Source organism: Periophthalmus magnuspinnatus, chromosome 9, assembly GCF_009829125.3.
Source record: "Periophthalmus magnuspinnatus isolate fPerMag1 chromosome 9, fPerMag1.2.pri, whole genome shotgun sequence".
NCBI lineage: Eukaryota > Metazoa > Chordata > Actinopteri > Gobiiformes > Gobiidae > Periophthalmus > Periophthalmus magnuspinnatus.
In genome coordinates, this window is record NC_047134.1 from 26,624,792 (window position 1) to 26,768,970 (window position 144,179).

Genomic DNA, 144,179 nt, shown 5'->3' on the forward strand with positions numbered 1-144,179 from the left:
TGCTGTTTTAAACGAGTCTAAATGTAGTTAGTACTGATTTATAAAAGCTAATATGGACTTCTTTTTTTATTGGAGTTTCATTTTGAACATTTTTAGTCAAGCTTGGACGTGCTATGAAAATGGGTCAAAACATACATATTGGGGTAAAACAATATATATTTAAAACAACATTTGTATCAATATTTCCATAATCTGCTCGTGACCTGCAGCCGTGTCACCAAACAGTTTTGCGTCTAACCTCTCCACTTCTTAAAAAACTAGGTCACTTTCTCCTCCGTTTTTAAAAATCCTGCTTCTGACACTAACTCTTTATCACAGTTCATCATCTCACACCAAACATGACACACAGTTGTCCTACAGAGCGCAGATGGAGAGGCCTTCTCACATGTGCTGACGGACCCGAGCTCCACGTCCGGTTTGACTCAACAGCAGCCGGAGCCAAGGACGCTTCATCCGACCACTACAACTGACGCACGGCTCAAACTCTAAACAGACCACACTGGGAAGGGAAGTCTGAGCCGATACCATCGCACTGTTTACTTGGCACGTACACTAATCTTATATAACACTGTAACCATCTCAATTCTTCTGATCGATAGTAGTGTGGTCAAAAAAGTCCAGATTAACCTCCTGAGACCTGGCGTCCTCATCTGTGGACAACACATTTTGGATTGTTTAGGCCACAGTGCAAATTTTTAGAAGAACAGCAACAAGAACATGTTCAATTTTGAATATTTCTAAGAGTTTAGAATATTTTTTTTGTTTATTTATTTATTTTTTATTTAATTATTTTTATTTAATTATTTTATTTTTATTTGTTTTTATTATTATATTTATTGTATTTTTATTTTTATTTTTTTATTTACTTATTTTTTTTATTATTTTATTTGATTAAAGCTCGGGTCTCAGGAGGTTAAACCCAGATTTGAAATGATCATAAATGGTCAATGGTGAACGGTCACATTTTTATATAACGCTTTTCCACCTTCAAGGCACTCAAAGAGCCCCCAGTGTGCGCAGACACTGGGGGCGAGGTGGGTTAAGTGTCTTGCGCAAGGACACAACAACAGCATTGATCTGTAGGACCTGGAATCGCACCGCTAACTTGTGGAACAGTGAATCTGACCGATCTCTCAAAGATGTTTTTGTCAAAAGCAGAATTTAAACATTCAAACTTCAGATCAGTGCACAATCACTCCGACACTACCAACTGAGGCACTGAAATACTGAAAAAAGAAACATAAATAGGATAAAAATGCACCGTACCAGAAGAGTTTTCGAATGGTCTTGATCTATATCAGAACAAGAGGAAGGACAAGAATAAAACCACACTGTAATATGGAAGAAACTATTATTGTGTGCTAAAAAATGCATAAAATTTAGTTGTTTTCATGTTTATTGAATTAAGGCTTTGACTTAGGCCCTTTGACTTGAATTTGGAAAACTAACCACTCCACTTTCCACAATATAAAAAACAAACAACTGCCTCAAACACATCAACACAAAAACTATTTAATCTGTCCTAACATTTGATGAGCAGTAAGATTCACCACCCCACGAGCTGGCAGTTTGATCCCAGCTCCCACAGGTGAATAATGCTGATGTGTCCTTGGGCAAGACGCTTAACCGACCTTGCTCTCATGGTCTGTGTGGGTGAATGGGTGAGAGAGTAGGTCCTTGAGTGCCAAATGGAGGTGAAAAAGTGCTATATATAAGATTATAACAAGGCCCAGGATCGCTTCAACAAAATAGCAAAAAGTGGGGAAAAAGTTTAATTCTGGTTGTGATTTTACCAAAAATAGTGTGTTTTTTGTTTTTTTTTGTTTTCCATTTCTTTGACCATTGAGTCACTGTGTGTATTAGTCCCAATCTGTAGACAAACGTGTGTGTTCCTTGCTGATAAATACTAGTTTGCTTTCTCTCTTCTACTTCAAAGCAAGGCCACACCGAAAACTTCAAGCCCATTTTGGCAGTGCCCTCCTACCTCCAGATCCAGTAATTACAGCTCATATGAGACATCAACATTATTACTCTTCAGGACGCGGAACAATAATACCACAGTGCACTTCAAAGGGAGACTCATATTTCAAGGGAAAATACAAACTCATGGATTATGCATTACGAGGGACTGATTCAACCTTGTGTAGAGCAGCTGGGATCTGCTAATCACACAACAACCAACCAATATCAACTTTTCTCTCGCACTTTCAGAACATCCTTTATGAGCGATGACAGGCTTTAGTGTCGTTTTGTCACAAATGTGCATAATTCAAGGACGGCTAGGCTGGTAAAATAACAACAACATTTTTATCAGGCCAAGTTTTGTGTGGGTGAAGTTAAGAAAAATATACTGAGATTATCTGAGCTAGGATGGGAAACAGCATTTTAAGTGATACAATACTGCCCCCTTGTGTCGGTTTATTGCCAATAGCCTAGTCCATTTAAAAAAACAAAAAAAACAAACAAAAAAACATTAAATAAATAATAAAATAAATACATAAATAAATACTTAAATAAAAAATCGAATAGCAACTCTCCAAAGTGCAGATATAGGCACTGTGAAGATATTATTAATATACTATAGACTGTATTCATGTGTAACAATTTGCAAAGTGCACACTGTATCTTTTTTGGTGGATAGACTGATTGCCACGGGCTTGCATCCATGGTGTTCCATAGTACGGCTTTAAACATATGATATCTATTTCTATGGAGACAAGCAGGTGGACAAGCCCCAGATCAAGTTACAGGTCAGATCTTTGGAGAAGCGACCCGCGCATGTTTTTCAAGGTGTGTTAGAGCAACCTGTAATGGAATAGAGCAAAAATAAATATTGTCAATGCCACAATGTGGAATATTCCAGAAAAATAGTAACAGCAGACCCTTCACGAAACGTTAGCGTTCTTTTAACTTTATTATAGGCCAAACATAGCCTTACTGTTACAAAACAATTGCTCTACAAGTATACGTTTTATCTACAGAACGTTTATCACATATGAAAGCCAACAGCTGACAAATATTTTCTGTCTTTATTACTTATCTTTTATTTATTTTTGGCACGCGCTTTTGTGGCTTTTTCTAAACACGTGACTAATCCCAGCGTCACGTGACCTCACTTTCAGTCATGGCCGACGACTACAGGCGACAGGGCTTTGAGTTGGAGAGACGAATATTCGACCTAGACGTGAAATGCGCCAGTCTCAAAGCCGAGAAACCAGGTATTCGCTATCCTTTAACGCACATTTAGCATTTCGGGGCATTTTAGCGCAGTTCTTAGATGACTTGTAGCTATTCTACTTCATTAGCCACCAGTAAACCTAGCGAGCTAATGTTATCTCAGTTAGCTTGCAACTATAGCAACAGCGCTGTGTGATGAAAATGTTGACTAAAGATGCTCCCGTGATGTTTAGAGGACAATTATGTTGTTTGTGGTTCATCAGAGCTTAGACCAGTCTCAATTTGTTTGAGTGAAAATGTAAAAAAACTGAAACTTTGAAGATTTGCTTTGTAAGCGGGAGGTGTTTGCTAACGATGACATGATAAGACCTTATTGCGTGTTTTATATTTGTGTGCGTACTGTTGTTTATTGCGCCGTGATATGAGTGTTTACAAACGTGTGTTCATCCACATGGATGGGTTTGTATGTCGTAAATAGACCGGGAGGTAGAGTTACGGTCATGTTTCATGAGTTCACGTTTCGTTTTTGGTTTGATTGTTTTAGACGATGATTATCTGCAGAATGCAGCCTCCATACTCGAGAAGTTGAAAAGCTATTTCAGGCACGGAGGAGAGAGCAGCACTCTGTCCAAGCTGCTCCAGGATTACACACAGGTATGGAGCAAAAATGCGTTGGGCTATAAAAATGGCACAATACACACACTGTGTTATTGTTTTTCTGGCTGGTGACAAAGGGCATTGTGCTATCTGCTGTGACGTTGTTATACAGCTCTAACAAAAACTTATTTGTGATTCTTTAGGTGATTCTTGACATCACGTTCTTTGAGGAGAACAGACTGGTGGATCTTGAGTTCCCAGAGGAATGTTCACCAGGAAAAATCCAGCAGCTTCTTCAAGATTTAACTGAACCTGAGGTTTTGGCTGGGAGACTGGCCCCTGGTCAAGAGGTGAGTGTGTCAACAGTGTACTGCTAAGCTCTGAAGAGCCACTACTGCCACAGTCATGGGTTTTCAATACGATGTTCATACTTGACTTTTGGTATCTGATGACACGGATACAACCCAATGTCAGTGCAGAGACTGGAATCAAAATACACAATAACATAAAATAAAAATTATGTGTCAACAAATATTTAGCATTAGGAAGTAGTACCTTTTGCAACAGCATTTGATAGTTACAAAGTTACAAACACTGAGACATTCTAGACTCTACATCAGACTCTACAGCAGTTTCCAAGTTGTAAAGTTCTTCTCTGTCTTGTCTACATTGTCCATTCAGCACATTGTTATCCATGGAGCTCCTTTGTGCTTTTAAAGTCCAGACTTGTCATTTCTTGCAGTGTTTTATTGTTTTAAAGTATCTTGGACTCACTGCACTCCATGAACTCCTTTGGTCTGTGCAGGTGCAGTCTGTGCTAGGCCTCGAGTTACTTGAATGCCTTTATTGGAGACGTGGAGCTCTGCTGTACATGTATTGCCACACTCTTCACCAGAGAAAACAGTGGATTAAGAAAAACAAGGACACATTCCTAAAGGTGAGCTGTTTTTTTTAAAAAATACAGTTTTGGACTTGAGCAGGACAGACTTCATTTGTATGATTGCTATAATGATAATTCGGTTATAAGTAGTTGTTAAATCCAGTCACTCTGCTCCAGTGCATTCAGGAGGGAGTGCGGTACCTGATGAGGATGTTACAAGTGAGGAACTCTGTGAAGCTTAGCGATGGGGTTGTCCTTCATGACACTACTACAGCCAACTTCCTCTCTGAAGGTAAACACACAAGTATTTTCCTCCATGAGGACTGAATGGTTTGGCATGACATCCAGAACACATTTACTTCTGTAAATGTCTTCTTGTTGAATAGGTGTCTTCTCAGACACACATCTGTTGACGATGATGTACATTGGAGAGATGTGTTTCTGGGCTGTGAAGTACGAAGACTGCAGTGCGGATTCAACAGAACGCAAAGAGGACCGCCTCCAGTTTCGGGACATTGGCACGCAGATTCTTAATAAATATGTTACTGCATGTGAGGGCCCCTTACAGGGCCAGGGCTGGAACACCGAAAACGCTAAAGAAATCCTGAGTATTTTGCAGTGAAACAGACTGGCTCTGTTTGGTCGTCAGTATTGAAACGGTGCCAAACCCCAAATACAAAAGTGATTCCATCAAAGGTGGGGTCCAAGTATGTGAGAGTCTGACTAAAGGCATCGGGAGGGATCATTAAGTTCAAGTTTAAAAGTTAACGTTTGCCAACAGCCCCAGCCAAAGCAGGAGAATCAGAGGTGAGAGAGTTTTAACATTTCAAGAAGGCACTGTGGAAGTTTTTTATTTGATCTGCCCTGCTGAAAAGGCTACTTACCCTAGTTCCAGACTGTTGAGCAGGGCATTTGTTTTGCTCTAGGAATGTGTTTTAATAACATAAATATTAATATAAAAATGTTAATATAATATTGACCTTCATTTTTTTAAAGATTGTTACAAGTTTAAAGATAATCCAGCTTGAAATGAGACATTGCACAGTAACCTTTTTATTTATTGTTTTGTTGCCATTTTGCTATGCTTTTAATATATAATAACTGCATACATATAATTGTATGTGTGTCTATGAGAGGCAAAGAAGAAATGTCTGAAAAGAACTGATGTATTCAACCTTTGAAACATGTCCACTTTTGTTCAGCTTTGTACAACACATTTGTATTTCCATCTGATGCAATTCCATTTTCTGTAATTCCATTCGCTGTCACTCAAAATATTTCTTTTCCTGTTTAACAAAAGAGAGGGTAATTGTGTTTGTCATTTTTTATGTCTTCGTTGACAATAAACACGAGACACGTTGCTAATTCGATCAGAGTTGTGGAGTTTGTATCCGACTACATTTCCCATAATTCCTGGATGATGTCAGCCATGAGGAAGTACTCTGCCATAACACACGTAAACAGAACTGAGTTGGGGTTTTTTGTCCGTCTGTCATGTTGTGTTAACCCCCCAGACACAAGCTGCGTGTTATTATAGTGAAATGGCAGGACATGTCCCTCGTCTCAGTGAGTCTGTGGTGATCCGCAGTCTCCGGCGGCTCCGAGACCGATACTTCCCCGAGAGCAGGCCGGTGACAGCGGCTGTGGACACGGAGCAACAAGACTCTCATCTGGGCTTTTTGGAAAGTTTACCGGTATGATTAAACATTCACCTAACATTCACTTTTATACAGACTAGGCTCATATGGCATTTCTCTCTCAATAGAGGTCATGCACTGTGATGCATTTTATTTGAAAAGTCCCCCTCCACGTCCTGACCACAGATAAGGCACTGAGGCGGAACTATGAGCAGCACAACTGACCCAATGCGCTTCTTTAATTGTTTTTCTGACTCATTTTATCCACGGAGCTGCTGTTTTCGCCCCACAATAATTAAATCTTCAACACATGGATTCAGAAACATGTTTTGTTTTGTTTTTTTGTTTTTTTTTTTAGGAGAGAAAGGTTTGGTTTGTGTGATTTGTGTGTTATGTGTGTGATCCAAAGTCCTTTTCAGTGATACATGAGCGTGTCTGCAGTGTCCCTGTTGTTCAGCTTTTGTTGACTGTTTTTCCTCTATTGATTTGATTTTTTTTTTTTTTTTTTTTTTTTGTTAACTGTTTTTCCTCTATTGATTTCATATTTTTGGTTTTAAATGTCAGATACAAACTAACTATTTAGCAGAGTTGTAGACTTTTACATTTATTTAGATTTTTCTTCACATTTTGAGCTTTTACAGATGAAAAACCTCATTGCTCACTATTGGCAGTCATACTTTTGCCACTTACTAATACAATTCTTAAGGTTGTGATTTCATCTGCATAATAATAAATCCTGGTTTGGTCCTTAATAAAAGTTATTATATACTGTACTGGAAGCACCTATGTTGGCATCACTAACCACAGACATAACCAGCACGATATGGTAGTGAAATATGGTAATAAAAGAAAAAAACAAGATTTGGCCTGTGACAAATGGACACATGCATTGTTATAGCCCTTTCTTCATCCAATGGGCATTCGGGTGTGTTCATATACATCAAAATTAGTGCTAAAATGGGACTAAACTCAGAATAAACCTGACAAGACTAAACCATGTCCCCATCAAACTAAAATGGACTAAACTAAACCAGTGTGAACCCTCCCAAATGCATTAAAATCACCCACACAATGAAGGCAGTAGACGTTATGCTCTGGAAGGGGTGGAACGTGCAGAAATTCAAACCACCAACCTTTGAATCGGAGGGTGAAAGGGGTAGTGCTTGTGTGTCTTTGCTGCTCACATCCATCTGTAACCTAAAACACAGACTTAACATAAACTATGTAACAGGTTGACTTACAGTTCCTGGTCATGACCTTTCTCTCCCCGGCTGACCTCTGCCTCCTCGGAGCTACATGTCACTACTGGAGAAGGATGGTGAGAGACCCCCTGCTCTGGAGGTTTTTCTTACTCAGAGATCTGCCTTTCTGGAACTCCATCGATCACTTAAGCATGCCTCAACTGGAGCTACTGCATGCTCCTCTGATTGATGAGAAGCAGAGCCTGGATGATCGAGAAGAAGGGGTCGACACTGAACCTAAAGTTGACTACATGGCAGAGTGGGTAACTTTTTGGTACATAAATGAGAATAAACTAAAGTGTAATGATATTCACTCTAAATGAAAATAAATACATCTTCCAGGTACCTCAGAGGCTCCCCCTCCTGCAGGCAGCAATGGCTTCCCTCTGTAGCGCCCTACAAAGTGGTCACTTCCTTCCTTCAGTCTCTGGTGGTGTCAGCTGAACCACGCTACGCCATGTTTGGACCTGGTATGGAGCAGCTGGACATGTCCTTCGTCATGCGGCTCATGCATTCTCCAGATGTGCTTCCTGTGTCAGGCTCAGGCCCACCTCGCAGACAGATCGATGGTGAGATAGCTGCAGCTTTGTTAGATCACCAGCAGATGGCATGATTGGGACAGATTTTAGACACCACACTTGGCAAAAGCATGTCCTAATATCCATAGATTTAATAGTGATGATAATGATTTGTTAATTTCGAGCATTGACCTAGGATAATTTTTCATACTTGTCTAAAAAGAAAAACAAAATGCATGAATCCACATATACAAAATGTCTTTAAACTAAAGTGTCTGCTTGAAAGTGGGATGAAGTCCCTGTGTTATGCAGGTAAAATACATTTCCAGTACGCTTCCTGTACATGCATTATACAAACTCACTAATCTCATAATATTAATATTCACAAACATTCAAATGTACATATCCAAGGCACAACTGGTGGTAACAATAATTAATAAATAAAGTCTAAAGCTTCTATATTTACAAGTACTTTGTAAATCTAATATTATTTAGAAAACGTACTTAACATTTAGTTATTACAGCTGTTTAAAGCAATACATCCCAGACCCTTGCCCGTAAATACCCAAACTATAAATACTCGATCTGCTTGAAGTCTGATAGTTCTCTTCTCCACTCAGCGTTCTAGGGTAATTTATGTATTATAAAGGAAATAACTTATTTTCCATTAAAACATGTCTCAATTAGTAGTAAAACTGTATATTTTATCCTTTTGATGTAATGTTTTGGGTATTTTTATAAACAAATAATTCAGTTGTATTATTGTTCCATTGTGTTATTCTATCTGTTATTCTTCTGATATTATAATTGTAGTATTGTGCCTCTTTTTGTAGGTATTGGTTCTGGTATCAGTTACATGTTCAACAACCAGCACAGTTTCAACATTCTGACACTGTACTCAACAAATAGGTACAGTTATCTTTTCTCTTTAAGCTGCTTTTTTAGTTTCCTATTTACCTTTGTTATTCTAATTTCACAAACTTTGTCTACAGGGCTGAAAGAGAAAGGGCCAGGACCCAGCATCAGAACGTCGACAACAAGCTCTTCACAGTGGAAGTAGATAACTCTGGAGTCACGACGTACAGTCCGACTCCACATGTACAGCGGGTGTGTCAGGTGGTCGACGGCTTCATCTACGTGGCCAATGCTGAGAGAGGTGGGGTTGGATGCTTTCTAGTGCCTTGATTTTGCCTTGAGGGATTTTCTGGTATGCTTTGAACACTTCCAATTTAAGTTAAGTGATTCATAGGCAAAGGAAGGTTATTTGTATAGCCCAGTTCGTACACATAGTAATTCAAAGTGATTTACAGAATAAGAAAGACTTTAAAATCACAATACAAACAAAGCAAAACATAAATAATCATCATAAAATTAACATTAAAAGAGACAAGTGCAGAATAAAAACCTTTCGGTCGTATGCACAGCTAAACAGAACCATTTGAAGCCTGGATTTAAACATTGTCAAAGTAGAGGCCTGTCCCACATCTTCAGGAAGACTGTTGCAGGTTTTAGCTGCATAAAACTGAAATGCTGGTTCCCCATGTTTACTCCTGACTCTGAGGACTTCAGGGACTGGCCTCCTGCTGGTGCCCAGAGTGTGAGATGTTTCATATGGAACTAACATGTCAGAGTTGTACTTTGGTGCTGGTCCATGGAGAGACTTTTTCACAAACAGAGCTTCTTTAAAGTCTATTCTCTGAGCCACAGGAGCCATAGACCTGAGCACACGACTTATGTGCTCGTACTTCCTTCAAACAGTTGTTTCATTTTATATCTAATCAAATAAGCACATGGTTATCAAAAATATATATTACTTAAAGAATGACAGATCTCAGAAGATAATCAGGGTTTGGTCTGGGAAACTGCTGGGACTGTGGTTGTTGTGGGGCAGCAGTAGTTCTAGTGCATACCGCTGTTGTGTCCTTAGGCTAAACACTAACAGCTGATGGTGGAGATTGACGGCCTCATTTCAATCAGTCTGCTCAAGGGCAGCAGTGGCTTCAGCTCTAAAAAATGATATATATTATAAGAGATTGGCAATTCCAGGACAGAAATGATCCAAATGACTCTAGTGAAGGTGTGTGTAGTTTTAAAACACAGTGGAGCACTTCCTGTATTACCACATGACATCACAAAGTGGAACAAAGTGTTTTCTGTTTGCGAGAAGAACTCAGCCAAAATATGCAGAGTTTGTGATCAGAAAATAACATAATATAGGTCCTGTTAATAAAAACAATAAACATTTGTGATTACTCCCCTCCTCTGTCTCCTCTTCAGCAGATCATGCTGAGAATGAGCCGGCTCAGATCCAGGCTTTATTGAGCTCATCATGGGGCTCTACATCCAGGCCGCTGTTGGTGCTGTCCTGTGTCTCCAGAGAGGACAGAGGACCAGAGGTACAGCCTGGTGTGAATGCTACTACAAACAGAGTGCCCTGTGTTTACATGGCAAAGAGACTGGAGCTGACCACATTGGATAACCCCTGGATGGTAAGACAGGAAATTAACTTAAGCTGATGTTTTGGTAACACTGGTGACATTGTAATACTGTGAATGTGACTTTTCTTTCTCAGGTCCAGGATGTAGTGGTAGAATCACTATCAGGTCTTCTGGATGGCATTTCCTGGTTATTGAGGTGCTCCGGTGTCAAACTACACAATAGATAGTTTTTACACATAGACATATTTACTACTAAAGATTCAAAATAAAGTAGATAAAACACATCCAAACTGAAAGTAGGATATAAAGGGGGAGTGTAAACTAAATATTCAATTGGACAACCTTGACTTATCTGGAGATAGCATTGTCATTTTTTTGTGAGTTTTTCATCATTACTGAACAAATCCTGTGGACATGTTTTTGCACTATATACTTTGTGCACTTTTTTGTCACTTTTTGTAAAATTGTATGAAGTAGATTCTATGTAAAATTCTTTTTCTATAATTATTGTGATTGTTTTATTTTTAGCATTGAAATCCATATATTTATTTACATTCTAATGCTGTTCGAATAACATGATTTTGGCACACAGTCAGGAGGTATGTACCGCAAATGACACCTTAGAGAAACTGAATTTGCTTTCAGCTCTGCAGGCTCATGAGGCTTTCAGCTCTTCTCACAATGGGAGACGCTTTCAGTTAATGGCGCTCACCAAATCCTATCAGACTAAAAAATCTCTCGTACAATCAGAATTTTATTTCTGACTTCAGATGACAAGTTAATGCACTTTTGGGAACTGAGCATTGTTCTAGTCCCTACATAGCAAAAAAAAAGTCTGACCTTTACCTCCTCCACAGAATCCCTCCTTTAATCGTAATAATTACTTTCACAGATGCCTTTTAGAAATGAAAAGGACCATGATTGGTGCAATTTATATGCATTAAACTAGTTGGAGGCGGCTGATAATGCCACTATGAAATTACGTCTTGACAAAACGTGAAAGTGAGTTTAGCTTTCGTTTCCTATGAACCATGTTTATTTAAACACATTTTGTAAATAAATGGGTTTGTTACCTGGGAACTGGTTTTAAGGGCAGGTTCAGATGCCAGAGAAAACATTGACAAAGCCTCTGATATTGCACTCTGATCCTGAGTTAGGATGGACCCACCGGTGAGATGAGCAGCTAGGATCTGGATGTTTTGTGCAGTTATTTGGGTCACAAGCCCACTCCCGGTTTGTTTATACACAAAGTAACATTCAGTTTGTCTCTGACGCAGCAACGACAAGGGTGTGGGGTCGTGGGTTATGTTTTGGAACGGACGCAAGTGCTAGACTCCCAGCTGCACAATCACAAAGCGCCCCATGGGGATTACAAGTCACAAGATCTTCAAATGGACTGACCCGGGACAGTGCATATAAATCTTGGGTGGGCCTTCATGAAGTGAGTAAAAATAGTTTGATTAGTACAGTAAATATAATTAGGGGTGGGTGATAGAGCAAAAAATATATCTTGTTCTTTTCAGAGCCAGATCACTATTTAAATTTTTTATCTCAATTCATGAACACTTCTTTTGCCTTTATATGGTAAAGCAGGGCTGTCCAAACTACAGCCCAGGGGCCAAACGCGGCCCTCAGATCTATTTTTGTTGGCCCTTATGCCTCCTCCTAAATAAGCCCAATTGATCAGGAAGTATTTTTTACTACAAACTGAAGAGATTCTACTTCTATAACCCAAATAACATCAAATTGCATTGTGACACAGACCTAAAAATAATCTTCCAAGTCTTATTAAAAGTACAACGTCTCTGTCAAACCTGTGTTTAATGCAACATTTGACTCTCTGTATCAACACTGGTCTGTGGCCCTCCGCTCCAAATGTGCTTCAGTATACGGCCCTCAGTGAAAAAAGTTTGGAAAACCCTGTGGTAAAGTAACCCGCACCTTCTGAAACCTCATACTTGACTATGATTGGTTAAATCCAGCTGTCACTCACTCAGAGCTTTACAGAGGGTAACAAATAGGAAAGGGTGTGGGAAGAGGTTTTGAGAGTGCACTAGCCTCCTCTAGAATGGTCAATGCACCCCCATAGTTCCCCAAAAGATTTTTGTCCACATCCAGTCTTTACTAACATGTTCAAAATGAGACTCAAGTAAAAAAAAAAAAATGCATAATAGCTTTTATAAATCACTACAGAGGCTGCAAACTACATTTAGACTTTAGATTTAGCAAGGCAAACATGGTAGGAGGTGGGGTATGCTCCATTGTAAAAAAAAGGGCCTAAATTAACATATTAAGTGAGGACCCACATTGAAAACCTCCTTAGCTCCCCCTTAGTTTTAGCGCCAGCCCTGATCACCCCATCAACCAGCCGAAAATACCATTCTGATTTAGGCGTAAAAAAAAAAATCTAGTAATATCGTTGTACTTGGTGGGGTGCAGGTCTCTTAATTGTATATTTGAGCCACCAGTGTAACTATGAGCATCAAACAAATTACTGCTAAAATGCTTTTGACAGAAGATATAGTGTTTATGCGCCACACTAAAAGTTGGCCGGATGGAAGATGGATCGGAAAACTGGCACCTCACGACAATCCCGTTAGCCGGTTCTGTGCAATTTAACAAGCCAGCGTTTAACAAAAGTTTAATGAGAGAAAGTAGCAGTGAAAGGTCTTTTATTTGACTGTAATTGCTCTTATTGTGTGCATGTGTGTGTGTGCGAGTGTGTGCGCGCGCAGCCATTAAAGACATTTTCAAACGGTCTGCTGCTTAAGGCAATGAGGGGGAAGAGCCATGCCCCATTACTCTGCTCATGTATCAGCTTATGTAACTGGAAAATGCATCTGTCTTGTGCTCTGAGATTTTGACGTTGTTGACTTCAGTGTTTTGGAGTTTCAGATTCCGTTTTTGTCTATTATAAATCCAAGTTCAAGGAAATAATTTGTCAACATTTGTCATAACCGTTTTTGAGTGGAAATGAGAAATCTTGGCCTAAGGCTTTGTCCCATGTGCTACATTCACTGTAACTAGATAAAGCCTTTTTAACCGTACAAAACAGGAGAACACTCTTTGATCTCAGTAATAACTTGATTCAAATCCATTAGTTTCATCAGGGAGGGCATCTGCTTTCATTCATATAAGCATTCATGATCTGATCTAGGTGATTTTAAAAATTACAAAACATGAGGGAGACGTAAATTGGCCGATGCTCGTTTTCTAGATCATTTGAGAGGGACTTGTTTAACAGCAGAAATCAGCTAACCCAGGGGTGGGCAAACTACGGCCCGTTGGGTTTATTAATCCCGCCCGCCAAACGTGACCAATTTATATTAAAATAGGTAAGGGTAAACATTCAGCTACATCAACCTTGTTTACGTGTATTTCTCTTATTCTCTTATCAAAGAAAAGTGGATAGTGAGTGCTGAGTGTTTAATATGGACAACAAAATATTTTTTCACCGAAGTCCCATCAAAGTACCAAGCAAAGAAGCAAGCCTTTCTCCGAAGGTAAGTTTTTAAAAGAATGCATTTGGAAAACAATTTGTACAATGGGCCTTGCATGTTCATGCTTTGCTACATGTTACAGGCCAAATCTCAAATATATATCCTGGTCCGGCCCCTCTGTCAAATTTTAGAACCATTGTGGCCTGTGTGCCAAAAAGTTTTCCCACCCCTGAGCTAACCTGTAGTAGTTCCAAACACTTACCAGAGCTTCAGACAGAGCAGTGCCTCCAGTTAGCTTTACCCCACACTTCAAAGTATGTTGCTCACTTGAAAGATATCAATCCATCCACATAAATAAACTGTGATAAACCATAATAAATCCTGAATCCCAGACTGTGATCCAGACCCTTGATCTACTGCTGACCCCTTGTGGCAGCGTGTTTACTTAGCACGGCTCAAGCCATCTTTACTTTCCGTGTTAAAAACAACCCAATAGTCGCTCGGCACACAACGCTGCAATCAACAGCTGTCTCCCACTCCTCTTCTTCGCCCTTCCTCTTTTCATTACCGCTAAAACCCTGATTGGTATTCTGCGACGCCTGCCCACATTTACGCTAGCCCTGAAAAACATTTGCATGATGCATTCACTGATTAGGCAAAGCATGGGTCTTAATTGTGTTGTTTTGCTCTTGGCTGGGCTCTCATGCTGATACCATCTTTCCCTTTAAATCACTTCAATTTCTCCGCGCCACCTCCCACTGTTACATATGCCGGTTAGGGGACCAGTAGTGGCATATGCTTGGGAAGTCTTATTAGGGAATTATTTGTAAATCACTTTGACCCTGTGCAATAAAATCACAAGAGCACCATGATCCGGCCTTAAAATCGTCCGCTGATGTCATTAGCGTCCACCCGCGAGCCTCTTCTCCTCCATCCTAATCCAATTGCTCGGAGGGTTCTGACATCTTTGTGAATGGCCTCGCTCGGGGATGGGAAACAGGCTTAAATACATTACAGGTGACACAAAGGTCGGTACTGTGTGTGCAGTAAAAAAAACAAAACACACAGCCCCTCACATGCCGCTCGACGCAACTCCAAATGTCGACTAGAAAAATATGTTATTTATTTCATTCGATTCATTATGAAATCGTGTAAACATGTTGTCATGATATATACTATATCTATATGGAACAATCATTTTTGGGAGTCTGTTTTATTGTGTGTATTGTTTTCTACTTTTTGTTAGTACTAGTTGGGAAGTTTTTGTTCGTTTTCCTGTTCTACGATTAGATTTGAGCTTTGTGATTGAATAAATAACTTCTATGACTCATTATACATACAACCTAACTACTTTTTTAACTATATTGTACGTTTAGAATAGTTTTTTGGGGATATTTCTACTTTAGGATCATTGTGTCAGTGGCATAAGTTAGTTTCAATGTTATCGTTTATTGTCTATATTTTATTTTGCAACATATTGATCGTAAAAATGTGTTATCGTGACACGCCTGCCTTTTGATGGTGTTAAATGTTGAACTTTTAACGGATCCTGTGATGTTCCACAGTAGGGCATAAAAAAAACAAAAAAAAACCCAATCTATCACCATGGAGACAAGCAGGTGATGCTCCTGCTCTGACGTGTGGAGGAGCGAAGGGAGCACAGTGAGAATGTTCGTTTTTTGATGTATTTTTTAGCAATGAAAACACCAGTAATTAAATAAATGCAAGATACATACAAGTTTAATTGCATTCCTAGCAAAGCAATAACATCGCCATGGAGACGAGCAGGTGGCTTACCCTCCACCAGAAAAGTTACATATCGCACCTTTAAAAACTTGCTTTACTCCGTTAAAATTACACCATAAACAAAAATGGTCCAGACTAACGTTTCTGCACAGATCACTCATACGAACTGCTTTTGTCAAGTAATACGTTTTTTCTTATTAGTAACCAGTGGTGGAATGTAATGAAGTAAAAGTAGTAAAGTACAGTGTTTGAGTATACATTTTAGGTGTAGAGTATATCTTTTACTTTTACTTCACTACATTTGAAAGCAGGTATCTGTGCTTTCTACTACACGACTTTTTTTGAACTGGACTGACAAAAGTATTTTTCATTATATTTTGAGACCCACCGAAAAGGCTGAGGATATACAAATAATACACAAATATACAAATAAAAACAGCTAAAAAAAACCCCCTACTGATTCAATTGTTTCTGTTGGACAAAATTCAGCGGAAATAGGCAGCCTTATAAGACCTCAAAATACTCTAAATACTTAAACTTTTTACTCTTTAAGTACATTTTTAAACAAGTGAATTCATACTTATACTTAAATTGATGTTTTCACGTGATACTTTTACTTTTGCTTGAGTATTTTTTTGCAATGGTATCTGTACTTTTACTTAACTTCTTCCCCCACTGCTGGCAACATTGTCAAAAAGGTGAAAGCTTATCTTATATTATATTTATTATTATCTAGTTATTTGTTTATTAGTTGTTTATTATTATTATAATACATTTTATCATGGAAAATGTGCTTGTGCTTGTGCATAAAAGTAGTCTACCGGATCCTGAGTGGACCAGTAAAATGCAATCACGATTTACTGTTTTATAAGGACTTGTGTACTTGTTTGTTTTGTTTGATTTTTTGTTTGTATTGAATTTTAAACAGGGCGCCCATGAAAAACAAGAAAATCATGGCGTAGCTATTTACACTCCTTTACTTTTTAATTGACATAAAACAAAAACGGATGAATATTTACGGCGCTCCACAATAGAAGTATTCAGTATCACATAATCCCACAATTAAAAATGTAACCTTTTAATGAACAGTATTAACATGAAACAATGGCAGTGATTTGTGGCCTTGTGTGGATGTCTGCTTGTGTTACTCACGCTGATGCTAAACCCAACGATGGCGGCGCGGAGCTGGCCTAACCCCGATGCGACCTGTGGACCAGATGAATTGTTCCGCTGTCACATCTGATACAGAGGAAGCCCCTGATCACTGGAACCGCGCCATCGCAGGAATGAACAGCCCACAACAAAGGAAATAACGCAGCAGACGCCCCCCGGCCTCCTCCAATCACAGCTCTCTGCAACATCAAAAACAAAGGGTAAGGGTTATCAATTATAAAGCAGTCATTGTGTCAATACGTTCTGGAGTTTGATATCATAATCGCAGATGGTGGACGAGGGCCTGTCGAGCTCTGTGTGGGACGTTTGCTGTTGTTAGAGAAGTATGAAAAAAAAAAAAAAAAAAAAGCATAAACGTGGAGCCTTATCAATATCTATTTGGGATTGGCTCCACAAACTTACCATATGAATCTCATGGTTTAACTCCTTTCAGCATTTACGCCTTTTGGAGTTGAAAAATGGCACCTCTTTGTGAAGTAATTTTGTTTACTTACAGAGAGGATGTTGAGCTTTGTGCCAGTTTTTGTTTGATGAGGATAAAGCCAGTGATTACAGCGATATTACCCATAAAAAATCTTGATAAATCTGTAATCTGACAGTTAAACGGCAAATTCCACCAATTCTGACCTGTTTCCAGGGGCGGCGCTAGGAAGGAGAGGGGATGGGGGGGGGGGGGGGGGGAGTGTTCAAAATGAGACTACAATATAAAAAAAAATCCATATTAGTTTTCATAAATCACTACATTGTTGTACACTTGTTTAAAACAGTGAGGCAAACGGGGTAGGGGGTAGGGTGTAGGGGGTGGGGGTTTTGCTTGCCTCCATAAAAGACTCTAAATTAACATGTTAAGTGAGCGCCCCCATTGAAATACTTAGCGCCCCTATAGCTCCTTTAACCAGAAATGTCCTCCGCTGCCCCCCTGTCCCTCAGCTCAGTTTAAACTACATAAAAGGATTCTACGAGGTTTTAATCTCACGCAAACCCAATCAGTAACAATTCCAAAATAAACTTTCTGCACAACAGCACCCGGTAATGACACTGTTAGAGTCACTACTTCCTGTCCGATTTGATCTCTATGGGGTTTTGCCGAGTCATGGTAAAAGTTATAAATATTTAAAGATGACGACATGTTAAACACCGCACAAATAAAATTAATACTTCACTGAACGACAATTCTGTGTTTAGAACATTGACTGTATAAATAAATGGACATAGCTAACGTGCTAGCCGCTGTGCTCCAAATAGGAAGTGATCAAGGGCGCACTTCCAGCTCCATCAACTGTTGCCTCCCCCCTCTCTGTAACTGCTGCAGAACCTCGTCATTTTGATCTTAAAATGTTCGTATTAACCCACTCTACATGATCCTGGTATTTTTTTATTTCACTGTTGTTTCTGTAAATCAAGATCTGAACATTAATAACAGACAAATCAGGCGCTTTCTTTCCCAGAGGTAGCGTTAGCAACAGGTTTGATTGACAGCGTTGCTAAGTGCCCGCTCCCTACTCAACCAGCGGTGTCGGCGGAAAGGGGCGTTACCTTCAAAAATCTCGCTCCGGATTGGCTCTTTGGTTGCTATGATACTTGCGGTCGGAATTCCAAATATGAAACTCCAAATTTGCCGCTATAACTGCTAGCCTTGATGAGCTTCATTTGACTGGAGCCGAACGCTAATGAAGACGTCAAACTCCTTTAGTCCTTTTCTTTATACTGTTAGCGGTTTAGAAAGATGGATATTTGTGCCTCAGTGCTAACGCTAATTTTGAGGCATAATAAATACTAAAACAACACCACAGACTGAAGAATTCCACAAATAAAAACAAGTGGGTAGCCTTTATTTTAATTAATTTGAATTTTAATAGGTTGTTTATTTTATGATTGCTAATTTTAATAAACGTGAGTGTTAGCTTTGAGCGGATATTTGAAACACAGTGAGCTAACTAGCATGCTACTGTGTACAGAGCGTATTATGTAAATGAAAAGGCGCTGACACAATTTGTAAACAATGTCTGACGCGTGTGTAGCATTTCGCTCTATGCTAGCTGCTAATGCGGTGATATATGAATTTATTATTGATATTGGAAAGAGGGAAGCTTTGGAAACCCTGACCTATAACTTGTTGTAATTGAGAAGAGGACAGCAGGAAATAAAAACACTAGGATGGCTCACTACTGACAGGCCAATCCCATCTTCCCCGATAGCGTCACAAATTATGTCAAGTGTTCACTGGAGCATTGACACACAGTAAAGAAATCACATGACCAAGAAAATACTGACCATGAATCACCGCTGGTTTGTTTTACGGCGTATTCCAGATGACCCTAGCCCCTCTACTACCATTATAAAATATAGCACATACATCTGTCTTCTTACCTGATTGATACTTTGAAATCAGTTTAAAAATATGTCACTTACTGGAACATTTATTTGAAAAACCTTCTGAACTTGCACTTTCGCTCATACATGAGTCATAGGCTTATTACTATTGAAATAACAATACTTTTGGTTTCTCTTTTCCCACAAATTAAAAAAAGTGTTATGTGAGTATATGAACATCTGTGTTTCTTGCACAGTTCCATATAATTTAGTTATTCAAATGTTTTGGTCTTTTCTTTGCAAATACCACAACCTGTTCAATTGCATTAACTCTAAATGTTGAATCTCTTACTCAAACGAAGTAGCGAAGTAGTTTCTCAAATACTGCACTTCTACCACAACGAGATAAATAGTTGTTTTTATTTTTTGTGAATACAGTGCTCTTCCTAAACGTTTGACTTCTTCTTGAATCATAATAATAAATACAGTATTTCAGTTACATTTTTTGCTACTCTGTCCATTTCTAATACAGAGCCAACCATTTGCTTCTGTTAATTTTGATGTTTAGGCTTTTGAAATGGAAGTGATTGTGCAGAGCAAATGTGAAATATGTTTTGGAACATAAGAGACCGTATGCAAAAAAACACAAACCTTTGTCTTACTTTTGCTTGTCTAAAATTGCAGAGAAGTAAGCCTCCTATCTCAGTACCTCTGCCTAATCACCTGAAAGAAATATTCCAAGCAATATTCATGTTTTTGTCTATAAAAGTGACCTTTTCGTAACCTTCAGATGGGTGGGGCAGGTGCTAGTGTTCGTCTTCAGTGATGGGTGGGTCCGGTGCTAGTGTTCAGTCACGGGTGGACCGGCAGTAGTGTTCAGAGTTTCCTCCACTGTATATGAATAATAAAAAATCCAAATAGGGAAAACCCCATATTTACTATTCTAATACTGAAAATGTGCTCATCAACAATATTCATTTTTACCTGCCTGGGCCGCCCCAACCATATTTAAATAAACTCTATGTCGTCTTCGCTCTTTTACTGTTTTCCAAAAATGATTACACTCATAACTCAGCCTGGGTTGCCACGGCCTAAACCTGAGGACATGGAGCACATATGAGTTTTTCTTCGTGTATATATGGGCTCACTTACCTCCAGAATTCACTCACTGAGGTGCAGGGGCTGTTCTTGCTCTGATTAATGATTGGCTGCAGGCGCTGGGGTTTAGGTGGCGAGGAATCAGATCAGACAGTGCTCTTTTTGCACTGAAACTGGCAACCCAAATGAGAAGATAGACGTGAGGTCCATTCTGCTTTCTGACTGGAGAATTATCTTGAGAAGCACATTAGACTAATTAAGAAAAAAGTCAGCATTTTAGTTGTTATCAGTAAAATTTTAACATGTTTACCTCGTATCTAGGGACACAGATAGGCCAGGTTTAAGACATTTTAAATAAAAATCTTAGAATGAGGGACATTTTGTCACTATATAAACGAACACAGGCCTTTAGGTAACGTTTGGACCACTACTTTCCGCCCCTTGACTTGACAGAAGCTGACAAACGAGATGTGTAAGTAAATGCAGCATGGACCTTTGGCTGCATAAGCACATTCTTGAGCCAGCGCGCGCGTAAAAGAAGCTCCATACATCCAACTTGTGCAGAGCTCCAACAGCTGGCTGCTTGTCCGCTCTCCTCACGTGCGTAGGCGGGGCTTCCTGTTTCTAATTGATGGCTTTTGGGTCGGGGCTTTAGAGGGTGTAGCTGTCTGCTCTCCATTCTCGGACAGCTGAAGTTCTGGGCGAGCCCCTCATGGCGTCACTCCTCCAGTGGGCCCTCCACGTGAGCCCACATAAGACAGAAGGAACTGGGCCATGGTTAACAGTGTAACAGACGACGCTAAGAAGGCAAAGTCTGTTTCACTAGAGAGTGTAAATGTAAGTCCAATCATGTTAATAATATATTTAGTTACAGTTAAAGTTGTGACGCAGTAGGCTATAGGTAACGTGGATTAAAAGGCGCAATATTGTTAGGCCTACACCATATTTCAGACAACAGATACAGAGACAATAGGCCTACAATTATATGTTCATCATGGGCTTATCTAACTGCAATAAATGTGTTTTTAATTAAGCAGTTTTGCATTGAAATTTGGCTGTATAAAACCAGTTCCTTTTGTGCGTTATGGATAAGTTACACCAAGTTCCTTTTGTGCGTTGAGGATAAATTAAACTACGTTGCTTTTTGTGCACTCTGAATAAGTTAAACCATGTTCCTTTTGTGCACTATGAATAAGTTATACCAAGTTCCTTTTGGACTGGATAAATTATGCCAACTTCATAAAACAACTAAAAGTAAAGTAATTCCTTAGTCCATATGAAGTAAAAGGCTCGTCAGTGTAATATTGTGGACGTTATCCTGGTGGTGTTTGGCTGTCCTCGTCTTCCTCCTGAGCGGGCTGGTGGATTGCTGGCAGAGGAGGGCGCTTCATCGCCATGTGAACACACAAACGGGTCCAGTCTCTGCGAATCCGAGCGAGTGCGAGCGAGTGTGTGCTGGACAGGAGCTCTTTACCGCGGCCAACGCCATGAACCTTCGCGGCGGCAGCAGCCCACAAACCCACAGCACAGGACCACAGCACGCGAGAAGACGTTTGGTGAAGTAAAATTTGGACTCGTGCGCTATTCTAGTTTGGGGCCGTGCGAAAGTGAAGACGCACGAGTTTTTGTGACTGTGCTCGCGCTGACCATCGTGGGAGCATGTTCTGTGGAGCGAATCCGCGCTGGACCTCTCAACTTTGTTACCCACTTTCAAGGTAAACGTTTTACACAAGTCTTTCAGTGTTTCTTCTAACGTTTGATCACCGCGTCAACAGCCCGAAGCACACAGTTTAGCACTTTACGCATGCAGCAGGAGAAAGTTGCAGAACTTTTTGGGCATTTGGGGAGCAGCCTTCTTCTTCTTGCTCAAGCGTTTGTTTATGAATCTCAAGCCATTTAACACACTGGGCACCGCTAAACATGCAACATATCCGTGTGAAACATTGTGACATTTTACGCACGGAGATATTTAAAGAGTGTGAACGCAGATGCAGTGGATGTGGGGCACGCTCACAGCCCGTTTACCTGCTGTTATTAACAATATTTAGTCATCTCTGTTCAAACCTATGTTTACTAGAACTGGATGGGAACTTTGACAAACTGCAGAAAGATGAGCTATGTTGTTTTCTGCTCCATCCGCACTGTAATAACCTATAGTTACACAGATTACACACACACTTATTGACTGATCTATAGATAATCTTGTTTTTCACCAATATGAGATGCAACAGAACAATCTTTACTTTTAAAACAGCCCCAAAGGTTAAGGTTTAAAAACGGGTCAGCTGGGGTTGGAATGTTTGCCCACTGATCCGAGGGTTGGTTTGGTGGTTCGAATCCCGCTCTCGGTGTAATCCCAGCTCCCACAGATGAATGCTGTCGTTGTGTTCTTGGGCAAGACACTTAACCCACCTAACTCACCTCGTCTCCAGTGTCTGTGTATGCTGGTGTATGAAAGTGTGTGTGAACGGGCGAGCGGTTCCTTGATTTAAAGCGCTTTGAGTGTGTTGAAGGTGGAAAAGCGGTATATAAAAATGTGACAATTCACCCAGTTTTTATGAGTTAAGCTCGGCTGTTTGCAGTACACTTATTTTTTGATTATTTTTTGGTCAGAAACGTAATTTTGGCAACAGACAAACATTTGAAAGACCAACCCATAGTGAAGTTTTATTACACATTATGGATGTTAATTGCTGTTATATTAGACTGTACTAGATATACATGCTCATTTGACATATCCATTGAGTAAAGCATCTGTGTCTTTCCCTAATGGAATGTGTAGTAAATGCAATTATACTCAAAGATTTCATATAGAGATTTCTTACAGCGCTGTTCATATTACCGTGAGTCTACAGCTGCATTGATTTAACCAGGCCTTAGAACTACATCTCTTTTTGTGAGTTTTATTGGGCAGGTTGGAGAGGACGCGTGCATTTCTTATTTCATGGATGTAGTAGATGGCTCTGGTGGTACGGAGACAGGTCAGGATTACAGGAGGAGCAGGGAGGATAAGTGCCCCCCGCAGACACGGCTTCTCTGTAGGTGGCGTGAGGAGGGAGGGCGGCGGGGTGAAGCAGCACATTTTAGATTAATCCCAATTTTTTGAAAGGTAAAACGGAGCGAATATCAAAGCCTCGCGATTATGGGTGCGTTCACAGTTACCGCATTAATCTAGGGACTAAAGTGAAACTAAACCAAGACTAAACCAGGACTAGAACAGGGTCAAACTAAATCTACACCCAGAATTAAACTGAGCCTAAACCAAGATCAAACCAGAACAAGTATAAATGATAATGTAATGGCACTATGTAACTTTACAGGGGGAAGGTATGCTACCTCTTTGGCTCCGTGGTGATGTCGTTATGCCCAGAATGTTCCACAATGTTCCCTTGTCTATGTCCATGAAGACAAGCAGGCTTTGTTACAGCTCAGATCTGTGGAGGTGATCCCACTCCCAGTATATTTTTCACTGTGTATTTTCGAGCAATAAAAACACCTCTTAATGGAATAAATGCTACAAAGATAGATGAGTTTAATGCCATACTGTGGTTTCTACTTCTCAGCAAGGAGATAACAAGTCGGTGAAGCCTACTCCTGAAAAGTTCTGCAGTGCAACTTTAAACAGTATAATATCACCACACCTATGTAAAAAATGTACAATGAAATAAATGTAAATCTTGTATTGGTTTAATTTAGAAAAGGGTAACTGACATTATCCTGTTTTAAAAGTGCACTATGTAACTTTTCTGGTAGGGGGGTGTCACCATGAAACTATTATTGCGTTGTCTGGAATGTTCCACAGTACGCCATTAAACTTATCTATCTTGGTTATTCCGTTTCATTTAATTTCTATTGCTCAAAAATTGGAAAAAAAATGTGCTTTGATACAACGAGTGGGCTCGCCTCTCCACAGATCTGACCTGTAACATGGCTAGATGACGTCAGCTGCTGTCTCCGTGTCGATATGTTCAATGGCTGAAGAATATTCTGGAAAGGCAATAACATTTCAATGGAGACAAGTGTGTAGTGGGCCCTGCAACAAAAAACGTTACATTTGGAACCTTTAGCTTATTGTGAAAGTGCTATACAATGATTTAAATATTATTGTTTATCATGATATTTTCATAATTGATATATCGTACTTGAAAATGTGGTATGATGACAGGCTTATTTAGCAGTTCGTATTTCAGGTTGGTCTCTTTTCTTTCATTATCTTTATTTATACAGGGGAGCCCAATGAGAGCACTTAGACTCTTTTACTCTTTTTATTTTTAATGAGCGCTCTGTTTAAAATATAATACAAGAAGATAATTAAACAAAACCGCACGCATACAAGTCCATACAAACATTATAAACAGATGCAGGTGTATAAAAGTTCTAGATCATTAAATTGCAGTTGTGTAACCAACGTATCCAGTTTTGTTTTGGTGTGTATTCCATTTTTGTGAAGCAAATCAACTAAAAGCCTCTTTCCCGTCTCAGTTCTGGTGCAGCTCGTCTTTAGCCTTATGCAGTGATGTGACCTGGTATGAAATTTTCCGGTATCAATGATCAACAAGCAGGTGTGGTGTACTGGCAGGCTTTGAAGTAGTCTCTTATATTTACTTTTCACACAGTGCAGTTCTCATCTAATAGACAGTGATGTCACACAGATCTCAAATGTTAATGATCCTGGTTCAGTTTAAAATGTGCTTCCCGAATGGAATCAACACATCACATAACACCTGCCCTGGATTTGTTGATAAAGCTGTTGATTAAATACGTCCCGAGCTAACAAATGCAATAGATTTTGATCCAAATCCAGTTGAAAAGCCTCAAGTATGACTCTTCCCTTCTGTAAAACTGACTGTCTTCTCAGCGAAAGGAGCTAAACTTTGGAATTCTTCACCTGCTCTTGGCTTCTACAACAACACCAATGTCACCACGTGTAAGCTGTGTGTGTCAAAGAGAGAGTATGGAGGGATTCTCTTGAAAAAATCACTGTATCTGTTGTTTTTCTACAAATAATCCCACAGTTTTTTAGTGAAATTCGTAGTTTTAAAAGCCGTTCTGGGGACTGGTGTTGCAGAATTAGCCTGGGCTTTAAACACTCTGATCTTAGTTACTTACTGAATTGCTAATCTATGTTTGTCGTATGTGTCCCTATTAAAATAAACAAAAAAAAACCCAAAATTTACTGCAAATTGCCCTGCTGAAGTAATATGGAGAATAGAGGCTACATTTTAAAGGGGACATACAATATGGCGCTAAATTCCTTCATAATTATTCTACTTGCCATGCTTTGAGGCCTGAGTGATGAGAAAATTTCTGTTTTCACCTACCCCCTGTCCCCACCCACATCTCTGTACTTATTGCAGTTACTTTCAAAAATCAAGACTTTGTATCTTGATTACAAATAGAGTTTAAAAAAAAAGTCATGCAGTCATGTTTCAAATGCCGCTCGCTACAGTCCCATTCGGGAAGTCAGTGCGCACGTTTCTATTATTAAGCAGGTCTAGATCAATACTGAGGCTTCCAACGAGGATCTACTTGTGTTATACTCCAACACAATGCACCATCATAAGTCCTTTTTAATATAACTGGAGCAAATAGGGCTGCGACAATCGATCAGCTAATGATGAGTAGTTGAGTGTTAAAGATAATCATAGTTGTATTTTTTGATCATTGTAATCGCTATCTGGACGCTACAGGCGGTAAAACACATACAGAAAGAAGTTTTTATACTAAAGACATGTCATAAAAAAGAATATGATTAGTACATTTTGTTTTAAAAGTCCTCAGTTGCCATATTTCAACCTTTTTTACCTTGGTTACCGGGTTTGATACTAAAATTTCAAACGGATTACGACGATGATAATAATAAACACTCTTTATTTAGACAATAGGATTTGATTTTCAACATTAAATGGTAGTACTTTCTTTTATATGGTCTATATGTGGCCTTATATCTGTGTAATCCCTCAGTCGTCCAGGTAGGTTCCATAGTGGTCCATGGGTGTGTACTAGTCTATGTGTCTTATACTTATTCTGTTACAGCTCAAGATCATTATAAAGCCATTCAGAAAAGGTTAATTTCTGTCATGTGAATGTGACTTTTTTATAGGGCTGCACCGACCCAGGTTTTTCTGTTCCGTTACCCAACAGCATAAGGTAAAACATGATCCAGATGTGTTTTGTAACTATAGAACAGCTTTGTAAAAATACAGAGTTAAGGTTATGAGACATTTTGGGAGAACATTGGCCAGTAAATCATCTTATTGCACTCAATTGTGGGATATCGGCTGAACCAAAATCTGGGAAGTGGATATCCGATCCACCAGAACTTTCGCTGTCGGCACTGATATGTCATATCAGCGTCATATCGGAGCATCCTTACCATAGACTGTATATATAAATGCGAACGTGCTAGCTGTTGCGTTCCAAATCGGACGTGATCATGGGCGCATAAAAAATAAATACATTGAAAAAATATGTAAAGTTTTGATTTATGCAGTTATATTAAAAAAATCCAGACTTTTATCTGTCTTTTGGCTCAAATCGCGTGTTTTATGGGCTTTTTAAAACTGTTACTGAAATAGCGCTTCCGGTTCCATCGACTCTGGCTCCAATTCACTTTACACTGAGAAACGTATCGCCCCTCTCTCTGTTACTGCTGCAGTCAGGCTCGTCATTTTGGTCTTAAACTTTTCGTTTTAACCTGCGCTACATGACCCTGGTATTTTTATTTCACTATTGTGTCTGTAATTCAAGATATGAACATTAATAACAGACGATTGAGGTCACTTCTGTTAGCATTAGCAACATGTTTGATTGACAGCGTTGCTAAGCGCCCGCTCGGCTCCAAATTTGCCCCTATAACTGCTAGCCTCGATGAGCTTCATTAGACTGGAGTCAAACGCTACGGGTCACACTCACTTAGTCCACTTCTTTATACAGTCTGTGATCTCCACTTTTTTAGTATCGACACTTCCTGAAATGAGTATCTAGTTTCAATACTAGTTTTAGCGTTGATTACCATCTGATGTTCAATACACCTTCAATAAAATAGAAATAGTTGTTTTGGCTAGTCTACTAATTGCTAATCTCTAATATTGCTGAATACTCGACCACTAAAATACTCGTTAGTTGCAGCCCGGTGACAGAATCCTTGGATCCTTGAATCCTTCTTCTCTGGTCTCGCTCCGTCTCGCGTGGATGCATTCTGTAGATTTGACTGTGCACATACAGCTCGGGCCTCTCCTTGTCTGCAGATGTGAGTGCGCTGATGTTTTTCCAGCACAGCTCTCCTCATGCCAGCGTGCTGACTCGGACTTTTCCACTCTCTCTTATGAAATGGGAGCCGGAGACATTAGACACATCCAGGAGCCAGATCTGAATGCCTGAGAGAACACTGACACATGCACACTTCAAATCCGCCTCTGTCCGGTCTGACTCTCCTAATCTCAAACACTGGACACTGAATACACGGATTATTTTATAGATTTTTTAAGAATATGGTAGACTCAGGCCTTAGAGGTATAACAATTACGCAAGACTTGCCAGAAAAAGTTAAAACTCATTTACTAATCGATATGAAAAGTGTTTTTATGGGTAAATTGAACGAGGGTGCTCATGCCAGCTATAGCTTTATATCCTTTCATTTTATTTCTCTTAAAATCTCCCCAAAAGTGATCATTTTCCCATCTTAATCTCTCAGCCTGCAGCTCAATCTGGTTTTATTTATTTTAGGATGACGAATGCTTCTGAGCTGTTGTTGTCATTATGTTATATTTTAGACATTTTAAATTGTCTGTGTAATCCCTCAGTCGTCCAGGTCTGATCCGTAGTAAAAGAAAAATTCAAATCTGTCAACTGGACAAAAAGTTGGTGGTCGTGTTGGCGTGAAGACGTTTTCACTGCTCATCCAAGCCGCTTCTTCAGTTCTGACATTTTTAAATTGCAATATTGATCTAAAACGGCCCAATATGGACTTCCAGGTGGGAAAATTATAGAGTCCCGAGCCAAAGTCGCCATAAACGTCGTCACAACAGCAGTGCAGCTCTTGTTGGCATGGAACGATATCGAAAATTTGTCAAAATAATTAATATTATATCACGCTAATTATTAATGTTGCTGACAGTTTAAAAATGTTCTGGCTATGAATAATTATAATTTTAATGTTATGAATAAGTTCCATATTTAACCTTATTGTGGTGGATGGTATCATCACCGATAGACTCGCGGTTGCGGACTTTCCATTAACGTAACGCCGCAAACAATTGTGCTATTATGTAAGTTCAAATGGCGTCTCAAAGCAGAGGCATGGGGCTTTTTAGATATTTTACTGTCATTACGGTAATCTGCTTATGTTGGCCCTTGAAGACGACCAATCAGAGCGCAGGTGCCGCAGGGATTTTCCCAGTCACTTATTCGATACGTCAAAGGAAAAATAAGGATGGATATGTAAAATAGAGTTAGTTGCGTGAAAAGTGCAGTACATTCTGATGCGTCCTTTAACGTGATTTCTATGGCTAAAAAGAATAAAAGTCTAGGCGAAATATACTGGTCTATAATGTGCTCAGTCCTTAAAGGGTTAAACGACTTTGTTAGAAGTGAAAACGACTATAATCTACTTTAGACCATCAGAGAGAAGTAGCTTTTTTCTGCACATTTTGGCGATAAAATGGAGATGACCTTTTTGGCGATTTACACAATTATATAAACTGTCCCACGAATGATTATTGTCGACCCTTTGTATCACCATAAACGATATTGTTGCTTATCATCCCATCCCTGCTCTGCCAACAGCGCTCTGCAGATCACGACAAAATGGCTACTCGACACTGCCGCATCCTGTTACAGATTAAGAAACAAACTAAGTACAGAGCAGTGGGTATTAGACACACACCGGGCAGATATTTGGAATTTTTAACGTATCAGCTATCAGCCTTAAATCTTTATATTAAAACGTTAATACCAAGAGATGCACAAAACGTGATTACACAGCTCTCTTACAGGTTTGTGGTAAAAAAAAAAAGGGGGGGGGGGTTGTTGTAAATTTAAATGACATAATTAGGGGAAAATTGTCAAAATCTGCCCAACATATCAGCCCAAAACTATCGGCAGAGTTTATCAGCTGTTAGTTGCTCCGTATTATAAACAATTGGTATCGGCATCGTCAATGAAAAAAACAAAACAAACCACATCATCAATCTATAGCGGGCATGCACCGGTAGAGAACTGTAACATCATGAATACAAGATAAATAGTACTCAAACATACACAAATCACTCTAAATACAACTTCGAGGGAGTGAATGCGAAAGGAAAATATTTGTAACATGGTCAAAATGTCTAAAAAGGCAATTTTACATAATGATTCCCCTTTAACCATTAGCTGGTTTTTCAGATTTGCGGTCGGCTGCTGCACCATTTGCACTTCACCCACATCTTTGGAGGAGCTCCATCAGATTTAAACCCTTTGACTCGTGTCCAATCTTTTATTGGACCTGACCATCGCTCATTGCTCGGGTTAAACTCGATTGCTCCATCACCCTGAATAACTTAGAGTTTTGCGGTGAGCGATTGGTCAACTATTTCTCCAATTCCACAGCCATAGAAAAACTCCCTTCGACCATAATTATCAAATTGAACTTGGGAACTTGGTGAAACTCGTAACTGCAAATCTTTTTCTGCTGTAAACATCTTGTTAGTAGTTAGTATGGATGGCTATAGACAAACATGGGGAAACGTTGACATCACATTTTGATCATGATTAAAGGATTGCTCAAAGTAATACAAAAAAATAGAGGAATACAATTTTATAATGAGTTTATTTTATAATTGTATTCTGCCCTGACTGGTAAGCCATCTTTTCGACTCAAATGTTCTTAGTTAAGTATTGCAATAAAAAGAATAGTGCAGACAAGTTGGGAATTATGATGGACATAGGCCGACTTATCGACTTATTATTCAATATATTAAAGCAGGAACAGTATATTTTTGGAGTCAGTATTCATCATGTGTACTTTTTCTTTGTGCAACTGGACATTTTTTGGCTATTTTTTGGCTGCAGAAGAGATATGGCTAAGATTTAAGACATAAAAGGTAATATTAATAAGTTATATGACTCATTACAGAGGCAAACTAAGTACTAAAGTGTTTTTTTCTGCAGTTTATTTATTGCAGCTCACGCTTTTTTAACAATATTGTGGATTTAGAATAGTTTTTAAATCTGCTCTTGGGTTATTGTGTCAGTAAATGAGTTTCGATGTTATTGTTTATCGTCTATATTTACTTCAGCGATAGACTGACTTCAAAATATGTTCTCATTACAGGCCTAGATGCACATAGAGACTCAACAAGCTAATAACAAGAAATATGGTGCTAAATATCTGGATACTTGGAAGGATTTTTCATTATTGGACCGATATATAGTGAATATATGTAGTACAGATAGATATAGATAGATATAGGACTGATATAAGATAAAAATCAACACCGACACCGTTATTGGCAGTGATTCAACAGCCGAGCTCTACACAGAATAATGAATAGAGATTTAAAGGACGGACACGGAGGTGATGACGAGCGGCGGTGACAGTGGTGTCCAGTGTAACTATGTGGAGTCTGCCCAGGGGTGTGTGCGTGTTGCCTGTGCTAGTGTATCTATTAGCGTGTGTGTGCATTTTGGGCCAGAGGTAGAAGGGGAGGAGGGTTCAACACCATCCAGACCTTAACTGTTTACCAAAGGACCCCAGGAGGCCCAGACTGCAACTCCCTCTGTTCCTATTGGCTAAGGCCGACGTCCCGGGAGTTGGCTCGTTCGTAATTAGCTGGCACGGAAAAGGAATTGGAGATAACATGCAGAAGGAAGATACCCAATTTCATAGGATTTAGTTTGGGGTTAACACCAGCACATGTTTCTAATGGACTGGGTTGTGTAACTTAAATTATCACCAATTGTCTCGCCAAATGTGTTTACCACAAGTTGAAAAACAATCAAAAAAAAAAAAAGAATCAGATTTTGGCCAGTCTGGAGTGTAGCAGCGCTCCAATGAATTCCCCTCTGTAAAACGCGGCCTCATATGCCCTCCACGTTTCCTGAGCCACACACACAGACACAGACGCACACACATACACACTGGCTTTCTACTCTTATTTTAAAAATGTTGGCTCACTATGTGAAATCTAAATAAACCCAGAATGACATGGTTTCAGAAACGTATAAGACCCATTTTATTCACACTGGCAGATCTTTTTTTTTTTTTTTTTTGGGCATTTTATAACAAGCATGAAATCCAGTAGTAATTATGCACCTAATACATTGGTGACACATATGAGAAGCATCATGTTTCGATCCCCATTTGTGTCACATGGTAAATAGTCACATTTTTATATATAGCACTTTTCCACCTCCAAGTCACTCAAAGCGCTTTAGATCAAGGCACCGCTCACCCATTCACACACATTTATACACCAGTGCACACAGACACTGGGGGCGAGGGGGGTTAAGTGTCTTGCCCAAGGACACAAACACAGTATTCATCAGTAGGAGCTGGAGTCGCACCGCCAACCTGTTTTTATGACGTTTGTGGCACATTTTCCACACGTTTCAACCTGACTTTATCGTTGATGTTTTATATGTCGACAACAGGATTCGAACCACCAACCTTCGGATCAGACGACGAGCTTCACTCTCCTTTCTGATGTTGCGCATAAAAATCCATCCTGAAACACCATCAACCGATTAAGTGACTAAACAACCACAGGACTACAGCCTTAGATTGTTGTTGTTGGCATACCTCGATAGTGGTCCACTCGTCCGCATGGAGATGTCATTGCTTTACCTGGAAAGTTCCGTAATATGGCGTTAAATGTGAAAGTATTTGAAATGCAAAAGAGCGCTCAAACATACGTGCATTCTCATGAGCAGGGTCACGTCTCCACAGCTCTGACCTGCACTTTTGACTCGATAGCGCCACTTGCCTTTCTCCACGGAGATAGGTAACGTTAATGCAATACCGTGGAATATTTTTGGGCAAAGATTTCACAAAGTATCCAGTTTTATGAATATTGAATGCACATTTAGCAAGTTTGTAGTTTAGGCCTCATTTCAGTCAATCTAGCTTCCACTTCTCCTCTTTACTGTTAGTAGGATATTGTTTCCTGTAAGCATAGTTAACTACTTATAATTGTATGTTTATGATTAGGCTTCTTGAAGTGTGGCACATGTTCCAACCTGACTTTATGTTTATTCTACCTGTCTGCTCGTATGACTGTTTCCTCTAAATGAAGACGTGATGTCGCAGAGTCTTGCCTTTGAACTGCAGAGGTCTGTAGTTTAGTCTCTGCACTTTGACACAAACTGAGTGAAAAGCGTTTGGTTTCAGATGAGTCGCTCCTCCTGCCCAAAGTTGCGGTGCCACAGCTGCAAATAGCCAAGGGTGTGGACAGTGAACTCAGCCTATATTTAGCTGGAACTAAGGACTGGAAGGACCTGGCCACCAACCCCCGGTACGTGGGCTATAAGTACTCGCTATAGGTGGCATACCGTATCTTATTTATATTTGGAAAAGAAATCGTTTATGCTTCTGAAGGTTGATGCAGTTTTAAAAGCGCTGTACCTGCTTTTTACTGTCTTAAAAACGTGAAAAACAGAACATGGCAAGGCAACCCAAGGTATTTGTATAGCACAATTGGTACACGAAGTAACGCAAAGTGCTTTACCGAATAAGAAAAGCATTAAAATCACAATACAACAAATCAAAACATAAATAATGATCATAAAACTAGCTTCAAACTTAACATTCAAAGAGAAACGTGCAGAATAAAAACCTTTCAGTCATATGCACAGCTGAATCGAACAGTTTTGAGCCTGGATTTAAACATTGTCAAAGTAGAGGCCTGTTCCAGCTGCAAGTTCAGTGATCCAAAGTTATTCCTCTGTTGTGGAAAAATTACAGTTCTAGATGAAAAGTAATCCATTTACGAAGCTCGGCGAGTTTTGCAATACAGGAAAAAAGGTTTATTGTTTGTTACAGCAGATACAGACAGGACAGGGCCCAGGCCTGCCCTGGCCACAGACTGGTAGCCTCCCGGCCTCTCCCCCAGTTCCCCTCTCCCCTAAGTCCCAGTCTCACCCAACCAACCAACCACCCCCCCTGAGCATCTGAGCTCTGACTATTTTATACCAGAATGACAATACTACATACATTTCAAAGCAGAGTGACTTTTGTTTCCCACCCATGAGATAATGAACTTTTACACTTAGACAGGTAGAGCAACAGCGAGTTTCTTGTGGGATGGAGACAGAGCTTCACACATGTTAATGTCTGGTCTGGGTCTGGCAGACTGACACAGATCAAATGTTTTTTAAATACACAACATGGCTATACTTAAATTTCTATCACACTTTCTCCCTTTTGATTATTCATTAATCATACTTCAGAAACAATCATCACAAACAGAACATGCACAGAAACATTCATTGTTGGAGATGAAGTCAGTTCCATTATTGTTGACTGAGATGGAAGGAAATTCAACAGTTCATTGTTGTGTTCAGTTCAGTTTGTCCTTATCCAATATGATTTGTATTCAGACAGTGAATGCGGTTTTAACATGATGATGGTGGTGTTCAGTTAAATCTTTCCCATCACCTGTCCTCTGTCCCTTTGTCCTCCCTCTGACCACACATGACTGTTCTCTCCGTCCGCACGCAGCTCGGCGTCTCTCTGGCTCATCTCTGGAGTTGTCCTTCAGCCCATGTGTCGATTTCAGGGCTGTGGTTGGGGACAAGTCGAGTTCTTCTGAGTCACATGAAAAGAAGTGAATAGCTTTTTCTGAAGTTTTTCTCCGGTGACATTGAAACAGAAGAATGGTTTTAATGATGTAGGTCTGATTCAGTCCAGGAGAAGACCATGTGTCCTCCTGCTCAAGAGATGTTTTTGTTTCAAGTCCAGGTGGAAACTTATCCCTGGTTTCAGATGTTGTCAGGTTACAGGTCTTGTAGTTAATGGAACAGTCTCTAAATGATAACACTTTTTTTCACACAATTCAGTTTTGAAAGCTAAAATTAAATTTGTTATATCCCCCCTTTGACACATTTATATATTTGTATATATACATGTGTCAATTTTGGCTTAGTTGTCTGCTACTGCAAGAGAACAGTTAAATTGCTGTTCTGAAAGAAACGTTTTGTGAAGCCCAAAACTGTTATTGGTTAGTTGTTAGTTGTTAGTTCATGTTTCATAGGAACATGTAAAGAAAAAAGAAGAGAAATTATGCAGCATCCGCATCTCCTGTTTTGATTAGGCCTTCATTTAGTTTTTAAGAGAGCTCATTAATATTTTGGGAATTCATGGAAGAATTTGGTTTCTTCGTTCCAATTACAATTGAGGAGGGTTTTTTGGTATCAGCTGGACTTTTCTTAGGACATGCATGTCATTAAACTCACTGCAATGATGAGGCAAAAAGCACAAAATAAATACAAAATTTTTCAAAAAGGAAATATAAAGAAACAAAGAAATGTAGAAAATGAGTGGATCAGTTGAAACTGCATCCTGTCATTTTCTTGTTGACACGGTTTACACTGGTTTAGCTGTTACATACATATTTTCTTATGTCACATAATTCACACCACACAGTTTGGCTGATCAGGTCTAAGGACACACAAATGTACAGTTCACTTCTTGTGTCACGCTCTGTACTTAACCATTTTCTTTCTTTTCTTTTTTTTCAGAATTTTTTTTCCAGTTTTTGTTTTGTTTTTTTGTTTTTTTCACACTTAACATTGCAAGTGAATTAGAGCATACTGTTGACATTACGTAAATTTTTACATTTGTCTGCATTTTGCTATCACATAATATCTAATTCTTTTGAATTTACTCTCCCTCATGAAAAAAGTTCATCTGTCCTTACACCTCAACTACACAGGGAGTCTCACCCTTTTGCCTTTTACCAGTTAGTAACCCTAGATAGGAGTTTCACCTAGTGACTGTTCGCTAAATAGCAGGGACTTTCACCCGTTTGACTGTTTACTAGCTAGTTACAACTAGAGGGGAATTTCACCCATGATTGTTTGGTAGTTAAACGTAATGACTCCTAAACCTCACTCTGGAGAATAAATCCAAGTATGTCCCTATACTAGATATTATACAAAGCAAAGCGCAGCAAAACATGTTCACCTTTACACAGTGTCTCACAGCTTAGTCATAGGTGGAGCTACAGTCATCACAGTCCCATGGACTAGACCTGGATCAGGGGCTATCACGCTTCTATCACACCTCACTTACCTTAAACATTAAGAACATCCTAATTAGTCACTGCGATGAGTTTATAATCACTTGCTAACAGGATGGAAATGTTCACATCCTGGGTATTTGACAATAAAACGCTTTTTAATTAGATGCAGACAGCACGCAGCGGATTTATTTTGGCTTCAAGAGCTGCTTATATAATATATCTGTACTGGGGCAAGACATTTTTTCTTCAAATACATGGGGAAAAATCTGGTATGGGGTCTTTAAAGCTACATTACACTTTGCTTGCATAGATGATTATATTCATTTTTTCCCACACAGAGGCAGATTTACATATTGTTTGGCAGATATATCAAGTCGATATTTGCGCTCTTTAGCATATGGGCTATCAGCCTTAAATGTCCAGCATTGGCCGATTAAAAAAAGGAATTTGAGGGGAGTGTTTAGTCAATGTAAATGAGATAATTTGGGGAAAATAACCAAAACTGGTACAAAAATATTGGCCATCGGTTGTTCTGTAATCTAAATAATCAGCACTGGCCTTGAAAAAACCCATGTCGCTCGATTTCTATGCTACATGCTTTGTTCACCAAATGACAAAACATCCATCCATTTTCTTCCGCTTATCCGTGGGTCGTGTCCCAGGGGCAGCAGTCTAAGCAGGAACTCCCAGACTTCCCTCACCCCAGACACTTTCTCCAGCTCCTCCGGTGGGAGCCTGAGGCAAAAATGCGGGACTGCACTTGAAACGTTCTTTAATTTAAACTTTGAACACAGACAAGAATTAAAACTAAACACAAAAATAAAAAAATATCTGAAATTTAAAGGACATAACACTGACAATGGACCAACAAAGGGCAACAAACGATGTACATAAGCACACACCAGGGCAGCGCCAAGGGGGACCTGCTAAAGGCCTACTTCCTCATTCCCTTGTTCACAGTCTATGGGACAGGCGGCGTTGTCCTCCATGTTTAAATTGCTGCTCATATATTCTCTGAGCGCACATAAGTGAGGCCTGTTATGGTATGTTTAAACACACAGCCACAACAGCCACCACAAGGTTACACTGAGGGACACCAGTGGAAACCAAGGATTTATTTTTTACATGGCCAATCTCTAAATAAAAGCTTTGCTCGTGTGTAAGTAAGTAAATGTATTTAGAATGTAGTGGTGTGCGGTCAGGGCAATCAAAGGAAGAAGTGCTGGGCCAATAAAATCTAAAATTGTCGCGTTTCGTATAGGGATGGGACGATAAACAATAAGATCGTTTATAAAAGTTCATGGGACATTTTGTATAATCGTGAGAATGCATTAGGTTGTTTTATAAGTGCATGTATTTGACCAGTGCACTATTGCTGTTAGTATCTCTTCATGAATGTACATTTTGTGTGGTAATTACATAGATTATATATTTGTACTGAAGGCTCAAAGGCATGCATGAGGAGTAGGACAAGTTTGTGAAGAAAAAAAAATTAAAAATAGGCCCCTGACTATCCCTGCTTATACAGACAGGGGTGTCAAATACCGTACAATATATACTAATATTAATAAACTATGTAGGTCTAGGCTTCTCAAATTTGACACCAAAATAGCTCAGTACGTATGCATTTAGTGTCAGTAAAAATAAATACAGTGGTCCCTCATTTATCGCCGGGGTTACGTTCTAAAAATAACCCGCAATAGGCGAAATCCGTGAAGTAGTCAGCTTTATTTTTGACAATTACTCTATATGTTTTGCAGCTGTAAAAACCCCTCACCACGCACTTTATACACTTTTCTCACACAGGCATTAACATTTCCTCACATTTCTCTCTTGCTTAAACTCTCTCAAAGTTCAAACCTTCATAGGCGCCTTTGTCGGTGCAGAAAGTTTCACTAATACTAATTTGTAATGTAGTTTGTATAAAACGTGGTGTTATTAATATTCTCGACTAAATATTTATGCGCACCCTACCCGTAAGACTCAATGCACGCTGCTTAACTTAATTTGATGTGATAGTTTCCCTCTGTAACACTACTAGTGCCAAAAAAAGCAGCCACATGTATCAGTTTTGTGTATTTATTATCTTGAAAAATAAGTGCTTTTTGGGTTGGCTTTAATAACAAAATAAACCCGTAGCTTTAAACTGTTTTTAATGTTATCAAACTATCCCAACCTAATGGTGCAACGTCTCACTTTTCTCATGTGGGATCTGCCACCTGCTTTGCCACTCTGGAGATGCCAATGCTTTGCCTGGAATGTACCACAGATCACACTCACAAGCTTGCCTCTCCACAGATCTGACCGCTCTCTTGTCTTGGTAGCGTCACCTGCTTGTCTCCATGACATAGATAAGTTTAATGCTGTAGTGTAGAAGATTCCAGGCAGGACAATAACATCTTCATTCACACACACAGGTTGTGAAATGTTATATAGAGGATTTTTTTTATATGTAAATAAATATTGTACTTATTAAACTGTCACATGTTGTTCATATTTCTTTCTTTCTTTTTGTCTAGCATCATGACCGTCTCCTCAAAGTACAGCCCCCTTCTGTTCGTCTGCTCTCTCCTTTTCACCCCAGGATGTGCTTTTCTCTTTGACTGGGTCGACACAGCCTCATCAGGTAATGTTTTAACTCATGTAAGTCCCCTCTGAAATAGTCAAAAGTAGAATCCGGTCCCTCACATGCTCCTCATCAAATATTAACAAATGTAATTTAGGTTTTGTCTGCGGCGGGCTATTGACACTCCTTATCACATCTTATGTCAGACAGGAGTTGCAGAATTCGCTGTTTGCTCAGATACGTGTGGAAAGGTTCACTGTTAAACAAATAGTACTTTTCCTGGTGTGGATGTTCTAGTGATCAGTAAGGCTCGGGTAAATACATGATGAGAGCATCTATGTCAAAGTCCAGGGACAGTTGCAGGCCGGATGTCCAGCCAGTCCGCCTGTCACTGAACTATTTCAGATAATCAGGTGAAAGAATGTCTGTGCGAAAAGGAAACAAGCCAAGTTTATCCATAGAAAGGCCCACAAATGTATCTTAAAAAAGACCTTTTGTGCTTGTGTCTTCTCTACAGTTATAATCTTTGAAACTCGTGGATCATTACGTTTACTTGGACATTTTAAATCACAATATTCACCTAAAATGACTCGATTAAAGAAACATGTCCACTGACTTCTGCGTTACAAAATTGCGGTGCCCAATGGGAGCTGACATCACCATAAACGTCATCACAACAAAGAGCCGTGGAGCTGTCGGTCCCTCAGTCCCTATGGAAAGCTGCAGTTCACACTAGCGAGTAACAGAGTTTTCATTCGTGTCAAAATGACTCCACGACGCTGCCGAATCCTACGTGTATCACAGATTGAGAAAATTGAATGAACTTGAAGAAAGGAGTGCGTCACAGTGGGCGTATGCCGATGGCGGTGAAAACGGGAATTGAAGATTGCTCAAACACGCACGAATACAATTTCAGAAGGGCAAATGAGGAGGAAACAACTATAAAATTACTAAAAGCTCTGAAAAGTCCATTTTGAAAAACAGGTCTACTTTAAATTAACTTTAAAAATAATAACAGCATGTCTCCATCTGGGATATAAAATTATTTGTTACATGTTTGTGTAAATATGCATCCATATTTTTAGCCTAATTGCTCTTCCATTTTTACACTCTGTTCAAAAACACAAGACCAATGCACTGAGGACAATCTGGGAATGTCATATTGGCACCATAGACTGTATATATAAATGGATATAGCTAACCCTCTAGCCACCGCGTTCCAAATAGGACGTGAGCCTGGACGTGCTTCCAGGTCCATCAACTCTGGTTCTAATTCACTTTCTATTGAAAAACTGTCGCTTCTCTTTCCATAACTACTCAGACAGGCTCGTCATTTTGGTCTTAAAATGTTCGTATTAACCCGCTCTTCATGATCCTGGTATGTTTATTTTGTTATTTTGCCTGTAAATCAAGATATGAACAATTGTAATGAATAAATTAGGCACCTTCTTTTCCTGAGGTTGCAACAGGTTTGATTGACACGCTGAGTTCTTCTCTCAACCAGAAAACACTATGTTCCACCTTATGATGTCATGAGGAAACAACATTATTACATAGATCAGAGAATAGAGCCCTTTAACAAACGTAACGTAATAGCAGTATGCCACAAATTATGTCATTGCTTGCTATAAAGTTGAACTATGTAACTTTTCTGGTGAAACATATGCTACCTGTTTGCCTTCAAGGAGATGTTATTTGTGTACTTTTAATGTTCATCAGTTAAAAATACAAGATAATTAGTTTAAAGCCACACGGTACAACATTAAAGTCAAAGCAATAAAATCACTACGGAGCAAGCAGATGGCAGACTCCCCACAAGAAAAAGTGACATAATGCAGCTTTAATGTTCCCTCAACTTCCACCACAAACACAATTCCCAACACGTTATGTAACCCAAACCAAGATTTCTTTTCCAAACTTGCCTCTTAAAAATCAGACAGCCTATCCCAACGTTGGCCCAAGGTTTGAGAAAATACACCCACCCATCTTGGCAGCAGATGTAACACTAGATTGTGTGTACAAGGCAATAGTAACCCTCTGCACGGTTACCACTGGTTACCAACTTTGTGTCAAAGAACACCGCCTCACCCATCACGATCGATGTTTGAGCCTGCGGTGCACATCAACGCAGAGCACAACATGGGCAGGCATTTAGAGAAGGGTAATGCAGGAGGAAAAAGATACAGGGAGATTGAGACAAATGTTGAGCGTTGGATATAATGTCTGCGGTGAGGCTTTAAATATAGAGCAGTATCGTCCGACCTCTTCTCTGGGCTTGTTGCGTGGCTGAGCTGACAACGGGTCTATAACCAATCTGCAGATGTGAGCCGCAGAATTCCAGGAAAGATGGTTTTAACGTTCCAAATGGAAAGTAGTTTTGAAAAAGAGCCATGGATTCTGACAGTGAATATTTGATACGGACGTTTTGGATCGTCCTGGTGTTTTTTTCATTTTATTACTTGCACATAGGGCCAGGACTTGCAGTTTGATTAAATGCACATAGCTCACTGGTGCTTCACAAGAGACTAGGGATTCAAAGCAATGTTTATTTTTATTTTTTTATTTATTTTGCCATCAGTCTGCAACAGTTGTGGGCTGCATTTCATGATACTGTTGTAGAATCATGATCACGATATAGATTCCACCCATAGACTGTATATATACATGGACATATGAGACTAGCATTAGCAACAGGTTTGATTGACAGCGTTGCTAAGGGGAGGGGCATTAACTTTAATAGCTTCACTCCAGATTGGCTCTTTGGTTGCTATGATACTCGAGGTCGGAATTCCAAATATGGCTTCATCTCTTTTGGATCAAACCGTCTGTTTTATAGACTTTTTAAAAACTGTGATTGCAAAAGGCCTGTCACGATAATTACTATATCGACTTTTCGTTCAGTATACGTTAATGCAACAATACTTTTTTTATGAACTTCTAATGACTCATTATAGATCCATACTAACTATCTAAGTGTTGCATTCTTCTGTTTATTATTATTGGGGATAATTCTGCTTTATGTTTTGGTTTCAATATTATCGTGTATCGTCTATATTTACTTGAGCAATATATCGCACTTCAGAATGTGTTATCGTGACAGGTCTAGATTGCAAACAGACCTTATCGACATATTTTATTCTCTGCATTTGGGAATTAGTTACCTAAAAATTGGAGACAGACCAATTTATCAGTTGGCCAGCACGTCGGGCCAATATTTGGACTTTTTAAGCTTATCGACTATCAGCCTTAAATCTCCAGCACAGGCCGATATTTTGTTATGGTCGATTTACTGCCTGGAGAATACACACAAAGCTTAAATATGAAGAAAAAGCTTCAGTAAAAGTGATACACAGCTCTCTTAAAGGTTTGTGGTAAAAACCGTGACTCAGTTTTGAAATGTGGTTCAGTTTTGTAGTAAATTTAAATTACATAATTTGAGGAAAATAATAAAAATTGGCCTTACATATTGGCCTGAAAATACTGGCAGACCTTACTGAGCACGGGTTGTGCTGGATTCTAAATCGTCGGTATCGGCATCGGTCATGAAAAAACCCACATAAAAAAATAGCAGTATTTTGGAGGATTTTACAACTTCAGGCTGATCTCAGACAGTAAGTTGGTCTGTTTTAGTTACATGTTCAAGTATTAATGACTATGGCGATGTCGATTGCTATGTTTTAAAACCAAAAGTCAAAGTTTGTTGTGAAGATCAGACACACAGGGACTTGCTTGACAACAGCCCTCTCTGTGTGTTTGCCCATGATATCAGACTTCATGCTTGCAGTTTAACCGCTGTTGACGAAAAGCCACAAGTCTGTCCAGACAGCAGCGTTTTATTGAGGCGAGATGAGCCGGTCTGAATGTTTGAGCCGAGACGTTTATCACCTCCACATGCGGCTTTATCTATAAAGACCTTTAGTGGCCCGCTCTGTAAACAAACGTGCTTCAGAGATGGTTCTTAACTGAAAAAAGTGATAGAAATTGGCCTGTCATGGTAACAAATCTTGTAGTGCGATGTATTGCATAAGTAAATTTAGACGATACACGATAATATTGAAACAAAACATAAAGCAAAATAAATTATCCCCTAAAAATATTCAAAAAATCGCCCAAAAATATGAACTGCAATAAATACATAACAAAATGCAACACTTAAGTAGTTAGTTTGTGTCTATAATGAGTCTTAGAAGTTAATATTTCAACTTTCTACAGTTTAAATCAAAGAAAAACTGATAAACTGACCCTAAAAATGATTGTTCCATGTGTGATGTATTGAGAAATAAGTCGATATAGTAATTACCATGACAGGCGTAGATAGAAATACCATCAGATTCAATCCACGACAAAACTTTAACATTTACTCCAGCTTTAAATGACATAGTAATACAATTGCGTGTACATGTAACTGAACCAAAATGTACACCTTTTCGTGTTGTTTCAGTGTTAGATTAGTATATACACATGTGCTTTTGCTTTTCGCAGATAACACAACTTGAAGCCGTTTGTTTTGTGCCAGAATTATCTCGTTCCTTCGCTTGCATGTGATGTGCAAACATGACCAGGCATGTTCATGTATCGACCGCATTAGGAAGCAAAACCTCCGGAGTGACAACGCTCCGAGCTGTCCCCGTAAACGAGTCTCCGCAGACAGGCCTGAATCTGAATCACGTCGGAATCTGATCATTTCTACTCATTGTGCTCAGCTTCAGTCTTTTTAACAGAGAGGTCTACAGCCAGTGCTCTGTCTGTAAAAGCACGAAGTTTGGAGCAGACTTTGGACAAACAGACTGTAAAGTGTGTTGGTTTTGTTCATTGGATTAAATGTGAAAACCTCTTTTTTTAAATAAGTGAAAAATACGGTTCTATGACTTTTTTACTCTGTAGCCCAGAAACACGTCCAAAACCGTGTCCCTGGAGCAAACCCAATTTAAATCACTGCTGGCTTAAACCCCAAACCACAATGGGAATGTTAGTCCATTAACTGCTGCTGGAGGAAATCATACATCATACATAATAACACTTGACTGTTGAGTTTTAAGTATTTAGAGAATGCAAAAAATAACATGGTAGAATTCAACAATACAGGAGTAAAAGCTCAATACGTCCAACCTGGTCTCCATAGAGATGTTATGACATTAAACTTTACAATTTTGTATTCATATAATTACTTTGAGTGAGCTTGTCCCTCCACAGATCTGACTGTAGACTATAACTTGGCCTGCCTGTCATATTTAATGTCAAGACAAAGCCATAACAGCTCCATGGAGACAGGCAGGTTGCAGAGAAGTTACATAATGGCGCTTTACATTAAATGAAATCCAATCATTTATATTTGTCAGAGACTACAGCATTAGGTCCTATATTATACAACATGAACTTGTGATTTAAAATGTTGTGACCTCCTCAAAAACATACCTGGAATTGTGTTTTGTTTCATTCACATGTTTGAGTAACACTTTATTATTAGTCTGTCTGCATCTCCAAAGCTCAAAATGCTCTGTTCCACCTTGTGATGTCATTAAGTGGTAGTTTTCAACAGCTCCTTTTACGTTTAGTTCTATAGAGATTTGTCAGTTCCAGGGCTGAACTCATTCCAATGATTCTAGTGAAAGCGTAAGGTGCTTTTTGAGGAGTTAACAACATTATAACACGGCTTACATCTCACAAGAATCCATTTTGCGTAATACAGGACCTTTAATATCTAAGTACACACCACGTCCTTTGTGATTCACTGTGACTGATGTTTAGATTGAATTCAACACTTTGCTGTGAGGTTAGCCAGCGTGCGGCTACATATTGGATGTGGCTCTGTGAAGAAGAATGCAGAGGGTAGTGTAGTGTAATTAACATAGAGAGTGAGACAGGACATGTGAACTTACAACAGAGTGCAACATGACTGGAGCTATTAAAATGGTTAGCCACAGAGCGGATCCGCGTTTGGACGTAATGTGTGTGTCCAGTGGTGGATGAAGTACTCACGTTTGTTGCTTGAGTAAAAGTACAGATACAGGAGCAAAAATATCACATGAAAAAAATCTACTTAAGTAAAACTATTAAAGTACATGTTTAAAAATGTGAGTTAAAAGTAATAGTATTTCACACAAGTGTTGTTCCAAGTGTTAAATGTTGATAAAAAATGATACATATCTTGCTCCTCAGTAACAATACAAATCAGTTTCTTCAGTTTTCCTATGACCTTTGTGCAGTTATTTTTGTTTGCTCAAACCCGAAGCTTTAACTCGAAAACTTTAGTCAGAATGTTTCCAGGAACATGGTAAAAGTAACCCGTCAAATCATATGAAAAGTACTTTTTACTTTTCAGTCCAGTAAAAAAATGGAGTGGAGTAGAAAGTACAGAAACCTGCTCTCAAATGTAGTGACGTAAAAGTAAAAAGTATCCAGTGTGAAATGAATTGAAGTAAGTAAAGTAGATATCTAAAAATTTTACTACTTTTACTTTGTGACTTTCCACCGCTGGTCATATCAAAGCCATTAACGTGGACTTAAGACTTGATAAATTAAGTCCTATAAATGAGTTGGACGTGTACAAAGTGCCTGGGTCATGTGCGTGTCTCTCTTCAAAGCTGTGAGCGCTCAGATGAAACGGGGGATTTAGGTAAAAGTGAGAGATAGGGTCTTCCTGTTTGTAGCGTAGGCCGTGTTTAGTCGGTGGGAGGAAAGGCTCGTGTATTCAAGGAATCAAACAATGGAACTTTGATATTGTGCGTGGCTTTGTGTTCGGTGCGAGCGTGAGAGCGTGTGTGCTCACCTATGAGGCGCTCCGTGTGCATGGAGCGGTTATTTATATCGTGTGTTTACATTCCCATGTTTGTCTCTGGTTGCGGTCTATCACCTTTCGCTCCCTTCACTCCTGCCACACTTTTCACTCTCTTAAAAGGTTTAAGGCTCCCAGCAGGTCAAGGCAAGATATGAGTGTCCTCTGATAGACACTGCTGCCACTGAGGCTTTTACTGGTTTGATTGTGTTACATGGGAATGTGCCAATTAGAGGCTCTCTCTACTCTCTCTCTTTCTCTGACTCTCTTTCTCTCTGACTCACTCTCTGACTCCCTCTCTTTCTCTGACTTTCTCTCTGACTCCCTCTCTCACTCTCTGACTCCCTCTCTTTCTCTGACTCTCTTTCTCTCTGACTCCCTCTCTCACTCTCTGACTCCCTCTCTTTCTCTGACTCTCTTTCTCTCTGACTCTCTCTCTCACTCTCTGACTCCCTCTCTTTCTCTGACTCTCTTTCTCTCTGACTCCCTCTCTCACTCTCTGACTCCCTCTCTTTCTCTGACTCTCTTTCTCTCTGACTCCCTCTCTCACTCTCTGACTCCCTCTCTTTCTCTGACTCTCTTTCTCTCTGACTCTCTCTCTCACTCTCTGACTCCCTCTCTTTCTCTGACTCTCTTTCTCTCTGACTCCCTCTCTCACTCTCTGACTCCCTCTCTTTCTCTGACTCTCTTTCTCTCTGACTCTCTCTCTCACTCTCTGACTCCCTCTCTTTCTCTGACTCTCTTTCTCTCTGACTCACTCTCTGACTCCCTCTCTTTCTCTGACTCTCTTTCTCTCTGACTCCCTCTCTCACTCTCTGACTCCCTCTCTTTCTCTGACTCTCTTTCTCTCTGACTCTCTCTCTCACTCTCTGACTCCCTCTCTTTCTCTGACTCTCTTTCTCTCTGACTCCCTCTCTCACTCTCTGACTCCCTCTCTTTCTCTAACTCTCTTTCTCTCTGACTCCCTCTCTCACTCTCTGACTCCCTCTCTTCCTCTGACTCTCTTTCTTTGACTCTCCCTCTCTTTCTCTCTCTAACTCAGTCTATCTGACTCTCCCTGTCTCTCTGACTCTTTGATTCTCTCTCTGATTCTCTCTCTTTCTCTAACCCTCCCTCTCTTTCTCTCTAACTCTCTGTCTATCTGACTCTCTTTGGTTCTCTCTCTCTCTCTGACTCTCTCCTTCTCTAACTCTCCCTCTCTTTCTCTCTGACTCTCCCTCTCTCTCTGACTCTCTTTCTCTGACTTTCTTTCTGTCTCTCTTTGATTCACTCTCTTTCTCTAACTCTTCCACTCTTTCTCTCTGACTCTCTCTCTCAGACTCTTTCTCTATCTCTGACTCTCTCTCACTCTCTCTTTCTCTCTCTGTCTGTCTCTCTAACTCTCTTTGAATCTCTCTCTGTCTATCTGTCTCTCTCTGACTCTCTCTCTTTCCCTGACTCTCTCTCACTGGCTCTTTCTCTTTGACGCGCTCTCTCTGCCTCTCTCTCTGTCTCTCTGACTCTCTCTCTCTCTGTCTGTCTCTATCTCTCTCTCTATACTCCACATAAACCTGTGCATCACATTAACATATTCAGTGAAGCAGTTGAAACTCTTGTGACCTTTTAAGGCCTGGACAAACCTGTTTATTCCAGTTTACATGAAATTACAGCTTCTTGCGTCATGAGGTGAGAGTGTCCAGTTATGCGTACGTAAATAACAGCAAAAAATCTACAAAAAAGTAGTAACAAGATTGACATTTTAAACCGAGAAACCCTTATAACGATGTGCTCTGCTGTGGTTTCAAGTGTGGGGCAGGTTTCAAATGAAGGACTTGGCTCGCAATGACAAAAAAGTCTTTAAAAGTCTTCTCTCCATGTGGTGAACAGAGATGCTCTCAGATAAAATCATCCATGTGTGCGTCTCACTATGTTTATTGGGAGTTTTAGTAATTGTAGCATTTTGAGGTCAATAGGATCATTATTAAAAGCTTACATAGACCAGTCCAAGGCCATTGAGTTCTCCTGTTCTGGTGCTGTGGTCTTTTATCACAAACTGCACCAATTATGAGCCAGTATCAGAGTCGTTCCATGTTTTTTCCCCTCTGTTCTGTGCCTTTTTTTAATTTGTGACCTTACATACATCATAGAGAAAGAACAGAACACTAATATTTAGAACTGGACACGTGTACTTTTATACGTAAAGTTGTATTTGTAGCTTTTTTTAATATGCAAAAGCGGAATGTCAAGAAAGTATATCTATCAGAAGACTCTCTCTCTCTGACTCTCACTGTCTCTTTCTCTCTGACTCTCTGTGTCTCACTATTTCTCTCTCTCTCCTTTTCTCTCTCTGACTCGCACTCTCTCTCACTCTCTTTCTTTCTCTTTGACTCTCTCTCTGATTCTTACTCTCTCTGACTCTCTCCCTCTCATTGTCTTTCTCTCTCTCCGACTCTCTCTCTCACTCTGTCTTTGTCTGACTCTCTCTCTCTGACTCGCTCCCTCTGACTCTCTCCCTCTGACTCTCTCTGTCTGACTCTCTCTCTCTGACTCTCTCCCTCTGACTCTCTCTGTCTGACTCTCTCTCTCTGACTCTCTCCCTCTGACTCTCTCTGTCTGACTCTCTCTCTGTCTGACTCTCTCTCTGTCTGACTCTCTCTCTGTCTGACTCTCTCTCTGTCTGACTCTCTCTCTGTCTGACTCTCTCTCTGACTCTCTCTCTCTCTGACTCTCTCTGTCTGACTCTCTCCGTCTGACTCTCTCTGCCTGACTCTCTCTCTCTCTGACTCTCTCTGTCTGACTCTCTCTCTGACTCTCTGTCTGACTCTCTCTACCTCTGAGTATCTCTCTCTGACTTTCTCTCTCTTTGATTCTCCCTATCTGTCTCTGACTCTCTGAGACTCTATTTTTTATTATTAATTTTGATTCAAAATTGTAATGTAAAGTATATCTATTATAGGAGAAAAAAGCCAAGTAAATACAAATAGTATTAATTTTTTGTATTGTTAATCTTCTGAATAAGGATAGTATAGTGTTATTTTTACAGTCCTTTCACTTCTATGCAGTACTTGTTTTGAACCTCACGTACCACATTCATAGGGGGTTTTAACACAGTTCTACCAAAACAGGAATGTGATTATTGTTATGAGGAAAAAAATACATCTCAGTGTTAAGAAATCTGAAATGTTGTCCACACAAATAGGCAATATACATGAAGGTTTGTACAAGTAAGTGAATGAAATGGAGCTAAAGACAGTAGCATCACAGTTCTTACAGCAGGTACATTACCAAACAACATGAAAAGTTAACACAAGAAGTTTTTTTTTACACCATAAATCCATAAGAGAGTTGTGTAGTTATGTTTTGTACAGTTATCTCTCGGCACAATTGTTCATGTAAAGCTTTTTGTGTATTCTCTGGCTGCTGGTACGCAAAAAAGTGCAAATATCTAATGTTTATGGGAGTTCACAATTCTAAAAAATATAGACTATTTTATAGATAAACATTTAATGAGAAGGAGAGAATGTAACTTTAATTAGATGTAAAACTGAAATGGACAAAATTTCTTCAAGCAGTTCACTATCAAAAGGTGATGGCGCTAAATGAACGTATATATCATTAAACGTAAAAAAAAAAACTAACTCGGCCTATAACCTTCCCAGTATATTTGAACAGCTTACCAAGTGGAGCCGGTGTGGACCTAATGAGCGTGGGCATGGGCTGTTGGTGGATTTCAAACACTAATAGCTGCGAAGGACATGGAGGCAGATAAGTGGTTTCGCTCGCTCCGCATGAAGACAGGATGTGCTGCTAAGAGCTGTTTATCAGGCTGTTAGCACACGCAGGGCCCAGAGGATACATATGGACAGGGACCGCACTGAACAGGTCTGCTCTTTACCGTCACGGAAGAGTACACGCTGTGAACAAAGGGGCAGGTGGACATCGTGTGCTACGTTACGTTCTCCATATTCACACCGTCCATATGTATACAGGTTGGCGGTGCGATTCCAGCTCCAGTTCCTTGACGTAAAGCGATTTGAAGGTGGAAAAGCGCTATTTAAAAACATGGCCGATTACCATTTACATGTTTATAGCAAATCTTATCGTGTTACAGCTGAAATAACAAAAATCTTCCTAATATAGCGAAGAAAAAGTACACACGACAAGTACTGAGCCCCAAAATATGACAGGCCTAAGTGTTTGTGCTTGGTGGATCCTGGAACAGCAGTCTAGGCAGTGCTATCTGAAATGAATGATGAAAGCTGTACTTTTTCTTCAAATGAATAGTATTTAATGTAAGTTTTAATTAGTTCTAAAGGAAGAAGTATTGAAAAAATGTATTGTTTTAAGTGCCAATATGGAACGTAGATTATAAGGTTTCCAGGTTTAGTCAAAGGGAGTGCATCTTAATATACATAAAGGAGACATGTTTGCTGGCTTGTAATCAAAGAATGAATGTGGACCTTTTGGGATTAATTTCTATTTAATTCATCTTTTATCGCACAGGGTTTTGTACAGTTCAAACCAGAAGTTTACATACACTATATAAAAATGACACATATGCTTTTTTTTCTCACTGTCTGACATGAAATCAGACTACACCCTTTGTGTTTTAGGTCAATTAGCATTACCAATTATTTCTATTTCCTAAATGCCAGAATAATGAGAGAAGGATTTTTAAAAACAATTTATCATGACTTTTCAAAGACTTTCTTCAAAGATTACGTACATTTCATTAGTATTTTGGCCCATTCCTCCTGACAGAACTGGTGTAACTGAGCCACATTTGTAGGCCGCCTTGCTCGCACATACCTTTTCAGGTCTGCCCATACATTTTCAATAGGATTCAGATCAGGGCTTTGTGATGGGCACTCCAAAAAACATAGACTTTGTTATCCTTAAGCCACTTTGTAACCAGTTCTGCTTCAGGTCATTGTCCATTTGGAAGAGTCATGTGCACCCAAGCTATAACTTCCTTACTGATGTGTTGAGATGTTGCTTCAGTATTTCCACATAATGTTCTTTTCTCATGATGCCATCTATTTTGTGAAGTGCACCAGTCCCTCCTGCAGCAAAACAACCCCACAACATGATGCTGCCACCCCCGTATTTCACAGTTGGGATGGTGTTCTCAGGCTTGCAAGCTTTGTCCTTTTTCATCCAAAAGAAAAACAATGCTCATTATGGCCAAACAGTTCAATTTTAGTTTCATCAGACCATAGGACATATCTCCAAAAATGAAGGTATTTGTCCCTCTGTGCATTTGCAAACTGTAATCTGGCTTTTTTATGTTTCTTCTTGAGTAATGGCTTCTTCCTGCAGAGTCATGTCGGTACAGTCCTCATTTGACTGTGGATAATGACACTCTCTTACCAGTTTCAGCAGCATCTTCACAAGGTTTTATGCTTTTGTTCTTGGGCTGATAGGCACATTTTGGTCCAAAACACATTCATCTCTGGGACACCGAACCCATCTCCTGTATGACCTTCTGACTTTGAAGAAAGTAATGAAAAATTGTCTAAAAAATCCTTCTCTCATTATTCTGGCATTTAGTAAATAGAAATAATTTTGTTAATCCTAATTGATCTAAAACAGGAAGGGTTTAGCCTGATTTCAAGTCAGACAGTGAGTAAAAAAAGCATATGTGTCTTTTTATTTAGTGTATGTAAACTTAATACACTGTCAACTGTAGCTGAGAAAAGCTAATATTCTCTGGCTCGTGTTAACACCCTACACATGTGACATGCTTCAGTCTCCACTTCCAGCCATGTTGAATAATGTATACACTTTTTCAGCGTTGACCAAGACCTTTGACCTCAACCCCCCAACCCTACTCATTATAATAAGACCACCTTGGAAAACGTGTGTTAGCTTTAGCTCATACCCTCAGGCTTGTTACCTGTACTCTGCAGTAGTTTCATTCAGCCAGTTTTAAGGCATATTTAAGGCGTGTAAACCAAAACTTGTAACTGGATCATGTCATTATTTGTTTGGTTATATTTTATGTAATGTTCTCCCACAGTTCACAGCTCCCCCTTCACATCGAGTGTCTGCAGAGTACACTTTGATGGTGGCAGCTGGAATTTGTTGGTTGGGGGAGGGAGGCCAAGTAGAAATAGCAAAGCTCTGGGAACCACACCGGTGTGCACAAGATGAAGGGCGGGATCGTTGACAAGGCCAAAGGGGGAGGAATGGGGGGGGGGGACTGACAGGGGCGGAGGGGGAGGAGAGGGACAAGGGGGAGGATGGGGGGTCTGGCTGAGGTTGAGGGGGAAGGGAGGTGTTGTTCTGATAGGGGCTGAAAGGGGCGATACCGATTTCGATACTGTAGCTTTAAGTATACTTGATATCAACCGATACCAGTGCAGAGATTTAAACAGCATTTATTTCCTTTTAAACAAAAATAAAACATGACAAAACTGATCCAAATGTGTTATGTAACTGTTATTTATCTCTGAAGTAACCACAGAACAACTTTGTATAAATAAAACTTCAAACACTGTGAGACTTTTCTGTCCAACGAGGATATCGGATGAACTGATATTAGGAAGCCGATATCTGATCCAGGGAATTTTTCAGTATCGAATCGGTGCATTCGTAGGTCAGATAGGGACAAAGGGGGAGGAGGGAAGCTCTGACTGGGACAGGGGGGACATACTAGTCATTGATTTCTGCGAGAAAATGGTTAGCACTGCCATCAAATTGTAAATAGAAGTTTAATCAGGAAAAGGAGGTGTGTTTCCCGGGTAATAGTCATTGTCTGTAGAGATTTGTCATCAGAATGTTCCAGCTGAAGCCCTTGGTCTCTGTGTGTTACCTCACACAGTGTAAACAAGCACAAGGTAATACCCATACTTGAGTACCCCAGGGATTATTGTTATGCATTGGCTTGTACGCACACAGTAAATACGTCCTTTAAGATGCAAATGAAATACAAAGAAACAGCAGAAGAAAATAAAATACACATTATCTCAACATACCAGTCACTTCTACAACAAGGAGAAACTGTTTACATTTCCTTTCCTTTACAAACCTCAAACTTATAACATCTGTGACCTGTCAGGCATCAGTTTGTGCTTTATATCATAACTACTAACTGTAATTATAACTCCCAGCTGGAGCCAAAATGCTGGTCCTGTACTGCAATGGCAAAAACTTGGTGTCCAGACCTTGTTTCAAGAAAAGATTATCTATCGTAAATAGGATGCATCTTACAGCTTCAGGAAGTGACTGACAGTTTTGACTCTTGTGAGCTTTAAGCCGTGGTATAATGTTGTTTCCTCCTCAAAAACATGCCTGGAGTTGTGTTTTTTCATTCACACATGTTTGAGTAATCCTATATTATAAGGCTGTCTGCATCTCCAAAGCTCAAAATGCTCTGTTCCACCTTATGATGTCATGAAGTAGTAGTTTTCAAGTTAACAGCATAGACTGTATATATAAATGGACATAGCTAACTTGCTAGACACAGCGGACCAATTAGGAAGTGAGCATGGGCGAACTTCTGGCGCCATCGACTCTGGCTCCAATTCACTTTACACTGAAAAACTGTTGCCCCTCTCTCTGTAAATGCTGCTGTCAGCCTCGTCATTCTGACCTTAACATGTTCGCATTAACTTTCTTTACATGATTCTGCTATTTTAATTTCGCTATTTTGTCCGTAAATCAAGATATTAACATTAATAAGACAAATCAGGCGGCTTCTTTCCCCAAGGTTGGTTTGATTGACAGTGTTGCTAAGTGTCGACTCCCTGCTAAATCACAGTTGCGTGCCAGAAGGGGCATTACTTTACTGTAACAGCCTTGCTCCGGATTGGTTTTTTGGTTGCTATGATACTCATGGTTGGAAATTCAAATATGGAACTCGGCTCCAGATTCGCCCCTATAACTGCCAGCCTCGACGAGTTTCATTTGCAGCTTTGTGCGCTAAACTCAGGTATGTTTTTGATGAATATAGTGGTTCCTTGTTTAATGTGGGGGTCGCGTTCTAAAAATAATCGGTAATAGGCAAAATCCACAAAGTAGTCAGCTTTATTTTTTGCAATTATTATATATGTTTTAAGGCTGTAAAATTTCTCACCACACATTTTATGCACTTTTCTCAGACAGACATTAACATTTTCTCACATTCCCCCTTCCTCGTTTCTGAAATTTGTCGATGCAGAATGTTTCATTAACATTGTGGGTTTTGTTGAGGAGAAAACTTGCAAACATACAGCACTTCAGAGTCACACTGCGATCCAACATTTATGTAAATTTGTCTGAACACATTCTGTGCTGTACAGGAGACACGGCACAGAGGAGACTGATGGACAATGGTCTACAGTCCCTCAGCCAATCAGGACGCAGAACACAATGCACGTTCATACACAGAAAAAATCTGAAACAGTGAGGCCGCGAAAGGTGAACCGCGATATAGTGAGGGACCACTGTAAACAACATTATAACATAGATCAGAAAATAGCGTAATATGGGCTCTTTAAATCTTCACTATCTGTTCTGTGAAATAGATTTGACAGACTTGTCTCCTTCGGACACTGTTGCAAAGAGTTGAAATGGTTGTTTTGTTGTTGGTATCTGTCCTGCGTGTGGGGCTGAGCCGTGTTTATGTTCTGAGCGGGCGGTGATTTATACTGGAGCAGAGAGAGGAGTGCAGCAGAAATCAATGATACCCTCAGTGCTTTATTTATGGTTGCAGTAGGCCCTGTTCCTCAGAGCCAGATGAGAAACTGCGCTGGCCGTTTGGCAGAGCGAGGGAGGTGGCGATGATGATGAGTGACGAAGAGCACTGGAGAGGCTGAGTCAGAGTGTGGAACCGGGGCCAGCAAAAAAAAAACAGGACATGTGAATTTTATGCTTCTATTTAGCCGGAAATATATGGACAGGAACGGAAGGAAAATGGGAAATGAAAAAGCAAATGCTCAAATCGTTTATCCTGGAAGCTCTGAACACACGAGTCCTGAACTCAGGTCTCTGCACTGGCTTCACGAGGCTCAAAGTACATCTCCGACTCCGGCACTCTGAGGACTTCAGGGACCGGCCTCCTGCTGGTGCCCAGAGTCAGGACTAAACATGGAGAATCAGCGTTTCATTTTTAAGCAGCTATAATCTGAAACAGCCTTCCTGAAGATGTGACACAGGCCTCCTCTACCCAGATCTTGGCTCAAAGTGGTTCTGTTTAGCAGTCTGGGCATATGACTGGTTAGATAATAAGATTTAAGCCATAAAAGGTTGAATTAATAACTTTTATGACTCATTACAGATGCAAAATAATGACTTAAGTGTTTCATTCTGATGTTTATTTATTGCAGCTCATGATTTTCTAACAGTATTGTACATTTAGAATAGTTTTGTGGTTTAAATCTGCACTTGGTCAGTGGTATAAATTAGTTTCAGTATTATCATTTAGTATTATTTATCATCTTTAACTTCAAAATATGTGATCGTGACAGGCCTAATCGTGTGTTACAAATAAACTTGCCTCTTCATTGCATATCTAGCGGTTAATAGTATAGTATTTTTCATTTACAAAGGGACAAGATTTGACATAAGGCATCTGTTCTACTTAGTTTGATTTAGTCATCGCTACAAATAGGTATTTCATAACTCACCAGATACTTCAAAATCAGCAGGAGTGATTATAATGTCTATAATGTGTCAAATTAAGTGTATTTTGTTTTGCAGCTCCCCTTGTGCCTCATTTCACTGAGTGCATTTCGAGAGAGATGGCCACGTTCAGCTGTTGGTGGAGCACTGGCAGTTTCCAGAACATCTCGTCTCCTGAAGATCTCAAGGTTTTCTATGAAAGGAAAAGGTACTTGTGCATTTAATGTTGCACTCTTTCTTTGACCTCAGCAGCTGCTTATATCTGTACTGGAACAAGACACATTGCGCTCACATGAGGAAATAGTGGTACAGCTTTTAACGTTCTACCGTTCTACCCATTAAACATACGCCATTCCACTTAGACCTGTCACGATGAATACTATTTGGACTTAGCTTTCAATACATGACCGATGGAATTATTTTTGGGGGTCAATTTTTATCATGGGGACTTTTTCTTTGTACTAATGGGAATATTTTAGTGATTTTGCAGCACTATGATAAGATTTGAGCTGTAGAAAGTTGAGTTATGAACTTCCAGGACGCATTAGCATAGACTGTATAAAGCAGTGGACTAAGTGAGTGTGATGTCACCCGTAACGTTCGGCTACAGTCAAATGAAGCTAGCAGTTACAGGGACGAATTTGGAGCCAAGTTGCATATTAGGAAATTCGACCACGAGTATCATAGCAACCAAAGAGCCAATCCGGAGCGAGGCTGTTGAAAGTAACGAGCGGAAGCTTAGCAACACTGTCAATCAAACCTGTTGCTAATGCTAGCGGAAGTGACCTCAGGGAAAGAAGGCGCCTGATTTGTTTGTTATTAATGTTCACATCTTGAGTTACAGACACAATAGCAAAATAAAAATCACGTAGAGCACTTACAGAGAGAGAGGTGACAGTTTTTTAATGTCAAGTGAATTGGAGCCAGAGTCAGTGGAGCTATTTGAAACGCGGCGTCTAGCAGGTTAGCTTTGTCCATTTATACAGTCTATGCACATTATAGATACAACTACTTAAGTGTTGCATTCTGCTATTTATTTATTGCAGCTCATATTTTTTTAACAATATTATACATTTAGAATCGTGTTTTGGGGATAATTCTGCTTTAGGGTTTGGTTTCAATATTATCATTTATCATTTATATTTACTGCAAAATATTGCACTTCAAAATGCATTATGATGACAGGCCTAAGTTCACTTGTTAACATATTTATCTGTCTGCTTCACAGCCCTGGAAAGACCGACCGTAACGAGTGTCCTCAGTATAATTACCTAAACCAGGAGTGTTTCTTCGACGCTAACCACACCACGGCCTGGGACACATACTGTCTGGAGCTCCATGTTCATAATGTGACATATGCCAATGAAGACGACTGCTTTACTTTGCCCTATATCGGTGAGAAATCGATATATTTTTGAATGTAATATGTCGTTTTAGCAGTATTCTTCTTTAAAGGTGTACTACTTAACTTTTCTGATTAAGGGTCCACCAATTGTTTGTCTCCGTAGAGATTAGACAAACTTTATTAAGGAAATTATTTCACATCAAAAAGCCACATTCAATCACACTCCTGCAAGATGGTGTTGCTTTGCCTGGAGTGTTTCAAGTATCTGTTTCCATGGAGACAAGCAGGCGTTACAAGTTATAGGCTAGATCTGTGGAGAGGTGAGTCGCACAGTAAGAATGCTTATGTTGTTTTTCTGTCTTTATCAAGGAATAGTTTTTAGCAATAAAACGCCCTCTAATTGAATAAATGCAAGATATATCATTTTTATTGCCAAACTGTGGAACATTCCGAGCAAAGCAGCCACATTTCCATAGAGAGTTTATCCTTGAATAATGTGCGATTTTGTGTGTGTGAATGCTCATAAATAATACATATTTGCAAAGTTATGCCTTGTGTGGATAGGTGATAGAAATGATTTACAAGCGTCCTTTTTGTTGGATTTAAAGCTACCATCTGTGAGTTTATGGCAGAAACCTGTTCCCCCTCCCCTCACCTGGCCATTGTTCAGACTCACCTGGTCTTCTTCTGTCAGACCAAAGCTGGCACAGTATCAGACTGCAGTAGACAGCATCTAGTGTGATATATGAGAATACAACAGGGACGGGTTGACCAATCGAATTATATATGAAGATTTTATTCTTGAATAATATAGATTTAATGTAGCTTTAAAGCAACACTCACTCCTTTTACTAAATTGAGCTCAGCACCAGCAGATGACTGTGACACATTGTTCCATAAAATATATTGTTCAGAATAAATATAGAGCCGTGTAGGGGAAAATGGCACGATTATGATCATTTACTTGTTCTGGACAGAGTCTGTTTTGTCCAGTGATGCCCATTTGTTTTGTAACAGCTCAGCGCTCAAATGGCACCTGCTTATCTGTTTCACCAGCCCCATTGTATCACACCACACATTCACATTATGGATGGATTCACATTTTGTCATAGTAAATGTATATCTATCATATCATTGTTTCTACTGAATTGGATTGTGATTGCAGATGCTGATGCTACAAATGCTAGGGGAGCTGGATTATGGAAAAAAAAAAAAAAAAAAACATCTTGAAACGTGATTATTTGGGTCATAATTGAAATAATGTAGAATGTATGTACAGGGTGTTTATAACGTATCTTTACAATAAACAAATGTATTACAAAGGCAGTTGATGAGATATCTTAATCAGACTTTTTCTATTGTACTCAGTGGTTTCCAAAGTTTTTACCTCATTTAATGCACCTCTATATGGGCACGTTAGTCACATGAAGCACATCAAGACGGTACTTAATTTTGTTGCCATGTTTGCTGTAGCACGGCCTCATTAGTGGTTGTAATCGCATCTGTATCTTTTGCTTTAGTTCAATAAAGTCCCGTATCATTGTTCAAAACACGACATCTTACAGCCCCATAAACCCCATGATACACACTGTGCCTTGTGTAACCACTGAGTACAATAGAACAAATCAAATTAATATATCTTTTCAATAGCCATTGTGATTATGTTTTAAAATTATAAAGAGACTTTATGGACACCCTGTACTTCAACACCTAATATGTAGAAGAATAATACACTCTTAAATGTGTCATATCAGTGTTTTTATTTTTTGTTTGTGCGTCTATGATCTGAAATCAGAATTTGAATTTAGTACAGGACAGTGAACGGGGACAAATGCAAGACAATACAGGATTGTTTTTTCAGTTTTTGTAATTGTTTGTAGCTATAATCCTGTTAAAAACTTGATTAGGTTGCACCCTCCTAACAAATGTTTTCCCTCCTCAGTGATTCCAGACCCTCCCGTGGCTCTGAACTGGACCTTGTTGAACCTGAGCCCCTCTGGCCTTAGTTACGACGTGCTGGTCAGCTGGAAACCTCCGCCCTCCGCAGACGTCAAGAGCGGATGGATGCGCGTAGAGTACGAGCTCCAGTACAGAGAACTCAACTCGACTAAGTGGAAAAATGTACGTGTTGCTTACCTTTCATCTGACAAAAACAAACACAATAGAACAGTTTATATTAAGGTTAAGGTTAGGCTATGGTTTGTCTTAGAGAAATCTGTCGGGTTGATGGGGAAAGCGGAGTGCCTGAAGGAAACTCAGACACAGGGAGGGAGTGGAGCCATAACCAACAATAGACATTAACGTGTATTTTTAAGTACACAGAGTAAATGAGTTAACTGTCTAACTCTATGCAAACAGCCACAATCCAAAATGGCTGCAAATGTGGTGTTCAAAGAGTTTTTGTGCTTATAATAGACAAGAACAGGCAAGGAAAGTTTATTTGTATAGCAGAATTCGCACATAAAGTAATTCAAAGTGCTTTACAGAATTAGAAATACATTAAAATCACAATACAACAAATTAAAACAAAAATAATCATCATGAACATTAAAACAGAAGAGTGCAGATTAAAACCTTTCAGTCATATGCACAGATAAACAGAACCGTTTTGAGCCTGAATTTAAACATTGTCAAAGTAGAGGCCTGTCTCACATCTTCAGGAAGACTGATCCAGGTTTTAGCTGCAGAAAACGGAAACACTGATTATCCATGTTTAGTCCTGACTCGGGGCCCCAGCAGGAGGCCGGTCCTTAGAGTGCGACATGGTTCATATGACGCTCACATGTCAGAGATGTACTTTGGTGCAGAGACAAGGAGAGACTTGTTCACAAACAGAGCTGCTTAAAAGTCTACTCTCAGAAATTTTTAAGCACCACAACAGCCACTGCTTTTATTTTATGTGTTTTAATCAAATTTTCCAGTGCAAGGAACGGCTCCATAACACACATTCAAAATAATACATCATGCAAAAAAGATACAGTACAGCTAACTTTTGTTTTTTAATTGTTTATTTGAATAGGGACAGATATAACAAGCATAGATTAACAGTTCTGTAATCTAATGCGGGTATCACAGTGTTTATAGCCTAGGCTCATTCACAAAACCAGTCCCCAGAAGAGCTTTTAAACCTGCTCAAATTTCACTAAAAAGCTGTGGCATTATTTGTAGATAAAGCAACAGACACAGTGCATTTGTCAATATCAAAACAGACACGCACATTTCACTTTTTCTCAGCCCCTCCCTCTGTACTCTTTCACACAGACAGTTTACACATGATGACACAGAAGCCGGGACTTTGTTGTTTCAAGGTGAACAATCTGGTGTTAGTATTTATGTGAGCAGGTAAAAAGTTCCAAAGTTTAGATCCTTTCGCTGAGAAGACTGAGCAAAAGAGATGTTTTACAGCAGGCGACTCTACAGTCCTCCCCGTGCTGTGGCTGTTCACAACGATGTTAATATAATCTTGAAAAACTATGCATAAGTAGGATTACCCACATTCTTACATTACATACTACTACTACGATATGATAGCTATTTTAAATCCACATAGTTCTTATCAATATTCATTTCATACTTGCCCATATGCTTTTGCTGTCTTGAGTAAAGTGTATGTACGCTGCAGGGACAGTATTGTATTTCAGCCCCCTCCCGTGAACTCTTTGGGCTGAAGGGCAGTATGTAGCTTTGTTGGCAAGCCTCTGGAAGCCAGAGCAAAGCCCTCTGGGAAATCTCAGGCTCCTTGAAGGAAGTGCAGGGAGGGATCGGTGGGTCAGAGGCCATGGGACCCTGAACAAGCTCATAATTTTTACCCCCTGGCCCGCCTGTCCACCCAAAGCACGGGGACAACTGTTTTTAGAAGCTTCCTCTGTGACTGTACTACTTAATTTGCAATTACAAACAAATTGTTCTCTCTTGTTTGGGAATGTTAATAGGGGGTGGGAAGTGTTGTGTTGCATTAGATTGAAGAAACTCAAGAATAGTTTTCGGATTTTTACTCAAGTAAGAATACAGTTACTTTAAAAATGTATTACTCAAGTCAAAGTTTTGGTCACCCTTCCCATATTGAGCTATTTGGACAAAAGCGATACACAAAATATATTAGTATTTGAACTTTTTTGTTTCAGGTGTGATTTTGAATGGCTTTTAAAAATATTATGACCCAGAATATGTGTTTGGTCAGATTACATTCCAACTCATACATCTAAAAATGGTCTAAAAAGGTGCACTATATAATGTTCTATTGGAGCGTGCCCCACCTTTTTTGTCTCGTTCCGCTGATGCGACGCTTCGACCAATCAGATTCAAATAATCGCCGTGACGTTCCGTGTTTTCCGATGTCTTTCAGTGAGAGCCATCCCAGCTTGATAATGTGTAGATCTTCATTCAGAGTAACACACATGTCAATCAGGAGTGCTATATTGTGTATTATTCCATGAAAAAAAACAAAAACAATATTATCTCCATGGAGACAAGAAAAGGCAAGGCAAGGCAAGTTTATTTGTATAGCACAATTCGTACACAAGGTAATTCAAAGTGCTTTACAGAATAAGAAAGACATTAAAATCACAAGAAAACTCATGTAAGATTGCTCTGTTATAGTTGGAGATCCAGTACGACCCTCAGCAGACGATCTACGGGCTACACGTCGGACGCGAGTACGAGGTGCACATTCGCAGTAAGATGAAGGCTTTCGTTAAGTTTGGAGAGTTCAGCAAATCCATCTTTATTCAAATCGAGGGCAGTGGTGACGATGGTAAGACGATTTATATAGATATTATTTAGGGAACATTTTAGGAACTAGAATATGTTAAAAAATGTGTTACTTTTTTAGGAACCAGCTTCCCCGTCATGCTGGCACTCATATTTGGAATATCTGGCATCTTTATTATCATTATGTTTATCGTTGTGTCTCAGCACCAAAGGTAAAATTGCAACATGTGTCTCACATTATCTGTTTTTAAATAACAATCTTATTGTTACTTTTGTTTCAGATTAATAATGATTCTACTGCCTCCAGTCCCAGCACCTAAAATAAAGGGAATAGACTCAGAACTGCTAAAGGTTTGTCTTAAAATTCACAAATTTCACCCACAAATCTTAAAAAATCCCCATGATTTTAATAAAAAAATAGAGGTAGCTGTATTATTATTATTATTATTATTATTATTATTATTATTATTATTATTATTATTATTATTATTATTATTATTATTATTATTATTATTATTATTATTATTAGGCTCTACTTTAGTTGTCAAGAATCTAAATTATAGACTGTATAAAGAAGTGAACTAAGAGAGTGGCCGCTTAGCAACACTGTCAATCAAACCTGTTGCTAATGCTAGCAGGAGCAACCTCAATGAAAGAAGGCACATGATTTGTCTGTTATTAATGTTTATGTCTTGATTAATGAGCAAAATAGTTAAATAAACACACCAGGATCATGAAGAGCAGGTTAATATGAACATTTGAAGACCAAAATCATGAGGCTCAGTGCAGAAGTCACAGAGAGAGGTGACACTTTTTCAATGTAAAGTGAATTGGAGCCATAGTCAATTGAGCCGGATGTGCGCCCATGCTAATTTCTTATTAGAAACACGGTGGCTAGCGGGTTAGCTACCTCCATTTAGATATACAATCTATGATCTATACCCAAATACTGATAGATACAAAAGGTAGTGTTTAAACTAGATACTCATTTGAACAAGTATCAAAACTATTTTTTTAGTATAAGACTAATTTGTCTTTTCCTGTATTGCAGTGGTTCTCAGACTTTTCACACCAAATACCACCGTAGAAAATCTTTGGCTTTTAAAGTACCACCAAATTAAAATCATGCCTAAACTACGTCTACAACAGGGCTACACAATTGCTTTATTACTTCTAAGCAAATACTAACCCAAAGGAGGACAAATATGTGGAATTGCAGAGGATTCCATGTACCACCTGAGTACACGAGTTCCTTTAGGCGTTACCCCAGTTCGAGAGCCACTAGTATGATTATGATGTTGTTTTGAAAATGTCATTGTATTGTCTAAAAATCCAGTGTTTAAAATAATTGTAGTATCTAGATTTTGATTGGGCTTTTGCTTTGTAATGAACTTTGAAACACCACCAGACTCTAATACTGTATCTCACTTATCAATAGAATAATACGACGAGAGGGGGCCAGATGTTGTCTTTTAGCAGCTAGCATTGTTTATGTAGCAAAGTGGTTACACAAAGGGTGTTGTATAACCAGCGTTGCTTTGGTTCTATTTCCATTGTAATTGGGATTAAAAGCAGGCCCTCCATGTGTCAATATTAGCCTGGGCGCGCTAAGCCACAGTCACCCTCTGCCCTCTGCGTCGGTGTCGTTTTATTGTCCAATGCCCTGCTATGATTATCACACTAAAAATGTCCCATAATAATTTCAAATTAAAACAGGTGAAGTGTTTTTTACTAACTAAAGGACAGCAGGACCATTACAGATAATTGGAAATAGAGTGTGGGCGGCGGCACTTTTAGTATTGTGTTAAAGGTAAATTACTGTCAGGTGAAGTGTGTCCTAAAAACTCAGACCCTCGGGTACATTGTTTATGACTATAATAAACAGTCCTGTGGTTGGTTTTGTCTGCTGCACCTCTTTTGAAATCTCAACAATGCAGGGGTGTATGTCGAGATTCAACACTTTATTGGCATTGTCATAGGAACAAAATTAGCTTTAGAGCATCAAATGCTGCATAGTTTTGTACAACATGTATCAAATACAGGAGTTATAAAGTACTAGATGTTGTTCCAACCTTTATTGTGCAACTTTGAATGGAAACTTATTGTGATTTTTGCACTTGTATTCTATTTGCAATTAGATTGTTACCTCCTCAAAAACGTACCTGGAGTTGTGTTTGTTTCATTCACGCATGTTTGAGTAATCCTGGTTTATTCATTTGTCTACATTTCCAAAGCTCAAAATGCTCTGTTCCACCTTGTGATGTCATGAAGTGGTAGTTTTCAAGGTAACAGCTACGTTTTACCTTTAGTTCAGTAGAGACTGAAAATTCCAGGGCTTAAATTGAAATCCAAATGATTCTAGTGAAGGTGTATGGAGTTTAAAAACACAGTGGAGCACTTCCTGTATCACTACATGACATCACAAGGTGGAACAGAATGTTTCCTGTTTGAGAGAAGAACTCATCTTAAACATGCAGGGTTTGTGTGTTAAACATGTGTGAATGAAACTTAACAGAACACCAGTACAGTAACGTTACAGTAGTCTAACCTACTGGAGACAAATGCATGGATAAGCCTCTCTAAGTTTGGTTTTGACAGTATACATTTGATTTTTTGCTGTTTTTAGATGGTAATAAGTTGCATATGTTACTGATTTGATGTAGCTGTTCAAGCCGAGTGCATTATTACAGTTACTGTCCCTTAGATTTCTAGCCTGATTTGAAGTTTAGAGAGAGAGACTGGAGTTGATTGCTGACACTTTCTTTTTGTTCCTGTGGGCTAAAGATGATGACTTCAGTCTTGTCTGAGTTTAGCTGGCAAAAATTGCTGCCAGTGAGACATAAATCTGAGTGTCATCTGCATCGTTGTGGTAGGACACATTATTGCTGCGTATTAATGGGCCTAATCGTAGCATGTAGAGATTGAACAAAAGGGGTCCCAGGATTGATCCCTGGGGCACCCCACAGGTCAGGACCATGTGATCTGAGACACAGTTTTGAATTTCAACAAAGTTCTTCCTGTCTTCTAGGTAACACTTGAACGAGTTTAGTGCAGTACCAGAGATTCCAACACAGTCCTCTAGTGTCTGTAAGAGGATCCCATGATCAACAGTTTCAAAATTGTGCCTTTCTTCTTAGTCATATCATCCTATTTTATTTAGTTATAGCATGCACTCAATAAACAGAGTGAACAGCATCTTGTCTAATGAGGTAAAATCACATTCGCCTAGCACTTTTGACCACTAAAACTATCAGCAGGTATGGAGTAAAACACTTGTATAACAGCATCAAGGGACAATTCTGGAAAAGCCACAGATACAGTATTGAGATCACAATCTATTAAAATTCTAGGAAAGGCAAGATAAGTTTATTTGTATTGCACAATTAGTACACAAAGTAATTCAAAGTGCTTTACAGAATAAGAAAGACATTAATAAATGACAAATATTATAATATAACACAACATCATATTAAAATGTAAGTACTAAAACAGTAACACAGTGCATTTGTCAATGTTTTTGCAGAAAGGTAAATTAGAGGAGTTAAATTTGATCCTGAGTGGAGGTGGAATGGGCGGCCTCTCTGCACATGCGCCTGACTTTTACCAGGACGAGCCCTGGGTGGAGTTCATAGAAGTTGACATTGACGGAGCCGATTCTTCAGAGAAAGAAGACAACCAGGGCTCCGACACCCAAAGGCTCTTGGCTCTGTCCCAACAAGTCGGAAACCACATGCATATAGGGAGCTCCAATGCAACCTGGTAAATAGACATGTATAGAAATCATGTGCTCAGACTTGCTGGGAGGGGGATGAAACTGCTATGGGAAATATACTGAACATGACTATACTTTCAATTTATTCAAGTAATTTGTTCCTTATAGAGAAAATCAAACTTCTGATTATTTCTGCAGTTAATTATTAAACATCATTTACAACAAACTGCATAACTATAGAGACGGAACATGGAAATTGACAATCAGAACATACTCCATTGAGATAATGTGTTTTATATCATACTGTGAAAACTAACCTTTGCAAAGCAAGATGGATTCTCATGATATTTGTGAGTTTACAAACTCACAAGAATCCATCTTGAGAGACTCCAGCTGTAAGGTTAAGCAGCTGGTCAAACCAATCACAGAGCAGCACTTAGGTTTCATCCAGGCTAAGGTTTGTGGAGATGCAAGCCTGCTCATAGTAAGGAGCAGGCTTGCATACATATACAAATACATGCTTTTATAGTTTATGTTTTGGCTAAAAAGTTATGCGGTGGGACATTACTAGATACTGTAAAATTGTATTAGTGTTGCATTATGCCATTTGTAAATATTAATAGGTACTTATCCTGGGAGTTTAGATGCGCTTCTTCTGCTTCAAAAATTCAAACTCAAAGAAGATTGTTTTGGTTTATTTTCAGCTTTCCTGATGATGACTCCGGCCGGGCCAGCTGTTACGATTTAGATCACCCTGACCAGGACCCTCTCATCCCCATGGCAACCCTATTACCGGGACAGCCGGAGGATAGAGAGGCTTCTGCCGACAGAGACCAAACCACAGCACCCCAAACCTGGGTCAACACAGACTTTTACGCCCAGGTCAGCAACGTGATGCCGTCTGGAGGGGTGGTCCTGTCTCCTGGACAGCAGCTTCGAGCACAAGAGAACCAGGAAGATGCCAAAAAGGGAAGTAAGAAGGAAACTTGTGACGATAACGCAAAAGACATACATTTTCAGCTGTTGGTTGTGGATCCAGAAAATACAGAGATTAAACAAAATAGCACTCCCTCGACATCACCAGTCTCCAATGAGGGCTACCAGACCGTCCCGCTGCAAACCGTGGATCCCAACCCCATAGAGGAGCAGCAGTCACCCTACATCCTGACCCCCGACTCCCCCCAGTCCCCCCCATTCACCCCTGTGGCAGACTACACAGTGGTACAGGAAGTGGACAGTCAGCACAGTCTGCTGCTAAACCCGCCCCCACAACAACAAGCCCCGCCCCCCTCCTGTCAATCGCAACACCCGCTCAAATCCCTGCCCGCCATGCCCGTGGACTACATCACCCCGGATCTGTTTGGACACCTCTCACAGTGAAAACATACAGAAAAAAACATTTAATTATCAATGCCAAATATGTTTTCTAAAAGGGAACTGTGAAAAGAACTTGTTGCATCTGTATTTTTAATGGGATGCAGAGAGACAGTATTAAGCTTATGGTGTACAAGTGTTACGGACTCCTAAACCGCTTGTTATCAAGATTTTCCAGTCTTAATCTCAAAAGGAGGAGGTAGTTGGTAAAAGACAAGCACATTCTAGTTATGGCATTTTGAATGAAGATCTATTTTTCATAGAAAGGAAAATGTAAAAAAAAAAAAAAAAGAAGACAACACAGCACACGTATTAAGCATTCCTATGTTGCTCGATTGTATTGTGTTGTATTTTTATATGAAAAAACAAAACTCAAAAACAGTTACACTAACGCTACACGAAGATGATCTTATTTGATTTTGGCCCGAGACCCACATTACACTATTTTCTGATCTATGTTTTAATGTTGTTTCCTCATCACAAACAGACCTGGAGTTGTGTTTTGTTTCACACGTTTAACACACAAACCTGCATATTTAGGCCGAATTCTTCTCTCAAACAGAAAACACCTTGTGATGTCATGTGGCAATACAGGAAGTGCTCCAATGTGTTTCTAAACTCCACACACCTTCACCAGAATCATTTGGATGATTTCAGCTCTGGAGCTACCAGTGTCTACTGAACAAAACATAAAAGGTAGATGTTAACTTCAAAACTACCACTGCATGACATCATAAGGTGGAACAGAGCATTTTGAGCTTTGGAGATGTAGACAGACTAATAATACATTACTAAAATATATGTGAGTGAAAAAAACACAACTCCAGCTATGTTTTTGATGATGTAACAACGCTCTAACATGGCTTAAATCTCACAAGAGTAAATTTAGCATAATATTGAACCTTTAATGTAACACTGGTTCTATGAATCCCCGGGTCTGGGTCGGGTTCAGACTGTTCAGGCTCGGACCGGGTCTGGTATTTGGGTCCGATCTAAACTCTAACAAGAATATATTTTTGTGATATAATAGTTTTAAAAGGAAAATCTGTCATTACTTACAGTCAAAGCAGAACCACGTAGTGCCTTACAGTGCACATTGAAGGGATAAAAAACAGAAGTCAATTTACTTTGTGTTTAATATAGTAGCTATTGTTTGGTATTGAAATGAACATATTACATTATGAAGAAACTGGAAAACCTAATGTGAAATTCATTGCCATTTAAGCCTGTACATAACTTTAATGGAGCTGTGGTATTAGCGTGTTACAATGGCTCGCTTGTCTCAAAATGTTTAGGTCGCTTCATGAATGGCTCTTTATGGACAAGCCAGCACATTTATATTATGATATGCCAAAGTACAGTAGAAGTTCGATGTAAAAACCCTGCAGGGATGGTCATGTTATGATATATTTCATACAAAAAACATCAGTGACATTTTCAGAAGCTGTGACGTGTTGTTACCCATTACATTTTTGTTATTTTTTTGTTGTATTTGTTTCAGTAATTTAAGTAATACGGTCCAAAGTATTGAATTCTTATCATGGTAAATAGTGAGTTATAAGGACCGGACTAGTATATCCTAAAAGGAGCTGAACTAGATGCTCATTCTTTACTGAAAATAAAACTATACAGAACAAAATTGAACTTTTGCGCGGCAGTATTAAAATAATCTACATCTTTAATCATCATAACGGTATCAAAACCAGTCCCTATTCATGAGTTTCAGAATCCTGTTATACGCAATGATTTATGGACTTTTCCCCCATTCAAAAGATACACTATCTTGTTTTAAATTGTTAATCGCTACGACAACGGGCCTAATTTTTTATCATTCTTGACCCCCTTGACATCGAAGCTCGTATGACTGAACAAAACATCCTCAACGTAAAAAAAAACAACTGTTTTCTTAACCAGTAACACTGTAAATACTGGGTTTTTTTTTTATGTTTATCTCATTAACAGACTAACAAATTGAAATATAAAAAAACAGACTTCAAAAACACATTACAGCAACAAATGACTATTTAAATCCGACATTAAAACCTCTTTGTGTATCGTATTAATGGGATACTCAGCTTTGAATACACATCTTGTATAGAGGAAGCTACAGTACTACACTTGGACATATCGGTGTTATTATATATGTGCAGTTCATTATAGTGAAGAGCCGGACGCCATTGTTACGCCTTTACCATCACAAATAACATTTAATCATAAACTCATAAACAGATACAAGTACTGCTTTTCCGTGTTCAGTTATCACAAAAGCTCGAGTATACGCTGACAAATGTGAATATGTTATGTTTTTGCCCCATGTGGTCGCAAAAAATGTCTTAATATATGTTTGAAAATGTGTTTTCTTTTGAAATAATCACAAGTGTTTGCTGCTCGGTACATGTAATTTTGTATTCAGGCCTTTTTCATGAAATCCGTTCTGGGATATAGAGGAAAAGACAATCGGAAAAGGTTGTGGAAGTCCATACTGTCTATGATTGTAACATTGTATTGTTTTCTGATTGTTTTTGTACATGAAGAAGAAGATTGGAAAAGCGTTTCAGATAGATTTCACATGCATCACATACAGTTATTGCGAATGTGCCATCAGATATGTACAGTGTAAATTTGGCTGTGCAGTAGATGAGGTTTAGCTCCATCTAGTGGTGGGGTTATACATTACTAGTCTCTTGCAAAAATTGGGATTAGGAAAATGATTTTTTGAGAATTTTGGGGCTATTTTTTTTCTTATCCTTTTTTTAAATTATTTTTGAAGATTATTTAAGAAACGCTTAACACGAAAAGGAAATTTGTAGTTTACTAAATACTTACAAAATGACGTATATAATGATAACGGTGTTTGCGTATTCATTAGCATGTGAAATGTAATCCTTTATTTAGGGCTGTACTCTATTGGATGTTATTTTAATGTGCAATATACGGCTGTTAAATTTTGCGATAATATTGCTACATTTCAATATACTTTCAGATACAATCATTTCAGTTATATTAAAGCAAATGTACATACCTTCATTTGTCAAACTGTTTCAAACTAAAAACTTAAGAGACAAAAAGCAAGGCTAATGGAACGCAACAGTGATCGTATGTTTTGTTTCTGGAAGTAAGTTTTCCATTCATTTTTCCCATAGAAAATACAAATATTAAGAGATTCGGGATTCAAGATTCAGCAAAATGTGGTTTATTAAGTATCAAAACAGATTTAGAGAACAGATTTTACATTTCAAACTTTTTTTTTTTTTTTTTTTTTCAGAAAGTCAATGGGAAAAAACAATGAGAAATTTAGTTCCGAACCAGCGTTTTAGCGGCCACTGTTGAACTCCACTAATAGCGAAAATAATATCATAATTCTGTAATAAAATCTGCCTTTTTACAGATTTTAAACCTTTTTTTGGGGGGGGACCTTGATGTTATCGCCATATATTTAGTTTGTCGCAATATCAAATTTAGATTTTTGTTCTCACTACTATTTGAATAGAGAATTTCATTGTTTTTGTCCCAGTACTAATCACGTTGTGTGTACAGTTGTTTACAGCATTTCTTTACCAGATCACTACGAGCGCGTTCTTAATGTAGTGCAGATTTTATTAGGCTAGTATTAATGTTACAAACACAGCAAGCACTTTGTATCCTTATAGTGTATACATGTATCGTAATTATTCAGATTAACAAGAGTATATGTTCTAGTCGTGCGGAATGATATTTTAAGTATTATTTTACAACAATAATCAAATGAGGAATTTTTGGCAACCTGTAGTTTTGTTTCTGCTTTTGTTTATGGGAGAGTATTTGACACTACCAGATTTGTAGAGCGATGTACTGTAATGAGGTGTGGAGACATAAGGGCGGTCTGTTTTGATTTGAATCATTACAAGACTACAACTAAAATGGCTACTGTAAATCTTAGCTCAATGTTTCTCCCTCGATGTGATTTTGGCATTTCAAGTGTTTAGTGCCAAAGTGTATTTTTTTTTATCAAGTGTTACCTGTCTGTCAAACCTGGAAATAATCTGGATTTTTGTAAGGTTTTGTCGAGTCAAATGACGAGATTGAGTGGGGAGGTCACGTTCACGTTAGTTTTGACTTCACTGACGAGGGCGGTGGCATTTCTGTAACTTTTTCACGATTTTAATTTAAAAACGAGCCACTGGTCTGGTCATTTGGCTGAGGTGGAGAGCCGTGCTGATTTTGGCTGATATCTTTTCTGTGTGTCATCAAAGCTTTTCATTCAGTTACATAATAAACATGTTTAAAACTGACTGGTGTGAGTAGAGTGTTACTTCTGCCAGTGGTGGATGAAGTACTCAGCTGTGTTACTTAAGTAAAAGTACAGATACAGAGGAAAAAAGTTACTCAAGTAAAACTAAAATTATCACATGAAAAAAAACAAAACAATTTAAGTTGAAGTATTTAAGTAGGCCTACCCGTATAAAAATGTACTTTAAGAGTAAAAAGTAAAAGCATTTTACACAAGTACTGTGAATTTGTAAAGGGTTAAATGTAGTGATATTGATTACAAATGATACATATTTGGTTAACAGTAACAATACGAATCAGTGTCTTGATTTTTCTTATGAATTTTGTGTATTTATTTTTGTTCGCTCAAAGCCGAAGCTTGAACTTTACTTTAGACACGATGTTACTATGAATATGATCAAAATCATATGAAAAGTACTTTTTTCTTTTCAGTCCAGTTAAAACATTTAGTGGAGTAGAAAGTACAAGTACCTGCTCTCAAATGTGGTGAGAACAGCAATCCACTGTAAAATGTTCTTAAGTACTGGACACATTCAGAATGTAGTAAACAAAAAATAACCTCAAAAACTCCAAACTTGTCTTAGATTTTATATTTTGAAGACTCGCGCACACAATCTCACTCTTGGCTCACTTTTATACAGTGGTCCCTCGTTTAACGCAGGGGTTTTCTAAAACCTGCAATAGGCGAAAGGCAAAGCAGTCAGCTTTATTTTTTACAATTATTATATATGTTTAAAGGCTGTAAAACCCCTCACCACACACTTTTACACTTTTCTCACACAGGCATTAACATTTTCTCACATTTCTCTTGTTTAAACACTCTCAAAGTTCAAACCTTTGTATATTATATCCCTCTTCCTTAATGATTCCTTTAAGTGTGTTGTTCATGTTCCTCTGCTCCAGTGGTATCCACAGAGGAACCTCTCTGTGCACAGAAACACTTTTGAGTCCAAAGCGTTTCTGAAATTTGTCGGCCCAGGACGTTTAATCGACATTGTGGGTTTTGTCGGGGAGAAAACTTGCAAACATACAGCACTTCAGAGTCACACTGCGATCCAACATTTATGTACATTTGTCTGAACACATTCTGTACTGTACAGGAGACACGGCACAGAGGAGACTGATGGACAATGGTCTACAGTCCCTCAGCCAATCAGGACGCAGAACACAATGCACGTTCATACACTGTAAAAAAGCATACAAAACTGCACCAAAAAAAATCTGTGAAACAGCAAGACCACGAAAGGTGAACTCCGATAGAATAAGGGACAACTGTATGTTTTGGTCCCTCTGACCTTCCTCAGGAAACACTCTACTAATAAAAGAAATCCAAGAGTGAGACAGTGTGCGGAAGTCTTCTTAAAGCATTTTCAGCTAAGTGCCTCTCCTCCAACACACCTGTAGCCCCGTGCAAGTGCGAATTGGGACGCGGCCAGTGTGCCTCTGTGGAGTTAACATGAAGCTGTGTGTCGCTCATTGAATCAAGGAGGCAGCCGCTAACCGATCGTCATCTCAGGAGATTGCAGGTAATTACCCATAAGCCACTGCAGCTTCCCCTGTATTGGATCTTAAACCCAATAACACCCACGCGAGGCTGCCTCGCGCTCATCTGCTCCCTCCTCGTGCTTGTTGACCTTTGTAGACATGGAGGTACTGACAGATTATACTTAAATACATTAGGCTCAAGAGCACTGCTGATTAATGAAGTGACGTTCATGAACGAGTCGACTCTTTTGAACGGTTCTGAAACTTTTTTTTTTTTTTTTTTTTTTTTTTTTTTTAAGAGACCATTCTTTTTCTTTCTAATTGTTTTGCATTTGTGTCCTGATTAACACAAGAATCAGCACAGCAGCAGAGCAGGCGACACGAGTGAGAGATTTGTGCAAAAAAAAAAAAAAAATGTATATAGCACAATTCATACACAAGGTAATTCAAAGTGCTTTAGAGAATATTAGAGACATTAAAATCACAATACAACAAACCAAAACCAAAATAATCATAAATAATCAGCATAAAATGAACATTAAAAGAGGAGAGTGCAGAATAAAAACCTCATATTCAGGCATTCAGAATACGGTTACTTTCCTAAATTAACAGGGAAACATGACAGTACTTCATCATGCAATTGTGGCTTTGTACTGCACAGTATTAGTGGGGAAAAATAGAAAACACAGCTCTTACAGTGTGTATGTGTGTATGTGTGTGGTTTTTCTTCCCTAACTAGACATAGGTTAATGCATTACAAACAGCAACAAAAATAAAGCTGTTTGTATTACTATGTGTGTGTGTTGTTGTTTTTTTCACTAAAATATAATGCAGCCCGGTGTAAGTATTCAGAATACAGTACTCTGGTTGTCAGATGTAAAAGACTACAATACAGAATACTTTTTAGGTCAGGTATTCAGTATTCTGTAACTAAATACATTTTCAAAGTATTCTTCCTGTCACTGGCTTAAACTTATCCTAAAAATACTTACATAGTGCTCCTTTAAGTTTAATGTGACTACGACCCGTCACTGCTGTTTTTGGTGCTGCTTTTATGAGAATGTATTTTTACTTCATGATAACACAAGTGTGATGTACTGCTGAAGGAAAATATGGACAATAATCAAAAATATTGATTATCCTAAAAAAAAGTATCAATTATTGTGAGAGGCCTTGTTGCCAGTAAGTAATTCAATAGAAACACATTGTAATATTATTATCTTAGTGTTACATCTCACATCTACTTGAACTGAAAACATTTGTCTGCCTGCCTTTCCTTGTTTATCAAATAGTTTAACTTCTTCCTCATACCCATGTGCTTCTTCCTCATGCCTGTTTGCTTCTTCCTCATGTCTGTGCTTCTTCCTCATGCCCGTGTGCTTCTTCCTCATGTCTGTGCTTCTCCCTCATGTCTGTGCTTCTTCCACATGCCTGTGTGCTTCTTCCTCATGCCTGTGCTTCTTCCTCATGTCCGTGTGCTTCTTCCTCATGTCTGTGCTTCTTCCTCATGCCAGTGTGCTTCTTCCTCATGTCTGTGCGCTTCTTCCTCATGTCTGTGTGCTTCTTCCTCATGCTTGTGCTTCTTCCTCATGCCTGTTTGCTTCTTCCTCATGTCCGTGTGCTTCTTCCTCATGCCTGTATGCTTCTTCCTCATGCCTGTATGCTTCTTCCTCATGTCTGTGCTTCTTCCTCATGCCTGTATGCTTCTCCCTCATGTCTGTGCTTCTTCCTCATGCCCGTGTGCTTCTTCCTCATGTCTGTGCTTCTCCCTCACACCTGTATGCTTCTTCCTCATGTCTGTGCTTCTTCCTCATGTCTGTATGCTTCTTCCTCATGCCTGTGCGCTTCTTCCTCATGTCTGTGTGCTTCTTCCTCATGTCTGTGTGCTTCTTCCTCATGCCCGTGCTTCTTCCTCATGTCCGTGTGCTTCTTCCTCATGCCTGTGTGCTTCTTCTTCATGCCCGTGTGCTTCTTCCTCATGTCTGTGCTTCTCCCTCACGCCTGTGTGCTTCTTCCTCATGCCCGTGTGCTTCTTCCTCATGCCTGTGTGCTTCTCCCTCATGTCTGTGCTTCTTCCTCATGCCCGTGTGCTTCTTCCTCATGTCTGTGCTTCTTCCTCATGTCTGTGCTTCTTCCTTATGTCTGTGCTTCTTCCTCATGTCTGTATGCTTCTTCCTCATGTCTGTGCGCTTCTTCCTCATGTCTGTGTGCTTCTTCCTCATGCCCGTGCTTCTTCCTCATGTCCGTGTGCTTCTTCCTCATGCCTGTGTGCTTCTTCCTCATGCCCGTGCTTCTTCCTCATGTCCGTGTGCTTCTTCCTCATGCCCGTGTGCTTCTTCCTCATGTCTGTGCTTCTCCCTCATGTCTGTGTGCTTCTTCCTCATGTCTGTGCTTCTTCCACATGCCCGTGTGCTTCTTCCTCATGTCTGTGCTTCTCCCTCATGTCTGTGTGCTTCTTCCTCATGTCTGTGCTTCTCCCTCATGTCTGTGTGCTTCTTCCTCATGTCTGTGCTTCTTCCTCATGCCCGTGTGCTTCTTCCTCATGTCTGTGCTTCTTCCTCATGCCTGTATCCTTGATCAGTGCAGCCAGTTGTGATGTCACCTTGCAGCCACCAGAGGGCACTATCGCACATAATGAAATGTTACTTTTGTGTTTAATCTGCTGGAATACAATTTTCCTCTCTTGACTGTACATAAAAGTAAATATACTTTCTAACTTTAATTTCTTTATTTATACACTGTATCCTAGACATTTAGCCTATCATCCTAATTGGTTGCATTGCTTATTGTGTCTATTGTTCTATTTAAAACCTCAATTTAATCTGTAAAAAACCCTTTGAAATAGCAGTTTGTTTTATTGGACTTTTACGACTCTTAAGAAGATAGTCTTTGCTGTATCCATGTCTATCACAGAACACAAAAGGACCCAGAGAACATGCAAACTCCGCAAACAAGGAGCAAGGTCAAAGGGTAAGAGTGTCCTGTTGTTTTGTTGATCGTCCAGTGGAGTACAGTGAGGGAGCTGTATAAAGAGAATGAGACGTCAGCTCTATTCAACAGAGCATTGTCCACCCTGTTTACAGTGAGGCAGACTATGAGACTAATACATCAACAACACACAGTACACGCCACACTGGGGTTATACGGGTCTGTATATAGTACTTTTTATAACACATTTGAAGTGTTAGGTGAGAGTTTGCAAAAAGCTATACATTCAATGAAATCCTGCATGTTTGCAGCAGATGGCAGTGTTGGGCAGTCTCCAACACCAAGGAGCTCTAAAGTTTAGTTTGACTGTGAAAACTTCAGATGTTTCGACACATCACTGGGATGTCCAGATTCTGTGTAGATCGTTTTTATTTATTTTTTAATGTAAGTTTCATTATGTAGCCTATTACAAAGGTCAGTCAATATCTTTTAACAGAAGAAAACTATGATGGTTCTGGTGTAGATTCAATTCATATCCAGACTCAAAGAAAAATATGTAATATAAGTTGCAGTCAGATGTGAGTAGTTCCCTATTTTTGTCCATTATGACATTTTTTCAAACTTGTCGGCCCACTATTTCAAATCAGTAAAGACACCAGCTTTGTGGAAAGTCCTAATTCTTGTTGAATTGTTTAGTCCCTCCAAAAATGTTTTGCTAGTGAAATGGAACAAAGGATGTCCTTAAGGACGTAAATGTCCACGTACAAGAACAGCTGTAAAATCATCATAAATCTCATAATTTTTTTTTTTACTAAATCCAAAGATCTATCTCTGCTCTAATCAAAAATATAATCTTTTTTATTTTTTATCTGTATATATTTAGTTTCCAAAAAACTGAAGCCAGGATATAATGATGGCACATGTTAAATGTGTCCTGGGAAGCCTCAACCTTGTCTAAAATATTCAAAGTAGTAGTTAAAGGGTTGAAATCTTTTATGATTTTAGTAACTTTTATATTTTAGATTAGAGGATAGATAGATCTTTGGATATAAAGTATGAACAAATATTAATGTATAATGATTTTTGAGCCGTTTTGGAAGTGGACATTTATGTCCTGAGGGTCATAAGTGTGACTTTTTAAAAAAAGTGAAACCTGAGGGTTAAGTTGCCAAATGTGGGGTTGAATAGGCCCAGTGTAGATGTGAGACGTGTGAATTCTCCATTGTTTTACTATTTGTTAGATGTTATTTCACCCAGAATGCTTTGCTGTGACGGCATCTTCTTTATCTCTTTTTTATGTTTACATGTCACTTCTAGGATTTACAAGGACCTATTTTATCTCACAAATGAATACCATTTTTCCACCTTTTATCATTACCCCACAATAACAGTAACATTTAAGTTAAGTAACATGAGTCGTCTGCTGCCAAAATATAACAAAGATAACATATATGTGAATAACAAGTATCCACCGTCATTTTAGATTTGTCTCCCTTCTCTTACCATAGGACTGCATAAAAGGCATTGCTAAATAATAAAAGGAATAATAAAGGAATAACCATTTTTCTTTTATCTTGTGTAATATTTCTGTAATATTAATATATTTTAGTAATGATCCCTCTTACTTCACTTATGGCGACAGTTACACAATTCCACTAAAAGCAGAAATAGCCAGACCATCCTCCTATAGTTTATAAAAGGAACAGAGATACAGAGGGCCAGTGTGGGAACTCTACAGGCCGAGCAAACAGCCCAGTGCATTGTGGGTAGAAAGCAGACATCCAGAGGGAGGAGTTGGTCAATACGCAGAGACAGGCCCCCCACAGCTGCCCGTGGTCCCAGGGTGTGCCCCCCCTCTACCCCCACAGAGGCCCTAAAACTTAAGACCCCGCCCCAGAAAGCACCCGGCCACAAGGGCGGTTCTGTTTGCCCTGGACGCCACAGGCTCGCTGTAGTAACCTCACTCCAAACATGACACACAGCTACGTCAACGTGCGGTCGTACTGAATGAATGAAGAGACGCTACAATGTCATGATGTAAAGCCACACAATGGAACTTTTTAAGCAAATAAACAGACTAAAATAAAAGGATGTGTTCTTTTCAATTAAGCTGTGTTTATTTCACTGAAAAACATGCATCTTTACTGTGGGCGGGCTTGCATCTCCACAAACCTGACTCACATTTGGCCTTTCCATGGACACGTTGTTCATTTGGCTATAATATTCCGCAATATGGCATAAAACTTACCTGTGTCCACGGAGAAAGTCTAGTGTGCAGTTTTAACGTTCCGTTTCCATGGAATTATGCAGTTGACGTGCCATCTCTAAAAAGTTACACAGTGTATCTTTAAACAGAGAATACTTGGGGAAACATGTACGCCATTGGAACATTAACACATCTTAAAATAAAAAAAACACAACTCTTTACCAGATACTTTTAACACATATGAAAGGGAAATTTGAACCGTAGCTGAGGTCTAGTTGTAGTAGTGCCAGTATTTGTAAAAATAGTGGAGGGGAATAGAGTGCGTTTTATTTTTACTCATTTGGTACATTTTAACTTTTGGAAATACTCGTCTGAAGTACATTTCCAAACCAAGCTATCTATTTTAGCCAAAGTATGTGATATTTGGGCTATGTGTTGAGTGGGATGTTGACCCATGCTGTAAATCAGTGTAAGTGATGCAAACACATTCATTACTCGGACGTGTATCAGGCCATCAGCTGGTAACCGTGACGATCATTCACCAGGGCCACTCACATGCAAATCGTTGACAAGTCACCCTAAGGTGCTTTTCTGACAACAACGTGCAAACTTAACAAACGGTATACAAATATACGTGCAAGAATAACACTGTGGTATGACAAATCTCAAATAGTCTTAGCGCTGTGGAAACGTCCTTGTCTTTGGATTAGCCTCATTACGATCTTAATTATATTTTAGAAAAGTTAGGTATTGTCCGGAGGCTTTTGTGCAAACATTAGCTTCATTATTAGGTTTCAGAATGATGGCAAAGTTGGACCGTCACCGTGGAAATGAATGATTCAAAACATAATATTTAAGCTTCTGCATGAAAAAAGTCCTCAAAATGGCTTCTATAACAGGAAGTTGAATCTTATAAATGGTTTGACCAACTAATTACGGGGTCATGGAAGAAGTTTCATGAGGTTTAAAATGCAGCTGAAATTCTCACTTCTGATTCTGATTCTGATTCTGATTCTGATTCTTCTTCTTCTTCTTCTTCTTCTTCTTCTTCTTCTTCTTCTTCTTCTTCTTCTTCTTCTTCTTCTTCTTCTTCTTCTTCTTCTTCTTCTTCTTCTTCTTCTTCTTCTTCTTCTTCTTCTTCTTCTTCTTCTTCTTCTTCTTCTTCTTCTTCTTCTTTTCTTCTTCTTCTTCTTCTTCTTCTTCTTCTTCTTCTTCTTCTTCTTCTTCTTCTTCTTCTTCTTCTTCTTCTTCTTCTTCTTCTTCTTCTTCTTCTTCTTCTTCTTCTTCTTCTTCTTCTTCTTCTTCTTCTTCTTCTTCTTCTTCTTCTTGGAGATGTTATTGAATGTTTCATGTACGGCTCTAGACTTTTTAAGGTCTTAGCTAAATGCAAGATAGATTATTTTAATAACAGAACTAAGAAATTACAAAATAAAAGTGACTTTGTGCACCTTTAAAGTGATGAATATCCAAGCGTTTGTCTCCAGTAGGTTAGACTACTCTCACGTCCTGTTCACTGGCCTCTCCAAACGAGTGTTAAGACAGCTGCAGTACATCCAGAACACCACTGCTCGAACCAGGGAGTACAAACACATGCGTCCTGTGCTCAGGTCTCTGCACTGGCTCCTGTGGCTCAGAGAAGAGACTTTAAAGCAGATCTGAACAAGTCTCTCCATGGACCAGCACCAAAGTACATCTCTGACTGGTGCCCAGACTAAACCAGAATGAAACCAGGACTAAACCAGGACAATCAGTGTTTCAGTTTTATGCAGCTAAAACCTGGAACAGCCTTCTTGAAGGTGCGAGTCAGGCCTCTACTTTGTCAATGTTTAAATTCAGGCTCAAAACAGTTTATCTGTGCATAAACAGAACTGCACAGCTACCCTCCTCCCTCCTTCCTTATATTTGCTTGTGTGTTGGTGCTTGTTTAGGCTGAGCTGGGTTGGAACAGTGTGACTGGTGTGAAACATGTTTTTCTGTGTCCTTTAGGCAGATTAACCAAGAAAACCAAAGAGTCTTTCAAAAACCTCACCACCATTACACAGCAGGTTTCTATCTGATACTGGTCACATTAACTTCCCCATTCAAGTACAACAAGCACTTTGTAACGCAAGGCTGAAAAGCACCAGAAGTACCAACGCACAAGCCAAAGTACACTCATGTGGGTGGCCATTTGTAAAGAACACAGTGAACTAACTGAAGTGATACTCTGATACTTTCTACATCTTTTCGTGGAGGGGAAAGGAAAAAATATCAGTAGCTTTTCTGGACTTAAATGTCAAAAGATGTTGGGTGGTTATGGTAACATTCTGTTGTCATCTGTCCAGGTAAAGTTGGTGGTTCAGGTCTATAAGGGTGTGGTCCTAACTGGGGTTGAACTGGGACTTAACCTGCAACTACACCGGGATTAAACCAGGATTAAACCAGGATTAAACCAGGATTAGAGCTGGACAAATCCACGTATCTCTGGTTCATATCAAGATCACCAAAGGGCCCGTATTACACTTTTTTCTGATCTATGTTATAATGTTAAGCCTGCATATTTAGACTGTTCTTCTCTCAAACATAAAACACTCTGTTCCACCCTGTGATGTCATGTGGTAATACAGGAAGTGCTCCACTGTGTTTTTAAACTCCATACACCTTCACTACAAGCATTAGGATCATTTCAGCCATGCAATTGCCCATCTCTGCTAAAAAAAAAAAAAAAGTAGCTGTTAACACGAAAACTACATGACATCAAAAAGTGAAACAGAGCATTTTGAGTTTTGGAGATGCAGACAGACATGTGTGAATGAAACAAAACACAACTCCAGGTGTGTTTTTGATGAGGTAACAGCATTATAACACGGCTTAAAGTTCGCAAGAGTCCATTTTGTTGTAATATAGAACCTTTAAAGGGTCACTGTGTATCTATTCTGGTGGGGATTCATCAGATGGAGATGTTATTTCTTTCCCTGGATTGCCCCACATAACCATTTTAAACTGATTTGATTGTAGGTGTTTGTGTTGCAAAAAAAACAACAACCCAAAAACCTTGAACTCTCATGGGGTCGCCTCTCCATAGATCTCACTTGTAACTTGGCCAGATGGTGTTAGCTGCTTTGAGATAAGCACCAACATCTCTATGGAAAGAAATGTGTGACAAAATGTTACATATTGTACCTTTTTAAACATATACCATAGCTTAGAACTATCATTTATTTAAAGTTATAACGTGTTTGAATCACTTTGCTAAAACAATAACTCCTAAACTTTAAAAAATGATAAAAAACACAATGAAATCTGGTGAAGGAAAGCTGTGGTTACTGCATTATTTAACTGGAATACATATTATTTTGTAGTTTCGGGAGCAGGATGTTTGAAAACGCTATCGTCCATCATTTGACAGTTTAATGACCCGAAGAACGATTTGTCTGTTATCTGTCAGAGCTGCGTTTGTGGTTTGTAGTGAGAAGTCGTCATCTGCATTCTGCCTCTGACACAAGAATGTTTAGGTCACAAGTATTTCTCCCTTTGAATGTAAAAATACCATTACGCCTAAAATAACCTGTCAGTACAACGTAAATTCTATGAGTCACTGTGGAGTTGTAGTAGCAGTTTGGAAATGTAAATATGTATTCAATTATTTAGTTTTTTTAAATATACATATGTGTGTGTGTGTTTATGTATATATGTGTGTATGTATGGTGCATAAAATAGCCAAAAATCATTACTTCAAAATAATATTACTCAAGTAGAAGTACAAAGGTGCCCTAGAAATTATTCAAGTAGGACTAAAAAATATTTGGAGAAGTACTGAACAAGTAAGAGTAACTTAAGGAGTAACTGTTTGGACGTAGCATCTGATTTATAATTTTAAGATAATTGAATTTGAAGGACAAAACATTAAATAATTAATGAAATCTGCTATTTTCAAATTGACATAAAAAATGAGAAAAAAACAAATATCTGAAGGAGCACTGCAAGAAACACAACACAGCCTTTACTCAAATACTCAAGTAAAAAAATATTACTCAAATAGGAGTAGAGTTGAATATGAAAAGTTGAATGTGTGTGAATAGGTGAGTGGTTCCTTGATGTAAAATGCTTTGAAGGTGGAAAAGTGCAGTATAAAAATGAGACCACTGACCAATGAAGTAAACATAACAAGTTAATGAGTACTACCACCTGATAACTAATAATACAACTCCTAAATATTTGTTCAAACAGAATTGTTATATTGCTTATGTTGACATCCTGGAGCCGGATGAAACGTGAGCTTCTCAAAGGTTGATTTTATTCTAGTTCTAGTAATAATGTGCAAACAGACTCTATTTACTTTGGCTGCTGTTCTGGTTCTTCTGAGGTGACAGAATGTGGGCTGTTCTGGTGCCGGATACAGGATGAATACTAATGTTTGTTTGCAGACAAATAATGGCTCAGGAAGAGAGCCTACGTGTGAACTTGAGATGGGCAAAGACTGTCAGGCCGGCCTCAAATGCACAGCCACGTTTTAAAGGAGCCATGTAATGTTTAGATTTTAAACTCCATAAACCTGACGTAATGGTGTCCCCAGATATGAGGTCTTCAAATCAAATATAGCTTTTACTGGCAACAATTGTAATGATGTTTTAAAAAAAATAGTAAGAGTGCAGGGTCCATACAGCTCCTTTAAAATAAAGCTGTGTAAAAGTTTATCTTAAGTTGATCAAGGTCAACTGTTTCTACAGCACATTTACGACGACCAGTGGGTGGAACGTAATGAAGTAAAAGTAGTAAAGTAGTGTACTGAAGTAAAATACAGATACCTGGAGTTTTTACTTAAATAGATTTTTACTTCTACTTCATTACATTTGAGAGAAGGTATCCGTACACGGTGTTTTTTTTTGTTTTTTTTTTGTTTTTGTTTTTTTACAACATTTACGATAATAATAATAGAAAAAAAAAACAACAATAAAAAGATCCACAATTTTTGGAGCAGAAAATTCAAGGGGCCACATTGTGACTCCAGGCCAACTGCAGTTTCACAACATTTCCTCCTTCCTGATTTCACATGTGTCCTACATAATGTACCAAGAAAGGCTAAGAAACAGAACAGAAATGTAACATATACAAATGCAGGGAAGAGAAGACACCAATAACAGTAAAAAGAAGATTAAGAGGAAGAAGGAAGCTGTTTTTCAGGGAATAAACTGGTTTAACTTGTCTCTAGCGCCCCACACTGAAAAGTATGAGGAAATTCTGAGGATACTATGCATGATGATTGAGTGTAAAATGGCATCAGGTCATAGTTTGGTGGTAAAAACAAACACGTTGTTGAATAGAAAAATGTAGGCCAGTTTGGACGTGCAGTCAATTGAGTCAAATATGATGCAACCTGTGGCAACAGTCTGAGCTGTTGGAAAAAAAACAACAAAAAAACTAACAGAAAATATATGCTACAAAGAAAATCCTCATTTAAATGCTCCCTCCTTGTGCAAACACAGGTGGTTCATGACTTATATAATAAGTATAATAAATAATATTTTGCTGCAGCAAGACTCCTGAGCCTCATTCAAGTGGCCTGCACAGTCTACAGAGGATAACCTACAAGTGAAACTCTCGATGCAAATTTCATCAGCCCCGTGTCCAATCACTGCTCTGGTCTCCACTGCGTCACAAGCTGCAGGAGCCAATCACAAGTCACCACGATGGTAAAATAGATGAGGCGCTGCCCCTTCATCCGTCAGTGCAGAGATACCGGGGATTAGGGAAACCGTGTGGTCTCTACTGAGAATAAGGATACCCCATTTTGTTTTTGTGCCACGCCAGAGGGATATTTCAACATGGTGGTGGTGGCAGCAGGCACCGGGGGAGCGCACAAGGTGCTGCTCATATCCGGCAAACACAGTGGTTCTTCGTCCAGTGCGCACGGCTTCAGCCGGCCCCTGTCTGTGGTGCTCCCGTCCGCAGCCAGCCAGGCCTCGTCAGATTCAGACTCCAACACGTCCGTGGGGCCACCCGTGCGTAAGAGACAGAGACTGACGCACCTCAGCCCAGAGGAGAAGGCACTTCGCAGGTTGGTTTGATCATCTAATCTTTGTCTACGGTCTAAAGACTGTAGTTCCCGTTCTGAATAGAAAACCGACCATTGTTCTTGGAGTAACAACCTGACACGCCCAGTGATATCGATCTGATCGTAAAAACAATACAATTGGTCATAAAAGACGTAAAGAAACCTTTCAAACGCATTTGTCTTAGCGCATTTGTTTTACTCTGTGCTCTATTTGCGTAAAAGCAAAATGACGCACAGATGGCCTATAGTATTCTGAATGATTAGGACATTGTACAAAGTCCAAATGTGTATCTATTGAGTGATCTGAGAGTCCCAGCGGCCCTGCTCTCATTGAAGGACATTGATATCCTGCTCTGCCTGCGTGGCAGGAACATGGCCGTGATTGCGCAGTATCAGGAGCCGGGTCCTGTCAGTGTGATGTGTCAGCATCATGGAAAGAATGTGTTAAAGTCCGGCTTTTATCTGTTTTCAGGAAACTCAAGAACAGAGTCGCAGCCCAGACGGCCAGAGACAGGAAAAAGGCCAAGATGGGAGAGCTTGAACAGCAAGTGCTGGAGCTGGAGGTGGAGGTAAAGTTTACACGGTCTATGAGCTCAATGTGTCTGATCATAATACATTTGTACAGAATAATGTAACACACAATAACACACTACACATGCATTCTAATAAATGCCATAAGTACAGTAAAGTACATTTTGACTTCTCCATAAAAGTTGCTAAAATATAATTTTCATTCCACAGAACCAGAAACTTCACATTGAAAACAGATTGCTTCGTGAGAAAACAACTGGCCTAATAACAGAAAATGAGGAACTGAGACAGAGACTTGGGTTGGATACCCTAGACTCAAAACAAAATGTAAGCATGTTTTGCTGCATGGACACTGGGTTTCTACTGTGTATAATCACTATAAGCTTATAAATGCATACTTATACTCATGAATGTATTTTCTTTGTGCCGCAGGTGCAGATGCTGATATCCAATGTGAGCGAAACAGATTTAGGAACCGGGTCTTCTGAGTCCGCAGCACTCAGGCTACGTGTGCCTCCGCAGCAGGTGCAGGCCCAGCAGTTTCTAAATCTGAAGACCTCCCAATGGATACAGATGGTTCTGACACTACAGACAATGAGGTAAGCCCTGCCTCATTCGGACAGGTTCATTCTGGGGTTGGGTCATGGGTCATTCAGCTAATTGGTTGTTTCTCTCTTCAGTCTGATCTGCTCTTGGGCATTCTGGACATCCTTGACCCGGAGCTGTTCCTCAAGTCTTGTGAGCAGGAGTGCGAGGAGCCGTCGGTGCTGCTGGGAGGAGGGACCCACGCAGTACCTACCCCCGCACCTGCAGCTGTGGGGGCCTCATCAGTTAAGCTGGAGGCCCTTAATGAACTGATTCACTTCGATCACATTTACACCAAACCCGTGGATGAGCAAAGCGACGATCAGTGCGATGACGAAGACGGCGAGGAGAGCGACGGCGATGAGAAGATATTTCCCGTGTCCGAAGTGGGGCTGGAGGAGGAGGTGTGCGTCAAAGATGAGCCCGAGGAGGTGGTCATTCCTTCTTCCTGCGCTCCTGTAGATGACTTCCTGTCTACGGCCTCCTCACCTGCCCTCAGTCACCCGGACAAGGAAGCCTCTCTTGCAGACACATACAGCGACTCTGGATACGAAGGGTCCCCATCCCCCTTCAGTGATATGTCTTCCACCCTGGGCGAGACCACCTGGGACGACATGTTTGCTAATGAACTCTTCCCCCAACTAATCAGCGTATAAATCAAACTACAGACTGTAAATACATTTTCATTTTATAAGAGCTGTTGTGTAGTGTTCAGTGGCTACATTTAAGCACGCAATGCTCATAGTAACTTAGAACACCCGCACAATCTGCTCGCATATAGGCTAACCATAAGTACGTAATCTCCTTAACTACAGCAGGTCTGTACCATTGGTGTAGCTGCAGTGACTTGTGGGAGATGGAGTATAATTTCTTTTGTTTTTTTGTGACTTCGAAAGGGTTTAACAATGCTCCGGCACCATTCACTCACTGTTGAGAATCAGCAGTGACTAAAGTACAGTATTGTAAATTAAAAGGGGGAACTGGGGAAGATCCTTTTAAATATAGCTTTATTTATTTGTGTATCCGAATTCAGAGTCTCTGTATGTATGCATGTATAAAGGCTTTTCTTCTAATTGTCAAATCGCTCTCTTTGTCTAATTATTGCATTAAAAACTGCTTTGCATTTCACATGTCGGTTGTCATGGCAATTTATTTTCTTGCCCAAACCCTTTGAGACATTGTATTTAAAGTAGCACTATGCAACTTTTCTGGTACAGGCCAAGGTAAAGTGAGTCTAAAAGTTTGAATTTGATGCTCCGTTGTGGAACAATCCAGGCAAAGCAATAACATTTCCATTGAGACGAGCAGGTATTGGATTCCCACACCAGTCCACCTTTAACTCGGGTTTATGCTGTGATAATCTGCATGATACTTCTCTTAAAAGAAGATCTGTGGAACTTATCAGGAACGTATCAGGAGCTAAGAATTTGCATTTATGCTGAAGATGACTCCAATCAAACTAGTTTTACATTTTCGTTTGAATGGACAAGGCACTGCACTCAAGAGTTCCATGTAGTAGTAGTAGTAGTAGTAGTAGTAGTAGTGGTATGGGTCTCTGAGGTTCCTAGCAAGTGACACCCAAGATACCCAAGGCGTTAGTGTTTGTACTTTCATTTTCGGGGTGCTAGTATGACCTTGCTTTTCTAAGGAACAGATATTACATAACAGTTCTAATGTTTCATGGGAGTTTCCAGGGAGTCTGACCACGGACATTTAGGTCAACGTGAGCCTCGTATTGTATGTGTTTTGACCTGGAATAAGACAATTGGCAGTAAGGGGGCAACACACCTCTCCCCCTAAGGCCTTCATTTGGATAACAATACCCTCATACTGGTTCTTTAAAGTCCCGGGGCTGTGATCAGTTTCACCCTCGCATGGTAAACAGAAGTGTCTGCAGCCTATGGACAATGTTTGAGCCGATAAGATCAAGCTTTCTCATGTAATAGATCCTTAGACCCAGCGAGGTTTCTCTGGGTGTCTTCTCATCGCTCCTGGCAACCAAACAGAAACCAGTTCATTTGTAAGAAAATGCCTTTGAATAACATACAGTGCAAGAAATTTAGCTGGTGTAGATTTAAAGAGCCCTGATTTTGAACCTGTTTTAGTTTGAACTTTAGCCCCGCAGTTGTTTCCTTATAGTTCTCTTGTCTCTTGAAAATGCACCATGACAGAGGATCACGTGTCTGGGATAGTGTCCAACAGTTGGTTTCCCATGATTCTCTGTAGCAATGTTTTGATCAGATAAAAAATGTGACCCTCTTAAGAACTTCTGTGTTAGTTATCCTCTAAAAATACTATGTAAAGTGAATAGTGATGAGACTTTCAGCTCTTTTGTGGGATCGAAATCTTTTGCATCTGTGCTGTTCAAAAGACTGGCTCTTTTTGTATTTAATTAGATGAGAGAAGCCAATTTGAGAGCTCATTTAACAATAAACTAACCACCCAGAGATGACCAAGGCTCGTATTATTTTAAAATGGTTCAAAGTGTGAGTGTGAGTGTGTTTACCCTTTGGTTTTATGCAGAATCGCAAAACAAAATGATTCTAGTGTCGGTTCAGGGTTAATCAGGGTAAAAATTAACAAAAAAATAGCAATAAAAAGATGTGGTTCTTTAAAAAAAAATGTATCCGGCTCCAATCGTTCACATTAAGGAATCGTTCAAAAGAGCCAAAACGTTCACAAATGTCACATCACTAGAAAAAATGCTATGTAAAATCACTAGAATGTAATTTACAGTCTTAATGTTTTCCTTATTTAGCATCACGTAAAGAGAATTTAACTTGAAAAGAATGCATTCAAATCTGGCACAGGCCCTTTAAACCCAACTCTCGAAATCACTCACTCACTATTGACCTCCATTTTGTTCTCTGGTAGTAGGAGTTAGAAAACCACACACACTTGCATCAGCTGCCCCGAAACGCTGTGGTGAGGAATACGCAATATCCTGCCTACGAGGGCCAAACCACAGCAAAAGCACCACTACAGCTGCATGAAACTGAGAAGTCCACAGAGCACAGCAGTTTCACTTTCTACCGTTAAATATGTTTAGAAATTGCAATACTGATTTGAATGTAATCAGTTGTTTCACGAACTCTTAAACTGTTTTTTTTTTTTGTATTTGTATTTCAAACATTTAACTGTATTTGTTGCTGTTAAATGTTAAAATGCAAAGTTATATGTTACATGGGCTCAGTTGGTAGAGTTTGTCCACTGATCTGAAGGTTGGCGGCTCTCGACATGGAAAAAAAAGCATCATTGGTCGAGGTCGGCGGTGCAATCCAGCTCCCACAGACAAATACTATTGTTGTGTGTTGTGTGAATATGTGTGAATCGGTGGGTGGTTCCTTGATGTAAAGTGCTAACAATAAGAGACTGAAATAGCTCCATATTTGAAAATAGAGCAAATGACAAAATATTTTTCCTTGTATTAAACTCCTCCATTGACCACGCTCCGGCGGTCGGTCAGTGTGAGTCAGTTTGAAGCCCACGCGTTGGTTCATTCTTAAATTAGAGGCAGATTTGCAGAGCTGAGATGACCCTAGCCATCTATACATGGATACAGTGTACTGGCCTCGGGTTTCCTAACTCAGCAACATTATAAAGAGGATCTCTAATCCTACACCGTGCTGCGACATGGCCATAGCCTGCAAGTGGTCAGTCTGAACCTCAAGAGACCTCAGACATTGTGCATGTGTAGTTTAAGATTATATTATCGAAAAACAAAGATTTGATAGTTGGTGTTTACGGGCGGGCGCTTAGCAACGCTGTCAATCAAACCTGTTGTTAACGCTAGAGGGAGTGGCCTTAGGGAAAGAAGGTGCCTCATTTGTCTGATATTAATGTTTATATCTTCATTTACGGGAAAAATAGCCAAATAAAAACACCAAGCTCATGTAGCGTGGGTTAATAAGAACATTTTAAGACCGAAATGAGTTTTGGAGGGGCGACAGTTTTCAATAGAAAGTGAATTGGAGCGAGAGTCGATGGAGTCGGAAGCGCGTCCATGGTCACTTCCTATTTGGAGGTTAGCTATGTGTCCATTTATATATACAGTCCATGGTTAATAAGAAAAAAAAACCCCTCCAAAATAGGTATAGTTTTTGTTAGACGTTTGATAAAAAATTGCTGCAATGTTGACGTCTTCACGTGTCGCCTCCTAATGGCGTCTGTGTCAACAAGCACTTAAAAATAATGACCACTTTTCAAATGTAAATGAAGGTATTTTGTGAAACTCCATGTAACAAAAAAAGCTTTTCGACTCATGTGATGAAAAACTGGTTCCAAAACATTTAAACCTTTCAAACCTGGGCTGTGTGTCTAGTTTCATGTGATGGCTGATGTTAATGCAGGAGTCAGAGGGGGGTACTCCTGAACACAACGAGACCAGCTCAATGAAAACCACCCGAAATGTGTCAACGCTTCATTGAAAAGGCCATTAATGACTAATCAAGGGGAACCAAAACCAGAGCCGCTTTAATTAGTTATTTAACATGGGAAGTGAGTCGCCCTGTAACGTCACACTGCCGATGGGACAGGAGTCATCTGGGTGAGTGACAGTGGCACAGTGGGTTAAGGGTCAAACATTTTCAGTTATCTTTTAGCAAATATCCCATCTAGATACTATTAAATGCCAGGGAGAAGAGGTGGGTTTTCTACATTAAAGACTTGAGAGGATCCGACAGGCAGGGGGCGCTGGTCTATGGTATACTATGGGTGCTGCTGGTCTTGAACCTGGAAGTAGGAAGTGTCCAGCTGACCTCAGAGCTCTGGGTGGAGTATAGAGCTAAAGTGGACCCATAGAGTGCAGACATTTAAACACATTTCCTGGAGACCAATGCTAACCTTAACATAGCTACAAATTGCTTAACCCTTGACCTTGACCTAAACCGTAACTTTATCATATTGCAACCCATATCTGAACTTTAAAACATGTTACTGATTGACAATTTACACCATGGGGATCTGATTTTTGTACCAATAAGAGAAGCAGGTCCCTATAAAATGGGTTTGTACAGATTTTGTCCCCAACAATGTGAAAAATGTCCACCTACAACAACAAAATTAAAAAAAAACGTAGATCAAATTTTGAGTTCCTGGATAGTTTCACAAAGGCTTGTCACTTCGTCATCATCGGTGTGACGCTACGCTATTATAAGTCAAACTAGTTTATCCAGATGTAGTACAAAGTAGTTTAAGATCACAGAGAGGAGAGTTTAACCTGTTGACAGTCCTTTACTCGTTGGAGCAGTTTGGAGTCGATTGCATCACAGACACAGAGGAAATATGCACATGGGAAACCAAAGCTCGGATGAGTGAGCTAGTGACGCACGGTAGTATCAAACATACCGGCTCCACGTAGCTCCCAGTCAAGAGACGTCCCTGTCCTCTGTAACCACGGCAACGCAGGCAGGAGGTCACGGAGGTGGTTCGAGTGTCCACGTCAAAGTCACTGAGCCAAAACAGATCGGGGAGGATAGGTGGAGTAAGGTATTAGCATTATGGAAAAGAACGACAAAGGCAAGGAGGTTTCTCGTACAAGTATTTGGGTAAAGTAAGAGTGAAGTAAGAGGAACAGAAGAGGAATATCTGGTTTAAAATGAAAAGTAAATGTAATTAGAAGGATGAAATAATACACACAATCTGATATTTTCAAAGGATTTTCTTTTCTTTATTACTACTTTCTACATTTTATATACACACTGAAGACATCAAATGAAGTAAGATATATGGAATTATATAGCAAAGAAAAAAGGTAAATAACAATTTTATATTTATATATTTTGTGTTCTCACCCTTTACTTTGTCAAAAATATTTGGTATTTCTTTACATAATTCCATATATGCTACTTCATATATTTGATGTCTTCTGTGTGTATATAAAAGGTAGAAAGTACATTAAAGAAAAACTTTTAAGTGGGACAAAAGACACAAATGTAAAGTATCAGTATCACTATATTGTCTGAAGTCTATCACTTGTACACTTCAAACTATATATTGTGGAAGGAGTAAACGTGTGATGTCTGAACTCATAGAAGTATAATTAAAATTTAATAAATAAAGTTACAAGAGTAAATGTACTTGAGTAAATGCAACTACCTAACTAAGTATACTTTGTTCTCTAGAAGAATCTTTGAGTAAATTCAAAGGGAATCCAATCAGAGAACAAACCCAAACACAGACATGAGAAAAACGTCTATCTTCTAATTCAGGGGTAAATGCTCAAGATGAAATTAAAATGAATTCTGAGATGATTCAATACAATTCTATTTAGTTACATGTATTAATTAGATGTATAAAGGCTATGGAGTGCGTTTAAGATGTGATCATTTTGGGATACACTGGGGTACGTGGAGAAAAGTATTGGAAATTGACGACTGCAAAGTGAATTATTTCATGTTTTTATGTTTTAATGTGTGGGTGACAGTAGCTCAGGTGGTTGACTGTTTGTCCACTGATCCGAACGTTGGCGTTTCAAATCCCGCTCTCAACATAAACATCGTTGGTAGATGTAGAGTGGTCATATCCATTGACCTACAGGTTGATGTTGTGATTCATCCTCTCACAGATGAATGCTGCCATTGTGTCCTTGGGCAAGACACTTAACCCACCTCGTCCCCAGTGTCTGTGTACACTGGTGTATGAATGTGTGTGTGAATGAGTGAGTGTTTCCTCGGTGTAAAGTGCTTTGAGTGACTTGAAGGTGGAAAAGTGCGATATGAAAATGTGACCTGATAATGGCAGCAGCTCCTTCATAATATTTTGAAAGCAAATCTGTTTCCATGTAACAACTAAGCACACAGTTACTACAGCAGTGCCACACAAGCTAACGCAGCCTGTTTGCCATGGAAGGTTAGCTTAATGTCCTGGAAAGCTGTTTATAGACAGACGCTGTGGGGGCACTGGCGTCACCGGTTACACACAGCTCCATCGCCATGGTTTCACTTCCTGTACATGTGGCAGCGTGTCTGTTAGAAGAAACGCAACCTCAGGTCCTCCCAGCCAGCACAGCAGACAGCCTTTGAGTAAGACTTTAAAGCAAAGTTTAGACAAGATTATGTGGATTGAATAGAGTTTATACCAAACACACTTCAGAAACAAGTCCTCTATCACTGAGGGTAGAAGGTTTCAAAATTAGTTTCTCAATAATTGTGATTACACAGATCACAGCAGACCTGTGTAGAAGCAAAGATAAGTCATTTCCATTCAGTTTATGCTCCAGAAACATAAACCTGAATGTAAAGTACTTTTAATTTGTTTATGTTACATTTAAGGGCCCAGTTTTCCCATGTATTTGAACAAAATCAACAGTCTAATCAGGGACGCCCAGTCTTCCCTCATCCTGGACTTTTCCTCCGGTTAAACCAAGATGTTCAGGGGCCAGCCAAGAGACACAGTGTCCAGTGTGTTCTGGGTCTCCCCCAGGGCCTCCTCCTGGTGGGACATGCCTGGAAAACATTTCCAGGAATGCTCCAGAACAGATCCCTGAGCCACCTCGGCTGACTCCTCTTGACATGGAGGAGCAGTGGCTCTACTCCGAGCTCCCCCCATGTGACTGAGCTCCTCACTGTATCTCTAAAGGAGCACCCAGCCACCCTGCGGAGGGAGCTTATTTGGGCCGTATTGTCCGCGAACCTCTTTTCTTTTGGTCATTGCCCAAAGTTCATGGCCATAGGTGAGAGTAGGAACGTAGACTGACCCGTAAATCAAGAGCTTTGTCTTTCGACTCAACTCCTTTACCACAACAGGCCGATACAGCTTGACTGACACTTTGCTGCATAACTGTCAATCTCAAGCTCCATTATGGAGGAGTTCAAGTATGAGCAGCTCTTAAGGTCAAATTAAGTCATCTGTGTACTATCTGCATCTAATTATAAAGCATTTTGTTGTCCAAGAGTCAGGAAGTGTGCAATTAGCATGCTAGTTGTTACATACAGTGATGGAGACTCTGGTCTCTGAAAGTGCTAAGAAATTCATCACAGTCAATAATGCTCAGAATGCAAAAGGAAAGGGAGAAATAACTTTGACCACTGCAAACTGTTTAAAATGAACACATTGTCACATTTTTAAGTAATGGTACAGCATCTTTAACTCTACTTCATCGTTTAGCACATTTGATTTCATAACTTGTAGAGGAATGATCTGAGTAATCTATTACACAGTGTTCCTTTCCACAATAATCGTAACACTAGAATCTGATATTGTGACATCCCTTCATTGTTGGTTATGAAATGTATTAATTTAATTCCCTGGCGTCTTGTATCGACCTGTTTGCCAAAGGCTGAATCAAAAAGACAGGAGCAAATGCAGAGGCTATATATGGCAATTCCTCCACGGAATTTCATCATCCATGGATTTCCACGAAGGGGCAACAAACACCCCCACCCCCTGGGTGAACTTGGGCCAATGATCCAATATGGAACAGTCCAGCTGCAGTGATCTTACCTCGAAAATCACAGTCATTATTTGTCGAGTAAAAGTGTCCATGTTTTATTAGATTGTAATAATGAGGCGTCTGGTTTTACCTTTGACCTGAACTGAAGTTTTGAACATATGTGAACATGACTTAATGCAGTTCACTATGGTGTAAATAGCCAGTGTGTACCTCTATGTGTGAATATGATAAGTTTGTGTCAGGCAGGGCATCCAGCTTAAAATAAATTCAAGTTTATTTATATAGCACATTTAAAATAACTTCAGCATGCTTCATCTACAGATAACACGATACATAAGGGAAGAACAATAATAAATTAGTATTAAAGCTGCAAGCGGCATCGAACGGCCCTCGTGGGCCGTGCTTCACACTCGGCCGACCCGGCACTCCCTGTGGGTGGCGCTGACGTGCCTCTGTTTTATTGCGGCTTTGGACTCCATTTGGCACCAAACAAGTGAAAAGACATTGGAAGTGCTGATGCACAAAATGGCAAAATTTAGTTTTTTCCAGGCATCGCCATGGCAACACCGTGCAAAATTCAAACTTGGCTCGCGGACTTTTTTGATGAGGACAACCTGAAGAATCACTGTGCCAAATATTATGTTTGTCATTGACGGTAATAAGTCGTTATAAGACTTTGAAATCTACGAAAATTTGGAAATTTTCCCATTAGGATAACATGGGTTGTTTTGCGCATCGCCATGGCAACCCAGTGAAAACTATGACATGGGTCCCATTGACTTTTTTGATCAGGATGACATGAAGAGTCATGGTGCCAAATTTGACATTATTCCATGAAACTAATATTTTTCCCATGAATGGGAAAAATTGGGAGGTTTCCCATTAGGATAACATTGGCAGTTTGGCGCATCGCCATGGCAACACGGTGCAAAAAAAAAAGCATGGGTGTCATTGACTTTATTGATTGGGATGACGCAATGGAATTTTGTGTCAAATTTAATAACATTTGGGAAAACAAAATTTTCAGCCTTCCATACAAAATTATTTGTTATTCTATAGGGGGCGCTGTCGCGCCAAATTTATTTTTTTCACAATCAGTAGAATTAGGCATGAAAGTTTTTACAACTGATTCACTCATTCGCCATGACGTCGGGGTCCGCCATTGACCTCCCATTGACTTCCATTCATTTTAGCAGTAATAAAGATGGGGCCTTGGATAGGGCTCGATGTCAGGAGTGTGTTTGGGGACATGAGCGCTTCGCGCTGCTTGCGTCAACATTGAGTCAATGGGCTTCGCGCACAACTTCGTGACATTTTCGCCCATGCACTCATCGTTGCAGAAGCAATAGGCCCTACGCCCTGTATGGGCTCGGGCCTAATTAAATGGCAGGGAGAAGAGCTGGGTTTTCTGTCTAGTCTCAGAGAGAGTAGAAAACTCTACGTTAATGTGCCAACACCAGGGAGGTCAAAATGAGACTGCTGTGTGCTGTCTGCATCTAATTATAAATCATTTTATCCTCCATGAATAAGGAAGTGCACTGTCAGCATGTTAGTTGTTGATGGCTTTACAGTGATGGCAAACTCTGGAAGAAAGTTGCGAAATGGACTTATAAACTCATCATGGTGAATCATTTGGATGCTAGGAATGTGTGAGGAATAACACTGGATGACTGTAAACTGTTTAAAATGAACTGATTGTGTTAGTCAAGTTTTTAAGACAACAAAAAAATATTTAAATGTGTTCTTTGTTAAAACTGCAAATAGTGTAGTTATTTAAAGGGCCCATATTACACTTTTTGATCTATGTTATAATGTTTCCTCATCAAAAACATACCTGGAGTTGTGTTTTGTTTCATTTACACAAGTTTAATACACAAACAAAGCATGAAAACACTCTGTTCCACCTTGTGATGTCATGTGGTAATACAGGAAGTGCTCCTCTGTGTTTTTAAACTAAATCTCTACTGAACAAAAGCTAAAATGTAGCTGATAACTTGAAGACTATCACTTCATGACATCACAAGGTGGAACAGAGCATTTTCACTTTGGAGATGTAGACAGACTAATAACGCAGGATTACTGAATCATGTGTGAATGAAACAAAACACAACTGCAGGTATGTTTTTGAGGAGGTAACAGCATTATAACGCTCACAAGAGTCAATTTTGTGTCATGTAGGACCTTTAAAACAAACACAAAACTGTCTTTCAAACTCTAGTGCACAGTAACTCATGGTCCAGTCTCACAGTTTTCAAGACACCAACACATTTAGTAACGGGAGCAGGTGCTTTCCCTCTGCTCCCTCTGCTCCCTCAGCCGTAAACGTGTGCGGGCTTCAAGGCAAAGACTCAGGTCTATTTCAGTCAGTGTGAACCAGCCCTTTGCTTATGTCAGTGTGGACTGAGCCTAAACAACTTTTGTCACACTGACTCCGAAAATGTATTTTATCTCAGCCGCCGAAGGCCACGGGAAAATATTTGTCTAGAGTAGAGTAGAGAGAGTGTGAGAGTGCCGTGGTCAGATAAGACGCCGGTTGCGCTTGTGAAAAACAGCCAGCTGCTGCTCATTTGTTTATCAGAAAGGCAAAGGTCATTCGGAGTGTGTGTTTTATACAAAGCACAATTCCACGGAGATAAACAATTAGGAATGTCGGGAATCACTTTTAACTAAAATCTCTTTGAGTGTTACATAGATCAAGAGTCTTTATTTGAAGTTTATCGGATTCAGGTTTCACTCTCAGATCTGAAGTTATTATGAAAGTACTTATATTACACAAAATTGACTCTTGTGAGCTTTAAGCCATGTTATAATGCTGTTACCTCCTCAAAAACATACTGGAGTAGTGTTTTGTTTCATTCACACATGTTTGAGTCATCCATTATTAAGATCAAAATGCTCTGTTCCACCTTGTGATGTCACGGAGTGGTCGTTTTCATGTTAACAGCTACATTTTACTGTAGAGATGGGCAAATCCAGAGCTGTGAAATCATCCAAATGATTCTAGTGGAAGTGTATGGAGCTTAGAAACACAGTGGAGCACTTCCTGTATCACCACATGACATCACAAGGTGGAACAGAGTGTTTTCTCACTTTAAATATGCATATACGTTTGTGCGTTAAACATGTGTAAATGAAACAAAACACAACTCCAAGTATGTTTGTGATGAGGAAACAACATTATAACATAGATCAGAAAATAGCGTAACACGGGCCCTTTAAAAAGACACAGCTCGACACAATTGAACAGATTACTTTTATTTATATTTTTGGAATAATCTGGTACTGTAATCCACCAGAAATGTGTGTTTGTATTATTTATTCATAATTCAAGTGATTGATATGACAAAACTACTACTACTTTGTTCCATAGACTAAAAAATCATTGCGCCATCAAAACAAACTGAAAGATAAGACAGATAAGGGAAATATATGAGAAAAATCCTCATAATAAACATGTGTGGGCTGTAAAACGAAGCCCAACATAGATAAACAGAATGAATCATATCAGAAACATGTATCTTTATTTGAAGTGCACATCCTTGTAAGCAGCTTTGTGCAGCTTCTCTCTAAAGTAAACAGCCGTGTTCTGTGCTCAGGTTCACTCCGTTTGGTCAGTGCTCAGAGGATGTGCTCAGAGCGGAGTGCAGAGTCAATATTTATTTTCCTATAAGAACATCCACCGGTGTGCTGTTAGCGTCAGGTGTCACGCTGGAAAGTTTTAAATCGCGTTACGGATTTTTGGGTTTATGGGTTATTGTTTATAATTGAATATGTAAGTTTTTTCATTGGCTTCGTCTGGGAAATACTAAAGTTGTACCTTGAGCAGTGTTAGGAACATAGAGTGTATAAAGAAGTGGACTAAGTGAGTGTGACGTCACCCATAGCGTACGGCTCCAGTCAAATGAAGCTCGTCGAGGCCGGAGCAGTTATAGGGGCCGATTTAGAGCCGAGTTCCGACCGTGAGTATCATAGCAACCAAAGAGCCAATCCAGATCCAGAGCCAGGCTGTTGAAGGCGCTTAGCAATGCCGTCAATCAAATCTGTTGCTAACACTAGTGGGAGTGACCTCGGGGAAAGAAGACTCCTGACCTGTCTGTTATTAATACTCATATCTTGATTTACGGACAAAATGGCAAAAGAAAAAAAAACACTAGGATCATGTAGATTGCGCTAATATAAACATGTTAAGACCAAAATAATGAGACTGGGTGCAGCAGTTAGAGAGAGAGAGGGGTGACAGTTTTTCAATGTAACGTGAATAGGAGCCAGAGTTGATGGAGCCGGAAGTGCGCCCATGATCACTTTCTATTCTATACGCAACGGCTAGCAAGTTAGCTATGTCCATTTATATATACGGCTGAGAAGTAACTGAATGCATGTACCGAAAATACATATTCTGAATTCCAGTACAGTTACTCTACTACTACTACTACTACTGCTACTGTCATTTGTTGGATTTTGTGGTATTCAGAACACAGTTATTTTCCTAAATTGAAAGGAATACATGGGGGTATTTTATTGTGTAATTTTGACTTTAGACTGCACAGTATTAGTGATAATAAAGAAAACACAGATCTTACAGTGAGGCCATGTGTGATTTTTCATCTCTAATTAGATATGAATGAATGCTTAACAACCAGGGCAACAAAAATAAAGCTGTTTGTAGTTATAAGACAAGTTTTTACACTAAAATATAATGATAATAATAAGAAAGAATATAGCACTTGGATTGGCCCTTGTAATGGAATATGTTACAAAGTACATTTTAATGCAGGTTTTCAGTATTCTATAACTAAATACATGTTCACTGACCTTGACTAAGAGCACGTTCACACTGACATGAAAAAAATCTGATATAGGTCACATAAGGGTAAAAAATCCACAATGGAAAATACCAGAACAATCAGAAGAAGACTTTTTTATTGCCGTTCTCAGTGAACACAGCTCACAATCGAGGGACTCTCTTTGGTGATAAAGTGCAACATAAAAACACTGAATAAGTACAAATAAGGGCGTCCACAAAGTTACAAAATATATGTTTAAAAATAAAATACTTGGAGATAGATATGTACAACAACATCATAACAACTGCGCAAACATGGATTATTAAGGTGACCGGTATTATAAAGTGTCCAGTACTGCGCTAATATTACAACTGACATGTAAATAAGACCCAGATAGCAGAATAACATGATAAAGATTATAAATGTGTTTCAAATGTGTCTGGGTGTTATTACAGTCGGCTCAGTGCTGCTTTCACTCGTCTCAAATGTAACGTGAATGCAGTATTATTGACATATTTTGGTCACGTGAGTTTTTCCAACCATGGATGCCATTTTGAGAACTTTGGACCATTCAAAATATGTATTGTTTTGTATCTGATCCCAAATTTTTCATCACAGCCCCATAAAAAGCAGATATATATATATATTTTCAGGGCATTTCTTCAGTTGTCTATGGATTCTCTCTAGTTTTGTAAAGTTGTGGACATGAAAAACGACACATGTTCAAATGTATCCCCGGGGGTGAAGTGGAGCTGTGTGCTGAACTTCCCATCTGGGGGTGAAAGTGGGGGCAGGGGCTGATCCCAGACTGAGACGCATTCCTGAAATATGTGTGAACCCGCTGCTGCCAGCCCACTACTACCACCCCCACTTCCCATAATGCACCTCTGGACTTCCAGGCAGGAGCTTCCACTTTACCCTTTACCCCCAATGCTCGCAAACACCACGGAACATCTTATCAGAAATCACGATTAAAGGCTCCGTACATGATTTTTTTTACTGTTTTGAGAGCAGTTTGCAGTGGTCCAAAGTTATTCCTCAGTTATCTTGTGCAATCTGAGCAAATAAACTTCAAATATAGATAATTTTACTAGTTTAAATTAACTTTTTAACTTGATTTCTGCTCAGAATAGTTTCCTGCGTTCCCTTTATACCCATAATGTTTTGCTGCAGGTTTATAAAGACTCAAAAGACAATCATAGCTGCTGCTTTTCACACGAAAGAGCAAGGTTGTAAAATTGGAGTAGGTGACCTTTGTACACATCTTTGCTCGTAAAAGTCAATTTTGTTTAAGATTAATGCTGTGTCACGTGCCAGACCCATGTCACACATAAAAAAATAAGAATATATTGTTGGATCACACAAAAAAGGGAAAAAATCAGTGTACAACATAAGAATTACTGGTTCAATCCAAAAATGTTTATTTCAGGGTGACAGCTCAGTTGGTAGAGTCCATTGATCAGAAGGTTGGTGGTTCAAATCTCACTCTTGACGTGAACATCATTGGTTGAGCAGTCAGATCTACTAACACGCAGGTATAAAAATGTGACCAGTGTCCATTTACCATTTGGTATGTAGTCGAAACAAGGACGTTAACATGGAACTTACTTATCCTAACTTATTGTCTTTAAAATGAACCAAAAGTGTCCTGGGAAATCCACTTTTGACGTGTCCCGAGGCTGCGTCTTTAATTAACCCTTCGCATAACCAGTAGTTTGCATCGTCAGAGGGGGGAAGAAGATCAGAGGAGCGGGGGAGGACCGCCAGGAAGCTATCCAGATGTGACAGAGAAAACTACTGTTGCAAGTTGGTTCAAACTCCTCACTGTGGGTCTTAAAAACTGCACCGTGCAGCTTCTTTGGTGGAGGTTCCGCTACCTGGAATGTTCCACAATATGACATTTATCAGATCTATTGCATTTATTATTCTGGTGCTTTTATTCCTCGAGAATCATCTGTTCTTGAGAGGAAAATCTTCACTAATCTGACCTTTAACCAGACCAACGAGTCTCCATAGAGATAAGTTTAATGCTATACTGTTGAACATTCCAGGCTTATTCAAGGAGATAAACTATGGGCAGACCCTCCACTAGAAAAACTGCATAAACACGTTAGAGAATAGACATTTTTATTTTATTTTTTTTACATTTTAGCTTCACTGCATAGAAAAGTGTAGAGTTCAGGGTTGGTTCTGTTTATGTGGTTATTTAATGACTGTTTTTGTTGTGTGTGAACTCACTTTTGTTACTTAAATAAAAGTATCACATAAAAAAATCTACTAGATCTAAAGTAAAATGTAGTTTAAGAGCAAAAAGTAAAAATATTTCACACAAGTGTTGTCAATTTGCACTAAATGTAGTTCTATCAATTTGAAAATGATACATATTTTGATCAACAGTAACAAAACAAACACATTTCCAAATTTTTCTTATGAATTTTATGTATAATTTTTTTTTGCTCAAAGCCAAAGCCTGAACTCGTAAACTTTAGTCAGTCTGTTCCCGTGAACATGGTAAAAATAACTCCTCAAATCATATGAAAAGTACTTAAAAAATGTAGTGGAGTAGAAAGTACTGAAACCTGCTCTCAAAGGTAGTGAAGTAAAAGTAAAAAGTATCCACTGTAAAACTGACTTGAGTAAAGTAAAAAAAAAGAAAAAAAAAAGACTGAAGTACAGCACTTTACTACTTGTACTTCGTTACCTTCTACCTTCTGTTAAAGACACAGCTCTAACTATCCAAGAAATCCCGCGTTTGTCGTCTGCAAAGTCACTTTCCTTCTCAATTACCCGTCTCTCCGCTACCTCCCTTCACACCTCCTCAAATACTAACCCCACGAATTATACTAAAAAGGTTGAAATTGCAATTATAAGTGTATTTCACCACACACGACTTTATTGAATAGTGAACTGTAACTTTTGTATCACTGTTATTTTATAATATTTTGTTTGCTAATGCCACTAGCCCATGTGTATATGTGTACAAACATGAATCTGACCTCCTTTCACTCCACATACCAGCGCAGATAATGCATTCAACAGGCCACATACCACATGACGCTGGGCCCTTGTTTCACTCTAACCCATGCCCTCTCGTGACTGCGGGCCGGTGAGGTGCTGCTCATGTGACTCCTGCTGCGAACTTTGAGCTCGTGATGCTATTCATAAAAAGAAAGAAAATATTACTGTGTTGTAGTATTTCTTGTCTACTACACATGGCCCTCGGTCTCAAATCTAAAAGTACACACTGTATATATAAATAGACGTAGCCAATCCACGAGCGAATATGAATTAATAGACACAGGTTCCGATTCTGAGCCCTTAAGAACCCGGGGCCCGAGACAATAGACCCCTTTGTCCCCCCCTGCCCCATCACCACAAACTTATCATGCGTACTTAAATGACTTTTCTATATTTGAAGTCAACATTTTCTCTAGTAAATGTAGTCTGAAGTAATGTTACCAAACAGAGAGCTCAAATGACAGTTATGATTTGTAAGAGCCAACCACTGCAGCAGAAACATTATGTAATAAAGAGGCTGGAATTCAGGTAAGACAAGATCAATACACACTACCAGAAAGAATTTTGGACACACCCTCTCAATCATTTATGTTTTTTTCTTTGCTACATAATTCCATATATCTTACTTCATATATCTGATTTCTTCTGTGTGTGTATAAAACATAGAAAGAGTAAAACTAAAGAAAAAAAGTAGTGTACATCAGATGGGAATCCAGTCCTCTATCCTATTCTATTTACTATAATAATAATAATGCAATACTTTTCCAGACACTTTACATTTCTGTTTACTTCTTATGCTGGTAAAGACTGAAGCACATTTTACCTCTCCAGTCATGGCTGGCACTGGTTGGAGTAGCTTGGATTACTGGCAATTTTTATTACGACGATGTTCTAAATATAGGACTAGAACGACCTCTGTGTAATTATGTGACCATCCTGTCTAAGTATGTAAGAGATAATCTAAAAGTACAGGCCGTGCACAAGATAATAATAATAATAATAATAATAATAATAATAATAATAATAATAATAATAATAATAATAATAATAATAATAACAATAATAATAATAACAATAATAATAATAATAATATAATAATAGTAATAATACATTTTATTTTAAGTGCCTTTCAAACACCCAATGACACTCTACAGAACAAGATAAAAACATAAAAACTGGTACAATAACACACTAAAGCACAATAAAAACTGGATTATGGACTATGTGATTGGTTATGTGGTGTAGGATTGTCTGAACAGGTCCATTTTGAGTCGCGATTTGAACAAAGGAAGGAAGTCGATGCTGCAGAGGTCAAGTGGGAGAACAGACTGTATAAAGAAGTGGACTAAGTGAGTGTGACATCCAGTCAAATGAAGCTCATCAAGGCTAACAGTTAAAGGGACCAATTTGGAGCAGAGTTCTAACCGCGAGTTTAGCAACGCTGTCAGTCAAACCTGTTGCTAACGCTAGCAGGAGCGACTTCAGGGAAAGATGGCGCCTAATTAGTCTGTTGTTAGTGTTCATATTTTGAGTTATGGACAAAATTGCAAAATAAAAACACCAGGATCATGTAGAGCTGGTTAATACGAAGATTTTAAGACCAAAATGATGAGGCTCACTGCAGCAGTTAAAGACAGAGGGGTGACAATTTCTCAATGTAAAGTGAATTGGAGCCTTCCTGTTTGGAACGCGGCGGCTAGTGGGTTAGCTATGTCCATTTATACAAACAGTGTATAGTTGGGATTATTTGACACCAATCTCTTGCTAGTTTTGCTACTTTTAAAGTGTCTTACCATTTATATTTTTGCTCTTTGCTATTATATTACATTGTAGCGTGTGAGCCGCCGTGTCCAAATCGTTTCTCTTGTGGATCAATAAAGTTTGTGTAAGTCATTATGTAATTATGTAATTATGTAACGGCATGTGAGCCCAGATGATGCACCGAATGACAAACATAAGTCACACTGGCACTTTAACCTTAATGTCAACGTTCGTGTTAAAGCAGAGAAAACAAGTTACGCTCCAGTTGTTCATTTAAATAGAATAGAACGGCTATTAAAGCTCTGGAATGGAACGAACAGCCGCAGCTTAAGTAGTTAAATGAGGTAACTGCCATACCCAGATATTATGCAAACCGTATTAAAACACCACCCTTATATTAGGAGAAGGTGTGGGCATATTTTGAGGCCATGTTGGGTCCTGTCACAATGAGTAAAAGAACATTGTGAAAGGACATGTTCTAATTTCATAATAACTAGAGTTCAGTGGAGCTATTTGCTTTGATGTTGCAACAAAACTCTTAAAAAATCAGTTAGTGAGCTAGTTATTCTGTTTATTTATTCCATTGGAAAAAACAGTGTACAGCAAACGTTAGCCAGATTTTTTCTGATCAGCGTTTAAGTTCCGGTCAATCTACATTCCTAGCCTCACCTATGGTCCTGGTTTAGTCCTTGTTTAGTCCTGGTTTAGTCCTGGTTTAGTCCTGGTTTAGTCCTGGTTTAGCCCTGGTTTAGTCCTGGTTTAATCCTGGTTTAGCCCTGGTTTAGTCCTGGTTTAGCCCTGTTTAGTCCTGGTTTAATCCTGGTTTAGCCCTGGTTTAGTCCTGGTTTAGCCCTGGTTTAGTCCTGGTTTAGTCCTAGTTTAGTCCTGGTTTAGCCCTGGTTTCATCCTGGTTTAGCCCTGGTTTAGCCCTGGTTTAGACCTGGTTTAGTCCTGGTTTAGTCCTGGTTTAGCCCTGGTTTAGTCCTGGTTTAGTCCTGGTTTAGCCCTGGTTTAGTCCTGGTTTAGCCCTGTTTTAGCCCTGGTTTAGATCTTTGTTCCTACCCTTACATGAGCTTTGGGTAATGACCGAAAGGACAAGATGGCGGATACAAGTGGTACAAAGTGCCCTCTGCAGGTTGACTGAGCGCTCCCTGAGGGATAGGGTGAGGAGCACAGTTACACTGGAGGAGCTTGGAGTAGAGCCGCTGCTCCTCCATGTGGAAAGGAGCCAGCCGAAGTGGCTCGGGCTCGGATGCCTCTTGGATTCCTCCCTGGATAGGTGTTTCGGGCATGTCCCACCAGAAGGACGCCCCAACAGAAGACCCAAGACACGCTGGAGGGACTATGTCTCTCGACTGGCCTGAGAACACCTTTGGGGCCTACCAGAACAGCTGGAGGAAGCGTCTGGGGTGAGGGAAGTCTAGAAGTCCTTGCTTAGACTGGTGCCCCTACGATTCAGCACCAGATAAGCAGAAGAAAATGGATGGATGTTTAAGCCACTTTTAAGTTGTGTATTTGAACTTAACACGACTAGAGTAACATTCTCAATGTTTTGTTCTCGTGACATCAAACATTTTAAATCCCTGTTGTTTAGTCCTGAGCTGGATATAGGTCAGAATTCTGAGGTGGAGTTTTACTATTTAACTGTCAATTGATTTGATGAGCTGGTTTATGATTAATATCCCTTTAATTACTGGGCCTGGCACAGTGGCCTCTGTAAGTGCGGCCATTATTCAACTGTAAAGACGTGACTGTCGTCAACTGAAAGGACATAAAGCCACGAGATTAACAAGTTTGAATGAATATGATAGAGTTCAACAACGGGATTATTATTTTTGATATTTCTTTTAAAAGGGAGTGTATTGTGTGTATAGTGAGTGTTTGTGTGTATAGCGAGTGTGTTGTATGTATCGTGAGTGTGTTGTATGTATCGTGAGTGTATTGTATGTACTGTGAGTGTGTTGTATGTATTGTGAGTATATTGTATGTACTGTGAGTGTGTTGTGTGTATTGTGAGTGTGTTGTATGTATCGTGAGTATATTGTATGTACTGTGAGTGTGTTGTATGTATCGTGAGTGTATTGTTTGTACTGTGAGTGTGTTGTGTGTATTGTGAGTGTGTTGTATGTATTGTGAGTATATTGTATGTACTGTGAGTGTGTTGTATGTATCGTGAGTGTATTGTTTGTACTGTGAGTGTGTTGTATGTATCGTGAGTGTATTGTTTGTACTGTGAGTGTGTTGTATGTACTGTGAGTGTGTTGTGTGTATTGTGAGTGTGCTGTATGTATTGTGAGTATATTGTATGTACTGTGAGTGTGCTGTATGTATTGTGAGTATATTGTATGTACTGTGAGTGTGTTGTGTGTATTGTGAGTGTGCTGTATGTATCGTGAGTGTGTTGTATGTACTGTGAGTGTATTGTATGTACTGTGAGTGTGTTGTATGTACTGTGAGAGTGTTGTATGTATCGTGAGTGCGTTGCATGCATGTGTTAAATGTTCATTAATATGTGTTGTCACTTTACAAATAAATAAAATAAGAAATAAGAATAATACATGTGATTGTTTGCTCTAGACTCCGTGTTTGGACACTTGTGAGGACAGATTAAAGCGTCTGGATGGAGACATATGATCACTGAACACAGCGGTCACATAAAGCCTGTAATCAGAGCCGTCTGCTGCTTCATGATTACACACTGTGCACACTGTAAATATCAGGTACGGGACTGAAGCTAGAAACAAAATGGTAAAAATGACAGACAGAGCCCTCCTCCATCATTATTTTACTACATTTTTCTCACTATTAGTTTTCATGAGCGTACACCTCGGGCGTTTATGAGTTCAAGGTCTCCCCAAAACCCTTTTCTTAGGACCTACCTTGTGCGAAATGATACGTGTCTGTTGAAAAATGGTAGTATAGGTGACTTTCTTCTTCTACTATATGAAAACCGCTTATACCATAGTTCCAGATGGGGGCGCAAGAGACATTTATTCCTATTGATGGCATTATATTTACCACTGAAGGTAAATTCTCAAATGTTAAATCTGATTATTTCTATTACAGTAAATGGTCACATTCTTATATAGAGCTTTTCAACACAATTTCCAATGGTTTTGCTTCAGTTTAAGGCCAAAATATCATATGGATCTTAAACAGAACATTTTATATGAGTGGAAATGAAGAATACACGTGAAATACCGAAGACTTTTAACGTTTTGACTTGAGGTTTGAAAATATTCCCATAGTCTGTAAGATACAACGGTCATTTCGGTCTTAATCTGAAGCTAATTATTGAAGAAACTTTTCTCTATTTCAAAGGACAAAGTAATTTAAATCAACAGGGATAGATGGAACAATATAACACGGGAAAAGTCTTAAAAACTCTATACTAAAGAATGCCATTTAAGTATCCTACGCTTGGGTCTTTTGTTTCAGCTCAACCTTGTTCGAACTCTGGGCCCCCTAAGCCCCTTTTTAGGGACCAAACTTGAGCGAAATGATACGAGTTTGTTCAAAGTTGTGCTATAGTCACATGGTCAAGAAATGTGGAACAGAGAATCCAGACGTGAGGAGGAATACAACAATATAACCTTAGAGTCGTTTATGCATTTCTGTTTCACATTATTAGAGCATTTATAGAAGAAATATCAAAAAATGACGTTCCCAAGGACAAATCAGCTCCACAAACTAAGAGAGGGGTGAAGAGAAAGGGAGAAGGGAGGAGACAGAGAAGAAGACTCAAAGAGCAAGAGGGATAGAGAGAAAGATAAAGATAGACAGAGAGAGAGGTGGGAGACAGATAAGAGATAGAGACAGAAGGGTATAGACAGATAGGGGTAGAGAGAGTAAGGAGATAGAGAGAAAAGAAGAGAGGGGGGAAGAGAAAGAGTGAGGAGATAGTGTGAGAGCAAAGAGAGAGAGAAAGAAAGAAAGACAGAGAGTGAGTAAGGAGAGAGTGTGAGAGGGAGAGAAAGATAGAGAGTAAGGAGAGAGAGAAAGAAGAGAGAGAGAGAAAGGAGAGAGGTAGAGAGAAGGAGAAAGGAGTGAGAAAGCAAGAAAGAGTAAGGAGAGAAAGGAAGGAGAAAAAGAGAGAGTAAGGAGAGAGAGAGAGAGAGAGAGAGAGAGAGGAAGGAGGGAGAAAGAGAGCAAGGAGGGAGAGAGAGAGATAAAGGAGAGAGAATAGGTGAGAATGAGAGAAAGATAGTCATTTGGCCATAGAATACATATACCATGAGGATGCCATATCGTGGGGAACTTGCAGATTTCAGGATAAAAATTCAACTTAACTTTCATAGATTTGATTCAAACTTGGCACAGTTCATTTTTATACATGAAATATTAATGAAATTTGAGTCTTGGAGGGTTTAACATCAGACCAAGCAGAACACAAGAACTTCCCTTAGCCAGAGACTTTGGGCTGTTTGTGGCAGATGACTATATTTTATACAATGTCAAGTCTTTTTTTTCATATTTTTTCTATAAATGATAATTGTAAACAGAAATGCATAAACCCCTTTAAGGCTATATTTCTCATCATGGCAGTATTCTCTGTCACATTTCATGACCATGTGACACTGGATGTGACTATAGCACCACTTTTTATCAAACTCATATCATTTTGCCCAAGGAGGATCCAAAAAAAAAAAGGATTTTGGGGTCCTGATAACGAACAGAGCCGAGCTAAACCAAAGACCCCAAACCGTAACAGCTCAAGGTGTAGACTCGGGAAAAAAAACTGAGAAAAAAGGGTAGTAAAACTTTAAAAGACAAAAGGATTCCGCTCCGTCCTGCTCATAACACAACTGTAATGACAACAGATTCTTCACATAACCTGTCACAGTACAACAAAGAGATGGAGAAGGCTAAATATAGGATCTATTTAGACAAAGCATAGTTTAACCTTCTAGTCTTTAAATTAACATTCCAGCCCGGCCTCGTAAGGACAGTTGTAAATGTTCTCGTGCCTGCAGGGAGACTTTAGATACTCTGCGGAGGGTTTTCACAGTTTGGCTTCTATGCAAATGTGGAAAGAAAAATACTATAAAATACAACATTTCTGCATTTGATTACGGTTTGTTATATCTCGCATTTAAACTCATACAGCCAAAGATCAGAGCTTGTCAGTCATTTTCTCTTTACACCATTTTTGCATCTTTGAAACTGACCAGGGTGGAACATAGAGTAAAAGTGTTAAAGTGCAAATCTTAGGTAACTTTACTCTTAAATTGGATACGTTTTACTTTTAGGTCACTACATTTGAGAGCAGGTATCTGTACTTTCTACTACATTTTTGAACTGGACTGAAAAGTAAAAGTACTTTTTATTACTCTTTAAGACCTACTGAAAAGGCTGAAGGTTTATTTTATTATTTATCACTTTTGCAGCTTGTAAAAAGATGAAGAAAAACTGCCAGAAACAAGATCGAAAATTCAGCACAAATCTTTGTCAAAATCACTACATTTGAACCTTTATAAACCTCAAAATCTGTGCGAAATACTTTTACTTTTTACTCTTTTACTTGAGTTTTACTTACTGTTTTGCCCTAATAGCTGTACTTTTACTCACGTAACACAATGGAGTTCTTTTTCCACCTCTGAAACTGACAGGCTGTGACTATTTTTGACTTTAGTAACAAAAACAATGACATTTATGTTTGAAAAGCCCAGAATTGGCCTCAACAGTTTTTGCAGAAGATTGACCTGACAGGGAGGTTGTGCAATGTTCTACTTTTTACTCTTCAGAGGATTGTCTTCATAGGATTTGCATACTACACTACTGCTCGTCCTCGCTCTTTACATTCATCTGCTGTGCTGCACATTAGAGTTTCTTTCCTGACAGGGCTGTAGTTAAGTGTTACATAATCCAGAGCAGAAGAAGTAGGTCACATGGTAGAAAAAAAACACCCCTTGAGGTCAATGCCAGTAAATGTTACTTAATACCTGTGCTGTTTACAGTCTGACAGCTTCTCCTGGTGGTCAGAGGCGGGTATTACAGGACGAGTTTGTGATGAAAGTGTTGAAGTGAAGCAGTAAAGTGGTTTTCTGAAAGAATAAATAAGCCATGAAAACATTAAAACCTCTCAGCACTTTAACATCAAGGAACCGTTCACCCATTCACACAAACATTTAAACACCAGAGTACACGACGCAGCTTGTGTAGGGTCAGGGAAGTACCAAAAAAAAAAAAAACAGGATGGAAAAAATGGTAAAGTAAGAAGTAATTTAATGAACAGAGTTGTAGAAGGTAAACTAAACAAAATGGGTCTAAAATACTTAAACACAAGACACAAATTTGACAATAGCATAACAAAATCTTGACAAACAAACAATGAAACTCTGGTTATCGAAAAGCACCCACAACCCGAAGCACATAACGAGTGCCCCGAAGATAAAAAAGAGAAGGTTTGAAGAGAAATAGAAAGTACTTGGTGAGAGTGACGCAGATTTTTCTCATGGTGCAGGTTTATGTGGTCTTTTGTGGCATCACTGATGTTGGAGTTGAAGGTCCGCTGAGCACTGATCGTATGAGATTGCCTGGTGAGAAAAAGCCGTCCTAGTTAGTACTGACAGTAAAGTGAGAGCATACGGGGCACGTGCAGGTCAGCAGCCCCGAATAGGTGTCCTGAGTTTCCTTAAGTACGAGAGGCAGCTGTAGGTGAGACACAGGATTGGTCAGACTTGGAAATGGTCGTCCAATTGTCACACAGCCGGGATTTCTTGAGGAAAAGGAAGAGATTCAGTAAAACACACAAGAACTTAAGGCCTAGGAGTGTAACAGAGGCCCTGGAATCGCACCACCAACCTGTGACCGCTCAACCGATTATGTTTTTTCACGTCGAGAGCGGGATTCGAACCACCAACTTTCAGATCAGTGGACAGACGTCGCACCAACACGTTTGCTGCAGAAATTTGCTGTAATTTATTCTAATGATCCCAAACAAAAAAGAAAGATCAGTCTCATAATTATTCACAGTTTCAGATTTTTTCTACTCCGTCAGAGATATTACAGAACAAATCATTTTCCCAAAAGCTCAGAATCGCTCTTTAAACTCGAAACTGTCATTTGTTCAGACGATGGCGTCGAGCGTTGGATCTCCCGTGGTCATTTTCTGATTAGAGGCGTAACTCCGGGATTAGCTGGAACTGCAGTTAATTGCTTCAGACCAATGAAGCCGAATGAATCCTTTGATTTTTGGACTTCTTATTAGATTGGGAAGAATAGAGAGCGAAAGAGAGGGGGAAGAGAAGAGAGGGAGGGAAGGGGGGATAGAGACAAGAGTCAGGGAGCAAAGGGGAGAGAGAAAGAGCGATGGATAGAGAGAGGAGACGGGAGATATACAGATAAAAATACTGATGGATAAGTGATAGAGAGAAAGAGTGAGACAGAAAGAAAAAGAGGGAGGTAGAAAGAAAGAGAGAGAGAGAGGGGGGAGAGAGGATTAGGAGTAGAGAGAGTAAGGAGATAGAGAAGGGAGTGTGGGAGACAGAAAGATAGAAAGGCAGGGGGAGAGGTAGAGAGAGGGGCATAGAGAGAAAGGAGGAGAGGGAGGCAGTAAGAGAGAGCTACAGAAGGAGATAGAGAGGAAGGAAGAGAGGGACAGAAGAGAGAAAGAGAGCAAGGGGGGGGTAGAGAGAAAGAAGGAGAGAGAGTCAGGGGTAGATAGAGAGAGTAAAAAGATAGAGAAGGGAGTGTTTTAGGCAGAAAAAGAGGGGGGGTTTGGAGAGATAGGGGTAGAGAGAAAGGAAGAGAGGGAGACAGAAAGAGAGAGTAAGAGCAAGAGAGGGGGTAGAGAGAAAGAGGTAAAGGGGATAGAGAGAGTTTGGCAGAGAGAAAAAGAGAGAGAGAGAGAGAAAGAAACAGAGAGAGGGGAGGAATAGTGAGAAAGAGGCAAAGTGGGGGTAGAAGCATAGAGAGAGTGTGACAGAGAGAGAGGGGGGAGAGAGAGAAAGTGGTGTGGAATAAAAAGAAGCAAAGAGAGAGGGACATAGAATGACAGAGAAGTTATGGCAGAGAGAGAAAGAAAGCGAGAGAGGGGTAGAGATTTAAAGAAAACAAGGCAGTTAAGAAGAAGGAAGAGAGGGGGAGAGGGAAAGAGAGAGCAGGAGAGAGAAAGGAAGTAGAACGATAGAGAGATTGTGACAGAGCAAAAACAAGAGCAGGGGGGTGGAGAGAAAAATGGAAAGAGAGAGAGGGGGATAGACAGAAAGAGACAAAAAGAGAGAGGGGGGAGTAGAACAATAGAAAGAAGAAAGAGGCAATGAGAGAGAGAGAGAGAGAGAGAGAGAGGAGGGTGTAGAATGACAGAGAGAGTGTGACAGAGAGAGTATATAAGTGCCATCCATACTGAATTGTAATAAAGGAGAATGACTGAGGTATTTAAAAGAACATTATTTGACCTTTCTAATGTAATTTTGTGCATAAATGGGGGCAGTGCATTATGGGTATCTGCCTGACGTGAGCCCGTGAGTTCTCAGCTGTGGCCTGACCTACAGTTTAAGGCAGGTTCCGTCTGAAGTTTCCATTTCACTCACAAAGGGACGTGTCAAAGCAACGAGTCGAAATTCAACCAAAAATCTCTTTGTTTCTACCGATGAGAATGAACTGACTTTTATAATTATGGGTCTATGAGAGCCGTTTCTATGACAACAGCAGCAGTGTTCTACATGTCTGAACAATTCTGGCCTCCTTATATTATCCAACTCTCTCCTTTTTCTCCATTTGTGCCAGATTCATACATAAAGTCTCTGAAATCACAGTTATACATATATTATCAATGAGGACTATGTATAATACAGATGTTTGGTACCCAGCCTGAACATGATACTAACACTATCTACTGATATGAGGTCATGGAAAAAGTTTTACCCCGTCCCCATAGTATGTTTGTATGTGTATGTGTATCTGTCACTTCTCCTGAGAGTGAAGACAACGAGCAGAGATGGATGGAGGACAGCTTCAAAAGACGACTGGGACATGAATTATAAATATACACGATTAATTTGTTGGAGAAGAGAAGAAAGAGTTTGACAGATTATACTGACAAAGGTTTGGTACAAATTATAGACCCACCAATAGAGGGCAGTGCAATACAAGCTCTCACTTTTGTGTGTTTGTATTATCCAGTGAATATTTTATACATTATAGAGTCAAGAGAAACTGTCACTAACTGCCTGGTGGTTACCTACTTGTTTCCATGGAGATAGATAAGTTACCTTACGTAACATTTCAGACAAAGCAAAAGCCTTTAATGTGCATGGATACGAGCAGGTTAGAGGGCTCCTTCCATCAGAAAAGTTACATATTTCACCTTTAAATGTCAACACTTTATGGAACAGTGACCATGGTTCATAAAAGTATGAGATTATTAGCAACAATAGAAGAGACACCGAGTCTCCCAAAGAACAGGGAATAATGAACATGTTGATCATGTGTGGAACTTGAACAGTGCTCCACATATGAACCTGGATCCTGCCAGATTAATGCAAACACACAAGCACAGATAAATTCAATTTGATTTAGGATTTAGGTGCTGTAAAAGACTGTATATATGTAATTAACTACAATATTTCATAGAAAGTTCTATAAATATAGATATTTTATTTTTACTTGTGAGCATGAAAAATGCTTTTCCTTGAGAATTATTTTTCTTATTGAGAACAGACGTGCAGAGAGCACGCATTACTGTTATTGTGCTTCATGTTGTTAAAATAACAGACCAACTGGACCCCAGAGTACCTCCCATCATTAAAGTGCACAGTGAGGCTTTTAGTCAGAGCAAGTGAAAGGGAAGAGTCCTTTGGCTCAAATGCATTTGAGTGAGTGAGGGGGAAGAGTACCTTGGGTGAAATGTATCGGTCCCATTTGTTCTGGATGGCTCCTCTTTTTTAGTGTCTATATTGTGGTGCTGCCACAGCCAGGGTCTGTGCTAGTGGAAAATGAGAGGCGCAGTTCTCCATCACATCCATCAGGGGGCTGACCTTCTGCGCCTCACCACGAGTCTCGGCCTTCGAGGCACAGACAGCTCCGCAGTCACTGCGACCATTATCACAGTGATCATTAATCTCCCGCTAAAAGTGCGCAGTGTTTGTGACTGATGGGTAACATGAGCACATGGCGCCCGGTGAAGGGCCCACCAGTGGCGTAACCTTGTGATAATGTTTCATTTGATCCTTGTCTTCAATACAGTTGCCTCATGCCTCAGTTGGAACACTGGGACTTCCTCAGAACATCTGAAGCTAAAGGTCCCGAGGCCGCAGCAGGATTACAATCACACAAAACATAAAGGTATTCACGCTGTTCACTCCTCCTGTGTCTTTTTTATTCTAACACTTTGTATGTAAGCCTATTTGAAAAAGAAGCAGTTCTGCATTCAAACTTGAAGACAAGATAGTTAATCAACAAGGTTTAACTATGTGTCTGCAGGTCCCCTCTGAAACTAAACTCACAGCAAGGATCAAGCAAACAAACATTAGGTGAATTAACCCAACCACTAACAACAATCAGACACACACATGATGCACAGGGGATCGTCACAGTCCCACGGCCTACGCTGCCAGCATCAGCCTGTCTGCAGATGAAGTGTAGCAGAGGCCTGAGGGTTAACAGTGAGTTAAGCACCACAGCTGCTGCTGGTGCATTTCCTCTCGGTGTGCAGCTCCTCATCCCACTGGTGGGTCTAAATCACAGAGCGCAGACCTGAGGGGGCACACATGGAAGAATGCAATATCTGTACTAAGCCTGGCCCCCTCTAGTGATCCACATTTTATATTTCATCACCTCAGCTACTACTACTGCGACACTGTGCACTCAACACAACACAGCTCTGCAGGAAGGCAGGCGAGCACAGGTCTGAGGAAGGATCTGTTATGTTAAAAACTCAACTTGTATTTATTAAGAGAGAGGGGATGCTAATGTACATGGGGCGATACAAATGTAAACAAGTCAAAGTATAGCGGAGACGATGCCAGTGATGAATCTTTCCAAGAACAATAACAATCGTTAGGCTGGTTTCCAAATATTATTGCGCTCACACCTATCTTTCTACACTACCAGTATTGTAATATGCTCTTATATATTGCTCTGTATATTATGAAAATGTACCACAAACAGCTGTCCACTCAGTCTGTTGGTACATAAATACTGCAGTACCAAGCCCATTCAAAACGCATAACAAAGACATCTCAAAACTCACACCATTGACCCTCCTGTGTGGGCGGACGCGCATTTGCCCAGAAACAAAAACTTTGCTGCCCCCTACAGGAGGACCCACACTGAGGCCGGAGGAGGAGATGGAAAATGGAGATGATGACCTGCAAGAGCACAACATGGCCATCTGTGCACGGTAAATATGCATTCACTTACAGCCATTTAATGTAATAATGAATTCTATAGAAACAGCACGGCCCAGATAGAGTTCAGTAAATCTTGTTAAAAATCCTTGTGAGTTGATGAGCTGTTCACTGAGAACATTAGCGCCCTGTTTGTTTACTGCTTGGACTTACAATTATTTACACTACATTAACTCCAACACAGTCCTTGGCATTAACTAGACAGACAAATCAGTTGGTTAAGCAGACTTAGGCTTCATCTGGACCATAGACTGTATAAAAAAGTGAACTAAGTGAGTGTGACGTCACCCGTAGCGTTCACTCCAGTCGAATTAACTCATCGAGACTTGCAGTTATAGGAGCAAATTTGGAGTCGAGTTCAATATTTGAAATTCCGACCAGGAGTATCATAGCAACCAAAGAGCCAATCCGAAGCGAGGCCCTTTCCCTTAGCAACGCTGTCAATTATACCTGTTGCTAATGCTAGTGGGATGCACCTGATTTGTCTGTTATTAAGGTTTATATCTTGATTTACGGACCAAATAGCCAAATAAAAACACCAGGATCATGTAAAGTGGGTTAATATGACCAATTAAAACCAAAATGACAAGCCTGATAGCAGCAGTTAGAGAGATTTAGCGACGTTTTTTCAGTAGAAAGTGAATTGGAGCCAGAGTCGATGAAGCCGGAAGCGTGCTCATGCTCACTTCCTGTTTGTAACGGGCTGGCTAGCAGGTTAGCTACAGTATGTCCATTTATATCTACAGTCTATGGTCAAGACAACCGTTTTGGCAGGATTTGATTTATTTTGCATGTTTTGGGTTGCTGGGGGAACCCGGAGTGCCCAGCGTAAACCCACCCAGACGCGACGAGCATGCAAAACTAAACCCGGAATGCACTTACCCTCCCCGCTTGAACGCTAACGGCCTTTATGACCATAGAAATGATCTCTGGAACCCTTCAAACACAATATGAGCTCCACAGCCCCACACAAATGTCCGCTCCGGGCTCCTCTCTTTTCATTATCGCTCGGGCCATTCGTCAGATAGACACGGAGATTAGGATGGGTCACATGTCAGCTGGCAGCCTTCATATACGGCCATGTTGTTTTGTGAAGGTAGAAAACAGCTAATGTAGAGAGCTCAAGGTGATTCATGAAGGAGAGGAGACGGAGAGACCGACGCTATGTGCCCCCCGTGGAATACACACTGACAGGTTTTATTTTCATCATCTCACAAGTCTGTATTTTGAAATAATCAGTTTTGGGAAGTAACGGAATACATATGGAAAACACTGTAGGAATTCTGAATGTTAATTTTGAGGAACTGTATCAGGTATTGTTACTTATTGTTGCATTTGGTGGAATTCAGAATATAGTTACTTTTTAAAATAGAAGGAATACGTTGTGGTACCTGATCATGCAAATTTGTGTTTTAATAAAGAACATAGAAAACACAGCTCTTGTGGTAATTTAAGTATATGATTTTACACTAAAATACACTGCCTGGCCTAAAAAAAAAAAAAAAAAAAAAAGTCGCCACCAAAAAAGAAAGGTCACACACGCTAATATTTCGTTGTTCCGCCTTTAGCTTTGATTACAGCACACATTCGCTGTTTCATTGTTTTGATTTCACTTCTGCAATGTCACAAGATTTATTTCCATCCAGTGTTGCATTAATGTTTCGCCAAGATGTTGCATTGATGATGGTAGAGTCTGACGCTGCACAAAGCTTCTCCAGCACATCCCAAAGGTTCTCAATGGGGTTAAGGTCTGGACTCTGTGGTGGACAATCCATGTGTGAAAATGATGTCTCATGCTCCTGAACCACTCTGTCACAATTTGAAAAATTCCGATGAATCCTGGCATTGTCATCTTTGAATATGCCCGTGCCATCAGGGAAGAAAAAATCCATTGATGGAATAACCTGGTCATTCAGTATTCAGCCAGGCAGTGTATAATGCAACTCAGTGTAAAAGTATTGTAAGAATACAGTACTCTGGTCCTTGTAACAGAATACATTACAAAACACATTTGACTGCAAGTATTTGGTATTATGTAACTTATACAGTATTTATATAGTACTTTTTGAACACTCAAAGAAGCGTGACAATGCACTATTCATTCACTTCACACTCAGGTGATAAGTTGCTACTGTAGCCACAGTTACCCTGGGACAGACCAATGGAAGTGAGGCTGCCAATCTGCGCCATCGACCCCTCTGACCACCACTAACGCTCACACACACACAAACACCACTTTCATACTAGACAATGTGGGTGAAGTGTATTGCATAAGGACACAGTAACAGTTTTTTACAAATGGCGCCCCACTGTGACACCTGATATTCCCAGAGACATCCCATCTAACCTCTAAACAGGCTCGACCTCGCTTAGCTGAGATCTATTCAACAGAAACACTCTAAAATGTATTCAATTTACAACTGGCACAAAAAGGCAGCTCTTGTTAAAAACAGTTAGTTCAGAAAATCAAAAGACATTTTTAAACATCTCAAATAACTTGATCCAATATTAATTCCAAGGGGAAACACAGATAAGTGGCACAAAAATCACACAAAGAAGAAGAGAGAAAAAAATTCTAATTGAATTTGTTTTGTAGAACCCAAAATCACAAAGGCAGTCCCCTCACAGGACTCAACAAAATGATGTGTTTAACAAAAAACAAAGTTAGAAAATCAAACAGTTAAACAGCGATTGGGCGATAACAAACAGATAGATCAACAACATTCAGCTCATCGGTGGTGGAACATAACCAAGAAAATGTAGTAAAGCACTGTACTCAAGTTCAGTTTTTATGTATTTGTACTTTACCTAAGTACATTTTAAAGTAGATACCTTTTACTTTTACTTCGCTACATCTGAGAGCAAGTATTTGTACTTTCTTCTCTGCAATAAAAAGTAAATGTATGGTTTAGTACTGTCTGGGACCCGCTGAAAAGGCTGAGGGTAAATTTTTAACATGTTCATAATTTGAGCAAACAAAAATATACAAAAAAATTCAGCAAAAATCTGTATTAAAAAAATAAATAGTACCTGAATATTTTTACTTAAGTATATTTTTTCATGTGATACTTATCTAACAAAACTGAATACTTTTTCCACCACTGCAGCTAATACAATTCACAGACTGGGAACGCAAGCAGAGAAACAGGCAGCTTAATCAAAGAACTTTCACATCTTACAAGGTTAATAAAGTCTTTGTTTTGACGATGTAGATTCAAGACGCCGCGTTGCACTTTGTTCTTGCGTCTGCGCTCATAACAAACACAGAAGATCCTTTACAGCGGATCAAAGCCCACACAAAGCTTTAAGCGCCGTTCTCATCGTGTTTGCAGCCTAATACCAACCAACACCTCACTTTTAACAAGGTAACAAGGGGTGTCAGAGAAAACTTTTCCCGACATATTTTTCCAAAAGGTTATAGGGTTCAGTTGGCATCAAAGCAAACAGCGTTCCATATGAAAGAAAATAGAAAATGAAAGCATGAGCGATCCCTTTTTCTGTCAGATGCCCTACATTAAATATTCAGCCATGTTTGTCTGTGTGTGTTTGATGTCTGTTCAGGTGTTGGGATGCTGCGACAAAAGTTTGACATGGATGACGACAATCAGAAGTGTTGGGTCGAGTACCCAAATATTGAAAGAAAGAAAGAGTAAAATTATTTAAAAATACAATTACTCAAGTAAAAGTACAATGTAGTAGGCCAAGAAATGACTCAATTACTCAAAATAATAATAATAATAATAATAATAATAATAATAATAATAATAATCAATTGTATTATTATTATTATTATTATTATTATTATTTATTTATTTATTATTATTATTTTCTCCTTTTTCTTCCCATCTATATTCTCTATACCATTCCCACTTACAAATTACTAGTACTAGCACTCTCTTCTGCTGCCTCCACACACACACGCACACACACCCCCACACACGCGCACACACACACGCACACACCATGGTATGTCTTGTATGTCTTACCATCACTTGTCACTATTGTATATATATGTATGGTCACTATGTTTGAATGTCTTGCATTAAATTAAAAAATTAAAATAAAAAGAAAGAAATTACTCAAATAAAAGTATAAATAAGTAAAAAATATTTTGTGAAACTACTACTCAACAGTGTTTGTCCTCTGATCTGAAGGTTTCAAATCCCGCTCTCGATATAAATATCACTGGGAGAGCGGTTAGATGCAATGACCCACAGGCAGTGAATGCAAATGAATGCTGTTGTTGTGTACTGGGGCAAGACACTTTGCCACCTCACCCCCAGTGTCTCTGCAAACTGATGCATGAATGTGTGTGTGAATGAGTGAGTGGTTCCTTGATGTAAAGTGCTCTTGAATGTGGAAAAGCGCTGTATAACAATTGTTGAGTAACTGCCTGGACAGAACATCTGATTAATAATTTGACGTTAATTAAATTTTGAGGACAGAAAACATAAATAATGCACAACAACTGCTATTTAGACCAAAAAATGAAAAAAACAAAACAGAATCATATCTGAAAGAGTGGTGCAAGAAACATAAATTCTTATCGCTCGAAAACCAGTTATAGACTTGGGACAGTGGGGAGGGTAACCAAAACTTTTACTCAAGAGTATTGTTACTTCAAAGAAAATATTCCTCAAGGGGTAGTACAAGTATGCAGTGTGAGAAGTGAAGTACTGTGAGTGACAGTGACAAGAGAGAGGAGCTGCTATTTCTTACAATCCAAACTTTGTCTACAGTTTTTGATAGACGTGGCATCTACAATCTCTCTCAAAAATAGTGACTCAAAATCACACCTTTTTTACTGTCTCCTTGTAAGTCTTTTTCTCAAGCTCACAAACTAAACTCTGGAATACCCACACAAATTGCGTTCTCAATGCTATATGTGCATGCTGCTGTTGTTTATTTACCACGAGGACATTGTTAAGTCCATGAAAAGTCCTTACAGATAGAACATTTTGTTAAGATAGAAATCTTTACATAATACACAGACACATGCATGTGGAGGTACAGGCAACTCACCAAGGACACTTCAGTCAACTCTTAGGATGATGTAAAAATGCTTAAAAATGCATTACTAAATCTTCAAATTACAATGTTTCTCAATAACTATAATAATCCTAGTAACATAAGTAGTAAGAGTTTTTTTAATAACATATATAAGTGCTACAATGGCATTGACCCACTCTTAGGCTTATAGTTAAAGTGACTTGCCCAAGGACACAACAACAGTATAAGTTGTAATAACCACCAGATATAAGACAACTATTCTCCATAACCTGAGCTACAAGACTTTATACAACTACTACAACTACCTGTTCATGCAGTAGTCTATTTGATCTTTTGTTTTTTTAGGCCCGAGTCCCTACAGGGCATAGGACCTATTACCTCCGCAACGATGATGCTTAGTGCGCAACTTCGGCTGAAGTTGCCCCCTATCCTGACTCCTGTATCCTAGCAACCTACACCATAGGCATGAGATATGCATATTTGTTCTTATTAACGTGTCATCATCAACATTTGACTCAATGTTGATAAAGGCAGGGTGAAGTGCTCATGTCCCCAAACACACTCCGGGCATCGGGCCCTGTCCAAACCCCCATGCCACAGACATGGGCCGTATTTATTACTGCTAAAATCTTGGATTGAACATTCCAAAATGCAAAGTCAGCATTTTCACTGACGTCGCTTTTTAATCAACTCCTCTGAGGGGGCTTCACCTGCAGGGCTGGAAATCACTGTACATAACCCAGACAAGTGGGGCATCAAACGTATTCAATTTACGTTGATATCTATCACGGTTTGTGTGCGGCAAAACCGCAAAATTCCATCGGAATTTTTTACATTTTCAAATGTCAAAATTTGCCCTTGTTTGCTGATACAAAGTCCAATTTTACTCAATTTTGAATCACTTGTAAAACTTTCTGGCCTAAACATGCTCATTGTGAAAGAAACAAGTCAATCACACCCATGTCGATTGTTGCACCGTGTTGCCATGACGATGCGCCAAACTGCCCATATTATCCTAATGGGAGTAATCCCAAAATTTCCCATTCATAAGAAACATAGTATTTATGGAATAATGTGAAATTTGGCACCATGACTCGAATTTTTGTCATAACTTTGAAATGTACTCAAATAAGCTTCATTGAAGACTGTGAAATTTGGCACAGTGACTCTTCTGGTCGTCCCTGTCAAAAAAGTCCAAGGGAGCAAGTTTGTATTTTGAGTTTGTGTTTTGCACAGAGTTGCCATGGCGATGCCTCCAAAACCCATATTATTGCATTTCGTGCATCAATGCATCCAATGTGTGTAGACTTTGTTTAGTGACAAGTACAGCCCAAAGCCGCAATAAAACAGACACAAGAGGCACGTTAGCGCCACCCACAGGAAATGCCAGGTCGGCCGAGTGAGAAGCCCGGCCCGTGAGGGCCATTCGATGCAGCTTGTCTTTTGTCTTTGTTTGGTGAAAAGTGCAGCCCAAAGACGCAATAAAACAGAGGCAAGTGACGCATCAGCGCCACCCTCAGGTCTGATTTTTTTCTACTTTTGTAATACACAGTACAGTGGGGCTCTAAAAACAAAAATCTCCCAAAATCTCCCCAAAACACATTGTTAAAACACTTGGCTCTGAGCACAACGGCAAATGGCTCCTTTCTGTCTAATTATAACTCTCTGGAGTTTTTGCAGAGCCACACTAAAATGAATAAATACTTAGAGATAACACAGTGGAGACGTGGAGCTGCAGGTGGAGGACACTCACAACATGTGAAAAACAAATCAATGACGAGATTACTTCAGTGGAGTAAATCTGACAGAGTCTAAACTGAGGCAGCATCAGGACATATCTGGGACCTAAAAGTTGTTAAAACCATTTGCATAAGTCTCACCGTGGGGTCATAACAAGCTCTTAACGAAGCTGCCATTTTGAAAGCATAAAAATCCTGGTAACTTCACAAACATCATCGGATTTAAACAGACCCAAACAGTGTTAGTGTATTCTGATGACCTGGACATAGTGATCTGTGAATTAAGTTTATCTCCATTCTGACTGTGGCAAGTTGTTGTCAGGCATCAAGCCAGGATTGACAGAAGCCCTCCCACTGTAGAGCGCCCTTCTGCGGTTTAAAGGGTTACGAGGGCCCTTTATCACTGCTTGCAGTTTTAATTTTCTATTATGTCCCCTCTCTTTTTTGCAGAGTCAGTGAGGGGGAATGAACTGGTGGAAGGATGCTGTAGGGTTAGAAGATGGATTTAAATCATCTATAAAGCGGTCTATAGAGAGCCACTGACCCACAGGTTGGTGGTGTAATTCCAGCTCCTACAGCTGAATGCTGTTGTTGTGTCCTTGAGCAAGACACTTAACCCACCTTACCCGCAGTGTCTGTGTACTCTGGTGTATGAATGTGCGTGTGAATAGGTGAGTGGTTCCTTGATGTAAAGCGCTTTGAGTGAACTGAAGGTGGAAAAGCGCTATATAAAAATGTGACCATTTACCATTTACCAATTTGATGCTGCATCATCTGAGCAAGAGTAGCCAACATAGTAGAGACAGACATCTGTGTAGACCCTCAGTCGTCCAGGTCTGATCCATAGCAAAAGACGACGTTTAAATCTCTCAACTGGAAAAATCGTTGTAGGAGTGAAGACGTTTTGCTGCTCATCCAAACTGCTTCTTCAGTTCTACTATTGTTCCATAGCAAGGTCATTGAAGCTTGAATAGGGTAGTTTCAGCTGAGACTGGAGACAATAGCTGTTTACAATTTCAGTGTGCTTAGCCCCTCCCTCCATCATATAAGGCAGTGTCCACCAGCAATCTGACCAGAACTGAAGAAGCAAGAAACGTCTTCACTCTTACAACGATTTGTCCAGCTGACGGATTTAAACTTCGTCTTTTGCTGTGATATAGAAAGATTCTCAAACTTTACCACTAAAATGACAACAAAAATATATGTACACACTTCTATAAGTGCTAGTCTGACCTATTCTTAAGCTTAGGGTTTACGTGATTTGCCCAAGGACACAACAACAGTATAGTATTCTATCTATCCATACAGGTTCTAAGTAGTCTATGTGTAATATTTCAGTCTGTTATGTACCCTCCCCCATGCTGGAGATTGGTGGCACGAGGGTACAAGATGGGTTTAAATGGCCCATATTAATTTGATGCTGCAATCTCTGAGCAGAAAAAGCCAAAGTATTGAAACATTCTCAAACTTTACCACTAAAATTATACCAAAAATATATTTACAAAACACTTGTAGCAGACATCTCATCATTTTATCTCACACTGCTGCCATCTGGGTGGATCCAGCTCCTCTCAAAATCAGAACACACTCAACATTTCTATAGCCACTTTAGCTTGATTGCAGTTTTCAAACAGCTGAAAAACCCCAAATACATACATAAACACAGGCTTCATCTGAGTGAGCTAATAATGGTATATTCTCCTCCTCTTCTCAGCCCAAATGACAGATGGAGTGTGAATGTGGATAGCGTTTTAAAAAATGCTAGACTCTACGCATCAATCTCTTTTGTTGAAACATAAAAATACCATCAAATCTTACGAGCGAGGGTCAGAAACGGTGTTCTGTCGTTATCATAATCCCTCCCAACACTACCGTAGCCCATCTGAATCTGGCTCCCTACGACAGCGCTGTAGATTAATGGCTTAATTACGGCAGTTTAGCTATCAAGCGTAACCTTTCCACACATACTGTTTGCTTGTTTTTCATCATAATGCATGGCTAATTACCTTTGCATTCTTCCTGTGAGGGAGAAATTAAAAGAAGACACTGCCGAGGTGACATTGGGAGTATTTTAATACTGAGTCGCTGGGTGTGTTGTGACGAAAGGTTACCACACGAATGCGCAATTAGACACGTGTATGTAACAATGAAAATGGGAATATATTACTATTCTACGCTGCTGTGATGGTACAAGATAGAAATAACATGGAGAATACAAAAATGACATAGTGATCCAAAGATGAAAGCTGTCGTTGTGTCCTTGGGTAAGAGAATGGTGTCTGCATTCACCAGTGTGTGAATGTGTGTGTGAATAAGTGAGTGGTTCCTTGATGTAAAGTGTTTCGAGTGCCTTGAAAGTGGAGCTATGTATATAAATCTGACCATTTACCATTACTGTAATTCGTTATCGTATTGTGCTATCTTGTGCTATAAAGTGTCCCTGTTTTTCCCCAGTACAGACACTGTAAAAGCAGCTGTTAGAGTCAAAACGAGACCTCTGCTGCCTGTATCTAATTCTAAAGCATTTTAATCGTACATGAACCAGGAAGTATGGCTGATGCACTGTACCTAGTTGAACCATTACAAGGAAATGAAAATGACCTAGTTTTATCACCTTTTAAAGACATTTTTAAGATATAAATTATTGCAGACAGATTAAGCCAATTTGCATTGAATGTATTTGATTTCAAAACCTACTTGAACTTGTTAACTTTGTAATCAGGTGAGGTATTTACTATTATTAACTCTTAATAATAGTTCTGTACATTTTAACAGACACAGGCGTAAACAGTGTGGGGACTGAATACATGTACTGAGAATACAAACTCAGAATACTAATTTTGAGTAACAGTATTTAGGTTGTTATGTTGACTGGTGGATCAAGTGAACTAAAAAATTAACAGGGTTTATTACAAAAAAGACAAAGGCTATGAGCTTGGTGCTGGGTGATAGGAGCTGGGTGATAGGAGGTAGGTGCTGGAAGCCGGGAGCTGGGTGTTGGGAGCTGGGACCTCAGTGTTGGGGGCTGGGTACTGGGTGCTGAGAGCTGGGTGCTGGGAGCTGGGTGCTGGGTGCTGAGAGCTGAGTGCTGGGTGCTGGGAGCTGGGTGCTGGGAGCTGGGTGCTGGGAGCTGGGTGCTGGGTGCTGGGAGCTGGGTGCTGGGAGCTGGGTGCTGAGTGCTGGGTGCTGGGAGCTGGGTGCTGAGTGCTGGGAGCTGGGAGCTGGGTGCTGAGTGCTGGGTGCTGGGAGCTGGGTGCTGAGTGCTGGGTGCTGGGAGCTGGGAGCTGGGAGCTGAGTGCTGAGAGCTGGGTGCTGGGTGCTGGGTCCTGCGTGCTGGGAGCTGGATGCAGGGTGCTACAACAATATTTTCCCCCATATACTATTCACAACACACAAGTTCATACACTACCAGTCAAAAATCTGGACACACCATCTCATTCAGTGTTTTCTTCCTACATTTTATATACTGTACATACAGGAGACATCAAATATATGAAGTAAGACATATGGAATTATGCAGAAAAGAAAAACTCTACTAATATTTCTATGGTGATCCGTATGAGTAACATGGTTCTGATTTAGAATAAAAGGCTTTATCTGGTCTGGAGGCTTTTCAACACAACTGTAATGTGCATTTATATCCAATCAATGTAGAAAATATATACAGGGCCGACAGATAGTGAACTCTCTTGTTTTATTTGTATGTAAATGAATGGAGGATGAGCGCTGCAGAGGTCCACAGTTCAACACATTACAGGTATAGGGAAAAACAGAATCTCTTCAGAAATGATTGGAAACTTCAGAGATTAAAATATATGAGGTAATAACTAGAATAATGGGAAATGGATGCAGTGAGAGGGATTGAGACGGATCGTGTCAGGGCTCAAGAAGCAGCAGCCACTTAAACTGGTCACAGTCTGCTTTGTCTTATTCATAATCATTAGAATGTAACCACCAGGTATCAAAACCATTTCAGCTCAGATTGAAAATCCACGCTTATTTTGATGTTATTTACTAAACCTGAAAGCAATCATGTTCAAGATTGTTGTCTAGACAAGAAGGTGTTTTATTATTGAAAATTAACCTTATATAAGAACAACTAGTGTAAATGAGGTGAAGAAAAGGACTGAAAAATAAAATGGATGCCAAAAACATATATGACATAATGTATACCAAAAACTTTACCAACTTTGACTTTTTCTTTTTTTTCTTTTTTTTTTTTTTTTTGGGTAATTCCCAACATGTTTCTTTGTAATGTATTTTTAATAGGCTTTTTTAAAATTTGTTTTATTATAGTTTGTGTCTTTTAGTGTCCTGAAAAGCATTACATAAATAAAATGCAACATAATATTTCTCAACACTAAATTATTCCACACTGAAGAACTGTTTTGTTTTTTGTTTTTTGAGTTTTTGACTTTTAATCATTTCAATAATTTTATGGTAAATGGTCCAATTTTACGTCAAGGAACCACTCACCCATGGATACTCCAGACACTGGAGGCGAGATCGATGACTGGGTTGAGATGTGTGCCTTGCACAAGGACAGTATTCATCTGTGGGAACGGGATTCGAACCGCCAATCTTCGGCTCAGTGGACAAACCCTCCACAAACTGAGCTTCATTTTGGCTTCATTTTTGTGAAGTTCTCTGCAGTATTGTAACTGTGCAGCCTGTTCATAAAACCTTGACTTGGCATTGTAAATTAATTAAATGTTCATACATTTTTATTCACTTTAATTAATTGCATTTTATTTATTTATTTACATATTATTATTTATTCATGTATTTATTTTAAATTTATTTATTTATTTATTTTTTCAGTCTGTTAAGCTTTCTTTTCTACCAACACAGCAATAAAAATACCCTAATGCTAATTTATCAGCAGCATCTCTGTAACAAACACCGGTTCATTTCACACTTTGAATCACATGTTGTCACCTTATTTACTTTCAGCGTGAAGCCGTGTTTCATAATGAGATATTCCTTATGCATCCCATTAGCTTAGCCTTAGTGAAGTGGATGTAGCGCTCTGATTAGACATGTGCTCACCAAGAGGGGGCAGCGTTCAGGTCATGACTCCCCTTGGACTGTCTCTTCCATGCATCCATAATGAAAGTCACCTGCATATGTCCCTCTTTCTGTTTGTGATTTCGCCAGCAGCTGCATCGTACTATTTCACCCACAAGAGCAGCCAAACACTTGAGCTGTGGAGCGAGGATGGGGCGGTAGCACTTGTGTCGCGGCAGCATGCTAATCTGACTCACTCAAATATGGGGTGGACCATTTTAGCTCCGAGGCTTGTCTGGATAGTGAGCAGCATTCATCATTTGCCATTGAAAGTAGGTACAATATAGTGCCGACTTTTGGACACGGCAGTATTTGACTTTTTAGAATAGAAAATGATTGAATAGAAAAAGGAAAAAAATAAAAAACAATAATAAAAACACACAATTTTTGCAGTGAGGAGTGAATGGGGATAAATAAGGCTAAGATGAACAACAAGCCTTCAAAGCTGACATCTATGCAGTGGTGGAAGAAGTACTCCATTATTCTATTACTTAACCCTGTAGCGTTGGATGCTTTTGCTGCCGATGGATTTGCGGTTGTGACCTTTCCATTACTGCAACTCCGCAAAGAATTGTGCTATCGTGTAAATTAAAACGGCATTTCAAAGCAGAGTCACGGGGCTCTTTATATATGTTACTGTCATTACGGTAATGTGCTTACGTTGTCCCTCAAAGATGACCAATCAGAGCGCAGGTGCCGGCGAGATTCTCCCAGTCAGTTATTTGATGCATCAGAGGAAAGATAAGGATGGAAGTTGTGTGAAAAAAGGCAAAAGCACATGCTGATAATTCCTTTAACATGGGTTTCATGGCAAAAAAAGAAAGTCTAAGCGAGCTATACTGGTTTATAATGTGCTCAGTCCTTAAAGGGTTAAGTAAAAGTACAGATACTTGAACAAAAAGGTAAAAGTATCACCAATTTTAAGGTCTAATAAAGCGTCAAATGTATTGATTCGGATAAATATTTGTGCTGAATTTTGTCCAACAGAAACAATTGTCTTTTTCTAGCTGCTTTTTATATGTGTGCTGATTTTTTGTTCATGTTCAAAAAGCAAACAGTTCAGTCTTTTCAGTCAGGACTCAAACAACAATAAAAATACTTTCACTTTTCAGTCCTGTTCAAAAATGTTGTGAAGTAGAAAGTACAGTTGTCTGCTCTCAAATGTAGTGACGTAAAAGTAAAAAGTACTCAAGTACAGATATCTAAAATTTGTACTTTACTACTTATACTTCATTATATTCCACCACTGGATCAGTCTTACCTAAATAAATCTGTTGCAAATCTACGGACTATAAGAACACAGAGAAGCACTGTCTGACTTACCACCTAATGACATCACAGAGTGGAGTCTAGAGCCTTTAATGGGAAACTAAAACATGCCAGAAAGAATCTAAACACAATATCAAGTCAATTTTTGAGGAAGACGAAGGATTAAAACATGCAGATTGCAGATTTTACATACTTTAGTCTAAAAACATGACAAAACCAAAGTGTAGTAGTTGTCCAAACGTATCCCTCACTTTCCAAACACATTTCCACCACGTTAATAAATCACCACAACGAGTTTATAAGTGCACCAGCCTTACTTCCTGGTTCATGGCTGATAGAACAATTTATACTTTAGCTCTCAAAAGCTTCAGAACCAACTATCGTAATTTCTGGGCTTCAGATGTCAGGTAAAAAGATGAATACATTGATTTTTTGTTAATGTTACCAAGTCTAATGCCCCAATCAGATAAATGATCAGGTTATTTATTTATTTATTTATTTTTTCATTTATGTATTTATTTATTTCGGGCAATTGTATCAGGACATTGCACATTCCACAAATGTGTTCTTATATAAGCTCGAAAAGAAGTGGGAAGGAGAAAACTTATTAAATACTATCCCATTTTCCATTAGGACATAAATTAAATGCTTTGTTTAAACTCCCTATTCAGTTGAAAAAAAAGAAAAGGATACACATATACATACATATACACACACATATATACACACATACACATAGACTCACACAATTCATGACAATAAATGCAGCAAAAGGTCACTGACAATAATTTTGATGTACAGTGTTACTATAAGGTTCATTATTTATGATTTTTTTTTGGATATTCCTCATGAAAAACATCCCCATTTAGGAGTATGACATTGTAATTATTTTAAATCTGAATACTACCAATTAAAGCCTGTATGTATGTTGTTTCAAACCTGTATGATAATGTAAAAAAATGTGTCCCTGGAGCTTCGTCTGTGTGGGTGTCGTCTGTGACCTTGCCTCAAACGTGCTTCATTTGGTTCAGTCTTATTCTTTAAGACTTCTAAATCTTACACTTTAATAGTCGCTTTCTTGTTTTTTCTACAGCTTAATATCTCCAAAACCTTGAGCTGGGGGTGTTTCTGCCCGTTTGAAGTGCCACTCGTTCAAATGTTTGTGACTAAAAGCGTTTGTTGTGCGTGAAAGCTGAACAATAATGCAAAGAAATAAAGGTGCGGACAAAGAAAGAAAAGAAAAGACAAGAAAAGAAAAAAGCTGCCAAAATCAATGTCAGTCTGTTGGATGCACTGTGACAAGAAAATAAAGCCGTCATGTTTTATCAATATATAAACACTATGAAACTTTCGTGTCTGAGCGGCTCTTTTCCCATATGACTGTATTTTTCAGGTCTATAACGACTTGTTTACAGCGAGTCATCGGCAAAAGAGACGTGACAACTCATTACTGACAACAATACACAATGAGGGCCACAGACAATGACGATAATGCTAATAGTGTAAGTACAGACATCAGATCAGGGCGGCGGCTTGTTGCCATGGGTGAAAAAATTGTCATAATGTTTTTATTGTATATGAAGGCGATGATCATGGCCGACAAAGTGATTTTCTAAGGACAGCTGAGGAGCTTCTGAGGAGGGAATAGAACTTTAGTATCCTTGTATCTTGCATCCTTCCCCAAACCCGAAAGATAGAAAGTATTGGGGTCCCTTCAATACTTTAGTGATCGATAACTTCCATTTCTGTAGACGAATAAAAAGACTAACTGCAGGCCCTTTACAATAGGGAGGAAAGGGGTCTATTGTCCCAGGCCCCAAGGTCTTAGGGGCCCAGAACTGGACCCTCTTCCTATTCATTTACATTAGAGTGGGGCTCGGGTGAGGTTTCTTGCCCCAGGTCCCCAAATCTCTGTTGATGGGCCTGTTTCCACATATGTGTAGTATAATTACTTGGGCCTGTGGGTTTGTTCCTTTCATATTTTTGTTCAGTGATGTAAATAAAGTATTGAAATATACTCAGTAATATATATTCCCCAAAAGAAAAAGGCACGTAAACAAGAAGACAGAGAAAAAGGGAGTAGGTGGTATAAATAGTGTAGGGGCAGAAAAGCATGCTTGAGGTGTGCTTGTACTCCCCAATTTCAGACTACCATAACATAATATATATAATTTAATAACATAATTTTCATTTACTGTAGTGATTTTAGATTTCTTCCATGTGCTGAGTATCTGCGTAGGTTATTTGTTTGAGAGGCGTAACACGTGTCATTTGATTACATTTAACAGAAGGTGACAAATGGATTGAATGAATTGAAAACTCACTTCATAATGACATTCTATAATTAAAAAAAAAACAAAAACAAAAAAAACAACAAAAAAACAACAACAAGCAATCAGTGAATATAATGTACAGGTAACCAAAAAAAGAATATAAATATATAAATAAATAAACAAACCTATGACGCTACCAAAGACACATCTCAGGGACAAACATGGCATAGGGCTACATGTTGCTTCCCCCAGAACTGAACATTACTCCTTAACTCAGATGTCAGATCACAAACCACAGATCAGCCTCTCCTTGTTGACGAAAAGAGTTTTTTCAGTGGAATGAGCTTCCTCTGATCTGATGCTGACTCGTCTCCCGTTTTTAAATCTCTTAAAACTTTCTCTCACTTTGACTTTTTCGGTTTTGGTGCTGATTTGTTTATGTTGATGTAATTTCCTTGAATTTGTTTACATCACTTTGGTCAAATGTGCTGTTTTTAAAGTCCTTTATGAATAAAAGATGATTGGATTGGATGTCTGTAAGTTGACTAAAAATGTGAAGATCACAGCAATAGCACATCGAGGGCTAAAAACACATGGCATGTGTCAAAAATATTATGCAGCCCAAAGTCTTGCACAAGTTTAAAAGGATTTCAACATATTGTGTGGTACTACAATGCAGCATGTGCTAGACATAAGAGCACACGTTAAACTGGATGTAGATGATGTACCTGATTTTTTATTCATTTTTAATGGTTTGCAGTGGCCCAATAGCTAAATAGAAAAAGTGCATTTTAAGAGCTGATTTAAAAGTAGAGAGTGACTCACCCTGTCTAAGGTGCAGGGGCAACGCGTTCCACAGTTTGGGACCAGCCACAGAGAAGGCCCGGTCCCCTCGAAGTTTCCTCCTCGTTATGGGGACCACGAACAGTGAATGATCTGCAGACCTGAGTGAGCGAGCAGGAGCATAGGGATGAAGCAGGTCGGACAGATATTGTGGAGCAAGGCCGTGGAGGCATTTAAAGACAAACAAAAGAAAAAAAAAAGAAAGGAAAGTACAATAAAACACCAAGATATTCTGTCTAGCTTGTATTAAATGCCAGGGAGAAGAGGTGAGTTTTCTGAGACTGAGAGGATCTGACAGGCAGAGGGCGCTGTTCCATAGTCTGGGCTCTGTCACCTCTGGTCTTGAGGCGCAGTCAGCAGTGCTCTGGGGTGGGGTATAGGCCTGCAGTAACTTCCTGATTTTCAGACAATAAAACACACATAAGATACGTTTTTTGTCACATACATGGACAGAAATGGTATATAGAGCATTTAAAGTTGTAGTAAAATACACTACGATGTTCCTCTACCATATGCATCGCAGTCTGCCAGATGGTATTTCTGTCACACTGCTATGAAGATGACAGTGCGATTAAACTGAAGAGGTTTTCTGAGTACAGCTGCCGAGACATACGAGCCGTGGACATGTGAGCTGACAGAGACGGGCTGCTATTTGGCCTATCGCAGCCAGAATCGTTATGGTTTTATTCACTCTCAGGAATAAACGGCACTATTCATTTAGGGCTGCGTCTCTTCCGATGAAAATGGAACCTTTCACCACAACAATTCAATATGAATTATTCAGAACGAGGCTCTATCAGGCACAGTCACAAATGTCAGCCAGTTGGAAGTTCCCGTGGAGGGAGGGGGGTTGTCTCTACACCCTGTGGGGAGGTCATGAGGGCGGACACACAAGCACGGGTTGGAAATGCCAGAGTTTTTAGGAACAGGAAGCTGAAGTGGTGACAGCTGAATAAACCTGCAGTGTGTCAAATTGTTGTAGTTTTTTTTAGTTAAGAAGTTTAAATGGGTTTGTACATGTGTGTGTACTGTCAGAGGACTTTTGTGCCATTAAATAACTCTTGCATGTGAACACCTTGTAGATCAGTCAAGATAAATAAATAAAAAAATCGCACTGAATTTCATGTTTTTTCTTGTTATTTTTTTCCAAAGTGAATTTAATGTCTTACTATTATACAAGCTCTCGGTATTCATAAAAAAAAAAAAAAAAAAAAAAAAAAAAAAAAAAAAAAAAAAAAAAAAAAATAATAATAATAATAATAAAGATAAATAAATTTAAAAAATCGCACTGAATTTCATGTTTTTTCTTGTTTTTTTTGTCCAAAGTGAATTTAATGTCTTACCATTACACAAGCTATCGGTAATGATTCAAAATAATAATAATAAAAATAATAATAATAAAAAATAATAATTAATCATAATAAATAAAATAAAATACATAAATAAATTAATTTTAAAAACAATTTCTGAATTTCATGTTTTTTTTTTTGTTTTTTGTTTTTTAAATAAATCACGTTAGACAAATGATGACAAATTTTTTGGTATTATTTAGCACAATTTCCCAACTCAGAACATACAGCATGACTACTGCAAAAGTTTTTTAATACCACAAAAGTCCTCTGAACCTTCCGACAGTATGCATGTTCATCTGCACCACGACTCTGGGGAATTGCCTCCCTGCCCCGCTGAGAGCCACACAGAGCCTGGACTTTTTTTTTAAAAGCTAATCTAAAGACCTTGTTATTTAGAAAAGCTTATTGTTGATGTTTTTAGCATTTAGCAATTAGTATTGGTTTAAAGTTCTTGTTTTATTGTCCGTCATCTACCTGTTGCACCGCTCACTGTCTCACCTGGAGAACCCCGGCAGCACTGTGAGAATTCTCTTCTTTGACTTCTCCAGTGCTTTCAACACCATCCAGCCACTGCTCCTGAGGGACAAGCTGGAGACCGCTGGGGTGGACTGTGACCTGGCAGACTGGATTCTGGACTATCTCACAAACCGGCCCCAGTTTGTGAGAGCCAAGAACTGCGTGTCTGATCTCATGACCTGTAGTGTGGGGGCGCCCCAGGGCACTTTCCTCGCGCCCTTTCTTTTCACCCTTTACACTGCAGACTTCAGACACAACACGGACAGCTGCGTCCTGCAGAAGTTCTCTGATGACTCTGCCATCATTGGCCTCATCAAGGATGACGAAGATGTGAAGTACAGAGGACTAACACAGGACTTTGTGGACTGGTGTCAACAGAACCACCTCATCATCAATGCAGAGAAGACCAAGAAGATGGTGGTGGACTTCCGCAGATGCCACTCTACTGCCCCCTCAGTGAACATCCAAGGGACATTGAGAGAGTGGACTCATACAAGTACCTGGGTGTTCATCTGAACAACAAACTGGACTGGAATCACAACACAGACGCACTGTACAGGAAGGGCCAGAGCAGGCTCTATCTCCTGAGGAGACTCAGGTCTTTTGGAGTGAGAGGGCCACTCCTGAAGACCGTCTATAACTCTGTGGTGGCATCAGCCGTCCTGTACGGTGTGGTCTGCTGGAACAGCAGCATCACAGAGAGGGAGAGGAAGAAGCTGGACAAGGTCATCAAGAAGTTCAGCTCAGTCCTGGGCTGTCCTCTGGACTCAGTGCAGAAGGTGGGGGACAGGAGGGTCCTGGCTAAGGTCTTTTCTATGCTGGGCCATGAGTCTCACCCCCTGCAGGACGCTCTGTCTGCCCTGGAGAGCAGCTTCAGTGACAGACTGATTCACCCTCGCTGTGTAAAGGAGAGGTTTCGCAGGTCTTTCCTTCCTGCTGCTGTCAGACTGTACAATGAACACTGTTAACACTGAACATGTGTCATTCATCCAGACCTATGTGCAATACTCAAGTCGCTTTACAGAGATGTTACATTAGAGTCTATTTTTAGTTTACTGAGATTCTATGGGATTAAGATAAATAAAAATGTATTTATTATTATTATTATTATTATAAAGGCTATAATAGGTTAACTTTCAATTTGTGATTGTGAAAATAGGTACAAAAATGGAGCTTGAAGGAACAGCAGCCCCACCTACCTCCCTTCCTCCACCTTCCCAGAGCTCACCCACACTTCAGCCTTTATCCCTGCACTCTGCTGCTCCTCACCGCTGCCGGACACACCTCCTCTGCAACCAATCACCGGCCAGTCTTCCCCATATAATCCCACAATGTAAAATGGCACATCCGCTTTCCATTTTGTGGAGTCTGAGCACAAAATATAGTCTAATGCGTGCTCTTTGTTTCTGTGTGTACTGTATGTATGCCTCTTGTGGAAAAAACACTGTCTCTTTTCCACAGAACAACTCACAGCCCTGTTCAGAATACATCAAGAAATAAATGATAACCCAACTCCATTTTGTTTGTTTGTGTTTTGTTTGCAAATTGGGGACACGTTATCACCTCTGAAGGCTTAGTCCTCCCGTGTCCTCCCGCTCAGAGACATAGGTGGGTGACATGGCGGGCTAAGGCTAAAATATTCGGTGAATATTTTGGGAAAGGGACACGTAATCAGCCAATTAATCTTTACATAATGAACTGCAATAGAGTAGAAAAGTAGTGTGAGATAAATGTGAAGTGCTCTACAGCATAAATTAAAAGTGTACGTGACAATGTTACAAATCACCCATTAGGGGCGCTGCACCTGATTTTTACTGTCTCAAAATGTGGAAAACAGAGTCAAAGTTTTTCCTCACTTACCTTATGTATTCAGAGCATCCTAATTATTCACCTCGACGAGTTTACGAGTGTTTTCACAGCTTTTAAGAGACCAGAGCTGCGTTTTTTGCTGTTACGGTAAAGTTAACGACTAGCATGCTAACTATACACTTCCTGTTTCTCCAAAAAATAAAAAAGTTCATAATTAGATGCAGACAGTACAGTTATCAGTGAAAAGAATAAGATAAATATAAAGTACATCGTCAAAATTTCAAGTTACCACGTGTAGTCACTTTTCAGATTTAGACATTTGAAGGTCATCCTGGATTGGAAGCTCGCACTGCCAGGGAAAGCGGATTTTGTGGCAGGTTTAAAAAGTAGGGTCAGTAATAGAAAAGGGAAAGGGAGAATAAGAATAACCTTGGAAACCTCCTATCAAGAAATAAAATAAATAATAAAAATGATCAGATTGTGAGACATTTTTAAGAAAGTCAGTAGCCAATGTTTGTGTTTATTGTTCATCTTGGACGCTTGGTGATGCATTAATGTTATGCCAGTTCTATGGTCTTATCTTCGTTTTACAAAACAGAACCAGATTAACTCCAACTTCCTGAGGTCGGATATAAAGCAAATCATTACTATGAATGTCCTTGTCCTTTCTGAACGGCTAAAACTTCTTTTAATGGACTCCCAAAACTTGAAAACTGATTGAAAAATGTATTCGCTAATTCTTGAAGCCACCACACATCAACTAGCAGAGAATAATACAACGATAACACTGGTAGAGACGACTTCTGACCACGTTTGACCTTGGACTATAAACATTGAAACAAACACAGCGGATCAACAAAGAGGTTTTGTGCCAAAGTAATAATCATTGAAATGTCAGTGCTGTCATATCTGCGACTGAAGCCTCGCTCTTCTTGTTGTGGCTCGTGCAGTCGGTCCCCAGTGCTGCTCTGATGGATGGGCTCATTTGCTTTGAATCTCTCTCCCGTCACAGTGCCGCTCCGCTGGTGCCTCTTTGCTACTTCAGTGGACACAGAGAATGGAGAGCTCAGGCTTTGTATACTGTACGTGCTCACAGTCACATCCATGCACTAAACATGTATCAGAGAAACAGCAGAGGTTTTTGTGGCGGGGTGTCTGTTTATGGGTTATAGTTACACGCCATTTTGAGGACTTATGACCTTAAGAACATTCTATGCCAACGAACCCAATTTTTCCTCCTTCTGCAACTCAGGCCTGTCGACAGAATTCAGGAGCCTGGAGTATAAAGCCTCATATGGGCCTCTATCCTGTCTCATATTAATTAATAAGCAGAGGTTCCAATTCTGGCCCCCCCTAAAATCCTGGAGCCCGAGACAACTGACCCCATTACCCCCTCCTGTCCACTCCCCTGCAGGAACCCACGGGTAGGTTGCATATTTGCACATCAATACATTCTGACATCAATACAAGAGTTCAAGCCTGTTATATAGGCGCCATTTTGAGTACTTTTCACTATTCAACAGGTATAATATTTAGTTTTGAACTGTTAGTACTGTTGGTATGACGACGGTATATGTTTTCTCAATCTTAAACTGAAAAACAGGTCCAATTTTGCAGAGGATTGTACTTAATAGCTCTTTAATTACCAGGTCTTCTCTTCTCTCAAAGTAAAAAAAAAAAAAATCCAGTTGGTAAAAAGTTAAAAAAAAAGTATTATTCAATTAGCATGATTGTCAGCTGAAAAGATGAGTCAACGTAATTTCGACATTTGCTGGTTTTTATTTGACAATATCTTTCAAAAGCAGCAGAATAACTGGTAGAATTATCCGTCTAAAATTAAGACATCAAATGCTGTGGCAGTTGTCTAAAAGTGCTCCACAGAGCCGTGATTCAAACTGCGTAAATGTAATAAACGTAGCAAACCGCAACAGATGAAATTGTTTTCCCCCTTTGGTGATTTACAGTCTATAAAAGTCTGTTCTTGTTCACTGTATTCATACAACAATGGATCGGCAATAGGCTCGGCTAAATCAGTTCAGTGGACGGATTTCTGCATGCAACAGCACTATTCCAGACTGAGTGAGGATGAAACAAGTTGTGAAAGCCTATTCCAAAAGTATATTTCCAAACCACTTCATTTTGATATGTCGGTTTTGATGAAAATGCCTCTCTCCCGCTCTCTCACTCCGCCAGGCGCTCGGTGACAGCCTGAATCACAATAACTATGATGAATGCAGTGTCCACAGGAGCAAACCAGCCATTTGACACTCCATCCCCCCTGATGCATGAGCCGCTAATCTGCCATGGGTGCTCGGCGGGTGGCGTGGATTCTCTATGACTGACCGCGCTTGGACGTATGTGGTCGTGGTCATTTTTACCATTTTTACACAGTGGATGTTGTTTTTCAAAATGCACATAGCTGTAAATGTGCCATAGTGACAAGTAGGTGACAGTTCAGTAAAGATAAAGGGTGACATTGCGCTGAGATTTAACCAGTTTTGAACCCGTCTGCACGAGTATATTTCAGATTCTATCACCAGTTGGACTGAATTTATATAGAAATCATGATCTATCAGCTGTATAGTATCGTCGCGGTTGAAATACTACTTGCAGACAAAAATGTATTGTTTTTGAGTCGCTTAAAAAGAAAGATATTGAGGTTACACTACTTGCCGTCTTTCTGCATTTGACCCATTCCTCAATGCAGCTGGGGTATCCTGTCAGAAGCAGTGCGCCCAGGGGACCGTCTCCAGATGTTGAGCTACGCTTGGTCAGCTGGAGGATTTGACCTGTTGTGTATGTTTTGAGTTGATTCAATTAAATTCAAGCTTGTTTTTATACAGTGGTCCCTCGTTTATCGCAGGGGTTACATTGTAAAAATAACCCGCAAAGTAGTTAGCTTTATTTTTTGCAATTATTCTATATGTTTTGCAGCTGTAAAACCCCTCACCACACACTTTATACACTTTTCTCACACAGGCATTAACATTTTCTCACATTTTTCTCTTGTTTAAACACTCTCAAAGTTCAAATCTTCGTAGACGCCTTTGTTGCAGAACGTTTCATCGACATTGTGGGTTTTGTCGGGGAGAAAACTTGCAAACATACAGCACTTCAGAGTCACACTGAGATCCAACATTTATATAAATTTGGCTGTACACATTCTGTACTGTACAGGAGACACGGCACGGAGGAGACTGATGGACAATGGTCTACAGTCCCTCAGCCAATCAGGACGCAGAACACAATGCACATTCATACAGTGTAAATATAAACATGGAAAACTGCACAAAAAAATCTGCGAAACAGCGAGACCACGAAAGGTGAACCGCGATATAGGGAGGGACAACTGCAGCACATTTAAAACGACTTCAGCTGAACAAAGTGCTTCACATGAAAGTCAACAAAATACAACAAAGATAACATGATGCATAGAAAAAGAACAGCACCATGATATCCTGTCTAACTCTTATTAAATACCAGGGAGAAGAGGTGGGTTTTCAGTAACACCCTCAAATAAAGTGGGCCGATAGAGTGCAGACATTTAAACACAATCAAAGTTGAGTTGATGGGAAAAAGCTGAGAAAACCCACCCAGACAAAAGGAGAAACACCCCGATTTTCAATAAGGCCCCACGTCACCGGGGAGTTGAACCTGGAACCTTCTTGCAGTAAGTGCTATAGCCACTTCAGCATCATTATCTGACACTTTTAATATTAAGGTAAAGTAAGGTATGTAATCTAAAAAGCTGATGTGCCAACTTACGTACAGCTTTTGCTACATTGCATTTTTATTTTGGAAAAACTAGTAAAAATAAAACCTGTTCAAAATCGCTACATCCTCAGAGTTTACATACAAACATATATATAGTGCAATATGGAGTTGATTCATCATTATCTGACACTGACAATCTCAAATCTGACCTTGAGAAAATGTCCTCCATAAAGCAGCGTAAGGACTAATACCAAACGTAATGTTGATTTACGAGGGATCCCACATCGGCGCAGCTACTTTGTGAAAGCGACAGCAGTGTCCTCCTCCAGGGACTCAGGCCTGTCTCTGAAAAGCTCCCCCGCTGAGGCATGTGTGCAGAGTCAAATGTTTGTTCCAGTGGTGTTTTCATCTGTTCATTCCCATCCTATCGCAGTGACAGAGCGAGCAGTGTCCGTTAAAACTAGATGAAAGAACCAGTTTTGGGGGAAGCATTACCAGAGGGCAGCTGAGGTGGCAGATAAGTGACAGATATAAAATCAAACTTCACAGGGTCATTAACAGTTCAAAGGAGGAGTATCAGCATGAACTATGAAGACTTGATCTGCTGTTGCCAGATTGGAAAGGGATATATCTGCAATCTGCCAAAGAAAGAGTGCCGGGACTCGGAGATCAGGGCTCTTCAAATTTTTATTTAGTAAGAGATAAATAAACTGTCAGCCATCTTTGAAGTGAATTCTAATTAATCACATCAAAATGATTTGGTAATGATGTGTTTACAGGGGGTGGAGAGGCTCTTCTGAAGGAATTTTACCATCTCTCGTTCTCCTACATATTCACATTAACAAACCTGGCAGAGTTTAACTACACTGGAGTCATGAAAAAATTAGTTTTTTTTTTTTTTAAATAATCCACCTGCTCGATGCTCTAATTAGCCTTTACAATGTGAGTTTAATTGTTTAAGAGACACATAAAGAACACATTTTGCTGGTCACTTTAGACTGAATTACTAGTATTTATTATTCCTCAACAAATATCCCGCTCATCCTCATAGAAAACTGTCAAATAGAAATATTGACGCACAAAAAATGCACAGTTAAAGCTCTCAAACTGTCACAGAAACGATCACGATTCACGCAGACCAGGCCAAACCAAACCATTCGACAATTCTATATGCCTTTCCTCGATTATGTAAACATGTACTTCACTCTTGGTCAAGCCTTTACTCTCTGTACTTCATAAATTGTTACAAAAAAATTCAACTGAAAAGAATAGATCTGAAGTATAAGTCGCACCAGCCAAAAAAAACCATAAGTTGCACTGGACTATAAGTCACATAACAATAAAATAGAGAACAACAGGCTGAATAGCAGTACAGCGCGCTAACGTATTTTTGTTCAGTCCTTCTCAGATGTCTTTTAAATTACCGTAATGTTGAAATTTGTTGCAACGACTGACAGGGGGACCAAAGATACAGAACTCGGGGAACAGTTTAACAATGATTATTTACAGATTTTAAATGTGCAAATGGAGGTCAGCGGGGTGAGAGATGAGGTAATCCATACCTGTCGAAGAGAACTGCGACGGAGGGTGTGAGGCTCGTACAGGTTGTGGGGAGCTGGGTCGGAGACAGAGGAGCTGAGCGGGTCCAGGGAGCGGGATCTGGTGAGGGGCAAAAAAAACATCCAATTTAGAAAAGGGTAACAAATGGAAAACATGAGATTGAGCCAAGCAGAGCTGTACCACTGTGGATACGCGGACGACCTGGCGCTGAGTGTCATGTCCTGGGTCCCTTTGTCCTCCACAGGTGCAGCTTGATTAACAAGATGGGTTGCAGGTGTGTGTGGGAGGAGCCAGAATCTCCGCCCAGCTCCAGGCTTTGACACAGCAGAGAGGGGGAAAACAGCACAAAAAAGGCAGGACAGACTGGGATCTTGACAATTTTTTTCTATTTTCAATGGTACAGAAATAGTAGATACAGGTACACAAACCTAGAGTGCCCTTGCGTGGTTGTCAGTGCGACAGTAACAAAGATCTGAAATTATATATTTTAATCATTTCTCATATAAGTTGCATCTGAGTATAAGTCGCACCCACGGCCAAACTTGGTACAAAATAAGTCACGTGATCTTAATGATCTATTTCCAGCTATATCTAACTGCTTTCAAAATATTTCATCATAAAGTACTTTTTTTTTTTTTTTAAATACATTGGCTAATTAAGAGATTCTTCGTCACTCTTCCGACCGATTTTTGTTTCTTCAAAAGTAATCTGTCAAAATAAAGTTGTAGTAACAAACAAATGAATAAAATGAAGAATCAAAACTACTCAAAATAAAACAAATATAAACTGAAGACATTTTATCTTGTGCAGATATTCAGTTTTGCAGTGTACCTTCACATCCTGTCAGCGCCACTACGTGCTTGGATGCGTTTTGACCCGGTCTCATGACAAGGCTAAGCGTCCGGTCACTGGACAGAGAATAGACTTCACTTGGACGTGTGAAAAGCGCTCTGCTGGTAACAAGTGCAACCGTTCAAACAGAAACTAGCCCCAGCTAAACTTTTGCTATTTCCCATTGCAGCCTGAAGAGTTAAAAATACCTCTAATTAGCGTGGCGCTTGGCTTTACAGGGCAGCGAGAGGTAACGGCCCTACACCCATCACCCCATGCCTACGGTACATCTCATGGGATTGGAATGAGTGTTTAATAAGTGCTAAAAAGAACTGAACCCTATATAAAGGAACTCCTGAGAGTGTTCTGTCTAAGCACACTACTACTATCTCTCCCATCGAGTCGGTTTTAATTGCTAACTTGAACAAAAGTTAACTCTGGGGTTCAAACTAAAGTAAGTAATATCTCACAAGTTTTAATCTTCTTTTTATTTCAACATGAACAGCCAGGTCAAGAGCGCGCTGCCCAGTGAGCATGGCACAGCTGGTCCCTGGAACCCGAGGAGAAAATGGTGGGAGTCGAGCCGAAGCTTCAATCCGGATACTGGACTTCTGCCACTGTTGGATTTGGAAAGGAGTCTATGGTCCCAGTACTGGCCGTGGTACTGTCCCGCGCCTCTCATCGTGCCCCACATCTCTGGGTCCATGCACCAGCCTGCCCCCAGTGCTGGTCCAGAGCAGTACACGTGGAGGGTCAGTCTGGATGTGTCGCACTTCTCCCCTTCAGAGATATCGCTGAGTGTCAAAGATGGGTTTCTACAGATCGGAGGTACGTGTTAGATGCTTATACGGTTAGTAATAGATGAGGACGTGTTATGTTAGGTACAGTGGTGCAGTGGGTTAAGCACTTGCCCATCACCCACAGTATAGGGAGTATCAAATTAACTGCTAACATTTTGGTTTAAGAATGACTAATCTACCGAAGAGAGCAGTGCTTAGTGGCTGGATTGCTAGCACTCACAGCAAGGAGGTACCTGTTTTGACTCATGGGCGGAGTTTGGGTGTCCCTTTCTGGGTTTTCTCCGGTTTCTCTGCATTCCCTATTGACCTAAACTCAGGTAGTCCTAACCAAACCTAGCTCAAAATCTGGTGTTAGGTCCCCGAACGTGACACTTTTGCGTTTTTCTTGAGCAGTTGGCGCACTGGCATGGAAGTATGGGTCAAATGCAGAGAAAAAAAGTAGTACCTCAACCTCCAAAGTGATTGCTCTATAAATGATTAATGAATAAACAAACTGAACTCTCCACACGCCGTTTTCATCTAATATCACATTCAGACTAATACGATCCGCTGATGAAACAGTTATCCAAACAGTTTTTCTCTCAATTCACAAAACGACTTCCTAAAACGCCAATGAATAAAAAGTTATTGTAACCACATTAGAAAGCTGCTTAAATAATGTGCTGAGGGAAATTAAAAATCACAGCTCTGTGGCAGAACTTAATTATTGTGTTGAGTGCTTTGGTTTTGTTGCTTCTCACATAAACTGTAATCCGTCCCCAGGGAGACACGAGGAGAGGCCGGACGAGCACGGATTTGTAGCCAGATGTTTTACAAGGAAATACAGGTAAGGAGAGAGTACAGACGACCAGTGCCTGAGGTGAAAAGAGTAGTCAATAAATATAGAAAATTCATCAAGTACATGGTAAAACTTTAAAATGACTAATTATTCAGATCTCCTACTTTAAAAAAGGGTTTAAAATGTTGATTACATATTGTATTTTGAGTCTGAACATATAAATAGTATCACGAGGTAGGATATAAGGAAGACATGGATCTATAGTAAGAATTAGATAAGACATTCCCCCTTTGTCCCAGGGCGCTCTATAGGTATTGCAGATCCCAACAGCCTGGGCCCAGAAATAATTCTCGCATAGCGCATTTTTAGGAATTCAAAGCTGGCATCAAATATAGGTTCTGCAGCTTTCACAGAGGTTAAATTTAGTTTGGGATTTTTTTCTATTTTCACAACATTTTAAATTAAGTGAAAAAAAAAAAAGTACATCCTCAAAGCACCTAAAAGCTGCTCAAAGCCCCTAGTAGCTCCGCTCTTATTGCTGTGATTGGTCAGAACTGGTCACACGTTTCTGACATGACATGGGTGTGAGGTGCTAGCTCGTATTAAGGAAGTAATGCAGAAAAAATTTATTTGGGGGGATTTCGCGCTAATGAGGCCATTGAAAACAACAGCAACGTGCCATTTTTGGTTCATCTTCCTGATATTTTTATACATCCATGGGTGGAGCAGGCGGGTATATGCAGGGAGGGTCCAGTGGAGCAGGAGCCACGTGGAAACCATGAGAGTTGAAACTGAAGACAGTCAGGGGGAACTCACCTAAATACAAAAAGTTCAGTCCATAATTTGTACATTTTAAATCACAACATTCATTTAAAAAAGACTTAATAAAAGAAACAAATCCACTGACTTCCACGTTAGAAAACATCATTACAACAAGGAGCCGTGGAGCTGTCGGGCCTCGACGATACAATGCCTCCGAATCCTACGTGTATCATCAAGAAAATAAAATTGTAAATATGTCACAGTTGGTGTATGCCAGTGGCAGTGAAAACAGGGATTGATCGGCAATATAGCATCTTGAAAATAAGTGATTAAACATTGCTCGAACATGCACGAATCATTCCCAAAACAACTTCGAGAGGTAAATGAGAGGTACATAGTTAAAATCTCTGAAAAGTATCTTAATAAGTCTGCTTTAAGTACCTCTAAAATGTATAACTCTTTCAACACAATTTAGCAATGCAAAATAACTGTGAAAGTGGCAGGGTAAATCGAACATATACAGTGTAAAAATGCATTGTTTAAACCAGAATAAACACTTGTGTCTGTAGCATGCTCACAGGGCCAGATAATGAGATGTCACACGTTAAGGATTTGTAACGGTAACACTTTATATTTAGTGAGTGGGATGACACTTCTTTCAATTACAGGCTTCCAGCAGAGATCGATGTTGCCAAAATAGTGTCATGGCTTTCAGCAGATGGGATCCTGACTGTGGAGGCTCCTGTGCCTGCTCCCTCTGATCCTGTCACCGTTATTATACCAATAAAGGTGAGCGTGAGAAATCAGAATTAAAACTGTTTATTTAGCCGTTCATGGTCAAGGAGTTTAATGAAGCACAACAGTGACCGCCCACGTCGAGGCTGCGGAAGTAAATGTTCATTTTCATCATTTGTTTTTCCTACAGAAACATAAATAAATAAAATTGAACTGAGCTGTGACATCGAGGCAGATACCAAAAGCTTTGTTGTGCCCTAGACTCTATCCCATCTTTGCCAGACCTGTAAAAATATGTGGCTGTGGTAAAATAGATACAAATGGCTGTGGATTAGACTACAAATGTTCAGTGAGGTCCATCTGGTCTTTCCATAATTTATTTTAATAGATCTTTTTCCAGACCCTGATTTTGTTTATTTTCATGCCTGACAGTTTCGACTTCTCCTTCTTCCTCAGCGTGGTCACGTGATGTTGCCATGATGTGTCTGGTCAGCTGATTTAAACAGGTTTTGGTGCTGTCTTCCTACCGGTGGAAGCAGTACAACTTTTTCAGGACAGTATTCCAGGTGTGTGAGAGTAAAAAGGCCCCCTCGCCCCCGTTTAACGTCCTACGGGCAGATTTCTGTATTTCGATTGCCTCCTTAATCTTGCGACGATGTTTGTTGTCCTCTGTTCCAATGATATTTGTTCTGTCCCAGTCCATAATGTGATTCTCTCCTTTTCAGAGGTCAGAAATGGCTAGAGTTGCTCCTGTTCTACTTTGTGTTTTGTGTCCTATGTTACTTTTGTCTTGCACTGAATGCCCTTCCTGTTTCCCGGATGTACATTTTATCGCAGGGTATTTCGTATATGACAATATATTGCTGGTCCGGTTCTATTGGGCGAGTTGTTGCCTTAGTTTTATGCACGGTTTTACTGTTGTGTTTATGTTTTTTCATTGCCCCCTGCACTTTCCCTGTCATAGCCCTAATGTGCTGTAATGTTACCATGGCTATATTCTTTTATTTTTGTTTTTCTGGCTTAGTTTTTTCCCTTTCCCACACTTGTCGTTTTCCTTAGTTTATTGCCCAAAGAGGAACAGGACCAACTCAAATCGGCTATTTCTGACCATTGTAAAAGAGAGAAACACATTATGGACTGGGACGGAACAAACGTCATTGGGACAGAGGACAACAAACATCGTCGCTGGATTAAGGAGGGAATAGAAATATGGAAACGTGCCCATGGTACTTTAAACTGGGGCGAGGGGGTCTTTTTACTCTCTCACACCTGGGATACTGTTCTGAGGAAGTTGAAGTGCAGATAGAGCTGTCGTCCTGCCTCCACGAGTATGAAAACGGTGCCAAAACCTTTAAAAAACCTTTAAATCTGCTCAATGGACACATCACAGGAACGTCATGTGACCACTGGAGGAAAACCCCTAGTGAACAGTCGAAATTGTCTAAACAAACTAAATATTGGTCTGAAAAAAAAGATTCATTCAAAAAACGTAAAAAAGGTGACATTTAGAAACCTGCAAAGGAAAAGTGTCATTACAACTTTGGGTTAGATTATCAAGTTTAAAGATGCACTATGTAACATTTTCTGAGTGTGGACCTACTTGTTTTAAGACATGAAGATCGTTGGAGAAGTCACACCACTCACAGCAAGAATGTACGTTTTTAATGTAATTGAATACATGCAAGGTTCGCTAAATGCCATACTGTGAACTTTCCAGGCAAAGCATTGACATCTCCATGGAGACAGGTATATGCCAGACCTCCCACCAAGAAAGTTACATAGTGGATCGTCTATAAAGCTGCATAGAACCACGATAGACAAACTACACTAATACGTTTTACTATAATTTCATTGTAGGTGGAAGTGGAGGATCAACCTGAGATAGACGCCACATCTGACGAACGTGAGACGGAAACCCTTTACCCAGAAGCTTCCAAAACGATCGAGATAGAAGTAGAAGTCCATAAGGAGAGCTCTGTAAGAGGGGAGGAGCAGCGTGAGGAGGAGATAGCGGAGGAGAGCTCAGAAAATATCACCGAAGAATCGAAACCTGAGTCCACAGAGGAGTTGGAGAGCCCTGTAAGAGAAGAAGAAGAGCAGGGTGAAGAGAAAAGAGAGGAGGAAAGCTCTGTAAGAGAAGAGGAGCAGGGTGAAAAGAGGGAGGAGGAGAGCGCTGTAGGAGGAGAGGAGCACGGTGAAGAGAAGAGAGAGGAGGAGAGCTCAGAAAACATCAC

General features: G+C 39.6%; 5 protein-coding genes across 6 annotated transcripts in view; all 5 read left to right on the forward strand.

Annotated features, from left to right (window-relative positions):
- The first annotated feature begins 3,109 nt into the window (after positions 1-3,109).
- rimoc1 (rab7a interacting mon1-ccz1 complex subunit 1) lies at positions 3,110-6,019 on the forward strand. The gene is made up of 6 exons (XM_033972435.2): positions 3,110-3,218; positions 3,722-3,831; positions 3,978-4,124; positions 4,580-4,711; positions 4,832-4,946; positions 5,041-6,019. Exons 1-6 carry the CDS (start codon positions 3,125-3,127, stop codon positions 5,274-5,276), a joined length of 834 nt encoding a protein of 277 aa, XP_033828326.1. The 5' UTR covers positions 3,110-3,124; the 3' UTR covers positions 5,277-6,019.
- A 60-nt stretch (positions 6,020-6,079) lies between these two features.
- On the forward strand, positions 6,080-12,679 carry fbxo4 (F-box protein 4). Of its 2 annotated transcripts, none has more exons than XM_033972433.2 (7): positions 6,080-6,348; positions 7,523-7,791; positions 7,875-8,101; positions 8,884-8,959; positions 9,043-9,206; positions 10,328-10,539; positions 10,623-12,679. In XM_033972433.2, exons 1-7 carry the CDS (start codon positions 6,196-6,198, stop codon positions 10,713-10,715), a joined length of 1,194 nt encoding a protein of 397 aa, XP_033828324.1. In that variant the 5' UTR covers positions 6,080-6,195; the 3' UTR covers positions 10,716-12,679. The 2 variants fall into 2 exon arrangements, with proteins under 2 accessions (XP_033828324.1, XP_033828325.1); XM_033972434.2 differs by having other exon boundaries at positions 10,331-10,539; positions 10,623-10,991.
- Positions 12,680-21,625: 8,946 nt separating this feature from the next.
- Positions 21,626-69,814, forward strand: ghra (growth hormone receptor a). The gene is made up of 10 exons (XM_033973140.2): positions 21,626-21,973; positions 37,999-38,105; positions 54,481-54,610; positions 55,631-55,797; positions 57,690-57,868; positions 60,347-60,500; positions 60,579-60,669; positions 60,739-60,808; positions 63,981-64,216; positions 64,874-69,814. Exons 1-10 carry the CDS (start codon positions 21,918-21,920, stop codon positions 65,547-65,549), a joined length of 1,866 nt encoding a protein of 621 aa, XP_033829031.1. The 5' UTR covers positions 21,626-21,917; the 3' UTR covers positions 65,550-69,814.
- Positions 69,815-82,132: 12,318 nt separating this feature from the next.
- xbp1 (X-box binding protein 1) lies at positions 82,133-84,709 on the forward strand. Its single transcript, XM_033972324.2, is given in 6 exon segments — positions 82,133-82,468; positions 82,938-83,034; positions 83,207-83,323; positions 83,429-83,485; positions 83,488-83,595; positions 83,677-84,709. Coding segments are annotated over 6 exon segments (1,173 nt in total). The 5' UTR covers positions 82,133-82,235; the 3' UTR covers positions 84,238-84,709.
- A 54,544-nt stretch (positions 84,710-139,253) lies between these two features.
- The window catches only part of si:dkey-1k23.3 (heat shock protein beta-1), a 6,190-nt gene continuing 1,264 nt past the window's right edge, over positions 139,254-144,179 (forward strand). Inside the window, exons 1-4 of the mRNA XM_055224240.1 lie at positions 139,254-139,698; positions 140,433-140,496; positions 141,879-141,999; positions 143,803-144,024. Of these exons, the coding sequence (XP_055080215.1) occupies positions 139,368-139,698; positions 140,433-140,496; positions 141,879-141,999; positions 143,803-144,024 (738 nt within the window). The 5' untranslated portion in view covers positions 139,254-139,367. The remainder of the gene's footprint in view (positions 139,699-140,432; positions 140,497-141,878; positions 142,000-143,802; positions 144,025-144,179) is intronic.

Excerpts from the sequence above, each read along its gene's own strand:
- rimoc1 (XM_033972435.2), top strand. The coding sequence starts at position 3,125 with ATGGCCGACGACTACAGGCGACAGGGCTTTGAGTTGGAGAGACGAATA. Across the intron at positions 3,832-3,977 it reads TGCTCCAGGATTACACACAG|GTGATTCTTGACATCACGTT; the intron begins GTATGGAGCAAA and ends GTGATTCTTTAG. Across the intron at positions 4,947-5,040 it reads AGCCAACTTCCTCTCTGAAG|GTGTCTTCTCAGACACACAT; the intron begins GTAAACACACAA and ends CTTGTTGAATAG.
- fbxo4 (XM_033972433.2), top strand. The coding sequence starts at position 6,196 with ATGGCAGGACATGTCCCTCGTCTCAGTGAGTCTGTGGTGATCCGCAGT. Across the intron at positions 6,349-7,522 it reads GCTTTTTGGAAAGTTTACCG|GTTGACTTACAGTTCCTGGT; the intron begins GTATGATTAAAC and ends ACTATGTAACAG. Across the intron at positions 7,792-7,874 it reads AAAGTTGACTACATGGCAGA|GTACCTCAGAGGCTCCCCCT; the intron begins GTGGGTAACTTT and ends TACATCTTCCAG.
- ghra (XM_033973140.2), top strand. The coding sequence starts at position 21,918 with ATGTTCTGTGGAGCGAATCCGCGCTGGACCTCTCAACTTTGTTACCCA. Across the intron at positions 21,974-37,998 it reads CTTTGTTACCCACTTTCAAG|CATCATGACCGTCTCCTCAA; the intron begins GTAAACGTTTTA and ends CTTTTTGTCTAG. Across the intron at positions 57,869-60,346 it reads ACTCGACTAAGTGGAAAAAT|TTGGAGATCCAGTACGACCC; the intron begins GTACGTGTTGCT and ends GCTCTGTTATAG.